The sequence below is a fragment of the Phocoena phocoena genome, chromosome 9 (genome assembly GCF_963924675.1).
Source record: "Phocoena phocoena chromosome 9, mPhoPho1.1, whole genome shotgun sequence".
In the NCBI taxonomy this organism is placed as follows: Eukaryota; Metazoa; Chordata; class Mammalia; order Artiodactyla; family Phocoenidae; genus Phocoena; species Phocoena phocoena.
The window spans coordinates 1,830,562-1,952,457 of NC_089227.1; the positions used below are offsets into that span (position 1 = coordinate 1,830,562).

The window sequence follows — 121,896 nt, forward strand, 5'->3', positions numbered from 1 at the left end:
GTAAACCTCTAATGAATGAAATAGTAACAACATATTTGGGGCACGAGGAAGAAATATGATTTGAACGCAGCGTAGAAGGTGGGTTTGGAATTGTCTGAAAAAATTTATTCCAAGAATACTAATTAGTGAATTGGTTTCCATCTGGAAGCGAAACAGCTGTGGTACCCTGAGAAGACCCACCCTTGGCCACAGAAACACGAAGCTGTGCTCATCACATCTCCGGACGAAATAAACTTCGGCCGTTGAGTTAATTTATGGGAAGATAGAACGAGGATCACGAGAATAATGGACCAAATTGAATAACTTGATGTAAAGAATAAAATGAAGACTGATGATTGTGTACAGAGGAGCAAAGTATATGATGGAGAAACCTTGCCAGTGGAGACCCAAGTAACTCTTCACTGACCAGTGGTGGTGACCAGGTTTTGAATCCCTCAACCCTCACTCAATTCCTCAAAGGATTTTTTCTTGAATCTTGCAAGAAAGTGAGGGATAACAGGATGAAGAGGGTGCGGACAGCACAGTGGACGAGACTTCTTCTTGGCTCAAGACTACAGAGAAGCTTCACGCTTCCTTCTGCCTGCTGCTGGAAGAAAGGAGTTTCTCTCGAGAGCTAGAGTTAAAACCTAACTTGCATATTTTTGAGTGAGGAGAAGAAGGGTAAGAGTGAAGAGAGCCTGGCGGAGGGCAGAAGGAAGTCGAGAGACCCCCGAGTGCACCTGCAGGACTTCAGTGCGTGACCAAGCAGAGTGTGGAGGTCGGGGAGTAGCTGGAGATGCGAGCAAGGCGAGATCCTCAAAGATCACGCTGTCTGCATTCTTCCCTAATTCCTCTGATAAACATTTGTCACAGCCCAGCTACATACTGCACAGGCCACAGGAGCTAGGGATACAGGAGTGACTTATGGTAAGGGGGTTGGGGCACGGAAGGTGAGAGGGCTCATTAAGCAAGTATATGCAACACTGTCTTACAGACGCTCAGTAGTGTGGATTTGAAAATAAAAGGCTGTTGGCTGTGTGGGCAGTTTGATGGTGTCAGCCTTGTTCTGCTTTGCAGGTCCAAATCACCACCCCCACCCAGGGAGGACCATAGACATGGACTCCACGGAAGGCTCTGTGTTCAGCCGGAACGGTTAACCTGAGATATGTGATGAATGACACTGACTGACATCCTGTCCATCACACGCTTCCCACACTCCCCCTTTGTCCTTGATTCCTCCTGGTTTATGCGCAAACCACTGACCATTTCCTTCCAGCTGTATCTCAGATTTTGACGCAGACAGCGTCCCCCTGAGCTCTGGATGTCTGGATGGTCCCACGTCTGGGGTCGATGCAGAAGCAGTTTGCGGCAAGGAAGCACTTCTGACCATCGTTGTGAGGTACACGCTTAATGTTGGAAGCCCAGGGCCTGAGCCCAAGCAGTGTCCCGGGCCAGGTTCCCCTTCCTCTGGTGCTGGCGTTGCTCCAGGAGCTGGTGACATCTGGAGAGCCTTGAGATCCCCCAGAGAACTTCAAAGTGCCCTCGGCATACCATGGAAGGGTCAAGAGGCCAGTCAGTTTGGGGCCTGGGGGAGAAGCCATCCCAGGAAGATACATTGCCTGACTCCCCAGCAGACATGTGTGCCACCCACGTGTGCTGTGGGTCCTCCTGGAAATATGCTCTGCCCCATACTTGGCCTTCTGCTGGGTGGTGCCACGGCCCACTTTGGGGGACCTGGGAGCAGAGTACAAACAAAGCTAGGTCTCTGGTTGTGCCACTGCCCAGTCTGGTCCATGACTCCTGGTTAGACCAGGAGCCACAGATGCGGTCCTTAGAAAACACACCCCCTCTCAGAAGTGCTCCGGAGTGGACCCCAGGCTCCCTTTATCAACCAAGGAAAACCCTGCCCGGGGTCAGCATGTCACCCAGCACCTGCCAGGCTGCCTCCTTTGGAGCTGTCCAAAAGGAGGAGGAAAACAACCTAAATGGTGTCACCCAAGGCTTTTCTGCCTCGCTCGATGCACACAGAACCTCGCCTCCGAGGGCACGGCATGTGCCAGCAGAAGCCCCCAGTCTTGTGCTATCCTCCTTAGGCCAATCCATGCCGAGGGGCCCGGGTTCCATTAGGACTGTTTTGGAAACTTCTGTATTGGTCCACGTGTATGTGGTCTGGGGATCTGGGATGTTAATGCAGTGCAGGCCGTTATAGTATATTCGAAATGGATCCCTGGCCACCTCCTTTCAAGAAACATGCTTTTGCCACTGATTTTAGAAGACTTATCTGGGAGTCATCCTTTCGATTATCTGAACAGATGCTGCTGACTTTGGGCAGAACAGCAGGAGGGATGAGTCCCCGAGGTGTGGTGTACACAGGCAGCCCGTGCAGAGGGCCAGCATGGGAGCAGTAACTCTCCACCCCAGCCGTGGATCAAAGGCTGATCGGGATGGAGCTAGCTGTTGCCTCTGCTGACCAGTAGCCCGATCCAGAGCTGAGCTTTAGTCGCCAGCTTGCTCTGTGCACATCACAAAAGGCCACCTGAGCGCCCCAGGTGGCTTCTCTCACTCATCCCGTTGAGTTAGCGGTCCGCCTTCTGCCCCACCACAAAAATCCTGCTGACCCCGATTTCAGGTGCGAGTGGCTTTTATTCCCTCTAACCCGGAAAGATGAAGACTTTACAGCTTTTCCTTTTCTCTGGCCCAAGTCCAGAATTCAAGGTAAATGCGGCTTTGCAAAGGTGTGAACTAAATAAAAGCAACCCTTAGGCATTGGGCCCGGGCAATCAGGGAACAGCAGGATTTTGTGAGAGGCTGGAGGCTTTGCACTTTCTGCCCCGGCTTTACCTGGAACAGGAGTTTCCAGAAGGCTCTCCTTCCCACAGAAGCCACTCTGCATCCCCTCCCCGTAAGGCTGGCAGCGCTGGCAGCACCCTCCCCGTCCACGGCCAGCCCTGGAGAAGTTCTTCCTGCAGCAACAAGCAGCTCTTTACTCGTGGAGAAAATGCACAGGGCGCTTGGCCCCTAGCATCTGCTTTCCAGTCTCCACCAGGCTCTCTGTTTCGCAGCTGTTGTTTTTTTTTTCATCCTCCTAACCTCATCCCATATTTTATCCCACAGTCTCTTTTCTACTCTCAAGCCACAAACACCACCTCTGCCCCTTCGATTCCCACAGACAACCCTGTCTCATCCCCCTGGGGGCAGGGGGCAGACCCAAGTTTCCTGACATCTCCTCCCACTTTATCCTCTGATGTGCCTCCCTTCCCAGGGCACCTGGTCTGACTTTTTCCTCCAAGGAGTTACCTTCCCTGAGTATTGCAGGTATCACTCTGTCCCCGATTCCTTGGCGGACAGAGACTGAGCCCCAGAGTAGGTTGGTCTGGTCTAAACATGTGACCACAAGGACGTCCCCGGAACTGACAGCTCTGGTCACTCCCATCCCCTCTGCCTCTCTGTGCTCTCAGGAGAGCAGGGCCCGGAACGTGAGGTCACGTACGATCAGCTGGATTGGGAAGCTGGGAGAACCTCATGTCACGTACAGTAAGTCAGGGACAGAGCGCCACCGAGGCAGGGAGCTGTGGCACTGGACCAGAAGCCCTGGAGTTAGAGTGAGGTTCCAGGGTCACCTGGCTCCTGCCCTGTGAGCTGGGACCTCAGCCAACTCACAACTTCCTTGAGGTGTGGTTCCCCACTGGCAAAATGGCAAACAATAATGGTGTCCCCAAGACCAGGTGTGCTGTGTGAAATAAGTGAGATGCTATGAATGGGCCCAGGACTGTGTGAGGCACAAGCGCTGTTTTCCCAGTTTTCCCTCCCTCCCCCATCCCAGCCTCCTTCCTTCCCTTTTTCTTCTCTCCCTCCCTCCTCATTTGCCTCCTGGGCTGTAAGCACAGGAAGATGAATCAAGCACAGCTCCAGCCCCTCGTTTAATAAGCCACTGTTTCAGAGGTGGGTGCAGACTCCATGGAGCTAAGACACGGTCGAGGCTACAAGACCTGAAACAGAGACAGAAACAAGCCTTGGTGAAGAGGAGGGTAAATGAGTTATGCCTCAGGGCACCGAAAAGGTGATGAGGAGGCAACTCTGAACTTGGCCTGAAACCCACCTGCCCTGCCCGCTGGGCCTGAGCACGGACTTGCAGACTCACGGCTTCTGCTGGTTGGTTTAAGACTAATAAAGCAGATTAAAACAGGGCCGGGGGCAGAAACATGCCATAGTCCCAGAGCACTTTGGGTTTCCTACCCACTCAGAGGTTTTTTTTCTTCTTCCTTTTAAAGATGAGAAAATGGGGACCCTGAGACAGCAGTTGACTTGTCCGAGATCACAAAACTGGCCCCTACTGGAGCCCAGTGAGACCCATATCTTACTCCATGACCAGAGATCTTTCTGATGCCACCTCTTACTCTGCAGCCTGAGAAGAATGTAGATAAAAGAAAGGAAGAAAGGAAGGAAGGAAAGAAGAAAGAGAGAGAGGGAGCGAGGGACTGGGGGTTGGGGGAGTGGATCAGATTCCCTCGATACCTGCAAAGTCCCTGATACTTCCTTGAATCTCTCAACTAATCAAGGCGGCTTGAGCGTTGTTTGCCACTAAGGACAGAAATCCTTCTAAAATTACTTCTCCCCTCATCTCGTCTGACCTACCACACTGCCTCTTAGAGTCGCTGCCCAAATGAAGAGGTTGGGACACTGGGCAACATGGTTAGCCCCTCATTCCGTCAGGCCCCTTCCCGGGGGGACCTACGGTCTCATCCTCAGGGCTCTCCACTGCGCCCACGCGCGCTGGCACAAAGGTTTTCTGATTCAAGGGCCCCGTGATTGAGGTGGGATCGGAAGAGACTTCATGCTTCCCTCCATCGGACCCCCAACCAACTTGTCAGCCAGAAGTAGAATCTTCTGTACATACTCTTAGCGTTTTATTCTGATTTGTCACATCTACTTGGGGCTATGTCAGTGTAACCTTCTGAGAGTCCTTCTTGTCAAAACAAAAACAAACATGATATGTAATGACTGGGGGGCCAGGTTGCTCTGTCCCACAGGCAAGTGCAACCGTCTCTTGCCTCGAGGTGACAGCAAGAAAAGGGGGGTAGGGACTGCAAAGGCAGAAGTGCTTAAATCTTTCTGGACATTGAAACCCTCCACCCAAACCTTTTTTTCATTTTTTTGTTTTTTTGTTTTTGTTTTGGTAGATAAGGAGAAGCTTCTTCTTGCCCAGTCTTCCTGTGGCTGGGAGAGGGCCTTTCTGCAGTTCATTTAAATCTGGTCTGTCCACTATCAAGAGGTGGGAGAGAAGAGGAATTGGTCTCAAAGCTCCCACCCCAGCCCAGGGCCTGACCTTGTAGGGGAAAGGTTGTGTGTTTATACATCCGAGCATTTTCAGTGATTCTAAGATGACAGGGTAGGAACCATTGCCTTGGGAATGCACATCTCTATAATAAAAACCCCATTTTAGGGGTTAACGTGAAGTTTCCTTTCCTCCTTTATCCAAGAAAAGTAGCATGTCCATTGTGCAAAGCGTAAGACCGAGACTGAACCACACAGGCCTCTGCTTCACAGCTTAGCATCCCAGCGAAGTTAACCCGAAATGTTTCTCTTCGGTGACAGGAGAGTGTGGGCAGGAAAGGGGGGACATAGGCATCGACGGGGAGAGATGGGCAGAGAGCCGGAAAGCACGCTGAACGGGTTTTTATGAGTTTCTGAGTCTTACGCGCCTATACCTCCGGGTTTCGGAATGTAAAGAGGAAAAAAAAAAAAACCCTCCCACAGGCTGCTAAGCTAACACGGCCTTCGAATTCCAAATTGAACACACTTTGGTTCTGGTTTTTCAACAGTCGCAAAACCAAGCCGTCCACGGGGAGGAAAGCCAGAGGGGGCCAATTAGGAAGGAAGAAATTAAAGGGAGGAATAAAGGAAAGGAAAAAGCCCAGATGAAAGGTCCAGTGGAGAGTGAGTGACATGGCCGGAGGATGGCAGCCGGCGGCGGAGGTGGGGAGGCGGCTGCGCTGCAAGCTGACAGGTGGGTCTCGGGCCTGGAAGGGGGCGGGTGGGCGGGAGGCCCTCCAACCCCTGGGCAGCGCCGGCCGCCGCGGCGACGCCTCCCGAACCCGGGCCGCAGAGGAGGGGCGGGGAGCGCGCGGGGCGGGAGGCGGGAGGCGGGCGCGCGGGCTCCCACTCCGGCCTCAGCGCCACTCTCCCGCCGCGCTCCGGGCGTCCCTTCTGCCTCCGACGCGCCGCGGATACCCCAGCCTCCGGCTGCCTGGTACGGGGAGCTCCCCGCGCCTGCCGGAGGAGAGGAGCAAGGCCGAGCCGGGGCGGCCCCGGGGCACGATTTGTCGCGGAGACGCGGGGACCAGACCTGAGGATGAGCGGCGGAGGGCGGCCCGGGCACTGACGCGAGTTGGGGCCACGGCTCCCGGCCGCCGGCGGTGCGATGAGCCTGCCAGCGGAGACGCCCTAGCCGGGTGCACGCGCCGGGCGAAGCGCGCAGGTGGGGCTGCGCTCTCCGCGGTGCGCCCCGCGCCGGGCCCCCGCCGGCCGGAGGATGGGCGCCGGCGCCCCGGGGCCGCGCCCGCCGCTGCTGCCCCAGCGCCCGCCGCGAGCCCCGCGTCCGGCCGGCGCCCTGTGCTCATGTACGTAGGCTGGGCGCCCGCCCCCGGGGGATGAGGGTCCATGTTGGGTGTCCGCGCCCGGGGCGCCCTTCCGCCTCCCTGCTGCTCGGGAGCAGCCCCCCTAACCCAAGCCCAAGTTTGTACATATGGGTGATCGCCCGGGCTGAAGTCCGCCGGGCCGGGGATGGGGGTGGGCAGAGAGCACGGACGACCCGAGCCTGCTTGAGGGGGGTGGGGATGAGGGGGAGGAAGCCACCCGGAGGCGCGCTGAAAGGGGGGGCGAGGGGAGTTGGAGGGCTTGGTGGAGAGAGGCCGCATCCTGCGGCGTCTAGGGTTCCCTCGGCCCCTTGGGGCGGCATAAAGTTTGGGAACCAGAGAGGCTTTCGGAGACAGAGAGAGTGAAGGGGGCTCGCCCCGCCCGCCATCCCCGGCCTCCTCCACCGCACACCCTAGTGCTGCCGGGCCCCCCTGCTCCACCGCCACGACCCCCCCGGGTCAAAGAAATTAGGCGACTGCGCGTTGCGGCCCACGCAGGGGTCTCTGGTCTGCGCCCCGAGTCGCTGAGCGGCTGCCGGGGTGCTGTTGGAGGAGCCACAGCCTCCCAAAGCCGCGACCCGCAACCGGGAACGGGGATTGGGCTGGGGGACAGTCACGGACCTTCTTCTGGGCAACCGGGCCTCGGGCGGAGGGCGGGGAAGGGGCGTCTGCGCCCCGCACTGGTGGCGTTTGCAAAGTTGTTAGGATGAGTCACCGGGTCCTGGGAGCTTTCTTACCCCTCTCGCGCCCTTCTTCCCCAAACACCCTCGGGCAAGCGAGGAAGGGTTTCCCTCTTATTTTCCTGCAGGGCCGTCAGCGCCCGCTCCAGTGCGGAATTCTCCACTGAGTCGCCTTTAGGGAAGTGTGGCCGGGACCCGGAGAGGGCGCCGGGCTCCGGAGTTCTGTGGCTCCATCCGAGCCTTGCAGGGGGCGCGGGCCCCGCTAGCTGCATCCCCAATGCTCCGCCACCCCGCTAATCAAGAAGACACGGGGAACACTGCGGGCCGGTGTTTTTCTGGGACTCGCTTCCATGTCCGTGTCCACAGTCTGGGATGTGTAGGACCCCGGGCCGTGCCCCGGCACCGGGCATGCCGTCCCTGCCCTCGGGGTCCGGCGCGTCCATTTCGGGAGCCGCCGGGCCGGGCGCGCGCGGGCCTCGGGGCTCAGCTGTGCTGCTTTCTCTCCGCAGGGACGGCGGCTCCAGACTGGCGGCGGCGCGCCCCCGGGCTGTGAATGCGACTCGCCCCTCGACCTCGCTCCCCGCCCGCCCGGCCGCCGGGACGCGGTAGGGGTTGCCCAGCTCCACTGCGATGGCAGTTGGCGCGCTGTCCAGTTCCCTCCTGCTCACCTGCTGCCTGATGGTGGCTCTGTGCAGCCCGAGCATCCCGCTGGAGAAGCTGGCCCAGGCGCCCGAGCGGCCGGGCGAGGAGAAGCGCGAGCACGCGTCTCGGGACGGCCCGGGCCGGGTGAGCGAGCTCGGGCGCCCGGCGAGGGACGAGGGCGGCGGCGGCCGGGACTGGAAGGGCAAGGGCGGCCGCGGGCTGGCCGGCCGGGAGGCGTGGAGCAGGCAGAAACAGTCCTGGGCCGCCCAGGGCGGGGGCGCCGGGGCCGGGGACCTGCAGGGGCGGCCCCGCGGGGACACCCCGCACGAAGAGCCCCCGGCCGCCGCCGCCGCCGCCGCCGCCGCCGCCGCCGCCGCCCAGGACGCGGCGGGCCCAGACCCAGAGCCCACGCCCGAGCTGCCGGAGGAGTACGCGTACCCGGACTACCGGGGGAAGGGCTGCGTGGACGAGAGCGGCTTCGTGTACGCGATCGGGGAGAAGTTCGCGCCGGGCCCCTCGGCCTGCCCATGCCTGTGCACCGAGGAGGGGCCGCTGTGCGCGCAGCCCGAGTGCCCGCGGCTGCACCCACGCTGCATCCACGTCGACACGAGCCAGTGCTGTCCGCAGTGCAAGGAGAGGAAGAATTACTGCGAGTTCCGGGGCAAGACCTACCAGACCCTGGAGGAATTCGTGGTAAGAGGCGAGCGCCCGGGCGACTTTGCCCGTCCCAGGAGAGGGTGAACCGGCTCTGAGTCCCCACTTTGGAGAAGAGGCGCTCTGTGGTTCTCAGAGGTGGGCGGCGCTGTGCCCGCGTCCCCTCAGCACGACCCCTCTTTTTCAGTGCTGAGGTAATTTTTGAAAGCCGTGTGCCCAGTCCACGTGCATTCGCTCGGTCTTCACGATAAAAGGGTTTCCTTAGAGTGAAGCCCGTCCGTGGCCCTAAGGCGAACAGACCGAGCAAAATCACTGGCTGTACTTTTAACCTTAATTGGCTGCCCCTGAGTTAAAAGTGTTGCTGCCGAAATGCTCGCCCTGTTTTCAAACACAGGGTAATTTACCCTGCTGTTTGGGATGTGTTCTTGAGCTAATAGCTCATTAAGGGAGACTGTACATATAAATAAGCCGTTTCCCTAGATTATGTGCTGGGTATCAGGCAGATGTTCTAGAAATTAAAAGAAAAAAATGCTTGCTCAATGGATGCCAAAACAAAGTCGACAGCAAAAACAAGTCCAGGTTACGGTTAAAAATGGTTTTATTTTAGGTGAGTACTGGTAATAGTATTAGTAGCGCTATTTCCTGAATGCCTAGTGTATGTTAGGCTCCAGGCTGCATTTCTCACCTGTATTAACTTAGTTAAACCTCAAACCACGCAATAAAGTAGATTATTATCTACTATCTCCAGCTGATAAAGAAGAGGAAACTGAGACACAGAATATTTTTAAAAGGTGTCGAAGGCAACACAGCTGTTACGAAGCAGATTCACGTGTCAAGCACGGTTTTACCCCCTACACTCTTATTTGAACCAAGAGCCCAGCCCCACAGGGGCACTGGCGTGGGTGGAGATGCCATCCAGTGCTGTGCTGGCCGGGGTGGGGGTGAACTCCCCCCGAAAGCCCTGCTTCTTCAGTACCGAGCCTGGGAGACAACTGCACGGCTGCTCAGTCATTCCAGTCCCCTGTGATCGGCTCAGTCCAACTGGACTTGGCCAGTTGACTTGGCATGCCAGAGGTTTCCCGGGCAGCACCTCCAGCCCCCAAAGCTGAACAAGGAGGCAGGTGCGAAGGAATCCTTCAGGGCGCCCAGACCATAGCCTCTGAGATCTGCAAGTTGAGAATGTACCAGGGTGTGACAGCGTGTAGTGAGTTTTAGGAATGAATTCCTGAGTGTTGCAGAAATATTAATACAAAGCCGAGAAGGACAGATCTATAGGTAATGTACAGAGTGTGTAGATGCTGGGATTTGGTCAGAAAAGATGAGTTTGCATTCTGGTTTTGCCACTAATGGGCTGCATGATGGGAACAAAGCACATCTCCCCTCTGGCTTTCTTTTTCCTCATCTCTAAGGTAAGGGCCCGAAATTCCTTTAAGGCTCCTTGGAGTTCTAACAACCTGACACCCAGGGTTTGTCTCCAGGCAAACCTGTTTAAGACAGTTCTTGGCTTCAGCCCTTTGGAGAGACAGACAACCTTGATGAGAACCTGCTAGGAACCAGGCCCTGGCCATACTACAGAAGTAAGTCTGGAACCCTGCCCTCAGAATGCTCCTGGAGGACTGGGGAGCTGGGCAGATGCCTCCCCAGATGTTCTGGGGTGCAGCCCGGAAGTGCATAAGTAATGCTGGCCATGGGAGCTGGTGGAGCCCAGAGGAGGGGCCTTCCGTGTTGGCCTGGGATGGGGCTGTAGCCAAACGATTCTCTGGAGTTTTAGATTCATAGGAAAATCTAAGTGTTACAAGATCAAAGACGAGGGATTAGTTTTTAATTAATACCATTTATTGTTTGCACTGTGTGTAGTTCCATAGTCGTTTCTTATAGGTGTCCATGAGGTAGGATGAGGAATTACTAGCATTTTGATCTCAAAAGCCCAAACGCATCCCAGAGCAGCCATCACAGGTAGAAGGAAGAATTCAAACTTCTGTTCTGTTATTCATTGCTAAGTGCTGGATGCCGTGAAGCTGCCTGTGTGTATGGGGGTGGGAGATCGTTTTTTTGTTTGTTTGTTTGTTTTGTTTTTTTAACATCTTTATTGGAGTATAATTGCTTTACAATGGTGTGTTAGTTTCTGCTTTATAACAACGTGAATCAGCTATACATATACATATATCCCCATATCTCTTCCCTCTTGCGTCTCCCTCCCTCCCACCCTCCCTATCCCACCCCTCCAGGTGGTCACAAAGCGCCAAGCTGATCTCCCTGTGCTATGCGGCTGCTTCCCACTAGCTATCAGTTTCACATTTGGTAGTGTATATACGTAAATGCCTTGTATTGTATTCCTGTTTTCAAAAATTGGTGCATAAGTAGAATGTGTTTCCCACTCTGAGATGGGAGATGATAGCAACTAAAGGGAGATTGGAAAGATTATAATCTCAGTAAGAATTAAAATACCAATAAAGCTATTTTTACAGTATTAAGCGCATCTTTCATCTTCAAGTGATCCTTTGTTCTTAACTTTCATCCAATCATTACCAGATGCTTGGATGAGACTGTGCACAGCTGCTATAAAATTTTCATTATCCTGCTCCTATGATAGGTACAACTGCATAACGATTGCGTTGTATATATCATGCTTTTTCATTCTGTTAGTATCAGGAACGCTCTAAGGCATTTCCCTAACTTAGTGTGGCTTTGTGCAAGTTTCACTCCGTGAACAAAAGAGGGTGCGGTGCTTTCTGGGAGTGTTGGAAGGATGAACATAGAGGGGTATAGGGTCAGCTGTGAGTCCAGGGGTTTGTGGGGCACAACTGCTCTTGTAGCTGCTCTGGGTCGTCCAGGCTTCCAGGAGACCCATGAAGGCCTGCAGTTTGCACAGCACACAGTACACGGAAGACAGGAAAGGAACGCATTTCACATCTGAAGCGCTTTGCGCTTCTCTGAAAAAAATGTAATTCAGTGGAGGTTGTGGTGCCATAGGGTCATGTCTGGAGCGCTCCCGATCATGGCCAGGTCAGGGGAGGTGAAAGGCAGGCCGGTTCTGGGCCTCTTTCCTTGGCAGGCACGCAGGCGCTTTCTGTTCTCTGCTTTCCGAGAGAGAGTCGGTTACTGAGGGAGGCTGGGAGCTCGTGGTGGGTGCCCGAGAAGGTGGAACCCCGGATCCTTGTGCCTGTGATGCTATCGCGTACGTGTTCCGGACAGAGCATGTCTCTTCCCTGCCCTCTCGTGCTCCTCTGTCCTGGGTATGTGTCTGCAGTCCCTGTGCCCGGTGCACAGTGAGGCCAAACAAACCGAAACGTCAGAGTTCGGAGCCGAGAAAGGTTTATTTATCACAGGGCCACGCCAGGAGAATGGCTGACGCATGCTCCAAAGACCCGGTGGGTTTCAGGGAAGAAGGTTTTATAGGCGAAACCTGGGGGGCGGGATTCAGGGTGTGTAGCCCTCCTCTGATTGGTTGGTGGTGAAGTCACAGGGCGGTGCTCCAGGGATCTGTGCTCAGCCTGAAGTCACCATCCTCCACCGGGATGGGGGCCTTAGTTCCTGCAGAAGAGCTCAGGGATATGTATCAGATAATCTGTGCCCATCCCTCAGGAGGAACTGGGACCCTCCCACATCCTGCCCCTGTTTCCTTCTGCATTTCCTCACTCCCCTAATTAGTGACTATTTGAATCTGCCCTTTGGAACTCAGGGAAGGTCTTGGAGGCAGAAACCTTTTTCCTACAAACAAGAAATAAAAAGCACAGAAAGGCTTTTGTACTTGGGAGGGCCCCACAGGGTCCTGCTGGGTTTCACTCTCTGCCCAGTTTTCTCTGTACTTCAGTCCTGTCTTTCCCCTTCTCACCAAGGCTCTTTACCCCATTCAAATTCCCCTTCCTTACAGCCTGGTTGATCTCAGGCAGATGTCAGCACAAGACCTTCAGTGAAATACCATTAAGCTGCTGATAACAATTAGAGCAATACCCTCATCCCTCCAGGGGTGTTTGCAGTTTACTTTGTATATTCAAATAAAAACATAGTTACCAGTAGAATGTCCTCCACTGCCTCTGAAAGTATACCGAGTGTCCTGTTCTTACACCAGCAGGCCTCCAACTTTGAGTAAGGAAGCTGGTCTATTCGTTTATAATTTTTATACACGTCCCGTGCTCTCTTGCTCCCTGGGGCAAGCCATTTGTATAACAGAGTACCACAGACCCGGTGGCTTAAACAATAGAAACTTATAGCTTCACAGCCCTGGAGGCTGGAAGTCTGAGATCAAGGGGTGGGCAGGGCTGATTCCTCCTGAGGCCTCTCTCCTTAGCATGTAGAGGACCGCCTTCTCCCTGTGTCCTCACATGGTCGGCCCTCTGTGCATGTCTGTGTCCTGATCTCCTCTTCCTCTAAGGACACCACTCATATTGGATTAGGGCCAACACATACGACCTTATTTTACCTTAATTACCTCTGTAAAGACCTTGTCTCTAAATACAGTCACGTTCTGAGGTATTGGGTTTAGGACTGCAACATCTGAGTTTGAGAGGGGACACAGTGCAGCCTGTAACATAGGGTCAGTGACCAGAGTTGACCTCGTAGGCCTGGGTCCAAGGAGGTGTAGGGAATGCAGTGGGGCAAGGATGCATCAGCAAGTATGACTGGAAGAAAGAATTAGTAGAGAAGGCACAGAATGATGGGTAATACACGGGATGCCTTATAAACATAATTAAGCCGCCAACCCAGATTTTGTTGATTTAGTGTCTATTCCATTCCGAGCTCCACTTCGGGAATTACTGTGCTACTTACTTACGTCAGTGGGTCCTTGTATCATACGTATGAGGACCTCACTTTTAAATTTGCCCCTGAGAGCTACCATACATGCCAGCAGCAAGTCAAATTTGAAATTCATTAGTTAAAACACGATTCCATTTTGAGCAACAAAAGAACTTGTTCCCCTCCTGGGAATCCTGATTTCTGGGGAACTGTGCAGACAGAAACAGGGTCTGCAAGTTTGTTTCCGTGTTTTGTAGAACCTAACAGAATGCATGCGACTCCCTGAGATGCAGGAGAACTGAAATTTCACTTTGCTTTCGGTTGGGATGATATCAGTTCTGTGTGTCCACGTTGGTTACCGTAGCCGATCAGGTCTGACTGGCAATTGTATTAAGTCTTAGAAGAAAAAGAGAAAATGAATTATTGATGCGTGTTGCTTGCTGGGCTGTCTTGCAAAGCATAGGGACTGTTGGACAGAAGATCAGTGAACGAGGTAGTCACAGGTGAGATGACCCAGAACCACTGAGTCACAAGCCTCTCCTGGGGCCTCAGCAGCCGACTTGTTGCAAAATCTCCTTTCTCGGAGTTTATTAATGAAAAACAACTTACATGAAATTTGGAATCAAAAGCTCCATCTCAATAGATCTCTACTGCGATTATAAGCAAGTGCCAATAAAGAGAAAGACACAATCTCCGTATTTTTCAGTCTAATAGTATTTATATTCTTTTGACTGATGCTACTTAGACCAAAACAACACCATTATTATTTTCCTCCGCCGAGGAACACGAACCAAGTTGTGTAAAGTCGATGTTCTTTCCTGTAAGTCAGTTTCGTGCGCGCGCTATTGCTACGACTGAATTCGTTTTGGCTTCTAGGAAGATTTGGCAAATTCCGGACTTCTTAGTTTCTGCCCTTCTGTTCAATGCCATTTAAATGTTAACTTTTTTTTTTTTAAAGAAAGGAGAGTACATATGGTTCCCCTAGACCTTTCAGATGTGTCCCTAACTCAGGTAGGGGAAACCTAACGTGAATGACTGCGCTTTTACATGCTCCATTGCAGTACTTTTTTGCGCGTATGAGACAAATGCTATAAAAGTTCCCACGGGACATTTGGTCCTATCCAAAACTTCCACAAAACCTCTGGTCCGTAAGATATTCCGTCTCTGCCAAAAGGTCCTTGATATTTGCAAGACCATTTTGTCCGGTCCAAAACTTACATAAGATATTTGGTCCATAGCAGAAGGTCTTTGTAGCAACATGGATGGATCTAGAGATGATCATACTAAGTGAGGTAAAACAGGCGGAGAAAGACAAATGTCATATTATATTGCTTATATGTGGAATACAACAAAAGATACAAATGAACATTTTACAAACGAGAAATAGACTCACAGACATAGAAAACAAATTTATTCGTACCGAAGGGGAAAGCAGGGGGGAGAAATAAATTAAGAGTTTGAGATTAACACACACACACCACTATATATAAAATAGATAATCAACAACCACCTACTGGATAGCACAGGGAACTGTATTCGTATCTTGTAAAAACTGTAATGGAAAAGAATCCGAAAAATTATATATACTAATATAATATAATACTGAAACACTTTGCCGTACACCAGAAACTAACACAGCATTGTAAGTCAACTATACGTAACAAAAACAGAAGAAAGGTCCTTGATATTTGGTCTTGTCCAAAGCCATTTGGCATGGACTCTTTGGATAGGACCGAATTTCAAGGACCTTTGGGTGTGGACCGAATGTCTTATGGAAGTTTTAGACAGGACCAGTATCTGCTCACCTAAATGTTTAGCCTTGTATGTTGGGAAGAAGGAAACCAACATTCATCCATTGCTTATATGTTTTATATGTTGGGTGGGGGCAGGGTTTACACAATAGACTGATGAGCTGGTGGTATTTTTTTTTTTTCTTAAAGGAGAGAAAACTAAGGTTCGAACCAGTTAAGTAACTTGACTGAAGTCATCAAGCTCGTGAAGGGGGAGCCAGGAGTTGAGTCCTGGTCTGTTGGACACTTCCTTCCAGCTCTGCTTCTTTACCTTCCTGATCCCGTGGGGATGGAGGGGCATTCTGTGTGTGGCTGGGACTGCACAGAGTCCTTACCCTCTGAAGAACCTCTGTGTTCTGGTTCGTCCCTGTGCCCGTGGGCAACACTCAGAACCTCCTTATTAGCTGGCGGGAAAACGTGGAGAGGATGCTGTCTCTCACATTATAAGAAGGAAATGAGAGATATGAGAACCTGCAGAGCTCTGCACAGACAGCAGAACAAAAGCCTGCCGCACTTGTGGCCTGGGGAGCTGTGCATCTCAGGGGCGGTCCTGCCCCAGCATGGCACTTGGTCACCAGCAAGATGGCCTGTGAATTTCCTCACCATCAGAGAGTGACTCTAGGGCGCTGTGTGTGCCCAGAAGTATTTCCTTCTCAGATCTGATAAGTCCCAACAGAAAGCTCATGCTCGCATTTATTTATTAAAAAATACTTTTTTGAATAAATATTTGCAGGCATTGGGCTACATCCTGGATACACAGTGACAAACCGTCAGGTCCCTCTGCTCAAGGGGCAGCGACCCTATAGAGAGTGATGTGCCCAGAGGTTGGTCAGGTGGGGTCGTGGTCTGCAGGGTAGGCAGGTGGAGGCCCCTCGCCTAGATCTCAGTGCTGTTAATGCTTTGTGTTTAAATGACAGAGGAAGAAGGATCCTGGGGCAGCTTTCTAGGGAAAAGACCAGAGCCTGTTTCAGATAGCGTAGTTGTGAGATTGAGTAAAGGATATGGTTTTCCGCTCAAGTCTGCATCCCCTGTAGCCGTCCTTCATGGCACGGTTCTGATTATGTAGCCGGAAATCCTTCTTGCTGCTTCCTGCCAGCTGGATCTCACTTCTCCTTCTATTTCTGTCGGGCACTGGGGTGCGTCCAGGACAGAGGGTGCCTTTCGAGGCATCTGCCCGTGGCCCTGCAAGCTCTCTGGGAAGCCCTAGGCCTGTGGAAATGCATAGCAATGGAAAATTAAGATGCCGTGTGGCTCTGTGCATTTCCCCTCGTGGCAGAAATGATTTTACCTGGGAATATGGAAGACTCATAGGCTGAAAACCCACTGTTTAGAAAACTCATGAAATCCTGGATCTCATATAATAAAACACATCTTCTCAAAAGCACAGCAGGAATGGCAAAAAATAAGAGAAATTAGTCCATAGAGGTGGGTGTATGAAACCAGAGAGGAAAGTCAGTCGTTCAGGGGAGGCTGTCCTAGCATGTCCACTGATGCCCGGGGCCTGGACCCTTGGTACTCGAGGCCAGGCTGGGCCACGTCACAAGTCCAGGGCCCCAGGTAGGGAGAGTCAGATCAGGGTACCTCTCATAAAAGCAGACTCCCCGGAAGAGCCCGTCCTGCAAGAGGTCAGTGTAGACACACCCCCTGGATGGCCTCAGCACTGGGAAGAGCTGGAGGCTTCCCTCTCAGCAGTTGCACATGCCCTGCTGTGGATGTGGAGCCCCTAGTCATGCTTCCCTGAGTGCTCTGGATAATCCATGTGGAATATTTTTATTTAAAGTGGTCCCAGGCCGGCAGGGCCCACAGGTATCTGACAAAGGCAAACACTCTCCAGCCGCAGAGAATCCCCACATATAAGGTTCCAAGGAATGTGATGTCAAAATAACAATTCCACACAAGAGGAAAGAGCATCAGAAACCAGAGTCAGCCGAGACAAACGCAGTCAGATCAGACCCAGATGTTGGGATACAAACGAGAATATTTTTTTATGCACAGAGAAATCAATGCGGGAATCGAGTGGATTGGGTAAACCACATCCGTATATACCAAGTACCTGCCAGCTTTGGAAAGGAATCACATAGAGCCTGTATAAAGGAATGCTACAGTAATTGGAACTAATCTTCTAGGGGAGGATTTGACAGGATGATAGGTGCAGGTTGTGAGATAAGTTAGTGAATCTGGGGGTAGATTTGAAGAAGTTGCCCAGAATGAAACACAGGTGCACGGGTGGAACATAGGAAGGAAATGTTTTGGTACATGGAGGACAGAGAAAGAAGGTCTAACATACATCCAGTTAGAATTTTGAAAGAAGTAGCAGAGAATGTGGAGAAGATGAAGCGTTAGTGCCGGAGACTTTCTAGTTGAAAGACCCCTATTTCCTGATTCAGGAATCCCAGTGAATCTAAAAAAAGATATATGTACGTGTGTGTATATATATCACACGCACATATATTAAGTATATATAAAATATTTATGTATATATATACATATATGTATATGTATAAAACCACACCTAGTGAGACTGCAGAACACCAGAGAGAAAGGAAACATTTTAAGAGGGACCACAGAGCAAAGACTTTATCTGCAAAATAACAGTAACTAGGCTGACCACTGACATCCCGTCAAGAATAGAAAATTTCCGCCAGGATTTCCCTGGCGGTCCAGTGGTTAAGAGTCCGTGCTCCCACTGCAGGGGCCATGGGTTCAATCCCTGGTCAGGGAATTAAGATCCTGCAAACCACATGGCACAGCCTAGAAAAAAGGAATAGAAAACCCAAAGCTGTAGAAGAACATCTTTAAAGAACAAAGAGAAAATAAGCATGAATTCAATTGTTGTACCTGGCAAAACTATCTTTCAGGAATGAGCCTGAACAAAAATATTTTTCAACAAAAATAGAGTGCATACAACCAAAAAACCTTTCCTAAAAGAAGTTCCAGATGCAATCTAAAGGTTGAAATCCAGGAAGCCAAACAGGATCCCAGAAGCAGAGGCACAGAGTTAAGAAAGAAGGGATCGGGCTTCCCTGGTGGTGCAGTGGTTGGGAGTCCGCCTGCCGATGCAGGGGATGCGGGTTCGTGCCCCGGTCCGGGAAGATCCCACATGCCGCGGAGCGGCTGGGCCCGTGAGCCATGGCCGCTGAGCCTGCGTGTCCGGAGCCTGTGCTCCACAACGGGAGAGGCCACAACAGTGAGAGGCCCGCGTACCGCAAAACAAAAAAAAGGAAAGAAAGAAGCGATCAAAACCCATCCTTCACCAATTTGCAGATCACATTGTCCCTACGAGGGCGCTTTGGCCACATGTGGAGGCGTTTGTGGTTGTCATAACTGGGGTGGGCAGATGTTACTGACGTCTGGTGGGCGGAGGCCAGACAGGCTGCTGGAATCCTACAGGATCCAGAACAGCCCAACAACCAATATCAAGGGTGCTGGGGCTGAGAACCCCGACTGCCTATTACAAAAACGAGGGTCTCCAGGGTGGTGACAGCTGAGCTGGTGGTGGGGCTGATGTCCCCGTGCCTTGCAGGGGTTGGTGTGTCCTGCACTGAATTTTGAGCTGTGAAATTTATCCTTAAACAGGAGATGCCATTAAACACAACTTTTAAATGTTCTTGGAAAAAAATGATCGCTGGGGAGCTGGTGCAGCTTGAGGCCAAATTCTGAAATAGGTGAACATTTTCAAAGGCTCCTTCTGTCATCCAGGGCTACAGGTCACAGGTGGCACCAAGCTCCAGCAGGCCATGGCCAACTGTTCTGCCCTTCCTGGAAGAAAATTCAGACCACTACTAAGTGATATGCCCCCTGCTCCCGAAGCACCTCAGAAATAAATACTAACATACACCATACCACACAGGTTGGCCCTTCTGTATCATGTCTTTGCTTTTGTCAGAGGTTGACATGCTACACTCGTTTATATCTATCTCCCTGGTCCAACTTTCAAAACAGTTTCTTACTTACATTTTACTTTTAAATTTCATGCATTGTTTGAAAAAGTATCTCAATATTTTCGTTTCAGAAGGCTTGAAACAAAATACGCAATTAGTTTCAAGCAAGCCAGGACTCATATTTATTCATTCCTGTTAAGGTGTCAGGAGCCGTAGCTCTGTCCCCGGTCACGCTCTCTCATTGTTGACAGTTATGTTCTGGGGGCACAGGGCCCTTGGCCAGTGGACGGCTGTCACCGTGGCACCTTTTTCCCCTGGGGCCGCAGTGCAGGGAGTCTCCAGCTGGCCAGGATGCTGGCAGTCTCTTCCCACATGGAACAAGGCCCCCCTGAGCACCTTTGCCTCAATCGGCTGGTAGTTCAGCCATGTCACACGTGGCAGAAATGTCAGGGAGTGTGGGGTAGGAAAAGAAAGAATTCTGACAAGGCTGCTGCCTTTCCCTGGGCCTGTGAGGAACAAGGGACGCTGGTGGCCTGAGGGATAAACTGTGCTGTGATGTCAACCCCTCAGCTCAGGTCACCTCCTGCAGCAGAGTCCCCTCTGGCCTCCTGTGCCCTCCAGGGAGTCAAAGAGATAAGCTCATCTTGCTCTAGGGTGACAGGATGCAGCAGCTGACACAATTGAGTGCTCGGCTCTCAGGGGTGCATCTGAGCTCAGAGATGGATCCCTTTCTTGTGAGTGAGCCCCACAGTCTCTTAAACCCCCGTGGAAAGGGACCTCATTAACTGGAGAAACCGCTGGGCTGGCCTGTTGTAATATGAGGATGCTTTGGAAGAGGCTCAGCTTCAAGGGGGAGTGCAGGGGCCAAAGGTGTGAGCCGAGGATGCCCGTGCCCCGTTCTCCCGCCCTGGTCCAGCACTTGCTGGGTGATTGGCAGCTGAGGCAGGCTGATGGGAGCCAGGCTCCGACCTCAGGTGTGTCCAGGTGGCCACGTCCTAGTTGGCGATGGTGAGCCTTGTTCCTGGAGCTGGGTCAGCTGTCCTCTGGTTAGCACAATTTTGTGTGCCCGATGCACGGTGAGGCCACGCACTGAAACGTCGGAGTTTGGAGCAGAGAAAGGTTTATTGCAGGGCCATGCAAGGAGACTGGTGGCTCATGCCGTAAAAAGCCCCGAGCTCCCCGAAGGGTTTTGGCAAACCGTTTTAAAAGCCAGGTGAGGGAGTGGGGCAGGTAGTAGGGTATGTGATCAGCTCCTGCACAATTCTCAGATTAGCTGATGGTGAGGGAACAGGGCAGGGTCACAGGGGTTAACATTATCAGTCCTTAGGCTCCAGGAGGCCTGGGGCTATGGGCTCATGGTCATCAAGTCGTTAACATCTTCCATTTGGTGAGGGTTTTTGCATCTGCAAAACAACTCAGGAAATGTGCATCAGATACTGTTATCTGAGTACTTCAGAGAGGCCCCATGGCAGAGGACATGGGGAGGGGTCTGTCCTGGGGACAGACAGACCCATTGGGTCCTGCTCAGTTACACTCTGGTCACCTTCACTGCTCCCTGCTTAGCGTTTAAACGATATTACTGCCATCTCAAATGAAGAATGGTGAAAGGGAGCAGCATGGTTTTGTTCTCTTCGTGTGTGTTTGTGTGTGTGTGTGTGTGTGTGTGTGTGTGTGTGTCTATATTAGGAAGAGATACGCACATGGGTTTCAATGCATTAAGTGTTTTCCCCGTTTGCTGCAGTCTCCACCACTCCCTATTATGCACCTAGTTCACTGACTCGTTTTCTTACATGACGAATCCCTGAAAGAATCTGAATTTGTGATCCCTGAGAGAATCAATCCCCACATCACAACTCACACCCATCTTTTAAAAGCCTACTCTTGGAAAACAGTTAGTTTTAGTCATTTATATATTAAAGGAAAACCATTTCCTTTTCATTGCTTCTTTCTGCTGAGGATAACTTATCCTTAATCTTTTATACTAATTCTAAAAAAAGGGTTTAGTGCTTCCCATGTTTTAAGAGGAGTTTGGCTTTAACAAAACTGCCCCCAGCCCCAGTCTATAGGTGGTCACGCCCAGTTGGCATCACATCCATTCTATTAAGGTCTTAATTTAGAAATCTGTGACTAGGCAAAGTATCTATTAGAGCTACTCCATCAAAATCTCACCATCACCCATGCTCCCAATTGGGAGGAGAGAGGCCGCACCTGACTGGGCCCAGGGTCCAAGGTAGCACTCCAAGCCTATCTGCCTGTGGCCCTGGGGTTACTCTGAGCCTTGCTGGCCCCTTCTCCTCCTCTCTGCACGGCTCTGTTTGCAGCAGGCCAGGACTGGGCGCCAGGGGCGGGTCCACCGTGGGCACACACCTGCCTCCACCACAGAAATGGGGGTGCACGTGCTGTCTTAGCTCAGGCTGCCAGAGCAACATGCATGAGACTGGGTGCCTGAAACAACAGAAATTTACTTCTCCTGGTTCTGGAGGCTCGAAATCCAAGATCAAGGTGTCTGCAGCGTCTGGTTCTGCTGAGGACCCGCCTCCTGGCTTGTACACCGCTGCCTACTCATCATGTCCTCACTTGGTGGGGAGAGGGCCCTCCTCCTCTCCTTACAAGGACACTAATCCCACCCACCAGGGCCTCACCCTCGTGACCTTGGCCTCATCTAACGCTTATGACCTCCCAAAGGCTCCACCTCCAGAGACCATTGCATTGGGGGTGAGGGCCTCACCATATGAATTTACGGGGAGGCATTCAGTTTGTAACAGGAAGCCAGCAGGTTTTTGCTACATGTGATCGGACTGTGTGATCTGTTAGGTCAGCACCCTTCCAGGACATTCCCCAGGTCTTCAGCCCAGAAGAAGCACCCTGCTTCATTTTCATCTGTTTGCCACCAAGTGAAATACACCATGTAAACACTGCCTGCATCTTTCCCCTGTAAGTGAGTTCCTGCATGATCCAGGGAACTATTCTCAAGAGGATTTGAAAGACATTAAGGGGTCCTGCCTCAAGCTAAACTATAAAAGTCAGTCTTTGGTGCCTGAGAAGAAAGCAGTGCCTTGTCGGGTTGTCAGACTGTTGTTCTGTTCATCTGTTCTGTGTGTGTGTGTGTGTGTGTGTGTGTGTGTGGTGGAGTCGTATTCTTCCTGAGACTGGAAGCTGACAGCTCCTGGGGACAGTTCTTAATTAAGTCCCTTTGTGTGCAAATCCGTTCTCTGACAGCCAGTAGAAAGACAAAAAGAACAAAACAAAGCCAGAATCTTCTCTGAAGGCGCAGGAAGCAGCAGCTTGCTGTAGCTCCGTGGCCATTGGCTTGTGCTGGAGGCTGGAAGGTGGCCGTGGATCAGGTTCATCAGGGGCTGCTATTCCCATGGGAGGGAAGATGGGGGGTGGGGACGGAGGGGCTGGAGCCCTCCCTGCTGGCCCTGATGTACAAGGGGAGCTCAGACAGCGGGCGGAGCCAGGGAGGCATGGGCTGCTGGGTGGGCACCTCTGTGTCTGGCCCGGACCCTGCTGCTTCCCAGGGTGGAGACAGAGCCTTGCTCTAGTTTAAGATATTTCAGGTCGAGGAAACTTGAGTAAGGTTGGGAAAGGACTTAGTTTGAGGTGACTGTTGAAAAGAAAGCTGGGACCTGCATAGCATCTTCCAGGCATCTTGCAGGGAGTCAGGGGAGGGTGGTCAGAGCAGGCAGGGTGGCCCAGCACATACTCATGAAGATGGTACGTGAACAGAGCCCGGTGGCCTGACCAGACCCTGCGTTCCGGCCGCTGCCTTGCCTTGCTGTGTGGGTTTCTTGACAATTCACCCGACCCCTGGGTGTGTGTTCACCCCATAAAAAACACAGAGTTGAAAAGCATTGCTCCTGCATTTTCTTCCAGCTCCAAAATATCACAGCTCCGGGTTATCAGAAGCTAATGAGACCTGTGGTTTAAGTAGAAGGGGATTCCCCTTAAGTGCAGTGCACTCACGAGTGTGACCCTGGGCACTTTTGGGAAGACACCAAGCAGCTGGAAGGACACTTTCGCCATCTGGTGACAAAAGTGTGACAGTGGCTTTGGGAGGATGCCTGTCATCCAGGGCCAAGCCAAGGACTGCTTTCAGCGAAGGGCGATTTTAGCTCCTGCCTCTTGTTTCTTCTTTTTCTTTTCTTTCCTTTCTTTGTTTTTATTAGTTTCAGATATCATTTGATTTTATCACATTAAATTTTTGTTAAAATAAAATGAACATTATCCTATTAAAATGTGACGTCAGAAAAATAGAGAGAGGTTATTAAAGAAGTTACCGTCCTTTTTGGGGAGGGGAGATATGCTTGAACAGAGGAATTCTTTTTTTTTTACGAAGATTATCTGATCGCAAAACTTTAACTTAGATTGTTGTTTTGGAGGTAAAGAAAAAAATGAAATGATAAAACGATATAGTATCCAAACTCTAAAACACTTACTTTAGATTTTTATTTTGAGAACTATTGAAAACTTACTCCTGGAAAAAAAGGTTAAACTTTGTATTTATCTCTGTACACGGCAACTTGTTTCTTAATTGGAAGTTATCAGAATAATTATACAACAGGGTCATAACGCGTAAACAAAACTCAAATGCACAAACACTGAGATCTTGTTCTTTAGCTTTAGAACAATTCTTCTAGTTCTGCTGATGGTGGGAAACGTTATGCTTTCCAGTTTAGATTTCTAAGTCTCTTTGGGGTAGGTTCTCAGCCCCAGGAGGGAACCGTGGAGCCGGCGAGGCCCCTCCTTGTCTCGATGGCGCCCCTCTCCACCTGCTCTATCCTCCCCAGCTGACTTATCCAAATTCCAGTCTGATCCCTTTCCTCTCCCTCCCACTCCAAGAAACAGCTCTGCCTTTAAAAGCCATAATATGCACACAGTTCAGCTGCCATCTGCCATTGCCTGCTTTTCTGTTAGTTTCTCTTTTTATGTGTCAGCTCCCCAGCCAGACTGGGCACAGAGGTGAGCGACTTGGGTGTGTCTTTGTATCTCTCTGTGAGAATACAGGGTTCTGTTCGGGTCATGAGCCTATGGGATTGGTCAGTGGAGGGTGGAGGGCCTGGTGGTGGGGCTGAGAAGCCTGCTCTTGTATCGTTGCCCCGGAACCCACGTGTGTCTAATCCCCAGCCTGCAGGGTGGGTGTGTCCACATCGTATATCTTCCACTTTTGGATTTGAAGTTTGTCCACTGGGTAAGTAAGAGAGTATGAGTCCTCAGCTACTCCTTATAAATGTTAGCGATATATAGGAAACACTGACACACAGAGTAGAATAGTTAGGAAAGATGTAATAGGCAGAGGGTGGTGTGACACCTGCTCCCCACGTGCAGGACTAGATTGCTCCAGAATCTCGAGGTTCTGCTTCCTGATCTCAGGCTGTGCACTTAGGGACCCTGTTTCTAGCCATGCCCTTTATGCCCTTGTCAGATCCCTTCTGTAAAGCCTCTGCTTTCATGTTTATATCATCCTAGCATCTGTATCTTCTCTTCTATTTGTGGATTAAATGTGTAATCCACATCTTGAGCCCTCATGGTGGAAAGATTTCTCTTTCTTCCCTTTGCCTCCTGTGTGGGTATCTAATCCTCCAGCAGCTCCTTACCAGGTGGTGAGCAGCCCTTCCTGAAGCAAAGCTGTAGATTTCATTTTTTAAGTTAATTTCAGCTCCTGTGTCTTTCGATGGTTTCTTCCTTGACTCGGTCAATACTTATTGAGCCTGTGCAGCGTTTTGCATCAGCTCAGCTGCTATAATCATCCTGGATGTGACAGAGACATGACACGCCCTGGCCCTTGAGTTGCACTGAATCTAGTTGGCAGCTGACTGCAGGCTGGGAGTCGGGCTCTCAGTGACAGGACACAGTGCTCTTGGCCAACACGCCTGGAGGAATTCAAGGGGTCCCGGGCTTATGGAGATTCAAAGGAAGGGGGTGGGTCGAGGAACTGGGAAAGAGGAAGGGAGAGGCAAGCCCGGATCTCAGGGTTTCTCTTTGTTTTCACGTTGATCTTAGTTTGTGTCATCGTAGAATCCAACACTATGGGGGTTAGAAACATAAACGGAACCTCTCTGGTGACGGACAAAATAGAGAAATGGAGAGAAGACTTTATTTTAGGTGGAATGGTTTTAACTGAGAAAGGTCTGGGCTGACACCTCTTAGCTCACAAATTAATCCCATCCATGAGAACATTACAATTCCTTGGGAAGCTATGCTGGGATTTTCATGCCTCTCATTTGTCCGTTCCAAAGGAGGCATCTGCATTCAGCCTGGAATTAGTGGGGTTTCATGGCACGCACGCCAGCAACCACAGGGCGAAGTTCCAGACAGGAAATACAATGGTGGTTGCTCGTCAGAGGGCAGGGTTCCGGTGACACAAGGCATCTGAGTTCTCACCCAGGCCTCTGGCCTCTGCTGGCAGCACAGAACAGAAAGATGTGTTGAAGCTGGTTTTAAGAAAAGTATGTTGGCCTTCCCAAGTAGGTGGGCATTCTGCTGGGTGTGGAAGGTGCAGCTGTGTAGGCAGGATAGAGCAGGAGGAAGTGTCTGGAAATTAGTTTCTTTTTTTTGTGCATGAATTTTCACAGCAGCTTGATGGGTAACAGCCCCAAACTAGAAACAACCCAAATGTCCATAAACAAGTAAACGGATAAACGAACTGTAGCATGTCTATACAATGGAATATTGTCAGAAAAGGAATGACAGGAAACAGCACAGACACATCTCAAAATAACTCTGCTGAGTGAAAGAAACCAGACAAGAAAGAGTACATGTATGAAATAAGTTTCTGCCTTCCAGAATGGAAAGACATTTGGGACACAGACAAGAGTGGGATTCAAATTCAACCTGCCTTCTGCTGTATTTCAGAGCCTGGTCCTTCTCATGGTTATCAAATGACACAAGGCAAAGCTCCTTATAGATAGATATCTAACTGCACCAGAGTCCATAAATGTGAACTATGTGAGATAAAATACAGCTGCTAACAAACAACTAGTATAGAAGCTCCTCCCAAACGACCACTTACTTCGTGTAGATCCGTTTGTGTATGAGGCCCTGAATGTAAGCAGTTTCCATTAGGAAGGCCTCATTCTACATCTGAGAAGTTCCCCATGTAAATTAGATTTCTTGTTCCTACTTAGTTGTTTAGAAACAGGCTCAGTATGTATTTTACAGTCCTTAACTGCCTATGTACATGTGATACAGACGTGTATATCATTACTGAGCGTTCTGAGGGTCTAACTAATTATGAAAATACTTTAGCTGCCATCAAGTTAAGATCTTTCTTTCGCCTCTGCTGTGCACTTTGTATTCACGGCTGCCTCGTGGAAAGCATGCTCAGACGTGTCTGTTCTGCATGGATTTGCTTCAGGTTAGACCCACTTTGCAGCACTGTCGTTCCGAAGCCACAGTCACTGGGGTGACTCTGAAAGCAGAGGGGGCCAGTGAGAGCCCTCAGCAGCAGCCCTCAGCATCGGTACCTGGATCCGAGGCTGGTCCAGGCGCTGGCCCTTCGCCAGCCTTCCTAACCCCTCCCCCTCCACCCCCCAGCCGTCACCCATGTTCCCGCCTTCCTGGAACTAGCACAAGTGGGTCTCATCGGTCTGGGCTGAGGACTGGGATGAGTGAATGAAGAGCCCAGAGCTTCTCTTTACTCTCACTCCCAATCCTGCGAGACTGTGCTCTCTTCCTCCAGCACAGCGGTTGACTGCTCCAGCCCATAGTGGGTACCTTGAGAATGGCTCCTCTTCCCCAAATGCCCGGGTGTTCCTCTAGGTGCTTCATCTGAGTTCCGTACGAAACTTGATTTGTAACCGGAAGATTGCAGAGGACGGCATTTCTGTCATTAGACGTGTAATACAAGGTGTAGGTGGCTATTGCTAGCAGGCGGGATTGCAGAAACACACCCTAGAAGCTCATGTTCCTGCTCGCAGATCCAGCCATGCACTGGGCATTCTTACCTTCCGTTTGCACAGAAGGACAGAGAACATGGGTCGACAGGAGGCCTTCTGGTGCTTGAGCTGGTATCTGAGGGCTCTTCGGTTGAGGTGACGCTCAGACCTGGTGCCTGGAATCAGAGCAGCATGTGGAATCTAGTCACGGTCTGGGCAGGCTGACGTCCCACCAGGGTCCCAGACACCGGAGCTGGCTGCCCCACCTGCTCCCATGGGGTGTGGGGTGGATCCCAGCCACACGAGTGGGCTGGGGCAGACAGAGCAGGGCTGGGAGCTGAGGCCGGGGAGGGACACACACACACTCGTGACCCTCACTCTAAGCCTCAACTCTGATTTTTGAGAAGTAAACAAATCTCCACATAGTTGAACCAGGATTTCCAAATGTGTAGTGATAGTAAAACCCACAGTTCAATTTTTGATCACGTTGCAGACCTTTCAGAATTTAGCAGTCCCGGGTGCGTGTGTGGTTTGAGCATGGCTCTGTGGTGGGAGAGGGTGATGTTTCAGTCCCAGAGCAGGAAGGAGGGTTTAGTTTGCAGGCCTGCCCAGGAAGCAGCCAGGAGGGGCTCCTCGGGTCCTGTGATGATGCCTTTCTGATTTGAAGTTGCACCTTTGTTGTTCTCCTGAAGCCCTGTCCTGGGGACAGGACAGAAGGGCCCTTCTTTCCTTTCAAATTCCAAACCGAAATGGGGCTTTTTCCTGCTCCCTGCAGAACAGGAAGGGGGTGGGAAGGGCCTTGAACTCGAGCCGGAGCCCTGTCTCTGATGAAAGGTCTGCCCACAGCCTTCCAGAACAGGAAGGGCCGTGCCCCTTTCTTGAGGACAGACCCCAGTCATCCCCGGCCCTCTTTGCCCCTTCCTGACTATCCAGCCCTCCAGATGGGACTGTCCTCACCTCATCCAGGGCAGGGGCTGCCTCCCCACCGTCTGACCCAGCGGGCGAGTGCCCTCCAGACTGTGTGTCCCGCCCTGGAGGGGGCAGTGAGAAGTCTTAGAATGTTCCAGAAGCAGAGGGCGTGGTCAGCTCCTGGACATTCTTCTGATTGGCTGCTGGTGAGGTCATCGGGAGTCGGCATCAGCAACCTCCTGGCTCCAGCTGGTCTGGGGTCTCCGTGCTGGTGAGCAGCTTGCAGCTAACTTCTCCCACCCGGTGGGGATGTCAGTATCTGCAAAACAGGTCAAAGGACACGGCTCAGAACATTGTCTACAGGGCTTGAGGAGGAACTAAGCCCTAAGGAGGAGCTAAGTTTAAACTTTGTTTAATGGCTAAAGTATTATTTTGTCTTGCTTGACTGTTTTCCTTTCTTTCTGCATTTTCTCACTTCTCTGATTAAATTTACTCTTTGGCTAAAGTTTTTCTACAGACAAAAGACAGGCTGAGGACATGGGTGAGGGTCTATTCTAGGAAGGACCCATAGGGTCCTGCTCGGTTACATCCTGTGCGACTCAGGGTCTCCGCTTTTAAAATTCCGAATCCTTTTCTTATCCTGCTTGCTGAGTAAACCCACCCTGGACACAAGGATGCTACAGGCTGAAAAGAGAACTGGTAGGAGACAAGGACAGGAGGAGAGCGTTGGCAGAGAGATGCCTGTTATGGTAGCGAGAGAACCTTCTTGTGCCAGCACCGCTTCTCAAAAACGTGCCTTTACATTGTTGTAAGGTTGATTTTTAACTTCTAAGGCTATAATGCAGACCAAGTCAAGATTTTGTCCCGGGCCACTCTAAAGTTTTTTTTCTCAGTGTTTTTCTTTCTTTTGTTACTTTCTAAGCGTGAACACACACACACACACACACACACACCCCTAAGTCGTGACTCCCAGCCAGACAGTGGTCTAGTGCCTTTAAGTACAAATTGAGCTTTTGCTTCATGCAGTAACCAGGCCACTTGGTGGAGATTGCAGTTTGGGGTTTTTGCACGGTACAGACCAAGGGAGCACCCGAGAGTGCTGTCTGCGCAGTGCTGGTCGTGCCACTCGTGTCGTACGCAAAAGTCAAGTGGGGCCTCCCTGCCAGAAAACCGTTTGGCGCCCCCTCCCATCCGCACTGTCCTCTAAAGCACGTATTTCCGCATCACAACTCCCGACTGCTGGGTCCACATGTGCTGTTTCTGCTTTGGCGTGGGTCACCCCAGATGAAAAATCACTCTGTGGGTGGTTTCCAGGAAAAAAGAAATCATCCCCATCACGGCCTGCCTGAGTTACTACAGGAGGATTTGTTGGCAGTGTCCAGCATTGCTAGGAATGGCCATTACTTTTGATTGGAGCCACCCAAAAAGGTAGAATTGGGGCCAGTGGCTGGAAAGTGCAGCAAGGCCAGTTGGAGCCTGGAGATGAAGGCCATGGTGACGCTGGGTGACGACCCCTGAGAGGCCTTGGACTCAAGCCGGAGCCCTGTCTCGGATGAAAGGTCTGCCCGCAGCCGGTGGCCTGATGCCTCTCGGTCTCAGTTTCCTCGCCAGAAACTAGGACGATCATGTTAGTAGGGGTGTTTAGTATTGCCATGAGACTGACATGAGATCACGTTGGGACAGCTCCCCGCCGGGTCCCCGGCCCTGAGAAGCCCCCCGTTTCTCCTTCCCTTACCCCGCCCTTCCTGCCCTGCTCTGATGTCTTCTCACAGCTGAGATGCTGGGGGCGGGCCGGGCTGGCTGGGTGGCCCTGGGCAGAGCTGTGGGAAAAGGGTTCACCTGCAGGATGCGTGGCTGGGCAAGAATTCAATATGACGTGTTATTTAATTTTTTAAGAAACAAAACCCTTTCTTCAACATAAAGCTTATAAAGAAGCTCACTATGTGGGTTGATAAAAATAGAGGCTCAGGTGTGGAGCTGGGAGGGATTGAGCATCCCAGGCCCCACCAGTGTGCCCCTCCTTCCCCCCAGGGGAGCCTGCTCAGCCCCAGCCCCGTCCTCACGCTCTGGGACCCCGGGGTTGGTGAGTGCGTGACGTTCAGGGCCGAGGATGGAGACACTGCCCTGACCGTGGCCTGTGTTGCAGGTGTCGCCGTGCGAGCGGTGTCGCTGCGAGGCCAGCGGGGAAGTGCTGTGCGCGGTGTCCGCGTGTCCACAGACCGAGTGCGTGGACCCCGTGTATGAGCCCGACCAGTGCTGCCCAATCTGCAAAAACGGTAGGTGGATGCGCGTCCGGCCCGTGACCACGCAGGGGTCTCTGCGCGCTTCCCGCCCATGAAGCACGGGATGCAGCGCGGGATGCACTGCGGGAGGCATGTGAGTTTCAGTATTTGCATCCACGCCCTTGCGCGCGGGTCCCTGCCCTCTGGGCCCCGGGGACCCGCGGAAGCTGGGCTCCAGTAAGGCCTGCTCTCTCTTATCGGTGTCAGAACAGTGTTTTACACACGTTTAGTTCTTTGGGGGAAAATTCAATTTCCACTCTCAGGGAGAGTCGCTTATTTTAATTTAACTGTGTTTGTTCTTGCAAAGCAGTTTCTCTCTTTCCGAGACAAATCAAACATGCCGGTTGGGCTTATTTACTTTTCATTACTAAGTGGATTAAACGTGAAACATCGTTGAAAATTTTTCATAAGCAACATTGGCAGGAAGAGAACCCCCTCTTACTCCCAGTGAGAGCCTGGGGGAGATCAAAAGCCTTGTCTGCTTTATGAAAGAAAAATGGCAGGATGGCTTTGGTTAGCAAGGGAGAGTGTTTCCTCATCCGAAAGGATAAGTACTTTGTACCTGAGATGCTGCGTGCATCCAGGCTTCACTTTAAGAGGGTGTTGAGAAGAGTGGGTTCCCAGGGAGGAAGGGATGAAGACCCGTGGCTCAGGATGGTGGTGGGATGAAACAGTTGAGCGCAGCTTGGAAGAGAGCAGACTCTGGACATAAGACCACATCTTCAAGTACATGCGGGTACTGCCTTGGGAGAGGGTTGGGCCGTCTCTCTGTGGCCCCAAGGCCACAGTGCTAGGACGAAGCCAGGGCAGAGTGTCTCAAAAAGAAGAAGGCAACTCCATGGCCTGAGCGTTTCAGAGATGGGAGGGGCTCACCTGTGATGTCATCAGCTCGTCATCTGTGGGGTTGCTGGACATCAGGCCGTGTGGGGTGGGCTTTGTCAGTGGCTGACGGTTACACGGGGCTGCTATTAGGGTCTGCGGCAATTCTGAGATTCTGCAGTCAGGCCCACTGTGTGGGCTGTGAGGTTCCACGGATGCCTTTCACCAAGTGCACACAGATACCCAGATTTCACCACGAGAAATTTTAAAACTCTTGAAAGGAATCAATAGAAGAGGATGTGAAGCTTCTGTGGAAACAGGACGGTGGCAGCCTCTCCACCGGTGGTGTGGAGTGAAGTAAGCGTGGGGAGGGGGCGCTGGTGCCTGGGGTTGGTGAGGAGACCACAACGACTGAGGTCCAGGCTGCAGCACACTGCACGAGGTGGCATGACTGAGCCTTCCCGAGTCAGTGACACTTAGTGAATGGCTTGAATATAAGTGGCTCAAATAGTTGGCATCTTAAGTATGCAAGATATTGTGTCGCTTTTGTCAGTTATGACAAAAAAATAAACACAAAGTTTTGGCCTTAGACAGTCAGGGAATCCTCGTTTCGTACAAAAGATGGAAAGACATGATTTCCATCCTTGAGGATATTTTCAATCCCCGAAACTTTAGAAAGGTTTCAGACCTACAGAAAAGTTGATAAATAGCACAAAGAACAGAGGTATACCCTTCACTGTATTTACCTATTATTCACATTTTGCTGTTTTATTTGCTTTATCTCTTTTGAGCTCTGTCTCTGTGCCCGTCTCTCCCTATCTCTGTATATCACCCAACACTGTCAATACATTTGCTTATTTGTTCTTTTTCATAACATACACAGGATACCTTCTATTTATACCACAACCAGCATGAAACCTACTGGTTAAAGTTCAAGATTTTTTTGCAGTTCTTTTTGCCCTTAAGATATATCCCACTTAGGGTATAGAGTTAGAGAACTTAGAAATTATTTGAATTAATTCTTTATCATGTGTGGACATGTTAAAATTTTATAAAGATTTAAAGTCACTTATTTCTGGTTGATTCAGTTTTTAATGTTAAGATTTAATTTTATTGTTTGAAGAAGCAAACAATGTTCAAAAGTAAAACCTGTATAAATACGGTATAGTCAGAGGCTCACAGAATGTTTTAATGTTGCACTGATGGTTTGGGGAGAGAGATGGTTGCTGCCCTGATAGCAAACTTCTGAATGCTCTGCCGTTGCCTTTACACTTTGAGAGACAGCATAGAATGAAATAAGGCAGGATTGGGGGTATTGTATTAAAGATTCTTAGAAGGAGGATCAATATGTTTTGTAAAACTAGATTAAAAAAGATTACAGGATACAAAAGGATTTGTATTCAAAGGTTTGATCCAATTATATCGAAACAGCAACAACTTTTTATTTTCAGGAATACACCCAGAAATAAATGTAAATGTCTATAATCATGTAAGTACTCTTAAATTTTGTTATAACGTATTCATTAGATATAATCTGTCTTTCATCTGTCTCTAGCTGTCTCTAGCTGTAGGGTATTCTGACCTTGACAGGGCAAATGGTGTTCAGAATTCTTACTGAAAACTTTGCTTGAAAAATGAGAACAGTTTCTATCTACAGGACGTCCTGTAATAATTGGTTGAGATTAGTGAATAAGTGACAGTAGTCTGTTTTCAATAAGAAAAAGTTATACATCTGATAGATCACAGATTACAGGACATCAAAAGTGATGCCTTGTAAAATTAAATGTTTGGATGGACTTAGCTTGGATGGAAAGGAAAATCACGATTCAGTTGCAAGCTGCCAAAGTCACTTGCATCAAAGGAACAAAAGTTTGAAATCAAGAATGCCTGGAATATAAATAAAAGATCACAAATAGCATACAACTTAAAATAATCACTTTGTTGATTTGTATAGATCAATCTCCCAAGGATTTTCTTTTCTTTGGGACTGGTTTTTGGATTTTTCCTACTGATACAAACAGTGAGTGTTCTATTGACTTTCAGGATTTCAGGTTTTCTCTGGTGCTGGAGTACCTCAGATGAGGCTTACGTTCACAGCACACATTCCCTTCAAGCTGGAGATCAGAAGACTTCCGTCCTGCATATGTGCACCTTACCTTACTTTAAACATTCAAAGGCAGGAAACTGACAAATATAAGACATTGATGTTGACATAACAGGGCCTTGTTGTGATTAGAGCTGATTCTCCAACTTGGAATATTATACCCAAGAGGGAATATGTACACCAAAAGCACAAAGGCACTGAGTACAGAGATTGTATATCTCCCAGAAGTATTCACTACAACTTGATGGTAGTTATTTAGAACTTTATTTCCACCAGAAAATGAATATGGCTATTTTTGGAGGAAAATGAAAACTTTTATGAAATTTTTAAGATAAATATAGAGACTTCAAATTATTAGAAGCACTTTCGTGGAAAACATGTGAGAAGCACTAAGAATTAGACATGGTTGTTTTTGTTTTTCTCTTGTGTATTTCAGACAGTAAGATAAGACCATAATTAAACCACATGTAGTGAGTTGGACAGAACTGAATGATATGTGTGTGTGTGATTCATATCAAGATTCTTCTCACAAGGAAAAGCCTACTCCCGTCATATGGCTTCAACATTACATTTTACCAAAATTTTTACCAAAGAGATAATAACGAATCTTGTGGAAACACTTGATCATTAGTTAAGATGACATGATCTTAACCATAAAAAAAATAAAGGAAACTACAAATATCAGTATTAATACTTGATTATACCAAGTTTGTTTTACAAAATCAATATGTAAAAATCAGCTGTATGTCTAGATACCAGCAACAAACAAATAGAAATGAATTAAAAACTGCTCTTTCAAATAACATCATACATACCAAATAATTAGAAGTAAATCTAACAAAATTGGACAAGAGTGCCACACTTAAAAATCTTAAAGCTTTATTGAGAGAAATTAAAGAAATCCTCAGTAAATGGAACGATAGACAATATTCATGATTGGAAGACTCACTAATGTAAAGATGTCAGCAGCCTCAAATTACTCTATTAAAGAAATAAAATCTATGTATTCAGCATAATTCCAGTAAAAAAAAATACAATGACTTTTTTTGTGCAAATTACCACATTGATTTTAAAATCCACATGGAAAGACAAGTTAAAAACTGGCCAGTGAAATACAGAAGAAGAACAACAAAGCTGTAAAATGTATACCGTAAAAGTGATCAACACACTGTGGTACTGTCTCAAAGATCAAAAGACTGACAAACCAGAGCAGAATAGAGTCAGAAAAGACTTAGGAATAAAAGACCTCTAGATACACGATGAAGCTGATGCTGCAGTATAGTGGGGAGGGGGTGATCTTTCCAATAAATGCTACTAGGTCAGTTGGGAGCAACATGAAGGTAAATGTTGATTTCTTCCTCATGCTGTACAAAAGATAAACAGTTCCAAATAGATTACAGATTTAAATGTGAAAGTTAAAATAATGCTTTCAGAGGAAAACATAGAACACCTTTATGATTTTGATTAGGCAAAGGTTAATTTTAAAAGATACTAAAAGCACTAACCATATGGAAAGAATTGATTCATTGGACTTTATTAAAATTAAAAACCTCTGTTCATCAAACAACATTACTAAACCAATGCAAAGCAGCTCACGTGTTTGGAAAAATGTATGCGATGAATGTATCTGACAAATGAATAAACCATTCTAACACAGAAAAACAAAGTAGAGAAAAAGTAGAGATGAAAAGTAGAAAGAAAAATGTAAAGGGATTCCAACTGTCTGTGGACCTCTGTGTCTTTCTTCTAGTTCCGCTAATCATACACACAAGTTTTCTCACTGAGTTGTATGTACTGGGATGCTGCCACTCACCACTACTTTTGTAACATTGTAGTTCTGTGATAGGACCTGCTCTTGGTGTAGAGTCACGAGAGAACAATAAATTGGATTTCCTACTTTAGTGAAAATAATCTAGTATTAATCTGAAGTAGATTGTGATAAATTAAGATGCATATTTTAATTCTTAGAGCAATCACTAAGAAAATGAACAAAGGAATTAAACATAGCACACTAAAAAATATTTATTTAACTTAAAAAAGGCAGTCAGGGAGGATCAGAGGAATATAAAGCCAGAAAACTTGTAGACAACAAATAAAAAATGTATATGCACTTAATAATAGAACCTCAAAATACAGAAACTAAAAATTGATAGAATTCAAAGGAGAAATAGAAACTTAATCATAGTTGGAAATTTCAACAAGCTATTCAATAATTCACAGAAAATCTATACAGAAAATTAGCAAGGATATGGAAGACTTGAATGACACTGTCAACTAACTTGACCTAACTGACATATATGTGGAACATGGCACCCAGCCACTGAAGAATGCTTTTCAAGTTGGTGGACATTCTCCAGGGTAGGCCGTATGTCGGGACATAAAACAAATCTTAATAAATGTAAAGAACTTACTCATACAAACTTTATTCTTTGAACATAACAGAGTTCAGCAGAATCGATAACAGAAGAAATCTGGGAAATTTGCAAATATTTACAAATTATATAGCACACTTCTGAATAACCCATGTGCCAATGAAGAAATCACAGAGAAATTAGAAAATATTTTGAACTAGTACAAATGGCAACAGACCATACTAAAATGTATGGGATGATGCTAAGGCAGTGATTAGAGGGAAATTTACAGCTTTAAGCACCTGTATCAGAAAAGAAGAAAGCTCTCCAATAAATATGTGAGCTTCCACCTTAAGGAATGAGTGGAAGAAGAGCAAAGTATTCTAAAAACATAGCACACAGTGAAAAAGAGAAAGTAACAAAAACGTGAGCAGAAATAAATAGGATAGAAAATAGGAAAAGCTTAGGAGAAAGTTAGTTCAGTTAAGTTAGCTCTTTGAAACTTGGGACTTGGAAAACATCAGTAAAATTGACAAAACTTTCACTAAACTAAGAAAAAATCAGAGAGACAAATCAAGATGGAAAGAGGGGACATTATTACTGACCCTACGAAAATGAAAAGGAATATAAGGCGCTATTATTAACAACTTTATACCAACAAACTGGACGAGTTGGAAGAAATGGACAAATTTCTAAGAGAACACAAATTACTAAGACTAACTCAGTTCATTTCTGAATTGCCCTAACAGAAATAAAAATTCAAATTTGTAATCAAAAGCTTCCCACAAATAAAAATCTAAACCTACATGGATTCACTTTAAATATATTGTCAAATATTTAAAGAAAAAAATAACACCAATCCTTCACAAACTCATTCAGGAAATAAAGATGAAGGAACATTTCTCAATTTATTCTGTGTGTTTTTTATGGTCCTGGTACTAAAGCAAAGCAAAGGTATCACCCACAAAAATACAACTACAGATCAATTTCTTTCATGATTATATATGGAAAACTCCTTAACAAAATATTAACAATCTGAATCCAGCACCATAAAAGGGATAATACACTGTAACCAAGTGAAATTTATCGTGGGAATGCAAGGTTGGTTTATTATCTGAAAAATCAATTAATGTAATATGCATATTATCAAAAAGATAAAGAATAAGAAAAATTACCTCAAAAATGGAGACGAGGTATTTGACAGTATTCAACACTCATTCATGATTAAAGCTCTCAACAAAATAGCAAAAGTGAAATTTCTATCCTGATAAAGGGCAACTATGAATAATCTATAGCTATAGCTAACATCATACTTAATGGTGAAAGACTGGATGTTTCACCAGTAAGATCAGAGAGAAGGCAAGAATATCCACTTTTGCGACTTTTATCCACTACTGTAGTGGAGGTTCTACATGGTGGGGTTAAAAAGAGGAAGAAAGAAAGAAAAAAAATACAATAAAGCAAATTAAGAGGTAAAATTGCCTTTACTCAGAGATGTCCTGAAAAATATTTGAAAAATTCCAAGGGTTACACACACACACACACACGCACACGCACACACACACGCAACTATTAGAACTAATGAAGAATAACACCAGATTAATATATACAAAGTCATTTTTTGTAGCAAGCAGTGAACCACTAGCAATGGACAATAAAAAAGAAATTGAGAAAATAGCTCCACCTGTAATAGCATCAAAAAGAATAGAATACTAGAGAATAAATTACCAACAGATGTGCAAGATTTATACACCGAAAGCTGCACGTTATTACTGAAAAGAGATCTAAATAAATGGAGAGACATTTTACGAGTAGAAGTCTTAATATCATCAAGATTGCAGTTGTCGCCAAATTGATCTATAAATTCAATGAAACTCTATACAAATCCCAACACACTTTTTGGGTAGAAATTGACAAGTTGATCTTAAAATTCCTATGGATCTTAAAGGATAGACAAAACAATTTGAAAATGAACAAAACTGGAGAATTTGCACTATCCAATTTCATAACATATTATAAAGTCTTAATATACGGTGGTATTGGTGTAAGGATAGACGTGCAATAATGGAACAGAACTGAAAGTCTAGAAATAAACCCAGAATGTAAATCCTTACCTATTTATTTTTCACCAAGATACTAAGGCATTTCAACAGGGAAAGAATGAAAGAACATCCTTTTCAACAAATGGTGCTGGGGTTATTAGACACCCTTGTGAAAAAAAGAAAAAAAATAACTTACATCCTTACTTAGATCACCCCATATACAAACACTAACTCAAAATGAATCACAGACCTAAATGTAAGAGTTTAAACTATATAATTTTTATATTATTAAAAATAGAACATCTTCATGACGTTAGGTTGGGCAAAGAGTTCTTAGATTCAACACCAAACTCACAACTCATGAAAGGGAAAAAAACTGATAAATTGAATATCATAGAAATTAAAAGCTTTCACATTTCAAAGCACCTCATTACAAAAATGAAAATATAAGATACAGACAGTGAGAAAATGTTTACAAATTATATACCTGGTAAAAGTCTTGTATCCAGTGTATATAAAGAACTCATACAACTCAATAAGAAGATGAACAACCCAATAAAAAATGGACAGAGGATTTGAACAGACAATTCAGTGAAGAAGGTAAACAAATGGTAAATAAGCACATAAAAATATGCTCAACCTCCTTGGTCCTCAGGGAAATAAAAATTAAAGGCACAGTGGGATACCAGTATACCCGCTCTAGAATGGTTCTAATCAAAAAGATAGACAACATCAGGTATTGGCACAGATGTGGAGAAACTGGAACCCTCAAGCATTTCTGGTGGGAATGGTCCATGTGCTTTGGAAAACAGTTTGGCATTTTCTTAAAAAGTGAAACAAAACCTTTTATCTATCCTAGCAATTGCATCCTGGAATTCAATCCCAGGAAACTGAACACATGTCTATGCAAAGGTGTGTAGGTAAATATTCATAGCAGTATTATCCTTTGTAGCCAAAAAAATAGAAATAACCCAAATGTCCATCAGCTGGTGAATGGATAAACAACGTGATTATATCCACGCAATGGAGATCCACCAATAAAAAGAGATCAGCAAATTATAAGTATATGCTACAAAATGCATGAGCCTCAAAAACATCCTAAATGAAAGAAGCTAGTTGCAAAGACCACATATTGTATGATTCTACTAATTTGGAATGTCTAGAGAAGGCAGATTTACACAGGGAGAAGGCCCCTCAGTGGTGGCCTAGATCTAGGATCAAAGAGGGGAATTAATCACAGATGGGCAGGAGGGAATTTACTGAGGTGAGAGAATGTTTATTAACTGGGTTGATTACTAAGTTCATTAAATTGTACACTTAGAAGGGGTGAGTTTTATGGTGTTTAAAATATACCTCGATAAAGCTGCTAAAAATATGGATAGTCTCTTTAAAAGATAGACAGGTGAAATTTTTGTAATTTCCTTTGATTGAATTCTAAGGCCAACCTTGATTACACATCTTTTCATCTTCCCTGAGAAGGGGCCTTTTCAAACCCCGTACTGGTGCCTTTGATAACTATGAAATCTTTTCATTAAGCCTGTAGAAGCTGAGGCCCTTCTAAGTATATACCGTTATGTACCTTGAAGAGCTAGGAGGCCATAAAGGGTTGCAGACACACAAACCCATAGAGGCCCATGGGGTTTTCTAGACTTCTGTGCTCTGGAGCCCCGTGCATGACACAGACGTACAGCCCACACAAACCCCTCTTCTGTATTCTTCACTCGTGGTGTGGACACCTCTCTGCCCCCTTCGGTGCTGCGCTCCCCCGTGTCATTCTAGACTCTCCCTCACAATGACCCAACTTCCCAGGACACGGGGCTGCAGGTGCAGGGAGAATGGAGGTCGCTGGGTACATCCAGATCTCATGCAGGTATTGTGCTCTTCTGGGATCCCAGAGCCCAGGAGGCAGGGTTCACCCAGCTCAACCCTGGTGAGCGTCACCTCCAGGACTTGTTATAACACAGATTCACTGACGCACCCCCTCCCCAGAGTTCCTGATCCAGCTGGCCTGGCCTGGAGCCTGAGAATTTGCATTTTTAATGTGTGCCTCCCTTGGTGTTTTTGGTGCTGCTGGTCTTGGGACCACCTTGGAGAACCACTGCTTTGAGGTGCTCATTTTCTCACTTTTTAAAAATTTTTCCTCCCAGTCAAGTTTAATAAGAGAAGCACACAGTGGAGCCGTGCAGCTTTAGGCAGGAATGAGATCTTTTTGAGATTTTGATGCATTTTTGTTGTTTTTCTAGAGATTTTAGAGTTTATAGAAATATGTAGTATGTAATATTTTAAAACTTGAAATCTCAGGGCAGAGAAAAAATGACTGTTGAATGGCAAGTGAGAAAAAGTTAGTATAGACACATGCTCCACATCACCCTGGTTTCATAACAGCTCGTTGTTAAAGACGGCCTGCAGAGTTGACAATAAGTTTTCTAGCAGCCGAAGCAGAAAAGAGAAACTTAATAAATATCACCTACACAGAGAAACACCCCAGAGGAAATGACTTCCTAATAAGCAATTTTCCTAAAAAATAATACCTAAATAAAGTTTTTTTCTCATTCCAATTTACAGTCTCTGGAGGTGTAGAAGTGTTTATTATTGGCCTTATTTTTTATGTTAAAAAAAAACTAAAATGAAGAGAATTTAAATCCGATCACAGTGATTTTGTAACTTGCTGCTATAAGCCATATGGTATATTTTTTCCTGGTTCAGTGTGCTTACCTTTTTTTCAATTTTATTGAAGTACAGTTGATTTACACTGTTGTGTTAATTTCTTCTGTACACCAAAGTAACTCAGTTTTATATATATATTCTTTTCCATTATTGTTTGTTACAGGATATTGAATATAGTTCCCTGTGCTGTACAGTAGGACCTTGTTGTTTATCCATCCTGTATATAGATTACATCTGCTAATCCAAAGCTCTCACTCCTTCCTTCTCCCTCCCCCCTCCCCCTTGGCAACCACATGTCTGTTCTTTATGTCTCTGAGTCTGTTTTTGTTTCATAGATACGTTGATTTGTATCGTAGTTTAGATTCCACATGTAAGTGATATCATATGCTGTCTTTCTCTGTCTGACTTACTTCACTTAGTATAATAATCTCTAGGTCCATCCATGTTGATGCAAATGGCATGCTAAATAGATTTTTTAATGTCAAAGCTTTATTCACCTTCTTGTTAGTGTTTCCCAATGTAGACCAAGAACTTAACTCCAAAGTCCTAGCGGATTTCTTATCCGTGTGTTTACTTACAGTTTGGTTTAGTGGGAGTAAAGATTCAGATCGTATTCCATGAATCCTCACAGAGCCCAGTGAGCATCGATACTTATGCTTTAGAGAAGCACTTGCATGCCCCATGGTGTTCCTCCTCCTTCGTGAACTGTGAACTAAGATCAGCTCTGGGTTTGCTGAGGTCCACGCTAGGCGAAGATGCTGGGTGTCCTGAGTGCAGACGGCTCTCAGGTCTGCTCACGTCTGACAAGTTAGACACAGAGAAGGGTTGGGTCGGGGCTGATCTCTTGATTTCAGGAACTTAATTTGTTTTCATCTCCTCTGGAGACCTTTGAATTAGCAGCTCCTCTTTGCAAATTTGTGAACAGCTTAAAATGACACTTTTGTTTGCAAACATTGGGGCAAAACCTTATTTTTTAAAATAAGTAAATCAAGTTAGACACAGACTGCCCTGAAGTCGTCGCTACCCAGTTATCACAATGAAGTGCTTTCGTGAGTTAGATGCTCACAATGAACCTGGGCAGAAAGTGTATGACCGTGGCTTTATTTGCATGTTTCCTAGAGTCTGGATGCATTTGGCTGTGGATTTTAGACCAATCTGGGGCTCAGGCCACAGACCAGCCTCCACGAGGCTTGGCCACTTCCAGTTTGCATCGTGCCCTTTGAACTCGCTGAGGACCCGCCTGGAGTCCCTTCCCAGCCTCCCCCTTTTTATAAAGACTGGCGCTCGAATGTCCTCACCTGGAAAACCTTCTCTGTCCTGTTTCCTACAGGAGGTTAATTCCCCTGTGTGTCCTTCTCACAACCCAGAACCCGAATCACGTGTCTTCTGATGTAATTAAGCATGTTCCTTTGTTGAACTTTTGGCTCTTTTGTTGAACGCTGGGTTCTTTTTTTAGATTTTTGTAGAGGAGTCTGTGTGTATGTACGTGTGTGGGTGTGTGCTTATATATTGCTTTTATAAAAGTTAGGGGCACTTATTATATATTTTACATCAAATACAAAGATGAGTAAGGTTCTGGTTCCTGCCCTTATGAGCTCACCATCTAGACGGGGAAGTGGTCTGTAAATAACCTGTCTGCTGCTTTCGTTGAATGATGAGGAAAGTGGTGAGGGAAGCAGAGGAAAAAAACTGAGTAATACTGCAGTAAAACATCGCCATGTGTGTGGCCTCTATTTGCTTTTGAATTATTTCATTAGGATAACGTCACAGGAGTGAGATGATTAGGTCAAAGGCTTGGAACAGTTTCATCATCCTGGTACATATTGCCGTGTTGTTTTACAGGAGGTCATGCACAGTGTAAAATCTCTGGTTCTATGATAAAATTGCTAACCTTTCATTAATTTAATTTATAGAAAATTGTGCCCATTGTTTGAATATTAAGACTGAAAACTCTACAGTATTTCGATGCTATTTTCCCTACAATGTGTTCTACTTCTCTCCCTTCTTAACAAAGTAACTTTAAAGAGAACTCTCATGGTTCTCGATTACTGAAAGTCACTGATGTGAAAACCAGTTATTGGACTGCCCCGTTATACAATGAGGGCTTCAGAGTAAGAATCTGACCAAGTAACCTGATTTCTCTGTATCATTTCTGGAAAATGGACATATTAAATGTAGCTACATCTGTGGACGTTTTGTGACAATTAACTAACATGATGGATTTAGAAGAGTTTCATTCATTCAATCAGCAGATATCCATTGACCCTCTGCTGTGTGCCAGGAGATAAGATGGCAATGGGAAAGACCATGGGCGGGGAAGGGGTGATTTCCCCAGTGGGGAGGAGGCTCTGAGGGGGCCAGGGAGGATTGTGGCCCCAGGGGTGGCTGGGCAGTGGAGGGGTGAAGGTCCCCCTGTGTGTGGGCTGGGATAGCCCTGCAGGCCTGGAGGTGGAAGCAGAGCTGGGGCCTGCCAGGCAGGGGCACAAGGATACATTTCCAGCTGTATTTCACAGGCAAGGCCCTTTGTCCTCTAGAAGATTATCCATTCATACTCCTTCGCCATCATTCATCTGTTAAAAGCCACTTGGTCATTAATCCAGTGGTCTCAGATACCTCCAGACTGTGTCCTCAGCAAAAGGGAAATCAATTTTCACGAGATACAATAAAGCCATTCATCCAAGGCAGGCAGATACCTGTACCCCATCCACCGCTTGATCAATGGTGCCATTACCAGAGGTAACTTGGAATTGCATCCAGAACCCTTCCATGGGATGCATTCTGGTAGAAATGAGCTGTCGGTGGCTGACAGCATGAGACACATGGCCCTGTGGACAGCTCGCCCAATCTCCAGGAGAACAAGGCGATGAATATTCTCAGCCAGGGCTTCCAGTGGGTGCGTCGTCCACGGGATGTAAAATACCCTCTTTGTTGATCAGAATATGCATTCTGCTCTTACACTAACAGCAAAACCCAACCTCTTATTTGTATTTCAGGAAGATAAGCTCCAGGTATAAAAGAGCCCATTACCCCAGGAGGTCCCCCTAAACCACCGGTTCTGAAAATTGCATCTCATCTTTTCTCAAACAAATGCCTTCGCTTAAGAGTAGTTACAATTTGGTAATCCTGACAGCTGTGAACTGAATTTATCTTTAATCACACATTCCCTGAGTGTCTAAGGAAAGCACGTCAGCCATCGCTGAGTAAAGCATTATTATAGGAGAGAAAAACATCACCGCTCTTTACTTAGGAGTGCTCACGTTAGATAATAAGAATGATAGGCCTCTGAATAGAGTGTCTGTATTTTAACCTGTGTTATAACCTGACTCTCATAACTCTGGATAAAAATGTGGTTTGGGCAACTTTTGGTCACCTGAGGCGGTGAGGTCACGGTGGGTACCAAGGTACACTTTAAACTTCAGCTCCTGAGAGCACCAGATGCTGGTACATCTGAATCCAGGTCACCTCTGGAGAGACAGGCTAAAAATGGGTGGACTTTGAAACAAGGCAGACTTTTCTGACCATTAGAACTCTTCGTCAGCAGTGTTCAGAGGCTGGGGAGCCCAGTTCAGAGATAAGTACTTTCCACCTTGGACCGGATGACTGAAAGAGCACTTCAGTGCTAAAACTGATTATTCTTTGACACTAATGCATACATTAGTCAGGATGTCCCAGGCATCCTGACTCAGCAATCCACTTTGGTGGCACAGAAAGGACAAGCTTCCTTTCTTTGGTTAATTCGGACGTTATCTTTTTTTCTTTCTCATCTTCTGTTATGTCACTAAGTCATTCTGTAAATTAACAAGATAAACAGTTAAGACAAGATAAACACTTATTCTTTGAAGAACAAAAGAGAGAAGACCCCGTATCACCTTCCTCTAAAGCACATGGAGAGAAACATAAAAACCGGGCAGGGCGATCCGAGCCTCCCCAAGGGGCCTGGAGCTGGCGGCAGGGTTGCTGGCTCTGGTTCCACCCACCCTCTGCTGCTGCCACATCTGGACCTCGCTTTCCTTATCTGTAAAAGGGAATAGATAAAATAGGGAAGAATATATATGAACTTGCCTTTGCAAATGAAAACCTGTTATATATCTGTCATTTAAAGGAGGGCTATGCCTTAGCAAACAAAATACATGTGATTAATATTTACAAAAAGCCTCAAACATTTCCCCCTAAAAGCCCCAAATTCATTTATCTCCGAATAATTAGATTTTTGAAGCCCCCTTGCCGCCCCTTGGACAGGCCCAACACACACATAGCCGCCCAGCTTGCCCACAGGGCCCCCGCCTCCCCGCCACGAGCCTTCCTGGGCTGAACCTGCCCAGAGCTGTGGCCACACTTCACCTGCTTCTCTGCAGTTGCTCCCTCCACCTGGAAGCCATCAGAAGCCTCTGGAACCAACAACTCTACCTGTTTCCAAGGGCCAGTGCTGATGTCTGTGTCCCACGTTACATGTGTTCCTCACCTTCCTATCACAGGAAGCATTGCGGCCCCCGGACCTTTGTGTTCGCCACCCCCCAGGAGTGATTCCGTGTTGGCCGGCTTTTTCCTGTGCGGCCGTGGACGGCCCCAAGGCCAGGGCACAGGACTTGCTCATTTCATCCTCCATTCTTGGCTGTTTAGAATAAACTGTCAACTATATTGTTTCTTTACATGTTTCCAAGGTCTTAATCCCTTCTAAAAAGACCGAGCTTCCTGCCTTTACTTTGAGAGACTGACCGTACCAAGCTCCCCCAAACCCTGGAAGCAAATTTCGTCGTTTCAGCTCTTGTAAATACCTTCCTGACCCTTGACCCCACTGCCTCTTCGGGCTCTGACCCATTTCTGAGTGCCAGGAACATCTCACATCAACCACTTCAAACCCCAGGCTTCAAGAAACAATGATCACCAAGGCAGCCTGCTGTTCATTATGTAAAATACAGCATCGGAATAATGAAGATGTGAGACTGTTCCCTCTGGCCCTGTGAGTAATGAAAAGCCTCCAGGAAGGGCTCATTCATTAAGATTTTATAAGCAGGGGGGGAATAAAAGGATATTTGTTTTAAAGAAAGCTATTTTCATCCAGTCTGGTCTTATTTTTAGAGGACATTTGGAGAGAATGTAAATTTATTTTTTAAAAACAATAAAAATGAAATCCAGCGCCTGCAAAAAGTCTTTCACCTGCCGGTAAGATGCTTCAGTAGTAACGTTTTGTTCACACATTCTAATCAAACAGACAAGAATCTGATTTTTGTTCTGTGTTCTGATGGCATGTTAATCTGTTTGAGTGCCTATATGCCGGGAATCCAGAGGAAAGCTGAAACTGGCTGTTCTTCCCTGTCATTAAACTTAGAGTAATTTACAGCACCTCACTCAACAGGCAAAAACCCAAAATGTCAAAAGCCTTTGTGAAATTACCAAAAAGGTGAACATGGACAATCCTACCCCAAGGAAGCAGCACTCTGGTGGCACAGGAGTCCCTGAAAAGGTGATTGGACAGGGATGAGACGCTAAGCTGTGTGCCCCCCATTCCCCCGCCCCACATGGAAGTCTGAATAATGCTTTACTGTTTGGCAAATAATGATTTCCCTAGCAACGAGCACAAAAAAAATTTTTTTTTTAAAGGGATGAAATTAGGAAGAAAGTGAACATTTAACAGACCTTTAGTATTGATTTTCTGTTTCTCAGAGCTATTGAAGATGAGCCTGTAATTTGCACAAACTTTGTCTAGTCATTTTAGAGAGCTGTAGTGAATTCACTAAGCAGATAGGAATAAACTAGAAAACATCCATCTGTTTAAGAAGTATCAGCTTGTAGTTCATAAGTTAGTAGTCATTTTAAGAAGACCGTCTAAAGACAATGATTTAGGGACTTTCCTGGTGGTGCAATGGGTTAAGAATCCACCCGCCAATGCAGGGGACACAGGTTTGAGCCCTGGTTCGTGAAGATCCCTCATGCCGCGGAGCAACTAAGCCCACGCGCCACAACTACTGAGCCTGCGCTCTAGAGCCCGCGAGCCACACGGTTGAAGCCCACACACCTACAGCCCGTGCTCCACAACAAGAGAAGCCACCGCAATGAGAAGCCTGCGCGCTGCAGTGAAGAGTAGCCCCGCTCACCACAACTAGAGAAAGCCCGCGCACAGCAACGAAGACCCAAACGCAGCCATAAATAAATAAATAAATAAATTTAATTAAAAAAAAAATAAAGGCAATGATTTAACAGGCATGACAGCAGAAAGCGTGACTTACCTGTCACCATTTGAGCCATGGAGTCTCACTGAGAGCCACTTACTCTAGATTAACTTTGCTCCTTTTCAATTGCAGGGTTTTTTGTATCTGTGGGTTTTTTGTATTTGTACAGAAAGTAAAACATAGCTGTTAATATGTTGGCTCCAATAGCAGTAGAAAAACATAGTAAAAACTTAATGTCAGTGTTGCATCAGTTTTCCGTGTGCTTTAGATAGAAAATCAATTCAGCTACTTTCACAAACAAAATCAGTTGTCTTTTTTTTTTTAATTCAGTTTCTGGAATCAAAGCAAAGCTTTTGGAAATTGAAATCAATTAAAATCAAATGCAAAACATCTAATGCTATTGCTAATTCTGTTTTAGGTGCATTTTCAAAATTCGATGTTGAAAGTAAAATCATTTTTGACTGCTACTATGAATACATTTTTAGCAGAGCAAAGCATCATTATAAAAACATGACCTACCTAACGTAAGGAACCAGTAGGGTAGAAATGCATTTGAAGTTGACTGGAGTACACATATTATTCATAATTGTGTCCAAACAAATTGATATCCTAGAAATAACTGTAGAAGCTATAATTGTCAAAAGTATTAAATAGTTTTCTAAGCATGTCTTTTTGTGAGTAAAAAAAAAAAAAATCTCAGCTTGGCTAGTGCCTCTTTTGCCAGTTAGATTTTTTCTTTAGAAATGGTTGAACCTTGGAAGAACTACAGTGAAGTCAGTCTAAGTGCTTTGCAACATTTTTTGACTTATTTCTGTAGATGAATTCTCTGTATTTTGGCTGCATGTTTCTTTCAAAATCAACTGGAGATCCTTAATCAGTATTCAACAAATAGATTAAAAAGTCTTCTGCTTTTGAAGTTTGAGAAGGTTACCATTGTTGCAACAAAACCTGTGAACCAGACAGTGCGGAGGTGTCTCCAGAACACCTGAGGGAATGACACAGTGGGACCTCCATGTGTATTTAAGGTTTAATTTTCAAATTTTCTTACTGTGTTTTGGGCTGTATCAGTTTGTAGGTAGAATGTTTTGATTGAGCTTATATGTTTAATTGGATCTCTAGATATTTTGTGCTGAGAAGGCCCTTGATTTTTCCAACATTTGAACTCAGTGACCACTCAAAAAAATCAGAGATGAATTATTTGGTGCTTTTGTCTTCAAACCTATTTATTAAGGAAAGTTTCTGTACAGTGCTATAAAGATAGTACCTGTGAAAATATTTGGCATATCCATGAAAGTAAGTGATTAAAATGGAGGATGTTTTCCATTTAACAGATTTTCTCTAAGTTTACCCAGCATCTCAGCATCTGTAGAGAGAGAGCATTTTCTTCATTAAAAATAATACTCTTCAGAAGAGTCAGTTTAATGCGCCAATAATTCCAGATGTATAAAACCATAAAGTGTGACCTGAAAAAAATGCAGATGGTTTAATGAAACATTTAAAATAACAAGACTATTGGGGAAAATAAAAACGCTCTCAAAAATGCGATTATATAGTTAAGAAACGGAACGGATTTTATGAAGTATACCAAAAGGAAAAAGTTTTCTTGACCCTCTTAGGGTCCGTGGCTGGGTCTGAAAAGAAAACTGACAAAGACAGATTAACAGGAGAAAAAGCATACAGACTTTATTAAAATTTTACTTGTACGTGGGAGCCTTCACAAGAGAATGAAGATCTGAGGAATCGATCAGAGCAGGAGTCGTTTCTACCTTTAGGCAAATAAACCATAAATTAGTGAAGAGTTGACAAGGAGTTTGGGACTAAGGATAGGTAAATGATGGAGTAACTAGGAAGATAAGGGCGAGTTTAACAAGTTTGTTTGTACAGATTTTTCTTCATGGTTCAATCAGTTTTGTTTTATCATGTATAAATTATGTAGTGTTTTTACTTTAGTTTTAGTGTTTTTTAGTTTTTTTTAGCATTTTTAAGTTACGTATAACAAAAAGCCCCCTTTTGACTGTGTGGTACAATTCTCAGTTATCCCTCCCCAAATCCCCAACCCATACACCCTGTTCCCGAGCAACTGCTGACATGTTTTCTGTCACGACAGTGTTTGTAACTTGCTTTTTATGGAATTTCATACACCTGGAATCAGAGAGATGAGCCTGCGTCTGGCTTCTTCCGTCTGCTGTGTTTTTGAGATTCATCAACACTGTTGTTGCATGTATCAGCCACATCCTTTCCTTGTTGGGTAGCATTCCATTGTGTGGACACACCACATTCTATTATATTCCGTTGTATGGATATGCCACATCGTACTATATTCCATTCCATGGTCTCTAGTAAAAGCAAGCCATTCCTGCGTGGGAGGTGTTGGGACCTCTGTAGGTGGGGTGTGTGTTTTCTAACTCAGGAGTGTTAGAGCCTGAGAAAGGAAGAAGTTGGGATGGGAGCTTGGTAACTGCCCATGGAGTGGACTTGAGAGATTTCAAAACAGGATCAGCACAGCACTCGTGACACAGTTACTCCATATCCTTGAAGACACTTGGTTTGACAGTGTTTACTTTTAGAAATTCTGCTAGTTCTGGTAGACGTAAATTTGCTTTTACCTTATCACTGCTGAGCATCTTTGCATGTGGCCGATGACCATTTGCACAGCTTATTTCGTGAAGTGCCTTTTCAAATCTTTGGCTCAATTTTTGTTGAGTTATTTGATCCTTATTATTGACTTGAAGAGGTTAATACAAATTTTTTGATAAATAGTGAACATTTTCTCTCAGTCTGTGGATTACAATTTCATTCTCTTAATGGCATCTTTCAAACAGCAGAGTATTTCATTTTGGTGGCAGCTACTCTATCAGCTTTCCTTTTGTGGGTTATATTTTTTTGTATTCTGTCGATGGCACATTTGACTAACTCAGGTTACAAAAGTTTCTCTTGTATTACTTTTAAGAAGTTTTGTGATTTCAGGTCTCAGACTCGTTGTCTGTAATACATACGTTGTGTAGATGGTGAGAGGCAAGGGGTAATGTTTGTTTTTTCCCCAAATTGATATCAAGTTGTCCTGGCACCATTTGTTGAAAAGATTATCTTTTCTCCATTGAATTATTGTGACATTTTTGTCAAAAATCAGTTCACCATATAAGTTTGGCCTATTTCTGGACCATCTTTTTTTTTTTTTTTTTTTTTTTTTTTTTTTGCGTTACGCGGGACTCTCACTGTTGTGGCCTCTCCCGTCGCGGAGCACAGGTTCCGGACGCGCAGGCTCAGCAGCCATGGCTCACGGGCCCAGCCGCTCCGCGGCATGTGGGATCTTCCCGGACCGGGGCACGAACCCGCGTCCCCTGCATCGGCAGGCGGACTCTCAACCACTGCGCCACCAGGGAAGCCCTGGACCATCTATTTTGTTCCATTGATCTGCACACTTATCCTTATGCCAGCGTCGGACTCTGGATTACTGTAGAATTATTTAAATCTTTTTTTATAGATTGCTTTGGACTTTGCATTGTCATAAAAATTTTACATCAGCTTTCAGTTTCTACAAAAAGACTGTTTGGATTTCGATTGGGATTGCATTGAGTTTATAGATCAGTATTGGAGAGTAGACATCTTAACTAGATTAAGTCTTCCAGTCCATGAACATAGCATCTCTCTCCATTTTTTTAGGTCTTCTTTAATTTCCCTCAGTGATTTATAGTTTTTATTGTATAGGTCTTGTACTACTTTTGTTAATTCAATTCTTCATATTTTTCCTCATATTAAATAGCAATGTTATTACAGTTTATTTTCCTGCTGCTTCCATATATAAATACATTTTATTTTTGTTTATTAATCATTGTCTTACCACCTTGCTAAATTCACCAACTTTGTGAGATTTTCAACCTTTATTTCTTCAGTTATTTTTTGTGCTGCTTTTTCTCTCTTCTATCCTTCCTGGACTCCAAGTACACAAGTGAAAACTTCTTAAATTGTCCCACAGGCTTTGAGGGTCTGTTCATTTTTCCTTCACCTTTTTCCTTTCTGTTTTTCACTTAGATAATTCCTATTGATACACCTGCAGGTTCACCGACTCTTTCTTCTGCCTTCTCCAACCTGCTGTTGAGCTCATCTGGCGAGTTTTTTTTTTCATTTCAGTTATTGTGCTTTCAGCTCCAGGAATGTTACAGAAGTACTTTTACAGTTCTCATTGCTCAGTTTTGACTCTATATGTTTACCCATTGACTCATTAAGACCACATTTAAAAAAATTCTTTCTGCATATTTTAATACCTGCTTTGATGTCTTTGTCTGCAAATCCGGCATCTAGACCCTGTCAGAGTCAGTTTCTGCAGCCTTTTTCCTTCAACTTGGGGTAGACATATTTGTGGTTGTTTCTTTTTATAGCTTCTCATTTTGGCTTAAAAACTATGTATAGAGAGAATGGATAAGCAACAAGGTCCCACTGGAGAGCAAGGAGAACTACATTCAATATCATGTGACAAACCATAATGGAAAAGAATATGAAAAAGAATGTATATATATATATATATATATATATGTCACTTTGCTGTACAGCAGAAATTAACACATTGTAAATCAACTATACTTCAATGAAAAAAAAAAGAACTGAGACTTCCCTGGTGGCGCAGTGGTTGAGAGTCCGCCTGCCGACGCAGGGGACACGGGTTCGTGCCCCGGTCCGGGAAGATCCCACATGCCGCGGAGCGGCTGGGCCCGTGAGCCATGGCCGCTGAGCCTGCGCGTCCGGAGCCTGTGCTCCGCAACGGGAGAGGCCACAGCAGTGAGAGGCCCACGTACCGCAAAGAAAAAAAACTGTACGGTGTAGATAGGATGCTGCAGCTCCTTTGGATCTGTTGTTTGTCTGGGGATCACTGGCACCCTGCCCCCGTGGGCACTGGCTTTCCTGGACCCACACTGTACCTGTGGCTCTCTCCTGTCAGGGCAGGGGCTCTGCCCCAGGCCTTCGTGCCTTGGCTGCTCGTCCCCAAGCCCGATGTCCTGGGGTCTCCCTGTGCCATCTGGCCCCGCACTTGTTCTGTCCCTGCTGGTGCTCAGGCCCAGCCTGTCTGTTCCCTGCTTCAGGTTTCTCTCCCCACTCCCCACATCTCTGCCCATCACACCTGTGTCTTCGGACGCCTCCAGCCAGGAAGTCTTCAGCCTACTTCTGCACGAGCCGCACGCGTGTTGGGAGACGCATGCAGCGTATTCACAGACATTACGCAGGGCTCTGTCCTTTGGGATGCACTCCCCCTCACACACCTCCTTCTGGCCGGCCTGTCGGACTCTCCGCCACAGATGCTTGCTTACTGGTCGGCCAGGAGACAAGTAGACTTTGTGCTCAGCTTTGGCATCTCACCTTTGTGAGGCTCTTTAACTGCAAGGACTTCCCCCCTCAATTTCCAGCTTTCCCTGACTCTGTCCTGGAGGCAGTAACACTGATTTTTCTGCGACTGGAGTAGCAAGTGGGTGTTGGGATCACCATCGGCAGAAAGACACAAACCCATGATTCTTACCCTTTGTTCTCAGTGTCTGCTCAGAGCAAAGTCTCTCAGGCTTTTGTCTGCTCTTGGTGACTTTCCAGTGCCTTCTAATTGTTATTCTTTTCTTCTAGTTTTCAGCATTTTCATCTGTAGAGGATTTTTCAACTGTACCACCACCATTACCAAAATCTTCTGCTTTTAGTTTTCAGGATGAAGGTATGAGGATTCTTTAACAAGCCGTACTCTGTATTCTCACAAAATCTGATAGTCAAAAATGAAAATAAATTGCTAACATCTTAGAACATTTAAAAAATTGATCATATACTAGGCCCCAAATGAAATACTGATGGACTTCAAAAGGTAAAATTTATAGTCAGTGATTTTCAGTTGACTAAACCAGGTGTGATTCTAAGGGTAGGATATGCAGATCAACAAGCCGCAGTCTGTGTCTGGGAGTACACGCAGGTACGGCCTTAGGAAAGTCCAATGAGACAAAGAAAAATCCTCCTCTCAGTTATTTTTAGCTTGAAGAAGAAACCATACTGAAATTATACACTGTTTAGAGATGAGTGGAAATAAATATTGCATGTCAAAACCAGTGATATTTTTTATCATTAAAGTTTTTACACACTGTGAGACTGGTGGGAAATTTTCAGTAGTTACATGTAAAAGGTCTTTAGTAGATTTCTTAGGCATCTGGATCGACAGACTGAAGCATTTCATTGAAAGTTTGGAAAACATTATCACAAAAGCTGCCTTAAGTTCTTTAACGGAGTCTGGCAGTTATATAAATATACGTGTGTGGTTTTCTTCAGCAAGTACTATGTATTATTGGCCTTATGGTAAGTCTGTTATTACGTGAATTCAGTATATTTTCTTAGGTAAAATTTTCTTCTTCAGCCACTCAGAAAAAACTAGTTCATCCACAATTATTTTGTGTTTGTCTTGTATTTACTTACACATCAGTGGCATCTTGTCCTTATTACCTTCACAGGTTTTCATATGTTTATTAAATTTTCAGATATTTTTATTATTTTTTGCTTAGCCTGGTGTTTTCATACTCTGATAACACAATTAGATATCTCGGCTTGCAATTGTACTTTTGAGTAGGGCTTGCATTTTTCTTTGTTTAGATTTTATGGAGCTTTTAACATTCTTGGGTTTTGGTAGTCAATTCCGAAGCTTTCATACTTATGCAAATAGAATGAAGCTTTGTCCATTCTAGAACTTTAGAATATGTATTTTGATTTTGTTTTTTTTTTATACTCAGCAAAGTTGTTTTAACCAGCTTTAATTTGTTTTGTTCACCTTAAATGCAGGAGTATCTTCTTTTTTGTGGAATAGTCTAGCCCATTTGAGTGTTTTATTAATACTGAACCCATTTTCCCGTATGTTCAGCATTGTTGCTGGCCTTTGTAGTCTCTTTTTGTTTCTGTATTTATTACTCATTGGAACAGTACCCTCTTTTCTTTGTATGAGACAAGAGGCAATTGTATGTGACTAAATGTATTTGCTAAGATTTATGATGTTCAAAGAAGTTGCATTCGTTGTTTTCTGCCATTGTTACCATCACATCCTATTTTTAAGACTAACCACGTTTAGGAGGTCCGCTTTGTACAAGGAACTATCCATGGTCTCTGCACGTAATGGCCCAGGTACCCCACCATCCTCCCAGGAGACTTCTGTGGTGGGGACAGGCCCTCTGGGCAGCTCCCCACATCTTAGTCCTTCAGTTTTCCATCAAGAAATGCAACACTTTCCCCAGAATTTTCTGCGAATACGTGTCCAGAATGAACTTTGTTTGCTTCTATGTTCCTTTAGTGAGGCATAATTTAGGTACAATACAATGCACAGATCTTAATCATCCAGTCTAAGTTTTGATAATTATGTCTATCCACCTAACCATCAGCCTGGAAAATTCCTTCATGTCTATTACCTTTTATTTCCCCCGCTCCACTCACCAGAGGAACATATTTTCTGGTTTCTATCTCTATAGATGATTTCTGTGTGTTTCTAGACTTCACATAAGTGAAGAGAAATTTTGTGTCTGGTTTCTTGCACTCAACGTAATATTTTTAGATTCCTTCACGGTGCTGTGCTTATTTGGATTGTGGCTCCCTTTTCTTGCAGAGTAGTATCTATTGTACACATATCCTACAATCTGATGGACCTCTGGGTTCCTCCCATTTGGCCTGTACTGTGCACAGTGCCATGGACATTTCCGTGCCAGTCTTGTCATGGACATGCACCTCCAGCATGACTCTTAGGTAAATAACAAGTGGGTCGTGGGTTAGGTTTGTGTTTAAAGTTATAAGAAGAGATTGTGCCATTTTTCACTTCTCTCAACAATTTAAGAGAGCCTCGGGGGCTAACCCCTACACCAGTACTTGATCTTGTGACTTTCTAAATGTAGCCCATCTGGTGGGCAGGTGGTGGGCCCTCCTAGTGTGTCCTGGCCCTGCTGTCACCCAGGTGGGTTCAGTTCCCCACTGGCTTCGGAAGTTTTCAGAGTGGGATACGGACTTTCCCTCTAGCAGGGCTTGAGATTTGAACACAGTTTGACTTGATATTTTTTTGTTGAGTCTTTTTTTTTTTTTTTTTTTGCGGTACGCGGGCCTCTCACTGTTGCGGCCTCTCCCGTTGTGGAGCACAGGCTCCGGACGCGCAGGCTCAGCGGCCATGGCTCACGGGCCCAGCCGCTCCGCGGAATGTAGGATCCTCCCGGACTGGGGCACGAACCCGTGTCCCCTGCATCGGCAGGCGGACTCTCAACCACTGCGCCACCAGGGAAGCCCTTTTTGTTGAGTCTTAAACTTCAGTGGCCAGCTTTCTGAAATGTTGAGTCGCTCTGGGGGTTGCTCCCAGCTGTGGTCCTGGCTCCCTGGCTTTGGGAGTTTCTCTGCTCTGCTGGCCTCCAAGGCCGGTGTTCTCCTGGGGTCTAAGCATCAGCCGGTCCACTCACAATCATTCAAATTGGTGACCATGTTGACTGCCTTCTCCTCGCCAGTCGTTCTGCTGCCATAAAGCCATCTCTTGTCTAGAAGCAGGCTCACCCCTTTCTGGATTTAGTCCACTTGGGTCCTTCTGGGTCCTCAGCTCTCTAAGGACTAGCATGTTAGACGACACCACAGCAAACTAGGTTTCGTAGTTTCCCCGGCTGCTTCTCCCTAGGGTGGAGACGGTCGCGTCTTGAGACTTTGTATACCTGAACTGAAAGCAGAGCGTCCTAATGGCTCCTGTGAATCTCACCCACTGTCCATTGGGTTCGTGTTATTCTCTCTAGTTAAGCTGCTCTCAGGTCTCTACTGCTGCTTGTAATGATTTTTTTACCATCTTGGGAGTTTGTTTACAGATGATTCTCGTGTCCTCCAGCGACTGAGACATTTTTCTCCTTCCTTCAAAGGAACAGTCAGCATCATGGGATGCATATTTTCAGGGGGCCCCCCTTTCTTCTGAAGCTTTCCCCTTTTACGAAGTCTCCAGGAAGAAACCTGAGGCTTTCTCCTCCTTCTTGTCCTGGCAAGTTGTAGGATCTTCATTTTTTTCTTTAAAGTTTAAAAAAATATCTTTGCAAGTAGGAGTTCTGGAACAGAAGAGAAGCAGTTTCCTTCAGAGTCTCTCCTCCACAGGGTGCCGGGAGCTCTGTGCTGTGAGGATGCTCTGATTTCTCTGGTGTCTTGATTTCATCCCAGGTGGGGTTTCCTGGATGCGATTTCAAAAGTGTGAGTTCACCTCGTTATTACTGTGATTCGTGTCTGTTGATAATTTTCCTGAGCTGGTGTTTATCTGACATCACGCTTTCATTATTTCTCCCTCTTCAGTATTTTTCACCTCATAGAAAGTTTATTAATCCCTGAGTCCCCTGGAATTCACTGCTTTAGCAGGCCCGGTTCAATAGCATATGCTTGTCTGCTTTTTCCAGGGACCTAACCATTCTTTTGCTTCGAGAAGCTGCTCTGGCTCCTGAGTGGAGGGTCCCTGTCCCCTGCTGCCCTCTCTTCTTCCGTTGTCCCATCAAACCTGTTTGTCGTGGGTGGTTTTGATTTTTTAATTTCTTATCGGTCTTTGGGGTCATTCTCATTTATTTTGATGTGGATGTTCTTTTTGTGAAATCACATCCTGTGCTTTAGATTGTTGATAGCTTAATTTTTAATTTTTTTTTCAGTGGCAGCCATAAAGAAGATCATTCCATGCTGTAGACAGCAGGATTTAGGGACAATACGACGAACATTGTATGTCTTTAGTGTAATTATTTAACCTGGAGAAAAGAAGATGTTGAGGTTTCATGGGAGAAATGTAATAACTGAGTACTTATTTCCTGGGAAAGGGACCAGATTTATTTTGCTTAGCTTCCGAGGCCCTGCGTGTGCAGAATAAACAGGTGGCAGATTTTGCCTCAGTGTAAAGAGAAGCTTCTAATGATGGGGGCTGCTCCCCACTGAGGTGGATGCTGCAGAGGCTGTGACCTCGCGCACTGGAGGGGGTGGGTGATAACTGGGTGGCCATGCCTTTGTGACAGCGAGGAAGTCCTGAGTAGGGCAAGGACAAATACCATTCCTATTCTTCAACAAGGCAACAGACTATCAAAAAATTCCCAACTTAGTAAGGAGAGACATTTACTCTGAAGGATTATTGCAAGGGGGGAAAGGAACCATTGCCACAGGCAAGAACGCTGTGCCCATAACACCTGCATGTGTCTCCAGCCTGGCCAAGTAGGTTTGCTGTGATAGAGAGGAGAAGTCAAGGTGGAGAGAGCTGAGTGTGTGTGTGTCGGGGTGGGGGGGGGGAGATGAAAGGGGGATGATGGATAGAAGGTCAGAGAACATTCTACCTGAGGCCAGCCTCTCCTAGGGGTGGCAGGGTGGGCTATCTGCTGCTCAGGCTGAAAGGTAAAAAATGATCAATCGTTGATATTCAGGAATTGAGAGATGGTTCGGGAGTAAGAAAGTATTTTCAAGAGATTTCATGGAAAGGCTTCTTTTTGGATTTTATTATCCTTCATTTGTATGAATGTGTGTGTTTTAATAATTTGACCAAAGATCACATAACCATGATTTTTAATTGATCATGGTGTCCTCACAATAAAATATAAATGGTTAGTTCAGCTTACGCACCTAGATTCTTTGTGGTTCTGTTCTTAGAATTTTTAGTTAATATGAAAATTATCATTTTATATATTATTTATTTCTGGGTCATTTTCTCACCATCTGAAAATCAAATTAGAAAATGTAATATGATGTCAGGGGCTGGGAGAGAGGTTAACATGCATTTTGTTCTGCTTGATCCCTGGGGATAAAACAGTTCAGCTAATCGTTTATGAGGCATGAATAGGAGGGTCTGGGTCTGGCCTTTTCCTGCGTAAACAAGCAGGCATCTGTGAGGTTCATCTCACAGATGAAACTCATGGGGAAGTCACATGGGGAAGAGATGCTTTGCAATCTGCTGTTTACTAGAACACAGGAGGGTGGGAAGATTTCTTGACCTTCAGATGAAACTCAACATTGTCAAGTTCCATTGCTTCTCGACAACGAGATGTTCCCAGGGGTCATTTCACTTCTCTCCAGTGATTTGCAACACGCCTGCCAGGCACTCCACCAGGCCCCAGGGTTAAAATTGCAGACGCCAAGGAGATCATACTCTACAAGTGTCCCAGGGAGAAGGACTTTTCCAGAATTGCAACTGCAGACCACGTATGTCTTGAGTTGGAAATGTGCAAAATCCAGGAAACCAGGCTGAGCAGAGAGAGGGCTGGAGATCAGAGAAGATAAGACCAGTAATATTTGCTGATGGGTTGAACTGGGGCATTCAAGACAGAGAGGGGTCAACAGAGAGGTGAGCTGCAGGTAGTTTATCCTGAGCAATGAGATGAATGGGGTTGATATTTGCTGATTCTAAGAGGGATGTGGGCACAACAAGGTGGTGGGTTGGGTTGGTTTGGAGTTCAGTTTTGGGTGAATTAAGTTTGATAAGCCTGTTAGAAATCCAAGTGGTTTTATCAAGTAGGGAGTTAGATTCTGGAACTCAGAGGAGGGCTTCAGGCCAGAGAGGTGGCTGTGGACATGGCCTTTGGATCATCACATCCAGGGGTCTAAAAGGTTGGCCTGTATGGGGGGCTGGTTTATTGGTAGGGTGAGACCAGCAGTAGTCCTATGTTGATGGGTAGGATTTGGGAGTGAGGTTGGCTTGCATTTTCCCAAACAATCTTCTCTCCTCCTTGAGCAGGGCTGTTCTGATCTGCTGAACAACATTTTATGGGTTATGTAGGCCTTGGGGCAAACTTCAGGGTTGACTTGATGTAGTTCATTTGTCTGTTCTTCTGTCCTCTATTCATTATCCCCAGAGGCGAATTCATTTCCATGAGGGACTCTGTGGGAATCAAATAGTTCAATTATATGGAGGATGAATCTGGGCACAGAGCTTTCTTCACACATTAAGAATCCCAGGCTGGAAACAAGAATCAAAGCTTATCAGAGTCGGATTCCAATTACGTAAATACTAAGTGTCTGTAAAATATCCTGAAGAATCAATAGAAAATACAAAGGTTTCTGACAACATGGCAGATGGAACTGAGGTTCATGAAACCCCTCCTACTGGAAGTACAAAATGCTGGGTATATATATATATATATATATATATATATATATATATATTTAAAATTATTTATTTATTTTTGTTATTGTTGTTTTTGAAAAATATAACTTTGTTTAAAAGAAGAAAAAGTAAGTAAAATCATCAGGTGCTAGAAATGAAGAGAGATGTAAAAAACCAGAGGAATATCAGACAGTCAATGCCACAGTGACTCTGGGAGTTTGAGACTGGCTGGCAGCCCTAAGGATTGACTTGTGATCCCAACAGGAAATTTGGCTGTAGACACTGTGAGTCAGAAGGCCGAGAACATACCCTTTGATTAAAGTTTTCTAACTAGACTGTGTGTGATGTTGGGTGAGGGCAGAGATATTTAAACAGATGACACATGTAAGGAAGGAAAAATAATTTTTCCTCTACCTTCCATAGTTCTTGCCTGAGACTCCCTATAACAACAGACAGATTAGCAAGTGAAACACAAACAGAAGTTTATTAACTAAAAAGACCAATGATGTTGGAGGCGGGGACCGGTTATGAGGTGAAAGGAAAAGCACAGTAAATAGGGTTAGGCTGACATGCAGATTTAAGTTGGGAGCCTTCTCCTTGGAGGAGGGTTTCTTAGTCATCCTTCTTCTCTTCCTAGTATGGAGAGGAGACACCCTCACAAATGGAGATTTCCCTTATAAATGTAAATTTCCTTCACAAAAGGGCAACTTCTGTTTTCTGAGATTCTCTGGTATTGGCAGCCACTCAAAATAATCAGCTCCTGGGCTTCCCTGGTGGCGCAGCGGTTGAGAGTCCGCCTGCCGATGTAGGGGACTCGGGTTCGTGCCCCGGTCCGGGAAGATCCCACATGCCGCGGAGCGCCTGGGCCCCTGAGCCATGGCCGCTGAGCCTGCGCATCAGTCCGGAGCCTGTGCTCCGCAGCGGGAGAGGCCACAACAGTGAGAGGCCCGCGTACCGCAAAAAAAAAAAAAAAAAAAAAAAAATCAGCCCCCAATAATCCTATTCCCAAGAGGCCTATTCTGCTCCCCTTCACACACGTCGGCCAGGGGTGCAAATGTTCCTGTGTGCAAGGGTCGCGGAGTGGATAAAACAGGGTTGGAGGCTGTCTTGGAGCAGAATACTAGGCACTGATTAAAAGCGGCAAGACTAATCCTTTTCAGACCACAGCAGTGAGGGAGAGACCAGTGTAGACGAACTCAGCTCCCACTGACAGGAGAGCAGAAAGGGGATGGGGGTTCTGGAGAAATGGAATTTGACAGAAAAGGGGTGGGGGAGAGTTACTGCCTGTGGCTCGGCTCTGGAGCCGGACAGGGCCATTTAGCAGCTTTGCACTTTTCCTGAGCAAAAGACTCAGCAAAGGCTAAGGGCCTGGGGTGGCCTTAGGGACAGCGGTGCAGGTGGCAGCCAGGCTACCGAGGGTCAGGTCTCAGCACTGCGGCGGGTGGTCCTGTGTGCTGCCTGGGGGGTTCCCAGATCACAGACAACACTTAGACGTGTGGAATTCTGGCAGAAGGAAGCTCAGACCCCGCGATGGCATTTTCACAAGTCAGAATAAAGGAACCCCAGAAACTATAAAACTGCACTGAGGGTGGGATCGCGATTTAAAATAATAATAAACTTACAAGATTGAGCGTAAAACAGAGAAAATACAAGCGGATATTTAGAAGGAGAAAAGATCTGAGGCCTGGTTACAACTATAATTGAAGTTATAAAAATTTAGAAAAAGAATACAGTAAATAATTTATGCAAAAATATTGAAAACTTAAGTAAAATAAGCGGTTTTTTAGAAATATATATTTCCAAAATTGACCCAAGGGGGAAAAAATAAAGCCCTAAATAGCAATGTAAACATTAAAGAAATAGAATTGGTGATTTAGTTTTTAAAAATCTGTTCACAAAAAACAGGTCCCGTTTGTTTTACAGGTAGGTTTCATCAAACTTTGCACAAAGAGGTGGACCTTGCGTTTCTTTGAATAAAGGATAGGAAATTCTCCCAATTCTTTATGAGGCCAAAAAACCTTAAAAAAAGACAGTATCTGTAACTCAATCTCACTTAAAAACGTAAATAAAACAAATACTACATAAAATACCATCCTACCAAATCCATCAATATGAAACAATGACCACGTCATGATCAGGTAGCTTTTATTCCCTGGTTTAGAAATGGTCAAAATAAGAAAATCAATGAGGTATTGATCACATTAGCACATTAGATGAGAAAATGTGTGATTGTTTCTAAAGATTCAATAGAAAAAATGACAAAATTCTGCCCCCACTCATGACTAAAAAATAAAAATCATGTTAAATAAGAACAAAAGCAAAGTTTAAAGACCTGAATGTAGTATGAAAAAAAACACCTGTAATTAATGCTGAAACATAAGTATTCTCTTCAAGAAAAAGAAGAGAATAACCATTCTCACCATTTTTTTTTCGGTACGCTGGCCTCTCACTGCTGTGGCCTCTCCCGTTGCGGAGCACAGGCTCCGGACGCGGCTCACTGGCCCAGCCGCTCCGCGGCATGTGGGATCTTCCCGGACCGGGGCACGAACCCGCGTCCCCTGCATCGGCAGGCAGACTCTCAACCACTGCGCCACCAGGGAAGCCTCATTCTCACCATTAAAAAAAAATTCAACACCTTACTGAGGATTCTAATAAATATAATGAGACAAGTAGTAATCATAAAGGGAATAAGAATTTCAAGGGTAAGGAAGAAGGTTTTATTCACAGAACACAGAATGTAGAAAATCCAAAGAATCTATCGATAAGCCATTACAGATAATAAAGGAGTTCACTAAATTGTTGATACAAAAAATCATTAGTATTCCTATACACCTGGAACAACTAATCAGAAAATGTAATAAAATAGGCTATTGATTTGTTGATTATCACTGAAAGACATTAGTTAATGGTATTGGCTATCTGTCTTAGGAAGTTATTAATACTTTTTATTAACATATTTCTTCCAGTGTGTTATAATGACCATTTTTTGAATCAGAAGAAATTGTTAACCTGAAATAAATAGACTTGGGTTTATTTGGGATCAGTAGAGAATTGCAAGTCAGGGTCTGCAACCCTGGTGAGCCCTGGTGAGCCAAGTGCAAGTTCTCCCATGGGGAGAAGGATGCTTTTATAGAAGAAAAGGAAGGTGGGTGGGCTTAGTAAACAGAGTCCCAGCCTCTCATTGGCTGAGTCCCTGCCTGGAAAGAGGAGGGGTCTGTCTTCTTCCTGTCGGGCTGGGCTGCGGTCTCTGGGTATAAGAGCTCCTCCTGCTGGCCTCCCAGCTCTATTTAATTGGGGTTTCTGTTTATTAATTTTTTACAAAAAAAACAAAGCCTCTAAAATAACATCATGACTAAGTTCCTTATACAAGACAATCGAAGGTAAATTAAATTGCTTTGGGAGAAAATGCAGCTCTTTGGTTATCCATTCCCGGACGTTCAAGGATAACTTGAATATGATCATGAACAGAAGCCAGAGGAAGGGACTTGGTAGGCATTTTGTTTTCATTCTGGGTTTAACCAAAGTCTGGGATGCTGTTCCCAGATTAATCCGATATGGCATTAAGCCATCAAATTTAATTTAGATAGACTATTTTAGCCAGGTAACTCAAGGAGTATATTTATATCTGAAAAACAAACTGGTAAAAATTTTTGAATTAAAATAAATTAAGAGATAAATGTGTAGGTTGTTGGCATTCATGAAAATTTTTACACTTAAAGTAATGTCTTGTCTATGGCTTTATTTCCAACTATATTTAAAATCTATACTTCGGCATGCACAGAATTTATGAAATTTTTTCTTGGGGTCAGGCAAAATGTTTCAGAATCTCGATATGCCAAGAAAATAAAAATTATATTTATATATGTATATATATTCTGAAAAAGAAACCAAACCATTGTTTAGTTACAGATATACCTATACTGTATACCCTTCTCGGAGAGAAGTCAGGTCAGAAGTTCACACTACCTTTGTTCTGCCTGTGAACAAAATTTCAAAAGACGTAAGAATGAGCGGGCAATTAATTGCTAAAGAATAGTCACTAATGACTTGAAACTTTAGTCTTTGAAGTCTCAGCTGTTTGGTTTGTGACCTTAAAAGTTGGCTTTACAGGTGAAAATATGTGGCAGCGACTGAAGTGAGTTGAGATCCTTAACAAAAATGATCAAGTTCTTTTCAAATATTTTTTAAATGTATCGCATAGAGACGTGAGGACTTTAAATTAAGAATTGCAACTGTGATATTCAGCGAGGGAATATTTAAATAACCAGAGCTCTGTGAAACTCAATGGACCATGCAAGTGTTTCTCATACTGCCTTGTGTAATCAAACTTAATTAAATATAGACATTCTTAGGATAATTGCTGAAAATTGTCTCTATCTAAAAGATAGCTACTAAGAAACTGGTATTAAATGCAAGGACACCAGTAGCGACAACTAACCTCAGATATGAGCTTGCCGTGTGGGAGCATGGGTGTCCCCGGGACACAGGAAGGACCTTTAGGGTCCCCTCTTACTGGCTAAAAATGCAGAGTGATCCTTCACTTGAAGTGTTGCCTTGGAATCCTGAAGGATGGGTGCGGGAGTGGAGAGAGTTCTGGGTGTGGATCCAGGCCACCCTCAGAATAGGGTACCTGGCCTGGCCCAACCTTGGTGGAATCATTGGCTTTGTGTGTGTTCTTTGGTCAAAGTTGGGAAGCTTACGTGAAAAAGGAGTTTTATCTGCTACACTGCACTTCATTTGAAAGTGTTCTTGACAAGGCTCATGCAAGATACAGAATATGAAGAGATTTAAAAATTATAAACTGATGCAATTTTTTTTCCCCACATCACTTAGTCTTATTTCCCTTGTGCAGTCCCTGAAAAGGCTCTCAGAGTGCACTTGTGTCATGTTGACTGGAGCTGTGAAACACTATAATATCAGCTCTTAAGATGGATACTGGCACTGCTCCTCTCATTTAACCTTGACATTGTAAGTTGTTACCTATACACAAATGTATGGGGAATGTTTGATATTATTCATTGTCACCGAATGGTTATCAGCAGCCCTAATAATTACACAGGAATAGCAATACAAGAAAAAAAAAAATCCTGGGGTGATTATCATTATTCAGATGATTCTGTCAAGGTGAGAAAAAGGACAATAAAGACATGCTCAGGAATGAATTTTGCCCTTTGTTTTCCGTCTTGATCATCTAAAATGATGCAATTTGAAAAGGAAGAAAAAACGTAACTCTAATAGCAAAGTCAGCACCCCAAATGCTTTCTGAAGGTGATATACACTTACTGGAGACAGAATACACATTTTGCTTTGCATTTCTGGTAGCCAAGGGGGAGAAATCTAACCCCTTCCATGATCCGTGGTGTTAATAGTACAAATAAAACATATTGCTGGAAGAGGAGAATATTTATTTCTTCTTTTGAGGCCCGAGAGCAATTTTCTCATGCATTTTTATGATATATCATAATAAAAAACATCTTTGAAATCCTCACAGGAAATGCAACCAAAAGGTTTGAATATCTGCTTATCACCTTCTACGTCCGTGATGGGATAGTGCCGGGCACAGCTCAGTGAAAGCAGTTCCAAGAGAAGCTGGCTCCCCAGGGTGGATAAGCAAGTCTCAGAAGGTTGGGTTAATCCAAGCATTACTTTACAGCATCTGTGGGATGAGCCTGGACGTCCTAAAGGTGCTCTTCCACGCAGGACTCCTGAAGGATCTTGTGTCAAAGACTTATACTCAGATTTACCTATAGTCTCTTCTTTAAATAATGTATTTTTGGCAGATGAGTCCTTGGTTTCACTTCCTAGGAACTGGTTGGACTTTTCAGGGGGTCTGGCCCTTAGCAGAAGTGGGGGAGCCAGGGCAGGATTTGAGCAGACTCCTGTCTCTCCAGGTCTTGTCCGTCGGGAAGCAGATGTTCACAGCTGGCATCCTTCCAGGGGCTGGGAGAGGAGGGACCCTCACCATTGGAGTGGGGAGCATGGACTCCAGGCCCTCCCCCTGGAAATTGCCCCTCTTGGAGCAGGGGGCAGCAGGGTGTGTGTGAGCAGAGTCCCGAGGGAGGGATTAGCCAACAAAATCAACATCCTCGTAACGTATATTAACTATCATGCATTTTTCAAGACCCAAAAGTTTCCAGGATTTTCTGTGAGCTTTTAACCTATATTATAGCCTTTAAACCTTTTAGTGACTCTGTGAAATAAATATAATGTACATTTCACAAATCAAAAAACAAGGCTTAGAGGTAGTATATGAGGTGCCCAGTGTCACACAACTAGTACGCGTTGCTATGGACTGAATACTTCCCTTTGAAATGCTTATGTTGAAGCCCTAACCCTTGGTATAACTGCGTTTGGAGATAAGGCTTACATAGGTCGTACGGGGGCCCTAATCCAATAGGGGTCCTTATCAGAAAACGAAGAGACACCAGCACCCTCTTTGCACCGTGTATGGACACGGGGAGGAGGTGGCATCTACAGCCCAGGGCTCCCTCAGTAATGGAATCACCAGCACCTTGACTTCCTATCTCTCAGAACTCTGAGGAATAAATTCCTGTTGTTTAAACCACCCAGTCTGTGATGTATTGTTACGGCAGCGTGAGCTGAGTGAGACAAGATGTAAAGGCCGAACGTGGCTTCGGTCTGTGTGTCGCCTGAGGTCTTTCATTCCTGCCAGGATCCCTCTGGGTGACGGTGCTAACTTACCATTGGCAACATCCTGTCACCTGCAGAGCTCTGTCCCACATGCTCTCATGCCATTGGCACTGAGGGGCATACGGGCTTTTCTTCTTCCTAAACATCTGGAGTCCCACCCAACTTCTCGTTTGCACTGAGTTGTGTTTTACATTCTTGTGACTGGGGTGGAGAGAAGCCTGGGACTTACCCCGGAGGAGACCTGGGAAGGATGGCTGCTTTCAGTAAGGGCAGGGCTGGGATGTGGAAACTCGGCCTGGTTTCCGTTCCTGAGGCCAAAGTCCCTGTGCGGTGCCTGGGCCTGGAAGGTCCAGGACTCCGTATGTTGGACACTGGGAGTCCAACAGTGCAGCTTGGAGCCCCTGTAGTAGCCGGAAACATCCTGAGATTGAAACCGCACAGTCCAGGGTGGGACCTGAACCCACCATCTTTTAACTGAGATCACACACCTGGTCTCAGGACTTAATGAAGCTCAGGTTCTTGATGTCTCATTGCAAAAAGAATTTAGTGAGAGACAAAGTGATAGGTAAGAAGTAGATTCATTTAGAAAGAAACACACTTCACAGACAGAGTGTAGGCCATCTCAGAAGGTGAGAGGCCCCGAAACATGGAGTGATTAGTTTTTATGGGCTAGGTAGTTTCATAGGCCCATGAGTGGGAGGATTATTCCAACTATCTTGGAGAAGGGTCAGAGATTTCCAGGAATTGGGCCACTGCCCCCTTTTTAACCTTTTCTGGTCGGCCCTGGAACTGTCATGGCACCTGTGGGTGTGTCATTTAGATGCTGATGTATTATAGTGAGCATATAATGAGGCTTAAAGTCTAGTGGAAGTCGAGTCTTCTGCCACCTTGGACCTAGTTGGTTCTAACCAGTTTATGTTGTGTCCTCAATGGCTATGTCATTCTCTTAAAGGTTGTGCCCTGCCCCCTTCCCTCCTGTTTCAGGCACATGTGAACACAACTGAGAATGCAGTGCGGCCTTGTTGTGAAAACTAGCGTTTGCTGAAATAGCCTAAGATGTTCACACATCATTTTTTTTTTTTTTATTGGCCATGCCTCGTGGCTTGCGGGACCTTAGTCCCGCAACCAGGGATCAAACCCTGGCCCCCAGCAGTGAAAGCACTGAGTAGTAACCACTGGACCTTCAGGGAATTCCCTACATCAGTTTTCTTTTTTTAAGTAAGAGAATCAGCCAAAAATAATAAACAGAACCCTGAGCTCAAAGTACTGTAGGAGAGCAAAAATAAAAGATTTCAGAGTGGGGAGAAGAAATTAAACATGTTGGTGAATTTCAGGAAGGGTTCTCTGTGTAAATGTGGATGTAAAGTCCTCACTTGAACACAGCTGCAGGGTGTCTTTTCCTTGGAAGCTCACACCCAAGCTCTAGTGTGGCAGTGTGATTGCAGATCTTAGAACGGGTCACAAACTTCCAGAAATGGTTTGGATGTGGAGCTTTTTCCCTCAGACCTTCTAGTAGGAGAGATGGGTTGTGGGATGCAGCTGGGGCTGTGGTGGAGACCGTTTGAGAAAGGCCTGCTTTTCTTCGAATCCTTCATCCTATATGATGTCCTTGCCCACAAGTCTGAAAATGTGTCAGTTTATGGAGACATATTTCATATAGCCTGTTTTTGCGAGAAATCAGTGTTCGCCTCTCGAGGGTTCTGAGTGTGGAGAGCCTGTCCGTGAGGGCTCTTTTCTCACATTCCTCAGTCATGACCAAACAAATTAAACATTCTGCTTGTTAACAAAAAAAAATTAATCAGTCAACCTAAGACATGGAAAACTCTATTCAAGCCAAATTTTAGGATTGTAACCTGGGAACAACATCTCAGACAGCTCCGAGAACCGTTCTGCCCATTAGAAGGCAAGGCACAATTATATACGTTTTCTTAAGACAGAGGGCTATTCCTTAAATGACGTATTATTGTCAGTTTACACAATCCAGGTCTAAAGGTCATGTGACCCCTTATCAGGAAGGAATGTTATCTTATCAAGAAGGAGTTGTCTCACTGATGCTGGGAGAATGTCGATCTTTATGGTTGAGCAGGTATTTCTGCCGATGGGGGAGATTTGGTCCACGCATAATACAGATACATGATGCACAGTGGGGGGAGAGAGGAGGTCAAAGGACAGAAAAAAATTTTATGTTTGAATTTTTCTTGTCTTGCCATAAAACATGACTTGTATTTCACATGCTTCATAGAAAATGTGCAACTCTCATGAGGAGAACCTTTAAACTCTTTTAAGTGATGTCGTTGGTATTGTATTCTACACAGTAAATATATGCTAAATTTTAGTGTAACAGCCATGAGCCAAAAAAATGTTGCAACATCATAGTTTATATGAGAACAGATCATTCAGAAAATAAAAAGAAATCTAAAAGTATATGACCCATCCACTTTAACTCACTTAGAATAAAAAATAGAATAAATTTGCTATAACTGTATTTTTAAGTGCACGCCTGCTAGGTGTGACCGTTTAAACTATCTATAAACACAATAGGGGAAACCCTAAAAACTCTAAAAACTTAGAGATCACGTGAGAACAAAATAGGGATTAGGATATCAATGCTGGGGAGGGCCACCCAGTGATCCTGTCCCCCAGTGACAGTGAATCTCATTTGTAGGATCCTTCCTGAAATAGATCACCCTATAATCACGTGGTACTGATGCCTAAAACTCGGCCTCTGTGCACTGATGCCGAATCAAATCTCAAAGACAGTTTTGGGTGAATTGGAAAAGAATACCTTTATTGCTTTGCCAGGCAAAAGGGGACACAGTGGTCTCATGCCTCCAAAGCTGTGTGTCCCAACCCGAGGGGATTTGGTGAGGAGTTTTATAGCAATGGTTCAAGGGCAGGGCTGCCGAGAAGGATCAGTGTGTGTGCAGGGCCTGCATTCCTTTAGTCTGGACTCAGGAGATATCTGGTTGAGCTTCTGGCGGGGGGGGGGGGGGGGGGGGGGGGGGGGGGGGTGGGGGGGGGTGGGGGGGGGTGGGGGGGTGGTTATCAAACTGTGATCTTCTCTGGAATGAAGAATGCTAACATCTTCCATTTATGGGGGTTTTCGTTCTGAAGAAGAGCTTAAAGATATTGGTATGTGTGTCCCTTGAGGCAGAACCAGGACCCTGCCCCCAGGCTGCACTATTTTTTCCTGACTGCTCCTCCCTTGTCTCTGCATCCCCTCCCTTCCCTGATTAGCAACTGTTTGAACCTACCCGTTGGAACTCAGAGAAGGTCTTGGAGGCTGTGGTCTATTCCCTACAAAGGAGAAACAGGGGACACAGAAAGGCTTCCATGCCCAGGAGCCCCACAGGGTCCTGCTTGGTTTCAGTAGTGGGTGTTAGAAGGTTCTTGTCAGGAAGAGTCTGTACACTTGTATCTAATCGTCATTAATGTTATGGGGGATAAATATGGGGCATGATGTAATAAACTGTGCAAATCCACTCTCAGTGATTCCCATAGAGATGTTGAAATAAAGGAAGATGTTGGAGTGTGAATTTGTCCATGTAGCCTTAAGACTCTTTCCCTAGAGCTTGGCTAACATGAAGGCCAGTGTGACCTCACAGAAAAGAGTCATGTTTCCCCTTCTTCCACAGCTTACTAATAGATATCCCATAAGGCTATCCATTGCCTCTTCCTTTAGATTTTTTTACTATAACCATAAGAAGTGGCAAATATGGGAATTCCAATAACATGCCTAGTCATGTAAATCCAGATTCAGATTATGGCTTAAACTTCTCTCTCTTATGGATGAGCTGCGTTTCTTAGGGCCTCATAACTCCGGGCACAGGAAGCCATCAGGCTGCAGATCAGAAACATCAGACCCCAGGCTCCACTGAGTGAAGGAGAGACACAGGTCTTGCAATTATCAGGTTTCATTCCTGAGCCAGTTCTTATTCGGGAGATAAAGGGGCCTATGATGAAGGAGCTTAGTCGGCGGTGGCCCAGCACAAACCCCTAACCCAGAAGAGTTTTCCTATTTTACTAAAAAAAAACCCCACCAACAACCAAAAACCCAAAAATCTAAGAATCAGCCTTCAATGAATTATTTCAACAAGTGCAGGAAAGGGTTTTATCCATGATGCTTGCACTTCAGCTACTTTGGTTGCCATCATTTTTTCCACAACCCCCAGAGAAGCAGCAGTGGGTCCTGAGCCTGAGTGGTGGGTGAGGCTCATGCAATGCTCAGAGGAGGAAAGGTCTTGGAAACATGGCAGATGTGTCCCCGGGACAGTCTCCTGGTGAGCTCCGGGGCTCGCCTAGATCCTCAGGACGGGTATCGCTAAGGAAAAACATGATGTTAGCAAACAAAGGAGTGCTTATTTTAGCAGCCACCTCAAGTATCTTGGGGAAGAGCGATGACAGGTAAACTCCCTGGGGTGCATCCGTCTTTCAGGACTGTGTCAATGATGCCTGTAGATCCAAATACACCCTGGACTGGTTTCAGGGACTCATGAGTGAAATATCTTCATTGATCCATGCCCAAGAGAAATGGTGTACATGTGTACACACACACACACACACACACGCACACGCTGTCTCCCTCTCCTTCCTGCCTGTACCTTTCCTAGTGACAAGGTTCTGCGTCTGTGGCCCCAAAAATTCTTCCACAGAAAAGGAGGAAATGGACCCTGTCATTTTGATGTCACTTTTGTACTGGGAGGTGCTCTTGGGTTTCATTTTGTTGAAATGTCAAGACCTTTTGTCAGGAATTGTAATTTGGCTCTAAAGTATCTTGGAAGGTTGGTGTCTTGAGGTTTGGAATTTCTGTTTTTGAAGACTGACTTGTGTTTCCCGGGAATTCCTCTTGGCCCCAAAGATCCCGTGTTGCGTTAGCGTCTGACCAGTTCCACACAGATGCAGCGGCCACCTCCCTCTCAGATGTACGCACTCACCATTCTACACCTCATTCCTTTGTAGGCAGACCATTAAATGTCAGGGGTCTGTTATCTCACTAGTGTATTGATGGTTATAATCACAAGTCATATTGTGGAAGTTATTGATGGTGTATGGAGATGTAAGCCTACATAGAAATTATAGACTCTAAAAGCTGGGTAGAGGGCTAGAATCCACGCTCTTCATCACCAACTTTTGTAAAGGAGGAAACCAAGGCGCAGGCACGGGAGAGGATGGACTTGCCAGGTGAGGTGGCCTCTGGACGCCAGGTTCTTTGACCCCAAACTGACAAGGCCAGGCTTCTCTCCCCTCGTCCACCCTCTCTCTCCATTCAGGGACTTGTATTTGCTGCTATCTCATGGCTTATTAACAAGTATAGATTTATATTCCTTAATGGGCGTACGACTGATTGAGTAGCGTGGAAGAGGGGTGGCCCAGGGAACAACTTACAGGAAGGCTTTAGAAGCACATCTGGAGTCAGCTGACCCCACTGGAGCAAAGCCCACCGTGCCCATGGGCTTCTTACCTGGAGCGGTGAGAACGGGGCCCTAGTGATTGAGCAAGACTTCCCAGATATAACACTGCAGGGTTCTAAATTGCTTGAAAGGTTGGAGAGGTTAGAATGACCGCCCTCAGAGGGCCCTTACCTCATCATCCACAGTGATGTGGAGACGCCTTACACTCCCAGCCTGAGTGCCAGGACGCCCTGCACCCTCCACTCTGAGCCCCAGGAGACGGCTCTTCCTCTGGCCCAAACCCAGAAATCTTCATGGACTTTTCCCCTCGTCCAGTTAGTCCCACACCTCGCCTTTTCTGTCTCCTCCATGTCTCTGCTCTCTCCTTTCTTCTCCACCTGTCAGGCCCTTATTACTTTGGCCTCCATCTCCTTCTGCCGTTCACCAGCCACAGGACTGCTGAGCCATCACCTAAGATGAGACATGACCGCATCCCTGCCCAGTGCACGCCTTTCCCGATGCCGGGAAATCTCGGATGGACGGTCTTACGTGGGGGCTTCTCGCTAAAGCCCTTCTGTGCTCTGGCCTCCACCTTGTTGTTCCCCAGGGGGGCATTCTGACGCCTGCAGAACAGCTGGGTTCTCCCTCACCTCTGTCTTTGCACCTGCCCTTCCCTGGGCTTGGAGTGCCTCTCCCCGCCTTCTTCATGTGGCCGTGGCCCTGCAGAATGCAGATCAGGCACTGTCTCCTAGAAAGCCTGGGAGTCTGGGACAGACGACTCGATCCTTGGATCCTAATCACGCTGTGTTACTATTACTGACTTCCTTCCTGCACTGAGCTGTGAGCTCCAGACAGACTTTTGTCTTGTATCCAAGGTGCCCAGAGGTGCTGACACAGAAGTCCCCCCCACTGCGTCTCTGTCGAATGAACTCATAATTTCACAACACAGGAAGGTGCACATTTCCCCGTCTTGTGTATGGATGCATATGTAAATTTCCCGAGCAGCATTTGACAGGCAGAAAAGTAGGTTTCTTAATCACGCTGACACCTTGGCAGTTTTGCCTGGATGAGGTAAAAATATTATGAAACAAATATCTGATTGTTTTTCTCTGAAGGAATAATTAGCATTTTGACAGGTTGCATATGTGAATAATTCAGCGTGAGGCTGTGAATTTCCTACATGCAGAATTTAACTCTCTAGCTTGCAGGGAGCAGAAGGTCTGTGTTACAAATCTCGGATGTCTTTGAAAATGTTAGCTTATTATTTGCAAAGTGTTTCAAAAGAGCAACAAGCCGTAGAGATGGCCTTTCTCTAAGAATAGATGAATTTTGGAAGGGTCACTGCCAGGGGATAAGAATCTTCTGCGGGACACAATATTGAGAAACTAAAAGTTAGAGCATTTTCTAACATAACGCCTGATGAGGGTCTAAGTTCCATCTCTGATTCGTTACCGGCTACGTGAGCTCTGACAGGTTATGTATTATCTGTCAGCCTCGGTTTTTCCTACTGAACTTGGCATCGTGATGTTACCTGTGTTGTTGTGAGGCTCACACGGTGAATGCACGTCTGAGCACAGACCTGGGCGGTGGTCCGTGAACGCCGGCCTTGTGCTCTCCCTGTGACCTGCGTGAAGAGCGCACGCTTCACAATGCCGGTTTCATGGTTATTAGTAATGACGAGGCCAACAGATCAGCAGACGACTGCCGTTCACAAGAGAGCTGGAAACATCATCCCAGGAGGGGGGCACTCACGCCATGGGCGGAGGCACCAGGGTCAGTCAGGGGGCCGAGGAATGAGGAGCTGTGGGCAACAGGCTTGATTCCGGCTCCCCGGGGAGGAACAGGCGTGGGACTGGCACTTTGAATCATTTCAGGGCTGGGGGCACAGGGCTGCCCCTAGTTGTCTGGAACCTGGCACCGGGGGGATTAGGGCAGGGGGACAGTGGCCCCACAGAGGAGATGGGGGTAGCGGGGGTGATCTCTGGATGGGTCAGTTTATATATGGAGAGCACTCTCAGGGGAGTTGTTTACTATATTTAGGAATTAGCCAAGCCTGGGAGGGGCTGTCCCTCCAGGGTCAAACCTCAGAACACAGGAGATAAAGACAGGCGGGTGGAGCCGGTCCCTCCTATGGGCCTCTTCCGGGACCCGGGTACCAGCCTGGACCAGCCCCTGGGGAGAAATCCCACAGGCGTCCGTTTGGTGTGCTGGATGCCCTGCCTCACACGTGGGGGCTGGAGGGGCTGGAAAGCGGGACCGGGCCTGCAGTTGTGCATGTTACGTACTCATCAGACCTGCGGCGCGAGAGTCCTGGGGATGCGGCTGGCACCAACTAGCCTCCCATCCACGACCGGGACCACCCTTGAGAGTCACCGGAGGCCGCGCCCCCCTCGGGCCCTCCCCACTCCCCGCAGGCTCCCCTCTCCCGGCACCAACCCTGCATCCCTGGTCCAGGGATCCCGCACCTGGGTGTGCTCTGTAGGACCCGGACGGGTCCCGGGACGGGTTGGCCATCGCAGGTCGCCCCCCCCACTGCGGACCTCCGGTACCCAGTGGCTGTGGGTCACGTGCTGCTGATGGACTTGAAGGGCTTGGCTCTGCCCAGCACGTCAGGGAGATGATTTCATTCCATGTTAAACCAAACCTTTGTTTTTATTTTAAACCTGGGGGCGTAAGGGCTCAAGTCCATCCCCCGGGAGGACAGTTTTTAGTGGTTGTTCCTGTTTCTGTGGCTTTTTGCTTTTCATCTAATTTTGGAGATGACGGGGGTGTTTGAGGGCGAAGAGCCTGGTCACCTGAAGTCACTGCGGGTTTGGGCCTCGTTCCTCTAGACCTACGTCTAGAGTGCGGGGGTGTCTCTGTCTTAATTAACTTCCTCCAGAGCCTGGGCCGGCACAGGCCTTGGGGACTTGGGCTTGTATCCCACTTGCCCTAAAGGACCCTCCTTTGTCCGGCAAACCCCCAAATGGAACGCGTGTTTGGGGGCGACCCGGACGGCGGTGCCATCTGGTGGCGGCATCCTTGAACTACAAGCGCAGACAACAGCCTGCTGAGGGTGACCCGCCGGTGACTCCCGAGACAGTGATGAAGAAGGTGGGCGCTGGGGCGTCATTCGGCTTCCATAAAATCCCGTATTACTACACATCTCTTCTGATCCAACACCCTTCCCACTTCCTCCCCACACTGAAAACAACAGCAGTAACAAAGGACAGAAGCAAAAGCCACAGGAACTCAGCGTGGCCCAAACGGCGCTGCAGCCTCCACGGGGTTACAAGGCGGAGGGGCAGGCGTGGCGTCTCTGAGTGGGGACAGTCACCGGGAAGGCCGTGCTTGTGCCCTGGATCCCTGCAGAATCAGGGAGCAAGCCCAGGGAGGCGGGACCCCTCTGCCGGGGGGCGAGGCGGCGGAGCAGACCTCCCGCCAGGAGGTGACGGCTGGGTGGGCGGCTGGTCGCCAGCACCCGCGTGGGGACGCCCACCTCGTCCTCCCCAGGGCCCGTGGGGATGCGCTTGAACCGACCTTGGTTGGCCTGGGTAGATGCCCGGGGCTGGTCTGCGCTCTGCCTGTTGGGAGAACATTGCGGCACCAGAACTCAGTCATCCCTCCGGTGTCCGCGGTTGCAAGGATGCAGTGGGTAAACCAGGTGCTAACATTTCCTGATCACAGTAGCGCCTGAACCCTATGATGAGGCTAAATGAGAGAATTTACATACAGGGTTTTGGGGGGTGTTTTCTGGGGGGGGGGTGTGGTTTGCCACGTGTACAGCACGCAGGATCTTACTTCCCTGACCAGGGATCGAACCCGCGCCCCCTGCAGTGGAAGTGCAGAGTCTTCACCACTGAACTGCCGGGGAAGTCCCTCTACAGGGCTTTTATGTACATTGATTTTCTTCCACTTACCACTTATATTTCTAACATGCGACAAGCATTGTGCTAAATGCTCTAAGTAGGTCACATTTGTCACAGCACTGAATGACAGAGCTGTTGTCGTCCACACTTGAGTGCAGATGAGAAAGCCGAAGCTCAGAAAGGTTAAGTTATTTGTCCAGCGAGTGGCACTAGTGACTGCCTGGCCCAGGGTCGAGGGAGGAAGCATTAGTTATTTTCCTAAGAGATGCGAGGCCAGGTACCGTGTCGTGTCTGTTTGGGAGAGAGGAGGAATTCTCAGCTTCTGCATTTTGAAATAGAAATGTCTGTATACCTCAGTAAAGCTGTGAGATCGTGTTGTGAAGGGCTTGCTCGCATCAAGTTCTTACTAGAGCAATGGGCATCCCTCGTGGTCCCTAAAAGACACCGCTTTCTCTTTTGCATGTTATTGTCTTTGAAATTGGGACGTTTCACAGTCGGTGGTTGAAGAAGACCTGGGGTCACGGTTTCCTGGCAGTCCAGTCTCTTTCTTAGTGATATTTCAGGCTCCTTCTCATCACCCCTGACAGCTCAGATTAATTAGATGCTGCATCACCAGTGGTTGGGTACATTGACTTGACAGGGACCCGGCCAGTGTTTCTGAATGGGAGTTCACCTTTCCCAGGATGGGTTCCGAGGGAGGATGCCAGCTTGACTGGTCCAGGAGTGAAAAAGGATGGGAGTCCGGGGGGGGGAGGTGAGGATGGAAGGCCAGTCAGGATGGTGTGAGGGGAGAGAAGGGGGCCTGTGGGCTTTGGGGAGATCCCGTTCCTTTACATCAGGACAGAATTCATGCTCGGAGCTGGAGGAGAACAGGGCAGTTCTCCCAAACCATTTCTGGGGGCCTTGTGGTAGCAGATGGTGAGCAGTGAGTCTGCCAAAACTAGTCCCCTGGGGCCAGCTCAGTCCTTGGCCTCCGGGCAGGCCGGCTCCCGGCTGGTGCCCAGGGATCTGGTGAGAGTGCCAGGCCTGCGGCAAGAGGAGGCTGATGGTTTTCTCAAGTCAGTGGAGGAACTAGGCCCTGAGGTTTAACCTGGCCTCCGATGTGTGCAGATGTATAAGGCTGCCTTTTGGGGCTGGTGCCCCTTCTGTGCCCACAAACGCCCCTTCTCAGAACCTTCTAGATCTTCCTCCCGAGGGAGCACCCCTGTCATCTCAGGTCGGTCCCCGCCTGGCACGGCTGCTGTCCATGGTCTTGATTTCTTTGGTGAGAGACAAACTGATTATGAACAGACATCTCCCACCAGCCCGCCCCGGCCCAGCAGTAACGCTATCTGGCCCGCATACTGTGACTTGCAGTTATTTTGACTTGCAGTTTTTGTTGTTGTTGTTCTTTTTAGGAACAAAAGGAGAGTTTATTCACGCAGTTCATTCAACAAATATTTATTGCAAGCCTCCCACTCTAGACACAGGGGATAGATGGATAAAGGATGCAGATGAGTTCGCTGCTCTCCTGGATCTTATATTCAGAGAAGATACTGAATACTTATATATATCCCATACTTATATTTGCCAGTATGGGAAAGGCAGAAAGGAGATGGGAGATTAATAAACAAGTAACTAAGTAACAAGGAAGTTATTCAAGTCCTTTGCCCATTTTAAAAAATTAGGTTGTTTGTCTTTTATAGTTGAATTATAGGAGTAATATAGATTCTGGATATTAAGCCATTATCTGATAGACGATTTGCAAATATTTTCTCCCATTCTGTGAGTTGTCTTTTCACTGTCTTGATAAAATGTCCTTTGATGCACAAAAGTTTTTAATTTTGACGAAATCCAGCTTCTCTGGTTCTTTCTTCCGTTGCTCATGTTTTTGTGTTATATCTAAGAGTCCACTGACAAATTTTTGTATACTGTGTGAGGTAAGGGTCCAACTTCATTCTTTTGCATGTGGTTGCCTACTTGTTCCAATGCCATTTGTTGAAGAGACTATTCTTTGCTATTGAATGGATTTGACATCCTTGTCAAAAATCAATTAGCCAGGGCTTCCCTGGTGGTGCAGTGGTTGAGAGTCCACCTGCCGATGCAGGGGACACGGGTTCGTGCCCCGGTCCAGGAAGATCCCACGTGCCACGGAGGGGCTGGGCCCGTGAGCCATGGCCGCTGAGCCTGCGCGTCCGGAGCCTGTGCTCCGCAACGGGAGAGGCCACAACAGTGAGAGGCCCATGTACGGCAAAAAAATAAAATAAAATAAAATAAATTAGCCATAGATGTCTGGGTTTATTTTTGTTTTTGTTTTTTTTGGCTGCGTTGGGTCTTCATCACTGCACGCAGGCTTTCTCTAGTTGCGGCGAGTGGGTGCTACTCTTTGTTGCAGTGTGCAGGCTTCTCATTGCGGTGGCTTCTCTTGTTGTGGAGCATGGGCTCTAGGTGCGCAGGCTTCAGTAGTTGTGGCACATGGGCTCAGCAGTTGTGGCTTGCGGGCTCTAGAGCACAGGCTCAGTAGTTGTGGTGCACTGGCTTTGTTGCTTCATGGCATGTGGGATCTTCTTGGACCAGGGCTCAAACCCATGTCCCCTGCATTGGCAGGCAGATACTTAACCACTGTGCCACCAAGGAAGTCCATGGGTTTATGTTTGGACTCTCAATTCTGTTCCATTGTTTTTTGTAGTCCACACTGTTTTGACTACTATAGCTTTGTATTAAGTCCTGAAATTGGGAAGTGTGTGTTTCTGACTTTTTTTTTTTTTTGAAGATTATTTAGGCTAGCTGGGGCCCCTTGCAACTCCATAGGAATTAAAGGTTTGTCTATTTCTTTTTTTTTTTTTTAAAGCTGTTGGAATTTTCATAGAGATTGTGTTGAATCTGTAGGTTCTTTTGGAGAATGTGGCTATCTTAGCAATATTAAGTCTTCTAAGCCATGAACATGGGATTTTTCTCTATTGATTTGTATCCTCTTGAATTTCTTTCAGCAATGTTTTATAGTTTTCAGTGAACAAGTTTTTCGTATCCTTGGTTAAATTTATTCCTAGATATTTTATCCTTTTAGACAAATGGAATTGCTAACTTACATTTTTTTCTTGTTCAGATTGTTTGCTGGTGTTTAGAAATACAACTGATTTGTGTGTTGATCTCGTAACTTGCAACTTTGCTGAGTTCAGTTATTAGCTCTAGTAGCGTTCTTGTGGATTCTTCAGGATTTCCTATGTTATCTGAGAACAGAGATAGGAAAAAAAAAAACAAAATCCCAGTCTCTGCAGACTGGCTCAGTCTGTGCTGGGGCCCTACTTCAGTCCATAGCTGGGCTTCTGCGGAGCATAGGGGTCAGCCTGCAATGAAAGCTTAGGGTCCTTTCAGGAATTTTCTGAGCATGTATCTTGCCCTGGGCATGTGTGTGGTTTTCTAGAACCCCCTTGAGCATGCACACTTTTGATTACCTTAACATGCCACACAAACTCTTCCCAGGTTCCTACTCCCTTGATCTAGGTGGGCTGTTGCCTGTCATGTTTTGATCCAGCAAAGGGGTCATCTGTTGACCCCGGTGGCTGCAGGTTGATTGTCCTTTACAGAGTCTGCTGCTTTTCTGCCCTCGTGGGTTCTGAGCTAGCAGAAGCAGAGACCTTGTGTGTCTCCTTCACGTAGGCAACTTCAAACAGACACACACAGTAACGTGCAAATACAGTCAGCTCTGCTGCCCCCCGGGAACCAGGGGCTGAGTTCCCACCCAGGGAAGGTGAGCTGCAGTCTTCCACACTGCAGCTGAGGTGGGGAGGGCAAGTTAAAACACCACAGGGCTTTTCTTCCGTTTGTACATTGCCTCTTTCTGGCTTCAGTATTCATTGGTTGCTGTAAACCTTTGAAAGTTGTCCACAGTTCCAGCAAAATTGGTTTTGATGGTTCCTGCTTGTTTTCCAATGTTTCTGTGGAGGAATGGAGTGTGGAGCTGCCCGGTCTGCCATCTTGCTGACACCACTCTCTATTTATTCTTAAAGGTCTTACTTTTTGTTTTAAACTATTGTAAGTGGGACATGGTTTATGTGGTGTTTTCTACCTGAATATTTTTGTGTGTAGAAATGTAATTGATTTTGTAAGACTGTGAAGTTCAGGAAGAGGGGACCATGGGTGGTGATTCATGAGCTGGACTCTGAAATCAGATTACCTTGGATCAAATCATGGATTCTCTCCCATCCATTTTGTAATCTTTGATAAGTTACTTAAAATTTTCAGCCCACAGTTTTCTCAGCTGAAAAATGGGAATAACTTGAGTACTGAGCAATTGGCTTTTGCTACGTAACCGACCACCACCAAGTTCAGTGGCTCAGGTAAGACTTCTTTTCTGTAGCTCATGAGTCTGTGGGTGGCGACGGCAGTGGGGCTTCTCTCCGCGTGTTCTTAAAGGTCTCTCCTTACCTCGTGGTCCACAGTAAAAATAGTCCCCTCTTCCTGAACTTCATGCTCTTACAAAATCAGTGTACAACATCAATTATATTTCTACACACAAAGAAGTTTCAGCTAGAAAACATGACCGAAAGCATGTACCTTTAACAATTGTTTAAAACAAAAAACAGGACCTCTAAGAATGGTGGTCTCTCAGGAATTCCCTGGTGGTCCAGTGGTTAGTACTCTGCGCTTTCACTGCGGAGGGTCCGGGTTCAATCCCTGGTCTCAAAACTAAGATCCCACATCACACAAGCCCCGTGGTGTGGCCAAAACAAAAGAATGTTGGCCCCTCCCCATCGGGGAGGCAGGTAGCCCAGGCTTCTTCACATGAGGGGCTCCGGGCTCTGCAAAGCAGCAGGAGAAGACAGCCTTCAACCTGCCTGTGCGTCACTTCCTACTGTCTCATTGTCCAAAGCAAGGCACAGGGTGAGCTGAGAACCAGATTGGTGGAGACCCTGCAGAGATGCGGTCCGGAGAGACGTCGGCAGAGCAGGCAGTCCCGGCAATGGTCCAGCCCCGTCCAGCCTCAGCACCAGTGACTCACCCTCCTCCAACACTCAAGCAACAAGCTCCTCCCAGCTCCTCCCAATTCTCATCCAGGACCACACTGGTCTCAGTGCCCAGGAATCCCCTACTGTGGGCAGCATCTCACTGTGTGCTGGGACACAATGTCCTTGTGACCCTCAGTGCCTTCTGTCCAGCAGAGACCCTATGAGGCACTGCCTGAAGTCCTTCTTAGGTCATAAAAGACCTTACAGTCATTCCTTGATTTTTTTTTTTTCCCAAGGCCATTTCTTCCTTTGAGACTTTTCTACGAGTTGGGGATATTAGACACGTGAAACTTTTATTTTTCAAGTCCAGAAGGTTCTGGCTTCCCCATTTTTGCTCTAAATTCTTCTTGTAAGCCAAATAGTTCCTTCTTTGGCTCACCTCTTTCCTGTCAGGGGGACCAAGGAGGAAGAGGTACATTTTTTCTCCGAGTCACTGCCAATGTCAGGGGTGCTAGTATTTCTTCATTCGTTAGGAGGAGGGGATAAAATATGAGTGGCTACTTCACGGGATGGTCGTAAACACCACCTTGGCAGCTGGGGTTCTGTGCAAAGTGCAGCTCTGCTTTAGGACCTGCTGGCCTCTCTGTTGCTGGATTGCATCTGCATTTGCTTCCTTTCAACTTGGACATCCTGAGGCAAGAACAAGCCTTGGGTGGTTCCAGTGGACAGGGGCCAGGGAGGCATAGCCCCTTCCCCCTGAGGACAGAGAAATGCAGAAATCCTCCTCTTCCTAAGAGACCCCAAGAGAGCCTTTAGCCCAGAGCGAGGATCATCCAGAATGGAGACATCATTGTCCTTATAACACAGGGGAGACAGATAGCTCATGAAATTTAAATGGCAATACCCAGTGGTCTTGCAAATATCCTGGAGCCATCTCTCTAGGGTCCAATGGATACAGAAGAGAATGGGAAGAAAGCTTTTTCATTTTAGCAACTTCCTGTGAAGAGATTGAGCCTTTGTCCCACATCCTTTAAAAATTCCACAGGGAAATGATATTGACCAAGATATCACTGAAATACATATTTAAAGAATTTTCACTCCTGGAGATTGCTGGGAAGGAAGAATTAGGAGAAATGAGACAGGCTGAGTTCTCATTAACTTTTTCTGTGTCAAAATTTGCCGCTCGGCACAGACAGGAGGGGTTGGGGGAGCACAGCCTGGTTTAAGAAAAGTGTCAGGAAAAGAGGCACCACGCTAAATAAAACACGCCCCACATACTGACACTTACTACTCGTTTGTTAAAAATAAATGAATGTAAAGCACGGGGAACTCTATTCAATATTCTGTGATACACCATCATGGAAAAGAATATGAAAAAGCACATACATATATGTATAACTGAATCACTTTGCTGTACAGTAGAAAGTAACACAACATTGAAAATCAACTCTACTTCAATAAACTAAATTTTAAAAAAATAAATGAATGGATGGACAGCTAAAGGCTCACAGAGGCCTGGGCTGTGCCGGAGGGACAGATAGCCTGAGGCACTCACTTCTCTGAGCTCTGGCTCTTCTGAGCTCTGGGCTGAGGACATAGGAGACTGGTCCTAAGGTACACCTATCAATCAACCATGAACTTGAGGCCATGGGGACGCTCCCAAGCCCCGTGTACAGAAGCAGGAAGATCAGAAGACCTGTCCAAGTGGATTCACGTGCCTACTGCCTACACCAGCATGGATTTTATTTCAGGAAAATTCCATCAAAGGGGAGAAGAACTCAGGTAATAATCCATTTCCCTTACAATAACTGTGTTCTTATCTTCTGAGGTAACGTTCGTGGATTCTCTGGAGCTTAGGGAATGATTAGGTTTAATTAGTAGGAGACATGTACTCTCTGTTTTAAAGCGAACACCAGGTTTGATCCTCTTTTGCCAAATTAATTTTGTATACATTTCAAAATATCCGTTGGTGGTTTATTTCCTTGATCACAAATCAGCTGATGGCAACACTTTATTAGTGTTTGTGAGATGACTTGCCTCTAATTCAGGGCCGCTATGTCTACTTGTGTTTATAAGTAGATTATGTTTATATTTTATAAAACATCAGAATCACCTAGTAGAGAAAATGCCTACAAATGTTGCCATACATGGTTGATCATACACCTATGAGCAATTTTTCTAAGCATGGACATGCATCATTTAAATAATCTCATGTAGGGAGGTAGAGAAGGCGTTATATGGAAGGAAGTTTTCTTGTCTCGAATTTATGTAGGGTTTTCAGGAATATAATTTCCAGAAGAATAAGCTACAAATTAGGAAAATGTCAGTTGTTTATCTTTCTGAATGACAAGGAATTTTTGAAAACCCTACAAGTGAGGGATCATTTACTGTTTCATTCGTATTTTTTCTGTGAACATTCATGGAATGCTAGGTGCTTAAATGCTGCAGTAAGTTGTGGGCGTAATCTAGAAGTTTAGGAAAAGAGGCGACATTGACCATAATTCCACGTTGTAATTGCTGTAAATTAAGCATTTGTGAATAACACAGTGGATGGAGGACTTATGCCACCAAGGGCCTCAGGGAGGCGTGGTCAAGGGGTCTGAAAGGCTATGTTCACCTGTCCAGGTAGAGAAGGCGGGAGAAAGTATTCCAGATAGGTGAAAGATTTTGAAAATTAAGGCCTACACTAGGGTAGGAAAATTCCAGATAGGAAAAAAGAATGGTCTCATATACTATAAAATAGGTGCTCCAATCTCTGTGTCGTGGTTACTTCTAAGTTTTAAACAGCTTAGATTTTTATATCGATCCTTTTGCAAAGTTTTAAATCCTTATTTTGATATCTTTTGGTCAAAGGAGTTAAAATAAAAGATAGTCTTTAAAAAGGATATGTTCTCCCCCACAATGGTTAAAATTAAGAAGCCTGCTGATAGAAAGTGATAGCAAGGATGTAAAGCAGCTGGAGTGCTCTCTCTCTACTTTTTAAAAATTTTTTAAATATAAATATAGTTGATTTACATTGTTATGTTAATTTCTACTGTATAGCAAAGTGATTCAGTTATACATATGTATATCTATTCTTTTTCATATTCTTTTCCATAATGGTTTATCATAGGATATTGAATATAGATCCCTATGCTATACAGTAGGACCTTGTTTTTATCCATTCTCTATATAGTAGTTTGCATCTGCTAATCCCAAACTCCCAATCCTTCCCTCCCTCCTGTCTCCTCCCCTTTGGCAACCACGAGTTTGATCTCTGTGTCTGTGAGTCTGTTTCTGGTTCATTTGTGTCATATTTTAGATTCCACATATGAGTGATATCATATGATATTTGTCTTTCTGTCTGACTTACTTCACTTAGCGAGATAATCTCTAGGTCCATCCATGTTGCTGCAAATGGCATTTTATTCTTTTTAATGGCTGAGTAATATTCCATTGTATATATATATACCACTTCTTCTTTATCCATTCATCTGTCAATGGACATTTAGGTTGCTTCCTTGTCTCGGCTGTTGTAAATAGTACTGCAATGAACATTGGGGTGCATGTATCTTTTTGGATTAGAGTTTCTTCTGGATATATGCCCAGGAGTGGGATTGCTGGATCACATGGAAGCTTTATTTTAGCCTTTTGAGGAACCTCCATACTGTTTTCTGTAGTGGCTGCACCAATTTACATTCCCACAAAGAATGTGGGAGGGTTACCTTTTCTGCACACCCTCTCCAGCATTTATTTGTAGACTCTTCGATGATGGCCATTCTGACTGGTGTGATGTGGTACTTCATTGTAGTTTTGGATTGCATTTCTCTAGTAATTAGTGATTTGAGCATCTTTTCATGTGCCTGTTGGCCATATGTATGTCTACTTTCGAGAAGTGTCTATTTAGGTCTTCTGTGCATTTTTTGATTGGGTTATTTTTGGTTGCTGTTGTTAAGCTGTATGAGCTGTTTGTATTTATTGGAGATTAAGACCTTGTCAGTTGTATCATTTGCAAATATTTTCTCCCAGTTGGTAGGTCGTGTTTTCGTTTTGTTTATGGTTTCCTTTGCTGTGCAAAAGCTTGTAAGTTTGACTAGGTCCCATTTGTTTATTTTTGCTTTTATTTCTATTGCCTTCGGAGACTGACTAAGAAAACATTGGTATGATTTATGTCAGAGAATGTTTGGCCTATGTTCTTTTCTAGGAGTTTTATGGTGTCATGTCTCCTGTTTAAGTTTTTAATGTATTTTGAGTTTATTTTTGTGTATGGTGTGAGGAAATGTTCTAATTTCATTGATTTACATGTAGCTGTCCATTTTTCCCAACACCACTTACTGTAGAGACTCTCTTTTCTCTACTGTATATTCTTGCCTCCTTAGTCAAAGATTAGTTGACCGTAGGTGTGTGGGTTTATATCTGGGCTCTCTGTTCTGTTCCGCTGATCCATGTGTCCGTTTTTGTGCCAATACCATACTGTTTTGATTACTGTAGAAAAGCAGCTAACCTAACCTGATGTGGCAAACTTAACCCCATGCCTCGCCATGCACACAGTTCTCCTCCTAGATACACACCCAAGAGAAACAGTGCACGTGTCACCAAAAGATGTTTATAAAAGTGTACGCGTCTGCTTTAGTCAGAATAGCCCCAAACTGGAAATAGCCTCAGCACCCATCAAGAGGAGAAAGGATGAAAACCTATGGCACATTCACACAGTAGAGAACCACTCGGCTATCAAAAGGAATCAACTACCTCTTATACGCAAGACAGGGGTTGAGTCTCAAAAATAGTATGCTGAATAAAAGGAGCCTTAACAAAAGAGTATGGAATCTATGATTCTGTTTATTTGAAGTTCAAGAACAAGATAACTAATGGATGGTGAGAGAATAGAGGATAGTGCCATAGCAGTGAGGGGCATTAGGGAACTTTAGGGGGACGTAGAAAACCTTGTATGTGATGACCAGGGTGGTAGCTTCACAAGTATGTACATGTGTAAATAGTCATGAACCTGTAACATTTGTATATTCTACTATATAGAAAACTAAAAATTGTAAAAGATGAGTAAATGACAGTGGTGACAGTTACTTAAGTAATAAAGGATAGGGCATGTCTTAAGGGTTGAGATTTTCACACCTGCACAGGTGAGCTGAGGCTGCAGCTCGCACGTGCTTCTAGAAGGTCAGAGTAGCTTCCCCTTTCAAAACAAGAGCTGGGAAACCATGACAGTACTATGAGTAAATAACAGAGAATTTCCCCCCATCAGTGTAGCCTGGTGAAAATGCATTATGCATAGTAAGTCATGATTGGGTAAGAGTCACCCTCAAGGCAGGAAGTTAGAACAACTTCTTTTCATAATGACCTTTATGGGGGAAACTTAATTCAAGAAACTATCAAAAAACTGATTAATAGCAGGTGAACTCCCTAGTGCGAGGGCAAAGTGACCATGAAACTGCTCCAAGATATAAGTTGGGCTTTTTTAGAAGAAAACTCCTTTTTAATATGAATTTTTATCAAAAATGATAAAACATACTAAAAAAGTACAAAGCCGTGAAAAATAAACTACAGAACCAACAAATTGGAGATTTGCCCCTAAGGATGTCGAGAGAATGGAACATTCCAAAATGGACATGAAAAAAGTATTTTTAAAATAAAGTGATCAAGAAATACAATATCAATTTATAGCAAGATTTGAGTAGTAGGGACTTCTCCGGTGGCGCAGTGGTTAAGACTCTGCACTCCCAGTGCAGGGGGCCTGGGTTTGATTCCTGGTCAGGGAACTAGATCCCACATGCATGTCGCAACCAAGAGTTCACATGCCACAACTAAGGAGCCCGCCTGCTGCAACTAAGGCCTGGCACAACCAGATAAATAAATAAAAGAGTAGTAAGAATAAAAATGAGTGGTGGTATCTATTGCTGGTACCTTAATGAGACTTCTTACTGCCTTCAGGGTAAATAGGAGAGTGTGGTTGGCTAGAACTGAAACTTTGTACCTTTCAAGCCAACAGTTCAACCCCTGGGACCACCATGCAGTGAAAACCCCAGCATGTGGAGGTCTGTGCCATGGGTTTATTATTATTATTATTATTATTATTATGGCATTGCTTGTAATCAGAGAAAATAAGGAATTATGGTGAATGCTCACCTGTAATGGAAAGACTGAAAGAAATATGGTGCATACATTCATGAGCTAATATAGAGTGACTAAAAGAGATGACAGTGATAGATGTGTTACTTGGTGGAGTTTCCATGATGTGTTTTTAGGTAGAAAAATGGGAGAGAGAAAAGTTGTTTTTCCTAAGAGAGGCATTGCACAAAACAAAATTGAAACCTCTAGGGACTTCCCTGGCGGTCCGGTGGTTAGCGCTTCCCCTGCAGGGGGCACAGGTTTGATCTCTGGTCAGAGAAATAAGATCCTGCATGCCGCACGGCATGGACAAAACCAACCCCAAACAAAAAAAACCTCTATATGTTTTCATTCATTTTGTTCCTATATGATGTGAGAATGGACGGTTATGGAAGGAAACACATTAGGGTGATAACTTGGTTTATGCAAATGCGAGGCAGGGGATTTAGATTAGGTAAGGGGGAAAAAATTGAAACAAATCAATGGTTTCTTCAAAAAAAGTACAGACCACAGAAAGTAGAATGCATTTTATAATCAGGCTTAAGGGAAATTACACCCCCAAACACACATATATGTACATATATACATAGACAGAGACAGAGAGGGGGGGAAAAGGAGGGAAGAAAGAAGGAAACAAGAAAGAATAAGACAATGTGTAGGAGAAATTAATTAAACAAAACTAAAACTAATGAAAGAATAACACATGTCTAAAGAACAGCAGACTATGAAACAGAAAAGGTAGTTAAGATATAGAAAGAAGTAAAAAAAAAAAAGGCTACAAGTGAAATATATGGTCATTGAAAGTAAAACTCCAATTGCCTAGTGACAAGTGCTTCCCTTAGTGAAGGGGGAGGGGTGGGTTCAGGCAGAGGGGCAACTGATGAAGGAGTTTTGAGCAGTGCTTACAGATGCGAGGTCTTCACTTCACAGGGTCCACCACGTGTCCGGTTAGGACACCCAGCTGCATCCCAGTGATGCTGCAGCAGAAGAAATTCCTGAAAAGCCCCAGAGAGAAAGTGCAGGTCCCTATAAAACACCAGCAATCAAAAGTGACATCATCTTGCCCTCAACAATAATGGACGTGAACAGGCAACACACATTTAAAATTTTTGAAAGTGCGGTGAGGAAAGAATTGTAAACTAAAATTCGTTAGTGATTAAAACTCTCTTTTGAGAATAAGGCCGAAGTGAAGGCATTTTTACATTTACAAGAACCAAGACTGTGTGATCCCCTCAGATTACGGCTGAAAGATGTAGAGAAGATGTACCTCAGCCAGAAGAGCATCTGCAGGAAGGAAAGATTCGCAGGAACATCCCCAAAGAAAAAGATTTACAAAATGGTGGTTTTTAAGAGCCAGGAGCGGGGATGTTGCAGTATAGAGACTTCCTGGCTCAGCCCATCCCAACCTGGGGTCCCCGCTGGAACCCAGAGAAAGAAAGGCCCATAAGGGCTGCTGCCGGCAGCGATCTGATCCCTGGTGCTCAGAGTCTCATCCTGTATGAAAACACCAATCCCAGGTGGTGTAGGACTCCACATGTGAAAAATAGTCATTCAGTCTATGAGAATCTGTAGCGTAAGGGATGGTGGAATTTTTCTCAATCAAGATAAAAAATATATGTAATATTTTTCTGTAATAAAATACAAAAATTCCATGAAAATAAGGATTTGGTACCCAAAATGAATTAAACCCTAAATTAATAAGAAGAAGTATTTGGGAAAAGGGCAGGAGCAGAAAGGAGATATTGACGACCAGAACTATATGGAACAGTGTTCAACCTGAGTAGTTTTTTGGGAACTGCAAAACAATACAGATGAAAGCTAATTCTCACCCATTATTTCAAAGAATGAGAGTAACAACTTGGCTCGGGGTGGGGGAATGATGCTGCAGACAGCTGGGGAGAGCGAGCAGCGGAAGAGCTGCTTTGGGAAAACGTTTGGCAGAATATTTTAAAATTGTAAATGTGTATAGCAAGGCAATGTGCAATGATCGTGCGTTTCTGATTCTGGGTACATAGAGAGAGGCCCTCATGGATTTTTGTACAAGGAGACATGAACAAGTATATTTGTTAAGTCATTGTTTTTAACAACACAGAAAATGGAAACAGTCTACCTGGTGGCCATCAGTAGAAGAATGGATAAGTTCATTATGGTCCATTCTTTCATATAATGTACCACTTTACAGAATTTGAATTTAGGTCAACATGGAGAAATGTCAAACATATAACCAAGTAAAAATTTAAAAAGCAAGTTCTGATAGTATTATATATTACAATATGCTTGTTTAACTGTAAAAATCCAACAGATTAAAATCAATGCACTATTGTGATTGGAGTGTGTTTGTGTGTGTGTGTGTAGTTTTGTTGATGGAGCCAGAGCACACACAGCATAGATTGATACAAGTTTTCTCTGGGGAAGGGCAATGAATAGGATTGGAGTTCATGGGCAGAAGAGACCCTCACCCTGGGTGTTGCATCCGAAGTTTGGAAAGAGCAAAATCAAATAACTGCACACACCCACACATACATATAAAACAATTAGAAGCTGATAGAGTTGCTAGGTCTGGGTGGGAGGATTGAGGGCATTTATGGTATTCTGTTCTCTTTTCTGGGATCTATAAATTCACTGTACACACGCAGCGACCCCATTGGCAGCCCTGGGCCAGGCCGCCTTCCTTCTAAGCAACACAGGCTGATGAGAGCGAGCCATCCTTTTCCAGCCTGACCTGCTGAGGATTCCTGCCCTGCATCCACCCCCCTTTGTAGGAGGGAGCCAGATTCCTGGAATTCCCATTTCCTATGGAAATGAGCTTTAAATTGTGCAAAGATGTGGTTGAAATAGTTTTATCGTTCTAATGTCATTTCAGATGGGTAAAATAAGTTTTGGAGACAAGGCTAGAAACTATTTATGATATTGTTTCTATGAAAAGAAAAGGTGTTTTTGTTTTTTTTAAGAAGATTTTGGAGGTAGTAGTTTATTAATTAATTTATTTTTGCTGTGTTGGGTCTTCGTTTCTGTGTGAGGGCTTTCTCTAGGTGTGGTAAGCGGGAGCCACTCTTCATAGCGGTGTGCGGGCCTCTCACTATAGCAGCCTCTCTTGTTGTGGAGCACAGGCTCCAGACGCGCAGGCTCAGTAGTTGTGGCTCACGGGCCTAGCTGCTCTGTGGCATGTGGGATCCTCCCAGACCAGGGCTTGAACCCATGTCCCCTGCATTAGCAGGCAGATTCTCAACCACTGCTACACCAGGCAGGCACAAGAAAAGTTTTTGATGAACTTAAATAACGGAAAGATACAAGTGTTTGGATCCAACCCACTCACCACGTGGGGCCCCTGCGCCGAGCTAGCAACAGTCTAGGAAAGCCGTGTCCCTGGGGAATGCCCTGGGGTGGGACATCTGTCTGAGCTATTATTCCATTAATCGAAGGAGACTCCGAATGCAGGGAACACGCCCCCTTCCTTCTTAGCTCTGGGGCCCAGCGTCACCATGTTACCCCTGTACCCACCTCCTCTTCTGCACAGTGAGGGAGTCGTGTGCATCTGACGGGACAGGATGAGGGTGACATCACTTATATGTATTTAGTGCCTGGACCCCTGCCCGGCCCAGGTCAGAACACCCAGACTGTAGCTCTTGCTTTCGTCGGTGTCCATAGTATGTGTCACCCTAACCCTAACCCTAACCCACCAGGACAGGAACCACGCCCGGAGTTTTCAGCTTGGCATTTTCTACAACAGCTAACAAATAGCTGCAAGAAGGAGCAGAGGCACCAGCGTTGTGTGAGCTCAGGCCTCATCTTCTGCACCGAGAATGTGAACTCATACACCGCTTGACAATGTATGTAAAGTGTGAGAAACGTTTAGAATGTGTGATCTGGATTCTACTTCTAGAAGTTCATTCTAAGGAAGTAATCCACTTTGTAGGCCACGATTTATACGGAAGCTGTCTCAGGAGTGTGAGTAATCGGTGAGGACCTGGACTCCAGGGTCAGTGGTTGACTAAGTCGTGTCTATGTGGAAGGACACTAAGATGCACTGTCCCAGAAAATTAGAAAATACGGGGGGAGAGGCACTTTTCCACATGGGGAGCAGTTATGGTCGATGCAATGGAAAATACATATGATTTTCACTTAAAAGTCCAGATTTTGATTTTTCTCCTTGCCACCTGTGGTTGACACCTCTGACGAGTCACTTAAGAGCCATGAGCCTCAGTTTCCACATCTGTAAAGTGGGACCATGGCACCTGCTTCACAGAGTTCTAAAAATAATCAAACGTGTGTAAAAGCTCTTCTAAGACCACAAACTCATATCTAAATATAAGGTAATTCTCAAGGTGTATTCAGCGATATGCTTTTTACCTAATTCATATTTAATTTAGAACTTCAACTAAATAACCTATTTGGAGAAAGTATATGAGCATTAACAAAGAGCAGCTTCAGGGCGGGGTCAGGGTAAGAATTTCCTTTGCAGAAGTCTTGACATTTTATCCCATTTTCAGATCCCCCTTCTTCCTCCCTTTCTCACAGCGTATTTCTGTATTCTATCATTACCTGTCAACACGGCTTCATTGGTATGCGTAAATATGGCTTAATCATCTTGAAAACGATTCTCTTAATTACAGTGGTAGAGTTCCGTTATTTGCTCAGCCTTCATATTCTAAGGAATATGACACAACCTGCCAAGTCAACTTAAAACACACAGTCTGAATTTATCAGTGAGATGCTTTTGATGTGCCCATTTCACGGTGGTTTTGCCCAATTCCTTCTGACAGGTTTGGCGGGTTCAAATGCATGGAACCACATTTATTCCTTAGGACACCCTGGAGTTGAAGAACTTTCTATTTGAATGTCAGACTCTGCCAGAATGAGAGATGGTGCCAGAAGGAAGCGGGAGGAAAGATGTTGCTGCCAGCATCCATCACTGTGGTGTGAAAATCCAATGAGAAAATACACTGGGAAGGACGTGGCGCTTTCCCGGCACACAGTTGGTGCTCAGAGATATTCCCTGAGTCACGTGTTCATCCACTCATCCTTTGCCTTCCTCTGTTAGGCCTTACCATGAACAAAATCCAGACTCATGGATGGACCAATTCTGGTCTGTAGTTGCTGTGATTTATCCATCAGGGAGGGAGAACAGACAGAACCTCATATCTGGTCCTAATTTATACCCTGGAGAGTCACCGTCACTTTCAGGCATCGGCTGCTTTTATGGAAGCCTTTATTAGTATTATTTTGAAACAGGTGCTGGTCTCCAAAGGCGCCTCCAACATTTCCCCCCACCACTGGTGGGCACTTGTGCCTGCCCCATCTTCTTCCCCTCCCCTGGAATGTGCTCTGAGTTTTGTGAGTGTGGTTAAAGAATGTGTATTCTTGTGTCACGGGGGTCAGCATCCTGTATCCTATATCATTTGGAGTAGATTTTCTTCTCCTTTCTTGATTTCTTTTGGCTGTCTGAGGGTCTTTTATTGTCTTCCCCCTCCATTAGCTCAAGTTGTCCATCACCTCACACGGTCACCTTGTTGTTTTTTTTCTGTGTGTGAGAACACTTAAGATACATCACAAATATGCAGTGCTTTATTATTAACTATAGTCACCATGCTCTACATTAGATCTCCAGAACTTATTTATCTTATAACTGGGAGTTTGTACCCTTTGACCAACACTTCTCCATTTCCCATCCCCTCCAGCAGAACCAAAGTTCTTCTCTTTGCTTCGACGAGTTCTACTTTTTGAAATTTCACATATGAGATCGTGCCGTATTTGTCTGTGTCTGGCTTATTTGATTTAGCATAGTATCATCTAGTTATACCCAGCTGTTGTAAATGGCAGGATTTCCTTTTATTTTAAGGCTAAGTAGTATTCCATTGTATATATACCACGTTTTCTTTATCCATTCATCCATCAGTAACCACTCAGGTTGATTCTTATGTTGGATATTGTGAATAACGATACAGTGAACGTGAGAGTGCAGGTATTTCTTGAGATAGTGATTTTATTTCCTTTGGATATGTACCCAGAAGTGCGATTACTGGATTATATGACAGTACTATTTTAAATTTTTTGAGGAACCTCTATACTGTTCTCCCTAGCAGTTGTATCAATTTACATTCCCACCAACAGTGCACAAGGGTTCCCTTTATTTTTCCACACCTTTGTCAACACTTAATTCTTTTTTTAAGAATAGCTATCCTATCAGATGTGACATGATATTTCATCATGGATTTGATGATGATTAGTGATGTTGAGCATCTCTTCATGTACTTCTTGGCCATTTGTATTCCTTCTTTAAAAAAGTGTCTCTTCAGGTCCTCTGCCAGTTTTTAAAATTGGGTCATCTGTTTGTTTTTGCTGCAGAGTTGTATAAGTTCCTTACATATTTTGGATGTTAAGCCCCTATTGGAAATATGGTTTGCAAGCATTTTCTTCTATCCTGTAGGTTGTGTTTTCATTTTGTTGTTTCCTTTATTGTGTAGAAGTTTTTCAATTTGATATAGTCTCAGTGTTGATTCTTGCTTTTTTTCCCCGGTGCTTTTGGTGTTACATCCAACAACTCATTGCCAAGATCACTGTCAAAGAACTTTTTACCTAAGTTTTCTTATAGGAGTTTTATGTTTTCAGGTTTTACCTTCAAGTCAGGTTTTACCTTAAGTCAGTGGTCAAGTTTTATCCATTTGCACGTGTAATTCCAGTTTTTCCAACACCATTTATTGGAGATATTATCCTTTCTTCATTGCGTATTCTCATGCCTTTGTGGAAGATAAGTTGAGCATATATGTGTGGGTTTATTTCTGGGCTCTTCAATCTGTTCCATTGGTCCATATGTCACTCTTTATGAAAATACCAGTATGTTTTGATTACTATAACTTTGTAATATACTTTGAAATCAGGAAACGTGATTCCTCCAACTTTGTTGCATGTACAGCAATACATTAATATTGTCATTTTCTTCAGACAGTGATCATTTATATTAAGTCACATATTTATGATTTTGCTGTTCTTTTGAGTGTCTGCCAATCTGAGCTCCTTCTGGGAAACTAATTTTTCTGCTTGAAGATTGCCTGTAAGTAAGGGCCTGGTGGTAATGAATTTCCACAGTACATGTTCATTTGAAATGGTTTTTCACAAATACTGCATGATCTCACGTATATGTGAAACCTCAAAAAGTCTTCTTGAATTTACAAAAAGAATTTTAAAATCATGTTTCCTCAGTGTATCCTCTATTTTAACTGTCATTTTCTTTCAAAACTCTGAAGATTTTTTTTTCATTGTTTTTGATTTCCAGTGTTCAAGTTACACTCAGGCTGCTTTTTGTTCTATTTTTCTCTGGTTTATATAAAGACTTTGTATTTCATTTTTTTCATTTGTTTGTTTGTTTGTTTCTCGGCAGTTTTATAATGATATTCCAAGCTGTTCACTAATTTTTTTAACATCCTTATTGGAGTATAATTGATGTACATTGTTGTGTTAGTTTCTGCTGTATAACAAAGTGAATCAGCTATACATATACATATATCCCCATATCCCCTCCCTCTTGTGTCTCCCTTCCACCCACCCTATGCCACCCTTCTAGGTGGTCACAAAGCACCAAGCTGATCTCCCTGTGCTATGCAGATGCTTCCCTCTAGCTATCTATTTTACATTTGGTAGTGTACATATGTCCATGCCACTCTCTCTCTTGCTCCTAGCTTACCCTTCCCCCTCCCCGTTTCCTCAAGTCCATCCTCTATGTCTGCGTCTTTATTCCTGTCCTGCCGCTAGGTTCTTCAGAACTTTTTTTTTTAAGATTTCATATATATGTGTTAGCATACGGTATTTGTTTTTCTCTTTCTGACTTATTTCACTCTTTATGACAGACTCTAGGTCCATCCACCTCATTACAAAAAACTCAATTTCGTTTCTTTTTATGGCTGAGTAATATTCCATTGTATATATGTGCCACGTCTTCTTTATTCATTCCTCTGTTGATGGACACTTAGGTTGCTTCCATGCCCTGGCTATTGTAAATAGTGCTGCAATGAACATTGGGGTGCATGATGCTTTTTGAATTATGCTATTTTCAGGGTATATGCCCAGTAGTGGGATTTCTGGGTCGTATGGTAGTTCTATTTTTCATTTTTTAAGGAACCTCCGTACTGTTCTCCATAGTCACTGTACCAATTTACATTCCCACCAACAGTGCAAGAGGGTTCCCTTTTCTCCACAACCTCTCCAGCATTTATTGTTTGTAGATTATTTGATGATGGCCATTCTGACCTCTGTGAGATGATACCTCATTGTAGTTTTGATTTGCATTTCTCTAATGATTAGTGATGTTGAGCATCCTTTCATGTGTTTGTTGGCAGTCTGTATATCTTCTTTGGAGAAATGTCTGTTTAGGTCTTCTGCCCATTTTTGGATTGGGGTGTTTGTTTTTTTGATATTGAGCTGCATGAGCTGCTTGTACATTTTGGAGATTAATCCTTTGTCAGTTGCTTCATTTGCAAATATTTTCTCCCATTCTGAGGGTTGTCTTTTCATCTTGTTTATGGTTTCCTTTGCTGTGCAAAAGCTTTGAAGTTTCATTAGGTCCCATTTGTTTATTTTTGTTTTTATTTCCATTTCTCTAGGAGGTGGGTCAAAAAGGATCTGGCTGTGATTTATGTCATAGAGTGTTCTGCCTATGTTTTCCTCTAAGAGTTTGATAGTGTCTGGCCATACATTTAGGTCTTTTATCCATTTTGAGTTTATTTTTGTGTATGGTATTAAGGAGTGTTCTAATTTCATTCTTTTATGTGTAACTGTCCAGTTTCACCAGCACCACTTATCGAAGAGGCTGTCTTTTCTCCATTGTATATTCTTGCCTCCTCTATCAAAGATAAGGTGACCATATGTGCATGGGTTTATCTCTGGGCTTTCTGTCCTGTTCCATTAATCTATATTTCTGTTTTTGTGCCAGTATCATACTGTCTTGATTACTGTAGGTTTGTAGTATAGTCTGAATTCAGGGAGCCTGATTCCTTCAGCTCCATTTTTCTTTCTCAAGATTGCTTTGGCTATTCAGGGTCTTCTGTGTTTCCATACAAATTGTGAATTTTTTTGTTCTAGTTCTGTGAAAAATGTCATTGGTAGTTTGATAGGGATTGCATTGAATCTGTAGATTGCTTTGGGTATTATAGTCATTTTCACAATGTTGATTCTTCCAATACAAGAACATGGTGTATCTCTCCATCTGTTTGTATCATCTTTAATTTCTTTCATCAGTGTCTTATAGTTTTCTGCATACAGGTCTTTTGTCTCCTTAGGTTGGTTTATTCCTAGGTATTTTATTCTTTTTGTTGCAGTGGTAATTGGGAGTGTTTCCTTAATTTCTGTTTCATATTTTTCATCATTAGTGTATAGGAATTCAATAAATTTCTGTGCATTGATTTTGTATCCTGCTACTTTACCAAATTCATTGATTAGCTCTCGTAGTTTTCTGGTAGTACCTTTAGGATGCTCTATGTATAGTATCATGTCATCTGCAAACAGTGGCAGTTTTACTTCTCCTTTTCTGATTTGGATTCCTTTTATTTCTTTTTCTTCTCTGATTGCTGTGGCTAAAACTTCCAAAACTATGTTGAATAATAGTGGTGAGAGTGGGCAACTTTACCTTGTTCCTGATCTTAGTGGAAATGGTTTCAGTTTTTCACCATTGAGAACAATGTTGGCTGTGGGTTTGTCATATATAGCCTTTATTATGTTGAGGTAAGTTCCCTCTATGCCTACTTTCTGGAGTTTCTTTCCTCTTTTGTTTTTAAAGGGCTTCTTTTATCTGTGGCATGATGTCTTTCATAAGTTTTGAAAGTTCTGTGCCATAACCTTTTTAAAAACTGCTCATGAAATATTTTCTCCTTGACATCTGGCATTTTAATTTCTCATATGTTACACCAGGACTCAACAATGTGGCTGCCTGGCCAAATTCGACCCTCTGCCTTTTTCTGTAAATAAAGTTGTATTGGAAGACAGCCACACTTATTCATGTGTTGTGTGTGGCTGTTTTCATGCTGCAGTGGCAGAGGTGAGTTTGCCGGAGATGGTCTAGTTCAGAAAGCCCAGAACATCCACTCTTTGGCCCTTTGCAGAAAGAGTCTGCAGACCCCTGGTTTAATCTTCTTGCGAGCTCCTTTGTGTCTGTCACATACTCTCCATAGTTTTTAATGTTTTGTCTCTTTGTGATTCGTTCTGCATATTTTCTTCTGAACTGTCTTCAGCTCATTCACTCTATCTTCAGATGTGTCTACTCTGTGTTACTTCCTCCCATTGCCTTCTTTTTTTCCCCCATTGGCACCTTAATATTGAATATTACTATCTCCAGTTACAGGACTTCCACTTGATTCTTTCTTTATAGTTTCTAGTTCTCTGCCAAAATTCTCAATTTCTGTCTTTTACCTTCTTTAATATAGTGAGCAAATTTCATTTAAATTCTATGACACATTTATGATGCATAAACAATTGAATAGTTTATCATTAAGCAAAAGAGTCTGCATGGTGAGCATGGACTTAGAACAAGGGGAATTATCTATAAAATTCAAATTACTGTGACACCCTTGGATATTTATCTTTGTGACTGTTTTGTTTCTATGCTGATATGGCTGATCAGTCACCTTTATGACTGACAGTTTTTTTCGTGGGTTATACTAATGTACTGAGTTTACATTCATTTCTTTCTGGTCTTGGAGAATTTCTATCTCAAGACATGGAGAGATGGAAGTATAGTTACCTAACTGTAGCTGATTATGTTCCATAAACACCCTAACATGGTCTAGGACTAGAGATAGAAAAGTAGAGGGAAATTTGCTGTCTCCATATAGATCCAAACTGCAGTCTTGTATAAAACCCAATGGTAATAACCTTATTTTTACATGATATCAACTTGTAACAGAGTATAAAAATAGATCAAAAAAAATTTCATGTCAGATAATTCCAATATCTGGAGCAATTATGTTTCTAATCTATAGATTTTATTCCTGTTGACTGGTCTCCTAATGTGTTTATTCATTTTTATTATTTGCTGGATACTCTCTTGGCAAAACTTTGTAGGACTGATTTGAGACTAAAGATGATGTTATCTTACCCACGGAGGGTTTCTCTTTGCACGTTCCAGCTTGCATATACTGCAATGGAGCTGACCAAGGAGAGCTTCTGTCCCATGAGGGCCTGTCTGCTCATATTTCACTCTGACTTCCAGGGGTAGCAATGCTGGGTCCTGACCCGAAGCTGGTGGCCTTCACAAACAGCTCTGCCCCATCCCAATGGGAAGGCCCTGAGACACAGTATTTGTGATGTATAATGTCCCCTTCCTGGTATACAGTATATCCTTCTTTTTAGTTCTTGTGTCATTTCTTTCCATAGTTAGTTTTTTAAGTTAGCTCTTTGCTAACTTTGTTAATTTTATTCTTAGAATTTTTAGGTGTGCTCACTATTGAAAATGGAATTCTTCTCTCATTTCCTTTTCAGAAAGGAAAGTTATTTGGTTTTCTGTGTGTCTCCTCTTAACCAGCAGCAGGATGGATAGACTCCTCAGTAATTTCCCAGTGTTTGCTGAGTGATTTCATTCTTTGTCCCTTTTCATTTTCTACAGTGTTCAAGTGTAAATAAAACAATGATGAGAGGGGGCTTCCTCTTCTAGTCCTTGACTTTTTCTTATCACATCTTTATTGGAGTATAAATGCTTTACAATGTTGTGTTTCTGCTGTACAACAAAGTGAATCAACTATATGTGTACATATATCCCCATATCTCCTCCCTCTTGAGCCTCCCTTCCACACTCCCTATCCCATCCCTCTAGGTCATCACAAAGCACGGAACTCATCTCCCTGTGCTATGCAGTAGCTTCCCACTAGACATCCATTTTACATTTGGTAGTGTATATACATCAGTGCTACTCTCTCACTTAAACCCAGCTTCCCCTTTCCCCCTGTGCCCTCAAGTCCATTCGCTACGTCTGTGTCTTTATTCCTGCCCTGCCACTAGGTTCATCAGTACTCCTTTTTAAAATTCCATATATATGCATTAACATACAGTATTTGTTTTTTCTCTTTCTGACTTACTTCACTCAGTATGAAAGATTCTAGTTCCATCCACCTCAATACAAATAGTGGTGAAATCACCTCAATGTTGTTCCTTTTTATGGCTGAGTAATATTCCATTGTATATAGGTGCCACATCTTCTTTATCCAATCATCTGTTGATGGACACTTCGGTTGCTTCCATGTCCTGGCTATTGTAAATAGTGCAGCAATGAACATTGTAGTACATGTATCTTTTTGAATTATGGATTTCTTGGGGTATATGTCAAGTCGTGGGATTGCTGGGTCATATGGTAGTTCTATTTTTAGTTTTTTAAGGAAGCTCCATACTGTTCTCCATAGTGGCTGTACCAATTTACATTCCCACCAACAGTGCAAGAGGCTTCCCTTTTCTCCACACCCTCTCCAGCATTTATTATTTATAGATTTTTTCATAATGGCCATTCTGACTGCTGTGAGGTGATACCTCATTGTGGTTTTGATTTGCATTTCTCTAATGATTAGTGATGTTGAGCATCTTTTCATGCATTTGTTGGCCATCTCTATGTCTTCTTTGGAGAAAATATCTATTTAGGTCTTCTGCCCACTTTTTGATTCGGTTGTTTGTTTTTTTGATATTGAGCTGCATGAGCTGCTTGTAAATTTTGGAGGTTAATCCTTTGTCAGTTGCTTCATTTGCAAATATTTTCTCCCATTCTGAGGGCTGTTTTTTCATCTTGTTTATGGATTCCTTTGCTATGCAAACTTTTAAGTTTCATTAGGTCCCATTTGTTTATTTTTGTTTTTATTTCCATTTCTCTAGGAGGTGGGTCAAAAAGGATCTGGCTGTGATTTATGTCATACAGTGTTCTGCCTGTGTCTTCCTCTCAGAGTTTTATAGTGTCTGGGCATACATTTAGGTCTTTTATCCATTTTGAGTTTATTTTTGTGTGTAGTGTTAAGGTGTGTTCTAATTTCATTCTTTTACATGTAGCTGTCCATTTTTCCCAGCACCACTTATTGAAGAGGCTGTCTTTTCTCCATTGTCAACGATAAGGTGACCATATGTGCATGGATTTACCTCTGGGCTTTCTATCCTGTTCCATTGATCTGTATTTCTGTTTTTGTGCCAGTACCATACTGTCTTGATTACTGTAGGTTTGTAGTATAGTCTGAATTCAGGGAGCCTGATTCCTCCAGCTCCGTTTTTCTTTCTCAAGATTGCTGTGGCTATTCGGGGTCCTTTGTGTTTCCACACAAATAGTAAAATTTCTTTTTCTAGTTCTGTGAAAAATTCCACTGGAAATTTGGTAGGGATTGTATTGAACCCGTAAATTGCTTTGGGTTGTATAATCATTTTCACAATATTGATTCTTCCAATCCAGGAGCATGGTATATCTCTCCATCTGTTTTTGTTTTCTTTGATTGCTTACATCAGTGTTTTATAGTTCTCTTAGTACAGGTCTTTTGCCTGCTTAGGTAGGTTTATTCCTAAGTATTTTAGTCTTTTTGTTGTGATGGTAAATGGGATTGTTTCCTTAATTTCTCTTTCTAATCTTCTGTTGTTAGTGTATAGGAATGCACGGGATTTCTGTGCATTAATTTTGTATCCTGCAACCTTACCAAATTCATTGATTAGTTCTAGTACTTTTCTGGTGGCATCTTTAGGATGTTCTATGTATAGTATCATGTCATCTGCAAACAGTGACAGTTTTACTTCTTTTCCAGTTTGTATTGCTTTTATTTCTTTTCTTCTCTGATTGCTGTGGCTAGGACTTACAATACTATGTTGAATAATAGTGGCAAGAGTGCACATCCTTGTCTCGTTCCTGACCTTAGAGTAAACACTTTCAGTTTTTCACCATTGAGAATGACATTTGCTGTGGGTTTGTCATACATGGCTTTTATTATGTTTAGGTAGGTTCCCTCTGTGTACACTTTCTGGAGAGTTTTTATCATAAATCAGTGTTGAATTTTGCCAAAAGGTTTTTCTGCATCTATTGAGATGATCATTTGGTTTTAATTTGTCAATATGGTGTATCACATCGTTTGTCTTGTGTATATTGAAGAAACCTTGCATCCCTGGGACAAATCCCACTTGGTCCTTTTAATGTGTTGTTGGATGCTCTTTGCTAGTATTTTGTTGAGGATTTTTGCATCTATGTTCATCAGTGATATTGGTGTATAGTTTTGTTTTTTTGCTATATCTTTGGTTTTGGTATCAGGGTGATGGAGGCCTTATAGAATGAGTTTGGGGGTGTTTCTCCCTCCACAATTTTTTGGAAGAGTTTGAGAAGGGTATGTGTTAACTCTTCTCTAAATGTTTGATAGAATTTGCCCATGAAGCCATCTGGTCCTGGACTTTTGTTTGTTGGAAGATTTTTAATTACATTTTCAATTTCATTACCTGTAGTTGGTCTGTTTATATTTTCTAATTCTTCCTGGTTCAATCTTGGAAGGTTGTACTTTTCCAAGAATTTATCCTTTTCTTCCAGGTTGTCCATTTTATTAGCATATCATTGCCTGTATGATATCTTATGATCTTTTGTATTTCTGCGGTGTCAGTTGTAATTTCTCCTTTTTCATTTCCAGTATAATTGATTTGAGTCCTCTCCCTTTTTTCCTTGATGAGTCTGGATAAAGGTTTATCAATTTTGTTTATCTTCTCAAAGAACCAGCTTTTAGTTTTATTGATCTTTGCTATTGTTTTCTTTGTTTCTATTTCATTCATTTCTGCTCTGATCTTTATGATTTCTTTCCTTCTACTAATTTTGGGTTTTCTTTGTTCTTCTTTTCCTAGTTGCTTTAGATGTAAGATTAGATTATTTGAGATTTTTCTTGTTTCTTGAGGTGAGCTTGAATTGCTATGAACTTCCCTTCTAGAACTGCTTTTGCTGCATCCCATAGGTTTTGGATCATCGTGTTTTCATTGTCATTTGTTTCTAGGTAATTTTTGATTTCTTCAGTGATCTCTTTATTATCTAGCAGTGCACTGTTTAGCCTCCATGTATTTATATTTTTTACTGTTTCTCTCCTGTAAAGTGATTTCTAACCTCATAGCATTGTGGGTGGCAAAGATGCTTGATATGATTTCAATTTTTTAAAATCTTCCAAGGTTTGATTTGTGGCCCAAAATGTGATCTTCTCTGGAGAACGTTCCATGTGCACTTGAGAAGAAAGTATATTCTTCTGCTTTTGTGTGGAATGTCCTAAAAGTACCAATTAACTCTATCTGGTCTATTGGGTCATTTAAAGCTTGTGTTTCCTTATTTACTTTCTGTCTGAATGATCTGTCTATTGGTGTAAGTGGTGTGTTAAAGTCCCCCACTATTATTGTGTTACTGTCAATTTCTCCTTTTATGGCTGTTAGCATTTGCCTTATGTATTGAGGTGCTCCTATATTGGGTGCATAAATATTTATAATTGTTATGTTTTCTTTTTGGATTGATCCCTTGATCATTATGTTCTGTACTTTCCTATCTCTTGTAACAGTCTTTATTTTAAAGTCTATTTTATCTGATATGAGTATTGCTACTCCAGCTTTCTTGTGATTTACATTTGCTTGGAATATCTTTTTCTATCCCCTCACTTTCAGTCTGTATGTGTCCCTAGGTCTGAAATGGGTTTCTTGTAGACAGCGTATATAAGGGTCTTGTTTTTGTATCCATTCAGCCAGTCTCTGTCTTTTTGTTGGAGCACTTAATTCATTTACTTACATTCAAGGTGATTATCAATATATATGTTCCTATTACCATTTTCTTAATTGATTTGTGTTTGTTTTTGTGGGTCTTTTTCTTCTCCTTTTGTGTTTCTTGCTTAGAGAAGTTCCTTTAGCATTTGTTGTGGAGCTGGTTTGGTGGTGCTGAATTCCCGTAGCTTTTACTTGTCTGTAAAGCTTTTGATTTCTCCATCGAATCTGAATGAGATCCTTGCTGGGTAGAGTACTCTTCATTGTAGGTTTTGTCCTTTCATCACTTTAAATATATCCTGCCACTCCCTTCTGATTTGCAGAGTTTCTGCTGAAAGATCAGCTGTTCACCTTATGGGGATTCCCTTGTGTGTTATTTGTTGCTTTCCCCTTGCTGCTTTTAATATTTTTTCTTTGTATTTAATGTTCGATAGTTTGATTTATATGTGTCTTGGCATGTTTCTTTTTCGGATTATCCTGTATGGGACTCTCTGGCTTCGTGGACTTGATTGACTATTTCCTTTCCCATGTTAGGGAAGTTTTTGAGTCTAATCTCTTCAAATACTTTCTCAGTCCCTTTCTTTTGCTCTTCTTCTTCTGGGACCCCTATAATTCAAATGTTGGTGCATTTAATGAGGACAGTCTCTGAGACTGTCCTCAATTGTTTTCATTCTTTTTTCTTTATTCTGCTCTCCAGCATTTACTTTCACCATTTCCACCGGTTACTTCCACCATTCTATCTTCCAGGTCACTTATCCATTCTTCTGCCTCAGTCATTCTGCTATTGATTCTTTCTAGAGTGTTTTAACTTTCAGTTATTGTGTTGTTCATCACTGTTTGTTTGCTCTTTAGTTCTTCTAGTTCCTTGTTAAATGTTTCTTGTATTTTTCCATTCAGTTTCCGAGATTTTGGATCATCTTTATTATCATTACTCTGAATTCTTTTTCAGGTAGGTTGCCTATTGTGTCTTCGTTTATATGGTCTTGTTTTTACCTTGCTCCTTTATCTGTAATGTATTTTTTTATCGTTTCTTTTTTTTTTTTTTTTTTTTGATGGGTGGGGCTCTATTCCTCTCTTACTGGTTGTTTGGCCTGAGGTGTCCAGCACTGGAGTTTGCAGGCAGTTGGAGAGAGCCAGGTCTTGGTGCTGAGATGAGGACCTCCAGGAGGCCTCACTCTAATTAATATTCCCTGGGGTTTGAAGTTCTCTGTTAATCTAGCGGTTTGGACTTGGAGCTCCCACCACATGAGCTCGGGCCAGACCTCTGGCCTGGGAACCAAGATGCCACAAGCCGTGTGGTGTGGCAAAAAAAAAAGAACAAAAGGAGAACGAAAAAGAAAAAAGGAGTGGTACAATAACAAAGAATAATACACAAAATAAAATTAGAAAGATAAAAAATATAATAGAAAAAATAAAAATACAATTGAAACAACTGCAACATGGTAAAATAAAACCACACCAGAGGAAAAAAAAACCGGGGGGGGGGGGCGGGGAACAAGCCAAAAGGAGAGAACAATAACAAAGTATAAAGAATAAAATAAAATTAGAAAAATAAAAGATTTATTAGAAAAAATAAAAATATAAATGAATCAACAACAATGAATCCACTAGGTAAAACAGAACCCCGATCTAAAAGATGAAAAAATATAATAAAGCCTTGGCTATGGGGGTAGAGTTTAGGCGGGGGTGGAACTTAGGCAGGGGCTGGGGTTTTGGGTGGGGCAGGACCTAGGCGGGTGGTGGTGCGACATTTGAGCGTGGGGTGAGGCCTAGTCTCAGAACCCATGCAGCTGTAGCCGGAAAAGGCCCTGGGAGTGGGGCCTAAGTGGGGCATCCTTCAAGTGTGGGGCGGGGCCTCTACTTAGGACCTATGTGGAAGGGGAGCGACAGGACATGGAAGGAGGGCCTCTGGAGTGTTGAGTTTGGAGGTGGGGCCCTGAGTGAGGGCGTGTGGGTGGGGTTTAGGCCCACAGTGTTGGAGGGGGTCTCAGAGGGGGTCTCCGAGTGTAGAGGTGGGGCCCTGGGTGAGGGGGTAGGGTCGGGGCTTGGGTTCTGCCTGGCAGGAGGGAAGCTCCTAGGGCAGAAGATTAAGCCCGGGAGCCCAATAGGTTCCCCGGTGCCTAAGTGGACAGGGAAAGCACTAGCCCCGTTCCCTTCCGTTCCTTCGCTCCCCTCCCCCACCTTCTCCCCCAGGGTCTCCCCCATCACTGCTGGACCCCTAACCGTGGGTGGGTCCCGCTGGGTGTAGGAGCTCATCCCCTCCCCCAGCCACCCTTCAGGGGTGCTGGTCCCAGAGGTCCGGCTTTTACTTTTGCTCCCCCTTCCCTCCCTCCCTCTCCTTCAGGACCCGCGTGGCTGGAGGGGCCCTCGGTGGGCAGATGATCAGGCCTGGGATCTCAGCAGGTTCCTGGGGGTCCACCTGGGCAGGGGAAACCTGGCCACGCTCCCTTTTGATCCTCTGCCCTCCCAATGGTCCCCCAATTTACCCCTTCGGGTGTGGGATCCCTTCTCCTCCCCCAGCTGCCCCTCAGGGGTGCCAGTGTTGTCCCACCTCCACTTCTCCTTCCCCTTCACTCCCCCCACGCTCCACATCCTACCCGGTCTCTTGGGGTTCCTTCCTTCCCCTTGGGTGTCCATGGTCCCCCACGGGTGCCTGGTAGGTGCCCTAGTTGTGCGGAGAGGTGAATTCCACATCCTCTTCATACGCAATCTTGACTCCGCCCCCCTAGTCCTTGATTTTAACTGAAATGATTTTAGTGCCTCATCATTTAAGAGGACAACTCTCATTAGATTTTGTTGAACAGCTTTCAAGAGTTTTCTGCCTTTGCAGTGTTTTACTAAGAGTATCTGCTAAATGTTACCAAATGACTTCATATGATAAAGGATTTGCTGTTACAGGTATTAGTATAAAGCATGTTGCTACGTTTTCTAATGTTGAACCATACTTGCATTTCTCAGTACAGCATTACCATCTTTATTACACTTTGGAATTTAAGTTTTTCTGGCTTCACGATATTATTGGGGGGCTCTTTATTTTATCCTATGACAGAATAGTTTAAATAGCTCTAGGGTTAAAGGTTACATTAAAATCAACTGTCAGTTTACCTGGCATTGGCATCTTTTTTGAATAGTAGACTTTTTATCCAGCTTTCCTATGGGAATTGATCCATTCAAATGTTTCACCCTTTCTTGGCTCCTTTTCCATTCCTTGGGGGCTGAGGCCTTGCTCGGAAGTACCCATTCCTGGTCCTGGTTCTTTTGGGCCCCGGGACCCAGTTTTGTGTTTCACATGAGTGCAGTTGTCCTGGGGCCTTAGGAGCAACTGGCCCAGGAGGTGAAGGTACATGAGCTTGAGGAGAGGAGAGTCCAGTTTGGCCCCAGCTCTCCAAGTCTTTTTCTCTTTTTGTTTTAACGAGTTCACATCTTTGGAGTGTTGCCTGCCTACATAGCAACTCCATCCCATCTGACAATACAGCTTGTCCTGCTTGAGACATTCACAAGACCAGGGCAGAAATTATATTTGGGGTAACAGGAAATCTGGAATAACAGTGAATTATTAGAATGTTTAAAAAATAAAGAGCTCATTTGTCCCCACCCCTATCATACCTCTATGTTCCTTTGTCTTCCTCTGTTATGGCTTTAGTTGTGTGGGTTGTCCTGGGAAATAATTAGGAAACTAATTAGTTATGTAATTACAAGATATGTGTGCTGAGACCCACAAAATGTGTCCCATAGTTCTATTGGGGAGGAAGAAAATGTCCTCTAAGTTCTTCTGGCTGGTCTAAGAGTAAAATGGACATGAGACAGATTAACAGGAGAAAATAAACAAAATTTAATAATATGTATACATGGGAGAGACCCAGGAAAACTGAGTAACTTGCTAAAATGGTCAAAGCCTTCATCTTAAATACCATCTTCAGCTAAAGATGAAAGAGGATGTTGGGAGTAGTGGCTTGGAAATTCAAAGGGGGTGAAGGCAATTCACGTGGAGACAGGAAAGCAAATGTTGGTAAACAAATATTTGCTGGGACAGTGGGACACAGAGTGGACTTTGGCCTCTGGGCTGTGCCAGTTCCCCCCCACCCCCACCCCTCACCCCAATTCTTTGCAGACATCCCTCCCTGCTGATGATAACTCTGTTCCAAGGACAGTCCCTTTATCTCAGATCTTTAGGCAGCTAAGGGGGAGGTAAAAAGAGAGACCTTCTGGGCTTCTCTGGTGGCACAGTGGTTGAGAATCTGTCTGCCAATGCAGGGGACACAGGTTCGAGCCCTAGTCTGGGAAGATCCCACATGCCGCGGAACAACTAAGCTCGTGTGCCACAACTACTGAGCCCGCATGCCACAACTACTGAGCCTGTGTGCCACAACTACTGAGCCTGCGCTCTAGAGCCCACGAGCCACAACTACTGAAGCCCACGTGCCTAGAGCCTATGCTCCACAACAAGAGAAGCTATGACAATGAGAAGCCTGCGCACCACAACAAAGAGTAGCCCCCGTTCTCTGCAACTAGAGAAAGCCCACACGCAGCAAAAAAGACCAATGCAGCCAAAATTAAATTAATTAATTAATTAACTAATAAGAAAAAATGTAAGACGTTCTGTGTCTTCAAAATGATCAGCCTAAATTAATCCTCATGCCAAAGAGACATATTTGGGGGTGGTGCGTGTGCAAATTGTTCTGCTCTGCAGTTTCTTTGAGACATCCTTATTGTCTGCATCTATCACGCTTTGCCTGTGCCCTTGAAACATACCACCATGATATGGTTCTAGGACGTATCAAGTTTCCCTAAATGTCTTTGGTTAGATTTCTATTTGCATAGCCATAAATAAGCTTTTGAAGGGAAATTTCTCCTTTTTTAATAATGACTGAAATTGTTTTTATATAATAATAATGTTAACTGAAATAATTAGTAATTTATTTTTGTATTATTAAAGAGATATATATCTGGAGTTGAATTTACAGATATATTTAGAAAGGATGAACAAATACTAAAAAGTTTTTATTATTTGGTATAATCTGCAACTGATTAAGTTTTTCTATTCTTTGTTGAAACTTGTCTTAAAACTAAATTGTATTTTTGCATCATTTTATGTGCCTAAGAGAAAAGGAAAACAGCCCCTAGGTAAGCATCCAAGCACCATCTGCCTGCTTAACTGCTACTCACAGATTATTTTTCTGTTTTAGAAATTATTTAACATGGAGAATGAGTGTATATAAATATTTAAGAGTGGATTTACATATGCCATAAAACTGGAGAACAAACTGGTGATACAATCAATATTTGTTCTATTCTTTTATTGATTGAACAGAAAACAAAACTAAGGAAAGTGACCCACCCTTACAGGGAAGTTGTCCAAAGTTGGCAAATAGAAGTAGGATAGATTTCTGCAATGTTCCATTTGTTCTGTAGAGCCTGGCTTCATTCCCCACCCCCTGCCGCCCTGCCTTAAAACATTTACATGTATATTATGGCAATAAAAAATAAATTAGAAAACAAGAGAACAACACACTACTATTTCCTATCAATAAACCATCCACTGTCTTCATTTTTGTGTTCTCTTCTAGTCTCTTTCCCCATACATCCTGCAATTTAGAGTGTCATTATAATAGTTTGGATACAACTCTGCAAGCTGTGCAGGGAAAGGAGTGGAGAGGGACAGGGGAGGGAGGGAGGGAGGGAGAGACGGGACAGGTGTTGGAACACAGCGTTGTGTCGATTCCTGGCATGCTTGTGGCTTCCGTGGCCCCAGACTGCAGTTGAAGAGATTAATGTGGAACCCTAAAGCCATGAGATCAGAATTGTCTCATTCCAGAAGCACAGGCAAAAAATTATTAAAAGGAATCTGATTCTCTACTTTAATTCCTAAAAGGGAATTAAGGCAATTTATAAGCTTCATCTACATCTCTTTCCTGTCTGAATTTTCCTCCCCCTTACCTGATCAGAAGCAGCAAGCCACCCCAAGGCTCAGTCCTCTCAACACACCTTCAAGTGTTTTATGTCACCCCCCTCCCTGCCCACACCCCCGACCTTGTAACCTGGACTTTGTCTCCCTCATTGTGCTAGTCTGGGCCCTCTGAGTCAGAGATGCCAAGACAGGATTAGACAGGCAAGAGATTTTCAAAAAGAAACATCTTTGAGGAAATGAAGAGGGAGGCCAGGGAGGTGTCTGACCTTGAGGAGAGAGGGAAGAATGGTAAGTCAGGTGATCTGTACCCTCAAGCAGAAACCTGGTCCAGGGAGACTCCTCCCAGATCAGAGGCCGGACATCAAAGCAAGGCCCTGCCATGGAGAAGCAGCTCAGGCGGATGGATGTATGACCAGTGCCCTAGGGATCCAAAAAGAGAAACTCATGTGCAAAAAGAAATGTACTGAAAGAAATGTACTAACAGAAAGAGGAAACAAATTTGGAATAAAAGGTAATTTAGGTTTTCAAAATAAACGTTGAGAAGAATGATCTGTCTATGAAATTAGACTTGAAGTAATTCAGGGAGATTAGGAAAGCTAATGAGAAAACTAAAATTTTATTTTCCAGTGTTTAAAAATTGCAGTGGAGAAGTGAAGTGAGTTAGCTCAGAGGTGTGGACATGGCAAATGGTGTAAAGATGGAAAGGAAAACGTTGACAGAGAAGTCGGGAAGAGCATGAAATCTCACTTCCTAAATGAGACGTCAGAACAGTGAACAGATTGAACACAAATTAACAGCAACAAAAAAAAATGTTCTTAGAGACTTTTGAGTCTGTTAATAGAAAATGTCTCACCAAGCATCAGTGAAAAGAGTCCAGTATGTAGACATAAAGTAGTTCATGTTTGAATTTCTGGAGTAAAGAAAGAGAGTCCAACAAAGAAGAGAAAGTCTTACTGGCCTTGGATCTGTCCTGTGCAGAGCAGAGAGCAGTGGCCAGCAATCCCCCGGAGCCTGATGGTGGGAAAAGCACTTTGATGCTGTAGGGGTTAGGACAGCCAGCTAGCTCTCAGGAGAGAGGTGAACTGCAGACAGAACTGTTAAGCAAAAGGGAATCAGAACTTGGAGGTTTGGAACATTCTCAGCCTATCCACTGTTTCAGAAAATTAGAAAGTTTGTTCTAAAGAGAAAACTAGGGTTGCGGCTGAAAAACTATTTGATAAAGTGATCCTGGTGAGCTGTGGACTTAATCAGCCATCTCAGCAGAAGCTGGGAATGGAGATGGGATTATACCAGCAGGAACATGGCCAGTTCGAACTAAAGGGACACAGAGAGCAGAATGAAGGAAGGGATTCTACACAACAAACCACCGAGCTAGTCAGCCGTGAATGTGTACTATCCTTCAAGAAAATCATTTGTCTTAAATATTTCCATTTCTAAACAAGGATAAACATAAATCAATCAAGCAAAGATTCCAAAGGAGAGCAAAACAAACAGTCCAAAAGTAATACGGAAGTTAGTAGCTAGTAAAACAAATAGAAAAATAATGAGTTAGAAAATTTTAAAAAATAGAATTGATAAAACCAAAAACTATCTTCGACCAAATCAATAAAATTATGACTGTTAACAAGTCAAATAAAGAAAAAGATGAAAAGCACTGATTTTATAAAACTAGGGAAAATAAAGAGAAGATACTAGCTGTGGAGCTGAATTTAAATGTATTTGTGCAATTGGAACTTTTATTAATAAAAGAGGAAACCCTCAATGAAGCAGACTATTTCTGGGTCTACTGAAAATATCTCATAATTTTCTGTCCCGTGTGCCGTAGGTTTTGTCTTCCCATAGAATCGAATTAGATAAAATCATCGAACAACCTTCCTGCTAAGGGCAAGTTTCTCTTACTTGAGCAGCCTGGGTTTCATGCCCAGGAGGTCACTTCTGTTCCCAAGTCTGCGGCTCCTTCCAAAGTCACGTGTTGCAGCTCCGGGGTGGACTTGATGAAAGTATAACTGGCAGTTCTGCTTCCTGGGTCTTCTTTCCTTTTCCTTTTTCTATCTGAGAGCCAGCTGTTAAATGCCTTCCAGACCATCACTAGATCTCCTTTCCCCTCTTTCCTCCTCAGGTTGAATCCTGGCTCATGTGACATAACAGGCAATGCTTGGTTTACTTTTCCTTATTTGTTCACAATAACTTAGGGTTGATCCATGTTGCCAGCTCTGCAGCTGTGGTCTAGACACTGATTTTCCAAATCCAGCTCTTGTTCAGTTATCAATTTATGTGTTGAAGAAGGCTAGGAAAACTGTGGTTTCAATACATTTTATTCTGAGTATAGATTCTGTTCTAATTAATAACATTATTACTGATTGCAAAGCTCACCATTCAGAATTGATGAGACCCTCTTGGCCTTTGTACAAGCCCGATATGAGGGGGTCCGACCAGTCCAGGAGCCGTCTCGGGGGTGACTCAGAAGCTCATCCTAGTGCCTGGATGGCCGGGATGTGCGGACAGGCCAGCCGTGTCACTGTCCACACACAGAATTGCAAGGGAGACCAGATGTCCGCGGCCCGTGTACCTTTTGTTGTTGCTGCCGCATCACGGTGGGCTGTTCCCTCATTTCTGATCTCACAACGTTCACTTCACATTCACTGCTGACCCTGTGTATGTTTCAGGTGACTTTTTAGATATGTCAACTGAGAAAAATGCACAACCTAAAAGTTGGAATTATGCTTTATTTGGCAGACTTTCCTAGGACTTCAAGCCTGGAAGGTAGTAGCATCTCAGATAGATCTGAAGGATGGCTCTGAAGAGGTAAGGGGGCCGCCAAAAATAGGGATCTTTGCAACAAAGGCCAGGCAGTTGGAACATCAAAAGATGACTACTTAAAGAAAACCAGCTATCTCAGGTTGAGGAACTTAGTGTTTTTCTATGTATGGGAAGACGCAAGAGTCTGGGCTCACTGAAATCATCCCTTTGATACACACCTTGACTACCTAGGGCCAGTATCCTGTTTTTCTCCATCCTGAATTCCCCTCAGGGCCCATAGTCTGGAGTGGCCACAGTGGCTGATGGCTTGGTGGCCCCAACATTCATTGTTTACTGGAAGGGCAGGTGACATTTTTTGGTCCACAGATACATTAATGGCATTTGGAAAAAGGCTATTTCCTGGAACGCGGGCCTCTCACTGCTGTGGCCTCTCCCGTTGCGGAGCACAGGCTCCGGACGCGCAGGCTCAGCGGCCATGGCTCACGGGCCCAGCCGCTCCGCGGCACGTGGGATCCTCCCGGACCGGGGCACGAACCAGCGCCCGCTGCGTCGGCAGGTGGACTCTCAACAACTGCGCCACCAGGGAAGCCCTGGGCTTCTATTTTGAAGGTTAAATTTGATGACGTGCTGTGGTATTGAATAAAGCTAGGTCTAACTACCAGAGTAAGGTGATGAATCATTTAAACAGTCTGGCAACAGCGCCAGTGCTTCCCCCCATAGGTGAATGTTTCTGCCTTGTGTGCGGGGATCAGAGGGAAGCACAGACTGCAGAAGAAGGTGGAAGATGCTGGCAGAATCTGGGAGCTCGGGCATTACACTGACCCTTGAAGGAGGAGGTCCCAGGAGCTGAGACCTAGAGCCATCAAAGGGGAGGAAACCAGGAGGCAGCTGCATGGTGGTAGCCTGGATGGAATATGGGGACACACACGGGCATCCCTGTGGACACTGCTTGCACCCTGAGAATGAACAGTGTGTCCCAGGAGCTCCAAGGCTCCCACACCGGCTTTCCACAGTGACCACTAAAACTGTATTGGGAGAAATGGTCTAAATTGGAAATAAATGAAAAACTTGATTTACATGTTTTAAAAATATTCCATTTGAATTCAAGAAGCCTTAATAGGCCTTTGGCAACAGCAAATGGTTGCCCTGTGGTCGTCATTCACACTTGCAATTTTGAAACATGCGGGCCAGCTGGCATGTTAGATTGTACCAGAAACGCCTGAGAGACAAATCCATGCTTTGCAAAAGGAAGTCTGATGTACAGCCTCAATTCTAATCTCTTGATATTTCTAGGTTTCAGCGTTCCCATCTCTGTGTTGAGGGAGTCTGAATAAAAGATCTCCAAGGTCTAAAATCTGTGGTGCAAACATTCTCCACCTCAATGTTCCCACCCCGCATCTCCTGTAGGAACAAAGGGAGGGTAAGCAAAGCAAAGCAAGACTCTGAGTTCCTACCAATAAAGAACCACATACATTTACGCTGTACATATAACTATCCTAATAATTGTTGGTCAGATGTACTTGCTATAAACTGTGAAACTGAATCCCGATATAAATTATATTTTTACATAAATGGATAGATGACACATGCAAAATTGTGTTTAATTTGCTAAGGATAGAACCAGCAGGAAGACAAAAGAGCCTGTTCAAATACAGGGATGCATAGAATCATCCAGGAAAGGAATGCACATAGGAGATTGCTAAGTTCCATAACCTGCCGTCTGACTTTTTACAGATCAATAAATCCACAGCATCTTCGAGTCACCATCCCCACTTGCCTAAACAGTGAAAACATCTGATCAATTTTTACAGGTTAACATCCTGTCTTACAGGGCTACTTAGCATCTTCTCCTTTCTCACTTGGGAATTGTTAGTGTCAATTGAAAAAAAAAATGCACAACCTAAAAATCGAGAATTCTGCTTTATTTGGCAAAAAAAAAACTGAGGACTTAAGCCCAGACAGGCTCTCAGATAGCTCTGAGGGACTGCTGTGAAGACGTAAGGGTGGGCCAGGATATAGAGGAGTTTTTGCAACAAAGACCAGGTAGTGGGAACATCAAAAGATGACTGTTAGTTAAAGAAAACCAGGCATCTCAAGTGAAGGAATTCAGCGCTTTTCTATGCATGGGAAGATGCCAGAGTCTGGGCTCACTGAAAGCATCCCTTTGTTCTGCACCTCAGCCATCTGGGGCCGGTGTCCTGTGTTTTCTCATCCTGAGTCCCCTCAGGGTGCACCGCTGGGGTGGGCTGCCGTGGCTGACGGCTGGATTGAGGGCGTCCTGCTTCCATCCTGAGTTCCCTCAGGGCTCACCGTCAGGGCCGCTGTAACGTGATGGCTTGATGGCGGCAACATCCTTTGTGTACTGATGTCACAGTGACATTTTTCATTCACACCATGATAGAGTGTGTGGAAAAACTCTCCCAGTGAGATCAACTCTAAGGTTTGGATAAAATATACATGCAGTTTTTTTTAAAAAAATGGTTTGAAGATATCAGAGTGCAAAGGACTTGGAGGTCTAGCTGTCAGAGGAAAGGCAGGCTCACTGAGCTAAGCTCCATACTCACCTCCCCAGTGTTTGCTCAGGGCATTTGCAGGATCTAGAGCAGAGACAGGTGTCCTGCGGAAAGCCATAGCCCAGGTGGCAGCTTCTGGCTGAGCTGGGAGGTGGAAGGTGGTGTTTGGGCTGCCAGGGAGGCTGGGAACTGAGAGGGAGGCTGCATTTGAGAAGAGGAGGGAACCACAAAGAAGTGAGGCCCAAATTCTTCATGTAATTTTCCTTCAAGGCATTTGCAGACTGCAAAGCTGCAATGTGCCAGGTAAGAGAAGCAGAACCCGAGCAGAAAGCAGCAACTGGGTGGCTGGGGCTTGCGGAGACCTGCCAGGACTACAGTGCTCAAGAGAGCGTGTGGAGGGGCCCCAGCAAACAGCAGGAGTTTTCAACCAAGACTTCAAGAAAGGCTGTGCCCTAGGAGTGAGCTGGGGGGCTGGAAAAGACCAACCCGAACAAAGCCTCAAATCCATTCGCGGCCAGATCACTGTAGCCCTCCTGTACTCTGTCAGCCAAAAGGCTCTATCCGGGGCCTGTACAATGTCGCTTTCACAGTATCTGTTGTTTAATTCAAAACTTCCAGGCAAGCCAAGAAATACCAAATGACCCCAAACCAAGAGAAAAGCAAACTAGGAAATGAGAGACTCACAGGTTATCAAGATATGGTGACTATTTCAGAAGGTTTTTAAAGTAACAGATTAACATGCACAAGAAGACAGAAGAAAAGCTGGAGAATTTCACTGAGAACTGGGTAATACTGAAAAAGTTGAAACTGAAAAATGCAATAACAAATTAAGAATTAAGAATTACGGTTTGGGTAGCCAACGCCCATCAACTGCCTGCTTGAACAACTGTTCCTCAGGCAAAAAGGCATTATACGCTGTGTTCGTTTTGAAATCAGCCATTTTTAGCCTGAGCGTCCTTGAGTAACAGCCAGGCCAGCAATAGAATTTAATGTATCAATGATTAGTTATGAGCCATGTGACTTGGACTAATGTTTATTCCCTCTAAATCTCATTTCCATTTATAAAATTCTTCTGCATGCATCGTATTTTTTAAAGTACCATATAAATATCAGATATTATAATTAGATTAATTAAGATTAAAAACTGCTTCTCTCTATTCCCCTACTTCCTAATGAAGTCATATATATAAATATGGCTTTATTTGCCACTGAATAATTGTAGTGACCAGACTGCTTTTGTACATCCGGATTCTCTTCAGTAATTTATATTTTAGCTCATCAAGTTATATGTGTTTTTTTTTGTTTTTCAAGTTCCTAAGTGGTTCTTGGACTTCAAGTCTATAATTTTTTTTTTTTAAGAAGATGTTGGGGGTAGGGGTTTTATTAATTAATTTATTTATTTTTGCTGTGTTGGGTCTTCGTTTCTGTGCGAGGGCTTTCTCTAGTTGTGGCAAGCGGGGGCCACTCTTCATCGCGGTGCGCGGGCCTCTCACTATCGTGGCCTCTCTTGTTGCAGAGCACAGGCTCCAGATGCGCAGGCTCAGTAGTTGTGCTTCACAGTCCTAGTTGCTCCGTGGCATGTGGGATCTTCCCAGACCAGGGCTCGAACCCGTGTCCCCTGCATTAGCAAGCAGATTCTCAACCACTGCGCCACCAGGGAAGCCCCCAAGTCTATAAATTTAAAGTAAGTGTTTCATGAAATTGAAAATACAACTACCACACATCAAAACTTATGAGACCACAGCTAAAGTAGAACTGAAAGAGAGATTTATGGAACTAAATGCTTACATTAGAAAAGAGGAAAATTCTCAAATCAATAATGTAAATCACCAACTCAAGAAACTAGAAAAAGAACATCAGGGACTTCCCTGGTGGCACAGTGGTTAAGAATCCGCCTACCAGTGCAGGGGACAGGAGTTCAAGCCCTGGTCCGGGAAGATCCCACATGCCGTGGAGCAGCTAAGCCTGTGTGCCACAGCTACCGAGCCTGTGCTCTAGAGCACTCACGCCACAACTACTGAGACCACATGCTGCAGCTACTGAAGCCCACGCACCTAGAGCCCGTGCTCCACAACAAGAGAAACCACCGCAATGAGAAGCACGTGAACTGCAACCAAGAGTAGCCCCCACTCGCCGCAACTAGAGAAAGCCCGCACGCAGCAACAAAGACCAAGGCAGCCAAAATTAAATAAATAAATTTATTAAAAAAAGAAAAAGAAAAGAAAACAAACTGAAAGTAATAGAAAGAATAAAATAGTAATGATAAAAACAAAACAAGTCAATAAAACTGCAAACAGAAAGTCAGTTGTGAAAATTAAATAAAAAGCTGTTTTTTTTTTTTTTCAAAGATCAACAAAACTGATAAACCCTTAATACGACACAGGGAAAAAAAAATAGAGAAGATGCAAATTACTAATATTAAGAATAAAACAGGAGATGTCATTACAGATCCCACAGAAATTAAAAGGATAATAAAAGAATACTAACAGCTCTACACACATAAATTTAACAATTTAGAGGATATGAACCAACTCCTTGAAAAATATGAGCTGCCTCAACTTACCCAACATGAGACAGATAACCTGTATGAAAGCTACTAAGGAAATGGAATTCATAATTTTAAAGTCCCCTCAAAACTCCAGGTCCTGATGTTTCCATTGGAGAAAAGTACCAGACATTTAAAGAACTAATATCACTTCTATAAAATCTTCCAAGAAGAGAAGAGGAAGAAATACTTCCCAACCCATTCTATGAAGTCAGTATCAACCTGATACCAAAACTAAACGAAAGACAATATTTTAAAAAGTACAGACCAATATCTTTAATAAATAAACAGCATTTCTTAACATTTTTATTAGCAAATCAAATACATCAATATATAAAAAGGATTTTATGTTATGACCACAAGGAATTTTCTTTTTCCAGGAATGCAAAGTTGGCTCAAAAGTCAATCAGTAGGGTTTCCAGTCACCTCTCCATCCTAAAAACAAGTAAAAAGCTCAACAAATGGAAAAATCGGTAACACTTCTTAGATCCATCAAAGAAGTAAGGTCACAAAGCAAACTGAATCTCCCTAAAATTTGGAGAGACGTAGAGACAGATGTAGAGAATCAAACTCACCAGAGCAGAGACCTCCATGTGAATCAGCGCCAGGGCAGGAAAACCTAACCTGTACGTGACGAATTGCTGAGAGTCAAAACCCCCGGGGGCCCCAGACATGGGGTGTCCTCACAGTTACGTGAACTTTGACATCTTTTGACAGAAGAAGGGGGTACGTATCCTTTCTGAAATATTTCAGAACCTTCTGTTCTTTTAAAAAAGTTCTGATCTCAGGAGAAACTTGACCAGAGCCTAACCTGTTGAGGTTTTATCCAAGCGCAATTGAAGTGGGGGAAGGGAAATACCCAACTCCAGCCCCCGGAGCCATCCGTACAACCAAGGGGGAAGGTGGGGGGCTAAGAAACACTTGTGAAGCTCACAGTCCAGAAGCAAATACGAAAAGGTTAAGACCTAATGATGGGACTGAGAACCCTCCCTCCACCTTGCTGTCAGGGTTACTAAAGTTCTTTTTAGAGTAGTTCCTCTTCCCCAGTGCATCATGGGTGACCATTCAAAACGAAATTAATGAGGTACACCAAGAGGCAAAAAACAAACAAACAGTTTGAAGAGACCAGAACCAGAGTCAGATAGGACATGTTGGAATTATCAAACCAGAATTTTAAATTATGATTGAGAATGCAAATAAACGGACTGCTGATTGGAATGTAAATTTCATAGTTACTCTGGTAAACAGTTTGGTAGTTTCTCATAAAACTGAACCTACAACTGCTGTAGGCTCCAGTGATTGCACTCCTGGGCTCTCATCTCAGAAGAATAAAGATTATGTTCACGCAAAACACATACGTGAATTTTTATAGCAGCTTTCTCCTTGATAGCCAAAAAACTGGGAGAAAATCCAAAATGTTCATCAGTAGGTGCATGGATAAAGTGGGGTCCATCCATAGCATGGAAACATCTCTGTAAAAGGAATGAGCCATTGGTACTTTTGACAGCTTGGCAAGGTCTCAAGGGTCTTATGCTGAGTTTAAAAAGCCAACCTCAGAAGTCACTTACTGTTCCATTCCACGTATGTAACATTCTTTTAATGACAAAACTATAGATATGAAAAGGATAGTGATTTCCAGGGTTAAGGTTGAGCGGGTGGGGAGGGTGATAACAGTGGCTCTAAACGGAGGCATGAGGGTGATCTTGGTGGTGATGGAGTGGTTCTGGATCTTGGTCTGGTGATGGTCACACAAAATTACGCAGATGATAAAATGACACAGGTGTGCACACACCCACTGTACCTGTCAGCTCCTCCCACTGGTTTTGTGCTATAACTACGTAAGATGTAACTTGGGAAAACTGAGTGAAAAGCACATGGGTTCTCCCTGTAATACCAACTTCCTGGTTTGACTGGAATCTATAACTTCAAAATAAAAAATTTTTAAAGTAATATGGTTCATAGGAAAACAATGTGTGTGTGTGTGTGTGTGTGTGTGTGTACACATTCAGAGGGAGTTGGGTACAAGAGTCTCATAATTTGGTTAATTTATAGGAACATTGCTTTTAAGATGGAAGATTTGGAAATTTTCAGTAATTGGAATCTGTTATAGAAATATCAATAGGTTGTAGAAATTGTATTTTAGTGAACTGTTCACAATTTACCAAAAACACTTTTATGTGGTTTTGATTCAAAAAGAACTTACAAAGTACAGGAGCAGTAACTCTGTTGAACTATATCATAAGTAAATATTTGAAGCAGGAAGAAACAGCAACAGTGCATATAATTCTAAAAGTCACGTGAATAACCCTCTACTCAGACTAAAATTATTTTACATGAAGAAAGCTTATTTTTCTTCTTTTTTTAAATCGCAGTATAGTTGATTTACAGTGTTGTGTTAGTTTCAGGTGTACAGCACAGTGATTCAGTTATATACCTATGAAGAAAGCTTATTTTGTAAATTCTTCAAGGGTCGACACTTGTACCACCTAACTGTGTTACTGATACGACCACACAGAGAAAAAGAGTTAAGTGACTTTTGAACAAAACGCACCAATTTGGAACACAGTTCCCTCTCCCCTCCTGTCAGTCTTGCCACGACAGACAAAAGTGTCCCCACGTGGTGTCCAAACCTACGAGGGGTTAGGAAAGGGGTTATAACATAATCCAGATGCAACAATGGTCAAAAATTTACAAATTATGTCATAGTAAAATCCTTTACCAGGAATAATTGCTCTTTTTTTTTTTTTTTTTTTGCGGTACGCGGGCCTCTCACTGTTGTGGCCTCTCCCGTTGCGGAGCACAGGCTCCAGACGCGCAGGCTCAGCAGCCATGGCTCACGGGCCCAGCCGCTCTGCGGCATGTGGGATCTTCCCGGACGGGGGCACGAACCCGTGTCCCCTGCATCGGCAGGCGGACTCTCAACCACTGCGCCACCAGGGAAGCCCTAATTGCTCTTTTTTAATCACAGGCCTGGGAGACAAATACCTGACAGTCCAGATGCTTGTAGAACCTTCGACCTGAGTTTAATCCAAAGTTAAGACTCAGTGAAGACCCAGAATCAGGGTTTCTTCTCACTATTCATTAAGCAGTAATAAGGAGATGACTTTATATATAAGTATTTTGAAAGCTTATGAAACAAACACTTTCTTATATGAGACAAAGTGTAAATTGTTGCTTTCTACCGCCTGGATTAGGTGCTTAAATTACCTTTTTGAACACTTGGTGTTTTTGTTGGATTTTGCTTTTCTTCGCGGATACATATTTTACTAATACACTACCAGCACTTTCTTGTGAGCCTCACTTTACCATATCTCTTCCTAGCCTGAAGCAAATGATAATAAACGCTCTCAGCATTTAAGCATTTCGTATACACGGGGTGGGGGCGGGTGGTTTTGGGAGGCCGGTTTCCAAATGCCCACTGACCTTGCTTGTGACGGGGACACAGGGGTGCTGCCTCACACGAGCCCTGTGTACGGATGTGGAGTGACCCCCTGGGACATACTTTTAAGCGAAAACAGCCAAGTACGTAGAGTTAGGAGTATGCTACCTTTTACGAAAGAAAGACGAATCAATAATAATTTGCTGATTCTTTTAAAGAAAGTTACGCTAGGGGATACAGTAGAGCTGGTGAAGCTGGCCATCGCAGTGGCTGGGTGGGAGAGCGCAGTGAGGCAAACGAGGCTCACGCTGTACACCACTGTTCATACGGCCACGTGGAGAGAAGGGCTGGGTGACTTCTGAACAAAGGGCACCAACTCTGAGAACTAAGAAAATCTTACTGTTAGGAATAGCACTTACGGTGTCATTTTAAAACTCTTTTATGTGACTGTGAGAGAGAGATCAATTTGAAGTGTTTCATTGTAAGAGAAAAGAGGTGCACGTATAAAATCTAAGAAGAAAGGATTATGAATCCTAATAATGTCAACTCACAATTTGAAACCTGTGCGTGTGCGTGTGTGTGTGTGTGTGTGTGTGTCCCCACCTGTGCCCACTGAGAGGGGCTGGATGCAGTGACTTCCCAGTAATAATGAGCACTTGCAATAATCAGGCCTTGGATCCTCGGTATCGCTCTCCACCAAAGGAACCTGGGCCCCTCGGAGAAAAGGCTGATTTCAGATGTGGGCAAAGTGAGCTGAAAATGCGTTGCTGGCACCGATGTGGCCGAGGCTGGTAGCAGCTGAGGGAGTGTGTCTGAAGGACACGGGAGTGGCCTAAAGCTGGGGCCACTCAAAAGCCGAATTGGGACAATTTGAATATAAAAAAGAATAAAGACTGCAGTGGTTACAAATCACTGAGAAAGAAAGATCCAAAGTCCTACAGTGATATAGAAAATAGACCTAAGTTAATACTAATAAAAACTCATTAGAAGTGACTACTACAATGACATAGGTTAATTCAGGCAAGAGGGATAGGAACTGTTGAATAACTTGAGGGCAGAAGTGTGCTACCTATTCTAGTGTAATCCTCAGGACTCTGGTGATGTATGGTATTCCCATTCTGCAGATGAGGCCATTAAGGCTCAGAACAATGACATCCCTTAGTCCAAGATCTCATAACTAGTGAGTAGTGGTACCAGACTTTGAATCCAGATTTTTCTGAAGAGGAGACAGGTAACTGCGTGAATATCTGTATCTAAAGGTACAGGTTTTGTGGGCAATTATGGAGTACCCTCTATGTGCAAAGCACACTGATAGATATTAGGGCAAATTAGAAGGCGATTGGACCCTCAAATCAAACTCTGAAAAAGAGACAAAAAGAAAAAAGCACACCAAAGAGACCTGGTGTCAAATGTCAAAGTCAGGGCATCCCAGGAGCCGAGTGGGACCAGGGCTCACAGGGTGGGTCCCACCTGCAGCTGCTGCTGTGGCTTTTTGGCCTCTGACCTCACAGAGCCGAGGACACAGTCCAAGGCCGAGGAACGGGAGGTGGGCTGGGTGGGGGGTTTGGAGATCAGGGACCTCCTGTGGGCCTACATGTGGGGAGGGTCTGGAGTTCAAGTATCCTGATTCACCGAAGCTGATGCAGGAGTGACTTTGGGACCGAAGAGGCAGTGGTTCCAGGCGTGTGAGCGTGACGTGTCAGCAACCTGCAGAGACCGCTGCCCTCTGGGAAACCAGGAGCAGTGCTCAACGGAGAAAACCGGGCTGATCTGTGTTTGGGCTCCTCCTCAGCTGGATGACTGTCAATGCTTCGAGGTCTTGGGGAGACAAGCGGGGTCAGGAGAGGAACCTAGGGCGGGTCTGAGTGGAGGGGCCCGAGGAAAGCGGAGCTCCTGGCGGGAGAAGGGGCGGTGCCCGGGGGTGAGGTCTCCAGGGCCACCTTCTGGAGCCCTGATCCTTGCCGCTTGGCTGACACAGAAGACAAAGCCACTGAAGCATGAGTTACTCTGCTTGGAGTTATTCTGACTAGAATGACAAAAAAGCCAGTTTTTATCCTAGAGTTTTGGCGGATTCATTCATTTTTAAAAATTCTGCAGATGAAGATTTTTCACGTGTTTGATGACTTGATACAGTGTCATTGGGCGTGCTTTGGTGTGAGCACATTATCCAAGGCTGTAGAAGCGAAGGAAGGGAGGATGAGCCTGAGAGCCCTGTGTTCAAGGCTGAGGTAAGGACCGATGTCTCCGTTTCAGAGAAAGGTTTGGAGGCTGAGCAGTTGTTCCCATATGACTGAGTGGTATGAACTGTAGCACAGAAACCATTTGTTTCAACCGAACACTCACACTGGAAATCTCCCTGATAACCATTGCTTCGTGTCCTGGATTTTACATGGAGTAAGATGTACACATGGCACCTTTGTTGGCGGAGAAGCTGGCAGGTGATGTTGATCAAGAATCGAGGGGTCTTCAGTTCTCAAGGAAGACTGTGGACCATGTACCCCTGGTTCATGCTGAGACAGTGCCTCTCAAAGTGTGGCCCCAGGCCAGCACCGGCATCACCGGGGCACTTGTTATCCAAGCAGATTCCCTGCTCACAGCCCAAACCTGAGTCAGAAGTGCTAGGGGGTGGGACCACTAACCGGTGTTTCTAGAGCCATCCAGGTGGTTGTTCTGTAAGCTGACCTTTGAAACCTGCTCTAAGAGGTGTGGTGGTAACACTGGATTTATGTCACTTCAAGCAATTTGCTTGTTTCCGCTCTCTCTCCTGATAAGCCGGGTTCTCTGAAAGTCCCCGTTAATCAAGTTTTTCTATGATTACTTGGAATTAATTGAATCACAGGATTGCAGATCCAGCCCACGTAGAAGGCCCCCAAACTGAAAATCACAGTCGGTGAAAGACACAGGATTGTCATTCATAAAAACTTTATTTTTAAAATTTTTTTAAACTTTTAATTTTATGTTTGAGTATAGCCAGTTAACAATGTTGTGATTAAAACAAATAAAACAAATAAAAATCAATGTAGTGATAGTTTCAGGTACATAGCAAAGTGACTCAGCCATACATGCATGTATCCATTCTCCAAACTCCCCTCCCATCCAGGCTGCCACATAACATTGAGCAGAGCTCCCTGTGCTATACAGTAGGTCCTTGTTGGTTATCCATTTTAAATATAGCAGTGTGTACATGTCCATTGACTCCAAACCCCCTGAATATCCCTTCCCCCTCTGCTAACCTAAGTTCATTCTCTAAGTCTGTGAGTCTGTTTCTGTTTGGTAAATAAGTTCATTTGTATCATTTTAAATAACATGGCTTTCATTTCAGGAAAAAACTGGGAACACTTCATAGTCCTGAAATGGTAACTCTTTCACTGTCCTTCCCGAAAGGGAGTGGATAAAACACGCAGGGTAAAGCTAACTCTCCTAATTAAGTGCAATCTGTTTCTTCTTTCCAGGCCCAAACTGCTTTGCCGAGACCGCTGTCATCCCCGCTGGGAGGGAAGTGAAGACGGACGAGTGCACCGTCTGCCACTGCACCTACGAGGAGGGCACCTGGAGGATTGAGAGGCAGGCCATGTGCACCAGGCACGAGTGCCGGCAGATGTAGGGCTGGCCGCACGGACCACAGATGTTTTCTAGGATCCTTTCCCGATCTACCTGAACGTTCTGGATGCCTCTGGGAAATATCGACCGAAAGGAGCAGACTTTTGATGAGGAATTGTGGAAAACTGTTGGTACTTTTTCTTTTCTTGGTCACAACAACTGCAGGAGAAGGAAATGGACATATTTCAAAACATCGACAAGAACTTTGGGCAAAAAAGTCCACTTCTAAATAAATGTGCTATTTTCACAGTAAGTACACTAAAGTACACTATTATATATGA

General features: G+C 44.6%; 1 protein-coding gene across 1 annotated transcript; it reads left to right on the forward strand.

The window, feature by feature from the left end:
- Positions 1 to 7,702: 7,702 nt before the first annotated feature.
- On the forward strand, positions 7,703 to 121,619 carry VWC2 (von Willebrand factor C domain containing 2). The gene is made up of 4 exons (XM_065884334.1): positions 7,703 to 7,843; positions 7,904 to 8,629; positions 29,931 to 30,060; positions 121,468 to 121,619. The coding sequence occupies exons 1-4, from the start codon at positions 7,703 to 7,705 to the stop codon at positions 121,617 to 121,619; spliced, it is 1,149 nt and encodes a 382-aa protein (XP_065740406.1).
- The last annotated feature ends 277 nt before the right edge of the window (positions 121,620 to 121,896 follow it).

Bases quoted from the DNA above. Each gene is read 5' to 3' on its own strand.
- VWC2 (XM_065884334.1), top strand. From the start codon at position 7,703: ATGCCGTCCCTGCCCTCGGGGTCCGGCGCGTCCATTTCGGGAGCCGCC. The intron at 8,630-29,930 runs GTAAGAGGCGAG...CCTGTGTTGCAG, and splicing joins AGACCCTGGAGGAATTCGTG to GTGTCGCCGTGCGAGCGGTG. The intron at 30,061-121,467 runs GTAGGTGGATGC...TCTTCTTTCCAG, and splicing joins CTGCCCAATCTGCAAAAACG to GCCCAAACTGCTTTGCCGAG.